This window comes from Prenolepis imparis, unplaced genomic scaffold (genome assembly GCF_030444845.1).
Source record: "Prenolepis imparis isolate NDT839.2.m4 unplaced genomic scaffold, iyPreImpa1.0 SCAF_15, whole genome shotgun sequence".
In the NCBI taxonomy this organism is placed as follows: domain Eukaryota; kingdom Metazoa; phylum Arthropoda; class Insecta; order Hymenoptera; family Formicidae; genus Prenolepis; species Prenolepis imparis.
Window position 1 is genome coordinate 5,116,516 of NW_028141173.1, and position 144,179 is coordinate 5,260,694.

The 144,179-nt window shown below is 32.9% G+C and overlaps 10 protein-coding genes and 2 pseudogenes across 31 annotated transcripts in view; 3 read left to right on the plus strand and 9 right to left on the minus strand.

Moving 5' to 3' along the window:
- Positions 1-699: 699 nt before the first annotated feature.
- Positions 700-5,708, minus strand: LOC145945806 (cytochrome P450 4C1-like). 4 transcript variants are annotated; one of them, XM_083054971.1, is made up of 13 exons: positions 5,509-5,680; positions 4,725-4,949; positions 4,272-4,381; positions 3,912-4,002; positions 3,120-3,305; positions 2,791-2,884; positions 2,605-2,707; positions 2,319-2,424; positions 1,958-2,064; positions 1,822-1,890; positions 1,384-1,552; positions 1,017-1,196; positions 700-956 (listed from the first exon to the last, which is right to left on the minus strand). In XM_083054971.1, exons 2-13 carry the CDS (start codon positions 4,876-4,878, stop codon positions 790-792), a joined length of 1,536 nt encoding a protein of 511 aa, XP_082911097.1. In that variant the 5' UTR covers positions 4,879-4,949; positions 5,509-5,680; the 3' UTR covers positions 700-789. The 4 variants fall into 4 exon arrangements, with proteins under 4 accessions (XP_082911097.1, XP_082911096.1, XP_082911095.1 ...); XM_083054970.1 differs by having other exon boundaries at positions 700-1,196; positions 4,725-4,935; positions 5,509-5,708; XM_083054969.1 differs by having other exon boundaries at positions 700-1,196; positions 4,725-4,941; positions 5,509-5,707.
- Positions 5,709-6,580: 872 nt separating this feature from the next.
- LOC145946217 (cytochrome P450 4C1-like) lies at positions 6,581-8,613 on the minus strand (annotated as a pseudogene). The gene is made up of 4 exons (XR_014427028.1): positions 8,461-8,613; positions 8,101-8,197; positions 7,317-7,502; positions 6,581-7,011 (listed from the first exon to the last, which is right to left on the minus strand). The product of XR_014427028.1 is annotated as a cytochrome P450 4C1-like (transcript).
- Positions 8,614-49,891: 41,278 nt separating this feature from the next.
- Positions 49,892-55,917, minus strand: LOC145945808 (cytochrome P450 4C1-like). Of its 3 annotated transcripts, none has more exons than XM_083054972.1 (14): positions 55,814-55,917; positions 54,707-54,940; positions 54,293-54,402; positions 53,940-54,030; positions 53,184-53,369; positions 52,857-52,950; positions 52,238-52,340; positions 51,938-52,043; positions 51,591-51,697; positions 51,442-51,510; positions 51,014-51,182; positions 50,641-50,820; positions 50,378-50,576; positions 49,892-49,915 (listed from the first exon to the last, which is right to left on the minus strand). In XM_083054972.1, the coding sequence occupies exons 2-13, from the start codon at positions 54,861-54,863 to the stop codon at positions 50,380-50,382; spliced, it is 1,569 nt and encodes a 522-aa protein (XP_082911098.1). In that variant the 5' UTR covers positions 54,864-54,940; positions 55,814-55,917; the 3' UTR covers positions 49,892-49,915; positions 50,378-50,379. The 3 variants fall into 3 exon arrangements, with proteins under 3 accessions (XP_082911098.1, XP_082911100.1, XP_082911099.1); XM_083054974.1 differs by having other exon boundaries at positions 49,895-49,915; positions 54,707-54,792; positions 55,814-55,832; XM_083054973.1 differs by lacking the exons at positions 49,892-49,915; positions 50,378-50,576; positions 50,641-50,820 and having other exon boundaries at positions 50,829-51,182.
- Positions 55,918-56,751: 834 nt separating this feature from the next.
- Positions 56,752-61,669, minus strand: LOC145945920 (cytochrome P450 4C1-like; annotated as a pseudogene). The gene is made up of 5 exons (XR_014426943.1): positions 60,027-61,669; positions 57,786-57,854; positions 57,371-57,539; positions 57,025-57,174; positions 56,752-56,963 (listed from the first exon to the last, which is right to left on the minus strand). The product of XR_014426943.1 is annotated as a cytochrome P450 4C1-like (transcript).
- Positions 61,670-61,806: 137 nt separating this feature from the next.
- On the minus strand, positions 61,807-69,314 carry LOC145945911 (cytosolic 10-formyltetrahydrofolate dehydrogenase). Of its 3 annotated transcripts, none has more exons than XM_083055174.1 (8): positions 69,074-69,314; positions 68,016-68,073; positions 66,986-67,127; positions 66,492-66,726; positions 64,967-65,646; positions 64,397-64,811; positions 63,513-64,171; positions 61,807-63,140 (listed from the first exon to the last, which is right to left on the minus strand). In XM_083055174.1, the coding sequence occupies exons 3-8, from the start codon at positions 67,119-67,121 to the stop codon at positions 62,563-62,565; spliced, it is 2,703 nt and encodes a 900-aa protein (XP_082911300.1). In that variant the 5' UTR covers positions 67,122-67,127; positions 68,016-68,073; positions 69,074-69,314; the 3' UTR covers positions 61,807-62,562. The 3 variants fall into 3 exon arrangements, with proteins under 3 accessions (XP_082911300.1, XP_082911299.1, XP_082911298.1); XM_083055173.1 differs by having other exon boundaries at positions 66,986-67,133; XM_083055172.1 differs by having other exon boundaries at positions 66,986-67,130; positions 69,074-69,313.
- Positions 69,315-70,062: 748 nt separating this feature from the next.
- Positions 70,063-73,031, minus strand: LOC145945913 (protein Red). The gene is made up of 2 exons (XM_083055178.1): positions 72,543-73,031; positions 70,063-72,419 (listed from the first exon to the last, which is right to left on the minus strand). Exons 1-2 carry the CDS (start codon positions 73,029-73,031, stop codon positions 71,352-71,354), a joined length of 1,557 nt encoding a protein of 518 aa, XP_082911304.1. The 3' UTR covers positions 70,063-71,351.
- On the minus strand, positions 72,912-77,372 carry LOC145945916 (N(4)-(Beta-N-acetylglucosaminyl)-L-asparaginase-like). Of its 8 annotated transcripts, none has more exons than XM_083055189.1 (8): positions 77,232-77,372; positions 75,414-75,569; positions 75,168-75,324; positions 74,862-75,087; positions 74,500-74,798; positions 73,867-74,084; positions 73,139-73,176; positions 72,912-73,048 (listed from the first exon to the last, which is right to left on the minus strand). In XM_083055189.1, exons 2-8 carry the CDS (start codon positions 75,553-75,555, stop codon positions 72,989-72,991), a joined length of 1,140 nt encoding a protein of 379 aa, XP_082911315.1. In that variant the 5' UTR covers positions 75,556-75,569; positions 77,232-77,372; the 3' UTR covers positions 72,912-72,988. The 8 variants fall into 8 exon arrangements, with proteins under 8 accessions (XP_082911315.1, XP_082911314.1, XP_082911313.1 ...); XM_083055188.1 differs by having other exon boundaries at positions 75,414-75,585; positions 77,232-77,370; XM_083055187.1 differs by having other exon boundaries at positions 75,414-75,588; positions 77,232-77,370.
- LOC145945918 (thioredoxin-related transmembrane protein 2 homolog) lies at positions 76,616-77,975 on the plus strand. Its single transcript, XM_083055192.1, has 5 exons — positions 76,616-76,834; positions 76,916-77,096; positions 77,172-77,355; positions 77,449-77,644; positions 77,752-77,975. The coding sequence occupies exons 1-5, from the start codon at positions 76,616-76,618 to the stop codon at positions 77,848-77,850; spliced, it is 879 nt and encodes a 292-aa protein (XP_082911318.1). The 3' UTR covers positions 77,851-77,975.
- A 776-nt stretch (positions 77,976-78,751) lies between these two features.
- LOC145945914 (angio-associated migratory cell protein) lies at positions 78,752-81,492 on the plus strand. Of its 3 annotated transcripts, none has more exons than XM_083055180.1 (8): positions 78,752-78,857; positions 79,133-79,367; positions 79,460-79,719; positions 79,811-79,958; positions 80,042-80,253; positions 80,428-80,613; positions 80,698-80,876; positions 81,286-81,492. In XM_083055180.1, the coding sequence occupies exons 1-8, from the start codon at positions 78,819-78,821 to the stop codon at positions 81,356-81,358; spliced, it is 1,332 nt and encodes a 443-aa protein (XP_082911306.1). In that variant the 5' UTR covers positions 78,752-78,818; the 3' UTR covers positions 81,359-81,492. The 3 variants fall into 3 exon arrangements, with proteins under 3 accessions (XP_082911306.1, XP_082911307.1, XP_082911308.1); XM_083055181.1 differs by lacking the exon at positions 78,752-78,857 and adding an exon at positions 78,921-79,060; XM_083055182.1 differs by lacking the exon at positions 78,752-78,857 and adding an exon at positions 78,921-79,035.
- LOC145945922 (UPF0598 protein CG30010) lies at positions 81,415-82,859 on the minus strand. Of its 2 annotated transcripts, none has more exons than XM_083055197.1 (4): positions 82,239-82,859; positions 82,090-82,138; positions 81,802-82,022; positions 81,415-81,724 (listed from the first exon to the last, which is right to left on the minus strand). In XM_083055197.1, the coding sequence occupies exons 1-4, from the start codon at positions 82,299-82,301 to the stop codon at positions 81,479-81,481; spliced, it is 579 nt and encodes a 192-aa protein (XP_082911323.1). In that variant the 5' UTR covers positions 82,302-82,859; the 3' UTR covers positions 81,415-81,478. The 2 variants fall into 2 exon arrangements, with proteins under 2 accessions (XP_082911323.1, XP_082911322.1); XM_083055196.1 differs by having other exon boundaries at positions 82,234-82,859.
- Positions 82,860-83,141: 282 nt separating this feature from the next.
- On the plus strand, positions 83,142-92,830 carry Kat80 (katanin p80). 3 transcript variants are annotated; one of them, XM_083055175.1, is made up of 15 exons: positions 83,142-83,282; positions 84,093-84,223; positions 84,353-84,697; positions 84,833-85,020; positions 85,099-85,249; positions 85,332-85,495; positions 85,578-85,699; positions 85,947-86,003; positions 86,282-86,837; positions 87,076-87,385; positions 87,748-87,927; positions 88,011-88,087; positions 88,171-88,245; positions 92,473-92,592; positions 92,692-92,830. In XM_083055175.1, the coding sequence occupies exons 1-15, from the start codon at positions 83,249-83,251 to the stop codon at positions 92,822-92,824; spliced, it is 2,643 nt and encodes an 880-aa protein (XP_082911301.1). In that variant the 5' UTR covers positions 83,142-83,248; the 3' UTR covers positions 92,825-92,830. The 3 variants fall into 3 exon arrangements, with proteins under 3 accessions (XP_082911301.1, XP_082911302.1, XP_082911303.1); XM_083055177.1 differs by having other exon boundaries at positions 83,242-83,380; XM_083055176.1 differs by lacking the exon at positions 85,947-86,003.
- A 43,442-nt stretch (positions 92,831-136,272) lies between these two features.
- LOC145945919 (protein big brother) overlaps positions 136,273-144,179 on the minus strand; it is a 14,228-nt gene continuing 6,321 nt past the window's right edge. Inside the window, exon 3 of the mRNA XM_083055194.1 lies at positions 136,273-139,226. Coding sequence (XP_082911320.1) covers positions 138,807-139,226 — 420 coding nt within the window. The 3' untranslated portion in view covers positions 136,273-138,806. The remainder of the gene's footprint in view (positions 139,227-144,179) is intronic.

Sequence of the window (144,179 nt, forward strand, 5' to 3'; positions counted from 1 at the left end):
TTTTTGAATTCTATATATTTTAATTCATTATTTCTATTTTAATTGTAATAAACGCAATTAATGTTCTCGGATCAGATGGTTTATTCCAAGTAAGACCATATTTAAGAAAGATTATAGATATAAGATTATAGATATACTCATAAGAAACATGACACAAGTAAGATCGCCTTTGATTTGAATAAACTACGATGTTGTAAAAATCGATTTTTTTTAAGGAAGCTATTTCACCGTAAGAGAATAAATAAAAAAAAATACACTTCTCTAATTTTGACTTAGGTAACATCCATTTAAGCTTATCAAAATCGGAAACTTTTACTGTTACTTTTCTTCGTTAGAAAATGGCATTAAATCTTGCAAGATATATAATTAAAAGGAATTAAAATTGACAATAAGAACTTTCGTAGTATAAAATGCAAAATTCATACACAATGTTTTTATCTTTACATTGCATCGTTGAACAAGACACGGAGAAACAGAGAAACGTATATTTGATTAGCTTTACTCATCATTAAATTAACTTCAGTTTTTAGTTTTTATTGCAATTGTAGATAACAATAGAAGATCTTCATGCACAATGAATTAGATATACAAGGATCTCTATCTCTCTGATTTATAATACATACTATATGTGCATATTTTCACGATTAAATATAATATTTACATATATAATATGTATTTCGTTGAACGTATAAAAATAAATAATTTTTTTATTTCATATTTTTATTTTTTAAACATTTTTCAACACACTTCTTACATTTATGTTATATCGGTATTATTAGTTTCAAATGACTATTTGCATCTGATTGGAACGAATTTTACACGAACCGGGTGAGAAGGACGAATTATTAGATCGACCTTAAGCTGGACATCGTTTATATGATCAACTGGCTCCAAGTAAAAATTGTGCACCAAAGGAGCTATCATAGCTTTCAATTCCAGCAAACCGAATCGTTGACCTACAATTCCAAATGTATGAAAATTTATTGATACGAGAAATAAAATCGCATGTAATTCACCTATGCAGTTCCTCGGTCCTGCGCTGAATGGTAGATAGGAATAAGGATGACGATTCTGAATTTTTTCCGGCAAAAATCTATCCGGATCAAATACATCTGGATTTGGCCAAAAATTGGGATCTCTATGAGTTCCATAGATATGAAGATGTAGAATCGTTCCAGCAGGCACGACATATGACTCTGAAAAGAATATTATAAAATTATTTACAAAAATAAGAGTTTTTTGAGAATTAAAATGGACATAATATTGTATGCTTAAAATGTTAAAGCAATTAAACTTTATTTTCAACTTATTTTACATTTAATAATACACTTCGTGTAATGTGACATGTTTGAAGATATAAGAAGGAAAAAAGTAATTAATTACGTAATTTTACGTCTTCCGCAGTTACTCGTGATATGAAAAACACGCTCGGATACAAACGTAGCGCTTCCTTCAAACATCTTTCTAAATATTGTAAGTTTTGCAACGATCTCATGGTAAGTTTGCCTTCATTCTCTTGCATCACAGAATCGACTTCAACCCTCACACGTTCCTGTGCCATAATAATTAAAATTTATTCCTCAATATTCTAGTATTTATATGCAGAATAGAAATAAATAAAAAATCTTAATAAATCAAAATTAATTTTTTTAATTTTTATTTTAGAGACGTTTTAATTTTTTTTTTTTGTCGCTATTTTTATATCAATATTGCGATATATAGAAAGAAAATATGCAAGGAAAGCTTAATGTCTGTACTGCTTCTTTTAATAAAAATTGTAATAAAAATAATACATCGCTATATATAAAGAGTAAAAAGTACCTGGATATCTTTATGTGCAGCTAATAATAATAAAGCAAAGGTAATACCCATTGCTGTAGTGTCATGTCCCTGCAAATAAAGTATTATACGCTTAGATAATGTGTACAAAAAATTGTAAAAAGATTATAGATAGTACCTCAAACACAAAGGTATCGACTTCCTCTCTGATGTCCAAATCGGACATAAAATTCTGCCGAGATGCCTCCAATAGGAGATCCAACATCGCTAGTCGCTTTTTTTTAACTATAAAAATAAAAAAGAAAATCTTATTTTTGCGTCAATCTCATTTTTGCATGTTATATTTATTATTATATATTACATCGTTCTTGTTTAAAATTCAAAATCTGTTATAAATATTAATAAATTAATTTTATACAGACATATTTTGTATTATTACAGGTGATTATGTGTTTAATGTAAATACTGCAAGCATAATTGATAATAATAAATTGCACACACTCAAATTTAAATTAAAATTTCTCGATTCTTATACGTACTTCCAAATACTTCTGCATCATCCATCTCCGTTTCTTTGTCATTTTCAAAGTTTTTCAAGTATCGGTCATTGGTGCTTTCGTGATAATGTCTTCTTTCAGCAATAATCTACATTATATATTATTAAATTTTATAAAATTAACTATTACATTTTTTAAATAATGTGGTATTAAATAATAAGAGCACATTGTCTTTTATCGTAATAATATAATGTTATTAATATTTAATCGCGTAATCTTGTGGAACGAAGATTAAGAAATTTAATCTTCAGTAATATGATTAACGTACTTTTTCCGTAAATCCATGCAATATTTTCAAAATCTTTTTTTGCTTTCTTGCTTGTGGGGTCAATGCGAATAACAATTTGTTATAGAGCACAGGTCTCAGTATTCTAAATCGTAATTCAATAAGGATACATAATTCTGATAATTATATGTGTGTATGTTAATGTATATTTTATATTCGTTGAATTACCTATAAAGTATTATTTCGATTATCTGATGCACCGCATCTCGATACTGTTGCTGAAATTCGCCGAGTTCTTGCAGAGAGATGCCCATGGAAGTTTCTACAAAACATTCTTTATATGTGTACAAGCTCGAATATTTAGTCGCGAAAATTATTACAACTGAATATTTTTGTATATAATAAATCGAACATTATGTATCCTATACGCACATTAGTATCAATGATATAGTTAAAAATTATATGTGTGTGATGTTCATATGCGAATAAATTCTTTTTCTCTTTTAAACTATTGTAATTAAAAATGAGAAATCATAATATTACAATAAGAATCTTACCGCATATCGCGTTTAGCGTATGTTCACTAATAAATGGATCCAAATCTTTTACAACTGTTCCTCCTTCATTCTTCAAAGATTTTGTCATACAATCACCCTCCTTGATCAAGACATCAACAAACTGATTTAATATATTGAAATGGAATGCAGATGTCAATAATTTTCGCCGCGTTTGCCATTTAGTGCCTTAAAAAAAAAAAAGAAATAGTGCGATATATATATATATATATATATGTACATATAATGCAATTGATATATTATATAAGACGTTTTAATGTTTAACTGTCCAATCTTCAAAAAATATTAATTGCGTCTTTAATTTATTTTTATATCACAAAATTCTTTTATAAACCTTTAAATCTTCTTTTCTTGACATTTTTACGGTAAAATGAATTGCAAAAATTACTTTGAATGTAATTACATATTTTGTAATTGAAACCTTATGAATTAGCAAATAGACATAATGTCAAAATTAAAAGTCTGTTATGTGACGGTGTTTGATTTAGTAGAAAATCTTCTTTAACTGAAACAACTGTTACTTTTATTTAGTTGAGAATACATATAGCATCAAAGCGAGATTATTCTTCAAAATAATCGGGTTTGCAATTTTTTTTTAAATTTATAAGTTAACGGAGAGGTTGTAAAAGTTCACCGTTTAAAATAATACTCAAATCTAATTATGTAAGATTATATTTGATTTTTTATAAAGACTGGCCGATTTATAACAGGTTGTAATAGTATAATAAGATAATAATAAAGTAGATACGCTTATCCCTAACGTCATTACGTTACCTGTACTTGTGAGAAGACCTCTGTTTAACCAGGGATGTAAACTATCATATATACGGCTTTTCTCGATGTATTTGGTGCTACTTAGTATTGTCTGAAATCACCAAAAATAATGTTAAGATAAAAAGCGTTAACATATTATTATAACACACTCAATCGCTCAGATATACAGATACAGATATTTATTAATCGTATTTAAAATTATTATATCATTTAATTGAATGTTTCTGATATTCTTTCTTTTCATATTTTTAAGAAACATTTTTTGCCAACCAACAAAAATCGTTTTATAAAACAAGAATGCAAAATGTCAAAATCTAGATAAATCGTAATGTTTACAGAAAATTGAATTCCATTTTTTACCTCTAAATCATCTGGATGACGAATGGATACAACGGGGAGGAAAAGACCCCAGATTTTACAAATTGGATAATATTCATTAGTGACTTTATATAACAGGTTCCATAGGTACTCTGAAAAACATATTATAAATGTAGATATAGATATTTTTGTGATTTTGAATTAAATTTCATCATTATTTTTAATGCGTATCTTTACACTATATGTACTTTTACTTATATGTATCGTTTTTAGATCCATTGAAAACAAACTAATTATGATAATGGAAGAATATTATTGCAAAGAAAAATGTTGATAAGCCTGAATAATTATTTTATATGTAAACAGCATGCAATAATATTGATAGGTATTTGTTCAAAAACAGAATTTATGAATTTGACTTTTGTTTATATATGTATGCGTGTATGACGGCTTGTATGTTCATTAATGTAAATAGATTATAAATTTTGTACTTACCTGGTGAACCACATAGGTGCAATGCATAGCCAACTATCGGATAGCCTGATGGTCCCGGTATAAGATTAATGAGTCGACCGTTTCTTCCATGATGGACGTAAAAATTATACATCAATAAAATAAAAATGGATAATAACAATATTGTGATAAACATTGTTTTCTTGACGTAATATCCTTGACGGTACAATTAAATTCAATCTTCTTCAGGTTCCTGTTTCTTTGATTCTTGGATTAAAAATTATTGTCACGAATAAATAATATTAAATCAAATTCAAAAATATTAACTCAAAAGTAAAATTCAAGATTATTGTTGTTAATCGAGTTCATAATAGAAGTGTAAGTTTTGTAATAAATAATATTATAAATAAATATTATTTTATTATAATATTATTTATCACAAAACATAAACTTCCCCTTTATATTTAAATATCAAATATGAACTCAATTAACCATTTAAACTAAACGATCATTGAAATGAGTTAATGGTATATTTTCTTTATAATTAATAACTTTAAAGAACTAAAAAATATGATGAATTTGTTTATTTGTAATAGAAAAACATTATTCACATAATAAAGTATAGTTATGAATTTAATAAAAACATATTTTAATCGATTATTATATGTTTAATTATTTTTTTACTTATTATATAAAATAAAATTTCAAGTTTAGATTTGCAAAATCTTACATTAATTATGATATTATTAACTATTATTCAGATTTTATAATAGATTCTTATAAAATGTTATTTTTTCGGGAGTATTTGTATAAAATGACATTTTACCTGATAAAATTACTGATACGTAATCAGTTAAAACGCACCACTCAATATGTTTAAAACAGAATTGCAAATCTCGTCAAGCAGATATACACATGTCTGCATAACAAATCTTCGCGAACTAACGATGCAAGTCTGAGACTTACATTTATAATCCTTCTTCAAGTCAAGAGCATATTGATGATTAAAGTATCATATCTAAAGAGGCAAAATAAATCTATTGAAGTCAAATAATATTATATTTTTATCTAAGAAGAAAAGAATTATTGAGTTAAATTATTTGAAAATGTGACTCGATTTAAAGTATTTATTTAAAACAGCGGGTTTTTCGTTTAAAAATTTTGTTTTGCAAAATCAAGATATTAACATCAATATTAACGATGAAGAAAAAAAAAATTTTACATTTTTGACAAATTTTCACCAAAAAATATATATATTTTTCGATATATCGTGATTGAACATTTTAAAGCTTTGTCAAAATTCGTAAGGTTCAGTAGATAAAGGACGATCCAGAAATGTTCATTTATTGTTATGAATTATCCTTAGAAAGATCGAACGTCGCTAATTGCTACTCTTGAATTTTATTTTAATTATAATAAACATAATTATTTTTCTCGTATCAAGTGATCTATTAAAAGAAGAAGACATTATACTCACAATATACTCACAATACATAACACAAGTGTGACCTTAATAATATGTGACCAAATTTCTATTTCGACCTTTCTATTTCGATGAGTTATAATGTTGTAAAAGTCAATTGTTTTAAAGAGCACCTTAAGAAAATAAATACAAAAATATACACTTATTTTGACCTAGATAACATATTCAAAATCCATCAAAATTGGAAGGTAAAATTTTTGTTCTTTTTCTTTCGTTAGAAAAAACCTCATCTCTCTCTTTCTTTAATAGATTGTAGACTTTAATTGATAAAACACATGAGAGTTCGATGATGGATGAAAAACGATAATAAAATCTCGATTTGTATAGCTTTTATCCGACAGAGAGATAGATTAAGTCAATTGACAAGGTCAGTTGACTATCATCTAATACTTGTTCATAATCTGAAACTGATTTCAGTCAGACTAAAGTTCAATTAGTTAGTTTCATTAATCATTATCTTATTCTTGTAATGTAATAACAGCAGAATATTAGAATAGAGCATACATAGATGATGGTTTGTTAAATATTAGTTTTGCACTTTTATATATCAATTAATCTTAAACAGGCTAGACGATTAGTTTATGCCATTAAAAAAATTAACAGTAACGTGATAATAACACAAAGAATTGTCAAGCAAATTGTCAAAGACTTATTGTGCACGATAATATTGCTAAAGTGTTTATTTTATTGTTTAAATCTAGAGAAAGACTTTACGTTTTGCAAAAATAATATTAATGCTTTTGAAAATTGCGTTTATTAGAAAAATAATACAAGATATATAAAATTTTATTCTTTTGACTAACATGTTTTTTAAACATTGTACTTCTTCTTTAACTTCTTCTATTTCTGCAATACATAAACTGTTTACATTTATGTGGTATTTGTGTTAGTTTCAAATGGCTGTTTGCTGATTGGTACGAATTTTACACGAATCGGATGAAACGGATGAATTATTATATCTGCCTTTACACTTTATATATCTTATACGAACCGAAATATTATACTTCTTATACGAACATTAGTATCAATCATATTGTTAAAAATTATATGTGTGTGATGTTTATATGCGAATAAATTATTTTTCTTTTCGTTTTAAACTATTGTCATTTAGAATTAAATCATTGTACATAATAGGACAATAAGAATCTTACCGCATATCGCGTTTAGCGTATGTTTACTAATAAATGGTACCAATTCTTTTACAACTGTGCCTCCTTCGTTCTTCAAAGATTTTGTCATACAATCAACCTCCTTGATCAAGACATCAACTAACTGATTTAATATATTGAAATGGAATGCAGATGTTAATAACTTTCGCCGCTTTTGTTACTTAGTACCTAAAATAAAAACAAGAAATAGTGTGATATATGTATGTCTATATAATACAATTGATATATTATATAAGACATTTTTATGTTTAAGTGTCCGATCCTCAAAAAATATTAATTACGTCTTTCATTTATTTTTATATCACAAAATTCTTTTATAAACCTTTAAATCTTTTTTTCTTGACATTTTTACGATAAAATGAGTTACAAAAATCATTTTGAATGTAATTACATATTTTCTAATTAAAACTTTATAAATTGACATAAATAGACATAAATTCAAAATAAAAAGTCTGTTATTTGACGGTATTTGCTTTAGTAGAAAATCTTCTTTAATTGAAACAACTGTTACTTCTATCTAGTTGAGAATACATATTGCATCATCGCGAGATTATTTTTCAATATAATCGGGCTTGTAACTTTTATTAAATTTATAAGTTAACAAAGAAATTGTAAAAGTTCACCATTTAAAATAATATTCAAATTTAATTATGTAAGATTATATTTGATTTTCTATATAGAGACAGGCCGATTTATAACAGGTTGTAATAGTAAAATAAAATAATAGTAAAATAGATATGCTTATACCTTAACGTCATTACGTTACCTGTACTGGTGAGAAGACCTCTGTTTAACCAAGGATGGAACATATCATATAAACGGCTTTTCTCGATGTGTTTGGTGCTACTTATTGTTAGTATTGTCTGAAATCACCGAAAATAATGTTAAGATAAAAACGTCAACATATTATAACACACTTTATCTCTCAGATACATAGACACAGATATTTATTAATCGTATCTCAAATTATTATATAATCTAAATTGAATGTTTCTGATAATCTCTCTTTTCATATTTTTAGGAAACATTTTTTACCAACAAAAACTCTTTTTATAAAACAAGATTGCAAAATTCCTAAATCTAGATAAATCGTAATGTTTACAGAGAAGTGAATTTCATTTTTTACCTCTAAATCATCTGGATGACGAATAGATACAACGGGAAGAAAAAAACCCCAGATTTTACAAATGGGATAATATTCATTAGTCAATTTACATAACTGGTTCCATAGATACTCTGAAAAACATATTATAAATATAGTTACTGTAATTTGTTTAAAAATTTACATATCATTATTTTCATTGCGTATCTATACACTATGTGTACTTTTATTTATATGTACCCTTTTTTAGATCCGTTGAAAACAAACTAATTAAGAAAATGAAAGAATATTATTGCAAAGATAAATGCTGATAAAAGCGTGAATAATTATTTTATCAGTAATCAACATGCAATAATATTGATAGATGTTTGTTCAAAAATAGAATTTATGAATTACACTTTTGTTTATATATGTATGCGTATATGACGGGTTGTATATTCACACACACACACACACACACACACACACACACACACACACATTAATGTAAATAGATAATAAACTTTGGACTGGTGAAGCACGTAAGTGCAATAAATAGCCAATAATCGGATAGCCTGATGGCCCCGGTATAAGATTAATGAGTCGCTCGTTTCTTCCATGATGCAAGTAATACTAATACACCAAAAAAATAAAAATGAATAATAACAATATAGTGATAAACATTTTTTGACGTGATGTCTTCTTTCACGGTTTTATTGAGTTCAATCTTCTGCTTGTTTCTCTGGTTCTTCATACGGATCATACGTGTAAAAATATTAATAATATTTGCTTTATGACAAACTGAAAGTTGTTTTGTTGCCCTAAATTAAATGTATTAATCATAGACATGAATAATCATTGAAATGCATTAATCGTATATTTTTTATAGTTATAATAACTATAAAATAACTTTTAAGAATTATAAAAAGATATGATGAATTTATACATTGCAATAAGAAAAAATTGCGTAATAAAGTTGTAAATTAAATAAGGAATTTTTTATTTAATTTTTAGATATTATTGTTTCTTTATTTCTACTAAATGTAAGATAAAATTTGAAATAGGATTACAAAATTCGTACAATTATTAATATCAATGATTAATAATGTATTTTAAACATAGATATTATTAATTATTGTTTTATAATAGAATCTTATTAAATGTTTTTTATATAAATACTGGCGATTACCTGATTACAAAGTTTCTGACAATTAAATAAATTTTTTAAATCAATTAAGACACCAAATCAATGTTTGAAATGTAATCACAATTCTCGTCAGATCATAAATACACGTGCCAGTATAACAAATCTCCGCGAAATGACAATGAAAATCTGAAACAATATATATAATCATTTTACAGTTCAAAAGGATAAAGTCAAAGTTCCATCTTAAGAGGAAGAGTATAATATCATTTTAATTCAAAAGATTAGATAACATTATTTTTTTGAGAAATAAAAATGATTAATCATTTGAACATATTTGAACTCGAGATTTTAAGTATTGATTAAAATGAAATTCGAGTAAAATAACGATTGTTTTTAAAATTATTCTTTCTCAGAATCTCGAAATATCGACATCGATATTATTGATGCATAACAAGAAAAAATTTACTTCTGTTGATAAATTTTCATTAAAAAAATGCATATATGTGATCGAACATTCTAACGCTTCGTCGCAATTCGAAAGGTTCAGTAGATATATACAATTTAAAGATCCGAATTAGACAATTTAGTCACTTTATCGCTACGAATTATTTTTTAAGTTTTAATATTTTTAAGTTTACAAACGATGCATGTTGTTACTCTAGAATTATATTTTAATTGTAATAAACGCAGTTATATTATTCGCAATTATATCAGATCGGGATTTTCAATCCTAGAGAGATTTATCTATTTATATTCACAAGTAACATGTGTGACACAAGTATTATTATCTTTTATTTTGATAAGTTTAATCGATAAAAATCGATTTTTTTATCTGTTTCACCGTTTAAGATGAGAATAATAAAAAGGCACATATCTCTTATTTTGATCCATAATAATCTATTAGATCTATAATCTAATATTTAAAGCTGATCAATCGGAGAGAGACGCTTATGTCACTTTCTCTTTGTTGAAAAGCTTCATATCTCTCTTTCTATATCGACAATATCATCATTTGACAATTTCGGTGTAACAATAGTAGAAAATCGGAGTAGAGAGCGTGTAAGGTTTGATTAGATTTGATGATAAAAATTGTAATTACTTGCTAATTATAAGTTTTAAATAGACTCTTATATAATCATTTATCTATTGTAATATAATCTGGACGATTAACTCATGTGTGTCTGTGAAAAATATTTACAATGCAATCCATCCATCCATGATAAAAAAGGAGATGTAGACCTAAGAAGTGCGCGTTTTAAAGTCGATATGAATCGCATGTATTGTTGACATGTACTTTGCCCATAATAAAATTACGATATATAAAATGCGTATAATTTCTTATTGTTTTTGATTGGCATTAACGATTTTATGTTAATAATTAAGCGATTGCACGACGAAAAGACTAAACGTAGTGCGAAATTATTGACTCTTACTACTTAATCTATCTAAATTATTACTTTGCGCATAATAAAATTACGATTTATAAAGTTCGTAAAACTTTTTATTGTTTTTGATTGGCATTAATTATATAAATATTAAAACAGAACCAACATCGTAAAAATAAACTTAATACATAATAAAGAGTCAAATTCTTAATGAAAATGCATTTTATGTCTTTCAAATAAGTAATTAGAACGATTAAACTTATCAAATATCTAATTTAATTAAATTATATAAATATTCAATTATAATAATAAAATATACATACCTTTTTCTTTCTTCTTCCTTTATAAGTCCTTGCCATATATCTCTAACACATAAATTAAAATTTTTAAGATGATAATAATATTACATCTTATTATTATTAACCCCTCGATACACAAACTGTCAAAATTTTTTAACTGTCAAAATTGCGATGACAGCTACTCACGAAGTTAACACAAGGAAGGAACCAATCGGCATCGCGGAAAAGAGGCAACAATACTTCGATACATTCGAGAATCAATAACATGCCTTTTTTAGAAATGGATTAGAATAACAAAAGCGCGCGTTACGCCATTCCTCGATTTTAAATAAAAAATTAATGTTTTTATATAAAGTTTGTTTAAACTTGGTTAATATTTTTTGATAGAAATCAGATGATTAAAGCATTACATTGCTAATTAAATTTTAACATAAAAATATGTTATAAAATTTAATATAATAATGTTATAAATAATATGTTATAATGCCTTATCTGTGCGATTAATATTTTTTGACAGAAATCAACTGATAGCCGTTATAAATATTAATCGAATTTAAGGAATTATAATACATAGCAAGTATTTTTGTATCGCCAGTGAAGAATAAAATTAGGAATAACTGTAGACGACCCAACTGGCTTAATTGATTTTTATTAATTCGATGTCATATTTCGATGTCATAATTCGATGTCTGTATTTTTATATGACATCGAATTAATAAAAATCAATTAAGCCAGTTGGGTCGTCTACAGTTATTCCTAGAATTATAATACATTATTTAAAACATATTATTATTTTAAATGTTATAACATATTCTTATTTTAAGAATTAATTAGCAATTTTACGTTTTAATCAGCTGATTTCTGTAACAAAAATATTAATCGAGGATAAAATATTACAACATATTATTCACAACATATTGCTATATATTTTAATTATTATAACATATTATTATTTTAAAATTTAATTAGCTCGCTATATTAATATTTTTTAATTTATTCATTTAATTATAAAGTAATATATTTATTAAGTTAAAAATAGAAGTGAGACATAAATCCAAATTAACAATTAAGGTTCCGTAGCAATTTTTAAGGACAAATATTTCCTAAATTAGAGTCATAAATATATTTCGTCCGACACTTTTCGATAATCTTAATATAATTCGAATTGCGAATGCGCAGTAGAAATGAGTATCGACATCTATTACCGCGATATATGTATATAGTTACGCATAATATTAAAAATTAAAATTTTAAGCCGCTGACCCCATACGGCGCGGATTTATTTTACGTATATTAGACTAAAAAGTTTGTAGGCTGATATGGTGATGGTACCATCATAATGTGCAGGCAATGTACTGTTGAAATATATGAAAGATTAATTTTTGGCTCGCTTTAAAATATTGAAAATTAAAACTTTTTACCCGCGAACCCCATACGGCGCGGATTCATTTTCGGTATATTAGACCAAAAAGATTAATATTAGATTAATATTAGATTAATATTTTTTGACAGAAATCAGCTGATAGCTGTTATAAATATTAATCGAGTTTAAGGAATTATATATTACATTATTTAAAACATATTATTTTAAATGTTATAACATATTCTTATTCTAAAAATTAATTAGCAAATTAACGTTTTAATCAGCTGATTTCTGTAACAAAAATATTAATCGAGGATAAGATATTACAACATATTATTTACAATATATTGCTATTTTAATTTTTATAACATATTACCATTTTAAAATTTAATTACTTTACTATATTAATATTTTCTAATATATTTATTTAATTAAGAAGTAGTATATTTATTAAGTTAAGAATAGAAGTGAGACATGAATACAAATTTACAATTAAGGTTTCGTAGATATAATTTTTAAAACAAAAATTATTTTCTTAATTAGAGTCACAAATATATTTCGTCCGACACTTTTCGATAATCTTGATATAATTCGAATTCCGAATGCGCAGTAGAAATGAGTTTCGACATATATTACCGCGATATATGCATGCAGTCACGCATAATTCGTAATAATGTGCAGACAATGCACTGTTAAAAAGTATATAAGATTAATTTTTTGCACATTTTGAAATATCGAAAATTAAAATTTTTAAGCCGCAAATCCCACGGCGCAGATTTATATAACGTATATTAGACCAAAAAGGTAGTACGCTGGTATGCTTATGGTACAAAGATAATCTGCAAACAATACACTATTGAAATATATATACGATGAATTTTTAGCTCGCCATAAAATATTAGAAATCGATACTTTCTTACAGTTGATCCTATGCGACGCAATTTTATTCTATGTATATCAAGTTAAAACATTTGTACGCTGGTGTCTGTTTGGTAGCAAATGATTCTATAATCATTGTACTATTAAAATGTATAATCGATGAATTTTTGGCTCGTCTTAAAATATTAGAAATTAATACATTTATGCCGCTGACCCTATGCGACGCATCCTTAATTTAAGTATAGCAAATGAAAAAGTTTGTACGCTGTTGTCTGCTTGGTACCAAAAGATTCTGTAATCAATGTACTATTAAAATGTATAATCGAAGAATTTTTGGCACGTCTTAAAATATTAGAAATCGATACTTTTTTACCGCTGACCCTATGCGACGCATCCTTAAACTATGTATAGCAAATGAAAAAGTTTGTACGCTGTTGTCTGCTTGGTACCAAAAGATTCTGTAATCAATGTACTCTTAAAATGTATAATCGATGAATTTTTGGCTCGTCTTAAAATATTAGAGATTGATACTTTTTTGACGCGGGCCCTGTGCGACGCATACTTATTTTTTGTATATCTTATTAAAAAATTTGTACGCTGGTGTCTGCATGGTACCAAAAGATTCTGTAATCAATGTACTATTAAAATGTATAATCAATGAATTTTTGGCTCGTCTTAAAATATTAGAAATTAATACATTTATGCCGCTGACCCTATGCGACGCATCCTTAATTTATGTATAGCAAATGAAAAAGTTTGTACGCTGTTGTCTGCTTGGTACCAAAAGATTCTGTAATCAATGTACTATTAAAATGTATAATCGATGAATTTTTGGCTCTTCTTGAAATATTAGAAATTGATACTTTTTTGACGCGGACCCTGTGCGACGCATCCTTATTTTATGTTTATCATATTATAAAAATTTGTACGCTGGTGTCTGTTTGGTACCAAATGATTCTGTAATCAATGTACTATTAAATTGCATAATCGATGAATTTTTGGCTCGTCTTAAAATATTAGAAATTAATACATTTATGCCGCTGACCCTATGCGACGCATCCTTAATTTATGTATAGCAAATGAAAAAGTTTGTACGCTGTTGTCTGCTTGGTACCAAAAGAATATGTAATCAATGTACTATTAAAATGTATAATCGATGAATTTTTGGCTCTTCTTAAAATATTAGAAATTGATACTTTTTTGACGCGGACCCTGTGCGACGCATCCTTATTTTATGTTTATCATATTATAAAAATTTGTACGCTGGTGTCTGCATGGTACGAAAATATTCTGTAATCAATGTGCTATTAAGATGTATAATCGATGAATTTTTGGCTCGTCTTAAAATATTGGAAATCGATACTTTTTTACCGCTGACCCTATGCGACGCAACATTATTTTATGTATATCAAGTTAAAAAATTTGTACGCTGGTGTCTGTTTGGTACCAAATGATTCTATAATCATTGTACTATTAAAATGTATAATCGATGAATTTTTGACTCGTCTTAAAATATTAGAAATCGATACTTTTTTGCAGCTACCCCTATGCGACGTATCCTTTATTATGTATATCATATTAATAAATTTGTACGCTGGTGTCTGCATGGTACCAAAGGATTCTGTAATCAATGTACTATTAAAATATATAATCAATGAATTTTTGGCTCGTCTTAAAATATTGGAAATCGATACTTTTTTACCGCTGACCCTATGCGACGCAACATTATTTTATGTATATCAAGTTAAAAATTTGTACGCTGGTGTCTGTTTGGTACCAAATGATTCTATAATTAATGTACTATTAAAATGTATAATCGATGAATTTTTGGCTCGTCTTAAAATTTTAGAAAACGATACTTTTATGCCGCTGACCCTATGCGACGCATCCTTATTTTATGTATATCATATTAAAAAATTTGTACGCTGGTGTCTGTTTGGTACCAAATAATTCTGTTATCAATGTGCTATTAAAATGTATAATCGATGAATTTTTGGCTCGTCTTAAAATATTGGAAATCGATACTTTTTACCGCTGACCCTATGCGACGCAACCTTATTTTAAGTATATCAAGTTAAAAAATTAGTACGCTGGTATCTGTTTGGTACCAAAAAATTCTGTATTCAATGTACTATTAAAATGTATAATCGATGAATTTTTGGCTCGTCTTAAAATATTAGAAATTAATACATTTATGCCGCTGACCCTATGCGACGCATTCTTAATTTAAGTATAGCAAATGAAAAAGTTTGTACGCTGTTGTCTGCTTGGTACCAAAAGATTCTGTAATCAATGTACTATTAAAATGTATAATCGAAGAATTTTTGGCTCGTCTTAAAATATTAGAAATCGATACTTTTTTACCGCTGACCCTATGCGACGCATCCTTAAACTATGTATAGCAAATGAAAAAGTTTGTACGCTGTTGTCTGCTTGGCACCAAAAGATTCTGTAATCAATGTACTCTTAAAATGTATAATCGATGAATTTTTGGCTCGTCTTAAAATATTAGAGATTGATACTTTTTTGACGCGGGCCCTGTGCGACGCATACTTATTTTATGTATATCTTATTAAAAAATTTGTACGCTGGTGTCTGCATGGTACCAAAAGATTCTGTAATCAATGTACTATTAAAATGTATAATCAATGAATTTTTGGCTCGTCTTAAAATATTAGAAATTAATACATTTATGCCGCTGACCCTATGCGACGCATCCTTAATTTATGTATAGCAAATGAAAAAGTTTGTACGCTGTTGTCTGCTTGGTACCAAAAGATTCTGTAATCAATGTACTATTAAAATGTATAATCGATGAATTTTTGGCTCTTCTTGAAATATTAGAAATTGATACTTTTTTGACGCGGACCCTGTGCGACGCAACATTATTTTATGTATATCAAGTTAAAAATTTGTACGCTGGTGTCTGTTTGGTACCAAATGATTCTATAATTAATGTACTATTAAAATGTATAATCGATGAATTTTTGGCTCGTCTTAAAATTTTAGAAAACGATACTTTTATGCCGCTGACCCTATGCGACGCATCCTTATTTTATGTATATCATATTAAAAAATTTGTACGCTGGTGTCTGTTTGGTACCAAATAATTCTGTTATCAATGTGCTATTAAAATGTATAATCGATGAATTTTTGGATCGTCTTAAAATATTGGAAATCGATACTTTTTACCGCTGACCCTATGCGACGCAACCTTATTTTAAGTATATCAAGTTAAAAAATTAGTACGCTGGTATCTGTTTGGTACCAAAAAATTCTGTATTCAATGTACTATTAAAATGTATAATCGATGAATTTTTGGCTCGTCTTAAAATATTAGAAATTAATACATTTATGCCGCTGACCCTATGCGACGCATTCTTAATTTAAGTATAGCAAATGAAAAAGTTTGTACGCTGTTGTCTGCTTGGTACCAAAAGATTCTGTAATCAATGTACTATTAAAATGTATAATCGAAGAATTTTTGGCTCGTCTTAAAATATTAGAAATCGATACTTTTTTACCGCTGACCCTATGCGACGCATCCTTAAACTATGTATAGCAAATGAAAAAGTTTGTACGCTGTTGTCTGCTTGGCACCAAAAGATTCTGTAATCAATGTACTCTTAAAATGTATAATCGATGAATTTTTGGCTCGTCTTAAAATATTAGAGATTGATACTTTTTTGACGCGGGCCCTGTGCGACGCATACTTATTTTATGTTTATCTTATTAAAAAATTTGTACGCTGGTGTCTGCATGGTACCAAAAGATTCTGTAATCAATGTACTATTAAAATGTATAATCGATGAATTTTTGGCTCGTCTTAAAATATTAGAAATTAATACTTTTTTGCCGCTGACCCTATGCGACGCATCCTCATTTTATGTATATCATATTAAAAAATTTGTACGCTGGTGTCTGCTTGGTACCAAATAATTATGTAATCAATGTGCAATTAAAATGTATAATCAATGAATTTTTGGCTCGTCTTAAAATATTAGAAATCGATACTTTTTTGCCGCTGACCCTATGCGACGCATCCTCATTTTATGTATATCATATTAAAAAATTTGTACGCTGGTGTCTGCTTGGTACCAAATAATTATGTAATCAATGTACTATTAAAATGTATAATCGATGAATTTTTGGCTCGTCTTAAAATATTAGAAATTAATACATTTATGCCGCTCACCCTATGCGACGCATCCTTAATTTAAGTATAGCAAATGAAAAAATTTGTCTGCTGGTGTCTGCATGGTACCAAAGGATTCTGTAATCAATGAACTATTAAAATGTATAATCGATGAATTTTTGGCTCGTCTTAAAATATTGGAAATCGATACTTTTTACCGCTGACCCTATGCGACGCAACCTTATATTATGTATATCAAGTTAAAAAATTTGTACGCTGGTGTATGTTAGGTACCAAAAGATTCTGTATTCAATGTACTATTAAAATGTATAATCGATGAATTTTTGGCTCGTCTTAAAATATTAGAAATCGATACTTTTTTGCCGCTGACCCTATGCGACACATCCTTAATTTATGTATAGCAAATGAAAAAGTTTGTACGCTGTTGTCTGCTTGGTACCAAAAGATTCTGTAATCAATGAACTATTAAAATGTATAATCGATGAATTTTTGGCTCGTCTAAAAATATTGGAAATCGATACTTTTTTGCCGCTGACCCTATGCGACGCATCCTCATTTTATGTATATCATATTAAAAAATTTGTACGCTGTTGTCTGCTTGGTACCAAAAGATTCTGTAATCAATGTACTATTAAATTGCATAATCGATGAATTTTTGGCTCGTCTTAAAATATTAGAAATTGATACTTTTTTGACGCGGACCCTGTGCGACGCATCCTTATTTTATGTTTATCATATTATAAAAATTTGTACGCTGGTGTCTGCATGGTACGAAAATATTCTGTAATCAATGTGCTATTAAGATGTATAATCGATGAATTTTTGGCTCGTCTTAAAATATTGGAAATCGATACTTTTTTACCGCTGACCCTATGCGACGCAACATTATTTTATGTATATCAAGTTAAAAAATTTGTACGCTGGTGTCTGTTTGGTACCAAATGATTCTATAATCATTGTACTATTAAAATGTATAATCGATGAATATTTGGCTCGTCTTAAAATATTAGAAATCGATACTTTTTTGCAGCTGACCCTATGCGACGCATCCTGTATTATGTATATCATATTAATAAATTTGTACGCTGGTGTCTGCATGGTACCAAAGGATTCTGTAATTAATGTACTATTAAAATATATAATCAATGAATTTTTGGCTCGTCTTAAAATATTGGAAATCGATACTTTTTTACCGCTGACCCTATGCGACGCAAAATTATTTTATGTATATCAAGTTAAAAATTTGTACGCTGGTGTCTGTTTGGTACCAAATGATTCTATAATCATTGTACTATTTAAATGTATAATCGATGAATTTTTGGCTCGTCTTAAAATATTAGAAATCGATACTTTTTTGCCGCTGACCCTATGCGACGCATCCTCATTTTATGTATATCATATTAAAAAATTTGTACGCTGGTGTCTGCTTGGTACCAAATAATTATATAATCAATGTACTATTAAAATGTATAATCGATGAATTATTGGCTCGTCTTAAAATATTAGAAATTAATACATTTAAGCCGCTCACCCTATGCGACGCATTCTTAATTTACGTATAGCAAATGAAAAAATTTGTACGCTGGTGTCTGCATGGTACCAAAGGATTCTGTAATCAATGTACTATTAAAATGTATAATCGATGAATTTTTGGCTCGTCTTAAAATATAGGAAATCGATACTTTTTACCGCTGACCCTGTGCGACGCAACCTTATATTATTTATATCAAGTTAAAAAATTTGTACGCTGGTGTCTGTTTGGTACCAAAAGATTCTGTATTCAATGTACTGTTAAAATGTATAATCGATGAATTTTTGGCTCGTCTTAAAATATTAGAAATCGATACTTTTTTGCCGCTGACCCTATGCGACGCATCCTCATTTTATGTATATCATATTAAAAAATTTGTACGCTGGTGTCTGCTTGGTACCAAATAATTATGTAATCAATGTACTATTAAAATGTATAATCGATGAATTTTTGGCTCGTCTTAAAATATTAGAAATCGATACTTTTTTGCCGCTGACCCTATGCGACGCATCCTTATTTTATGTATATCATATTAAAAAATTTGTACGCTGGTGTCTGTTTGGTACCAAATAATTCTGTTATCAATGTGCTATTAAAATGTATAATAGATGAATTTTTGGCTCGTCTTAAAATATTGGAAATCGATACTTTTTACCGCAGACTCTATGCGACGCAACCTTATTTTATGTATATCAAGTTAAAAAATTAGTACGCTGGTGTCTGTTTGGTACCAAAAAATTCTGTATTCAATGTACTGTAAAAATGTATAATCGATGAATTTTTGGCTCGTCTTAAAATATTAGAAATTAATACATTTATGCCGCTGACCCTATGCGACGCATCCTTAATTTAAGTATAGCAAATGAAAAAATTTGTACGCTGTTGTCTGCTTGGTACCAAAAGATTCTGTAATCAATGAACTATTAAAATGTATAATCGATGAATTTATGGCTCGTCTTAAAATATTGGAAATCGATACTTTTTTGCCGCTGACCCTATGCGACGCATCCTCATTTTATGTATATCATATTAAAAAATTTGTACGCTGGTGTCTGCTTGGTACCAAATAATTATGTAATCAATGTACTATTAAAATGTATAATCGATGAATTTTTGGCTCGTCTTAAAATATTAGAAATTAATACATTTATGCCGCTCACCCTATGCGACGCATCCTTAATTTATGTATAGCAAATGAAAAAATTTGTACGCTGGTGTCTGCATGGTACCAAATGATTCTGTAATCAATGTACTATTAAAATGTATAATCGATGAATTTTTGGCTCGTCTTAAAATATTAGAAATTAATACATTTATGCCGCTGACCCTATGCGACGCATCCTTAATTTAAGTATAGCAAATGAAAAAGTTTGTACGCTGTTGTCTGCTTGGTACCAAAAGATTCTGTAATCAATGTGCAATTAAAATGTATAATCAATGAATTTTTGGCTCGTCTTAAAATATTGGAAATCGATACTTTTTTACCGCTGACCCTATGCGACGCAACATCATTTTATGTATATCATGTTAAAAATTTGTACGCTGGTGTCTGTTTGTTACCAAATGATTCTATAATCAATGTACTATTAAAATGTATAATCGATGAATTTTTGGCTCGTCTTAAAATTTTAGAAATCGATACTTTTTTGCCGCTGACCCTATGCGACGCATCCTTATTTTATGTATATCATATAAAAAAATTTGTACGCTGGTGTCTGCTTGGTACCAAATAATTCTGTAATCAATGTACTCTTAAAATGTATAATCGATGAATTTTTGGCTCGTCTTAAAATATTGGAAATCGATACTTTTTACCGCTGACCCTATGCGACGCATCCTTAATTTAAGTATAGCAAATGAAAAAGTTTGTACGCTGTTGTCTGCTTGGTACCAAAAGATTCTGTAATCAATGTACTATTAAAATGTATAATCGAAGAATTTTTGGCTCGTCTTAAAATATTAGAAATCGATACATTTTTACCGCTGACCCTATGCGACGCATCCTTAAACTATGTATAGCAAATGAAAAAGTTTGTACGCTGTTGTCTGCTTGGTACCAAAAGATTCTGTAATCAATGTAATATTAAAATGTATAATCGATGAATTTTTGGCTCTTCTTGAAATATTAGAAATTGATACTTTTTTACCGCTGACCCTATGCGACGCAACATTATTTTATGTATATCATGTTAAAAATTTGTACGCTGTGTCTGTTTGGTACCAAATGATTCTATAATCAATGTACTATTAAATTGCATAATCGATGAATTTTTGGCTCGTCTTAAAATATTAGAAATTAATACATTTATGCCGCTGACCCTATGCGACGCATCCTTAATTTATGTATAGCAAATGAAAAAGTTTGTACGCTGTTGTCTGCTTGGTACCAAAAGAATATGTAATCAATGTACTATTAAAATGTATAATCGATGAATTTTTGGCTCTTCTTAAAATATTAGAAATTGATACTTTTTTGACGCGGACCCTGTGCGACGCATCCTTATTTTATGTTTATCATATTATAAAAATTTGTACGCTGGTGTCTGCATGGTACGAAAATATTCTGTAATCAATGTGCTATTAAGATGTATAATCGATGAATTTTTGGCTCGTCTTAAAATATTGGAAATCGATACTTTTTACCGCTGACCCTATGCGACGCAACCTTATATTATGTTTATCAAGTTAAAAAATTAGTACGCTGGTGTCTGTTTGGTACCAAAAAATTCTGTATTCAATGTACTGTTAAAATTTATAATCGATGAATTTTTGGCTCGTCTTAAAATATTATAAATTAATACATTTATGCCGCTGACCCTATGCGACGCATCCTTAATTTATGTATAGCAATTGAAAAAGTTTGTACGCTGTTGTCTGCTTGGTACCAAAAGATTCTGTAATCAATGTACTATTAAAATGTATAATCGATGAATTTTTGGCTCTTCTTGAAATATTAGAAATCGATACTTTTTTACCGCTGACCCTATGCGAAGCATCCTTAATTTATGTATAGCAAATGAAAAAGTTTGTACGCTGTTGTCTGCTTGGTACCAAAAGATTCTGTAATCAATGAACTATTAAAATGTATAATCGATGAATTTTTGGCTCGTCTTAAAATATTAGAAATTGATACTTTTTTGACGCTGACCCTATGCGACGCAACATTATTTTATGTATATCATGTTAAAAATTTGTACGCTGGTGTCTGTTTGTTACCAAATGATTCTATAATCAATGTACTATTAAAATGTATAATCGATGAATTTTTGGCTCGTCTTAAAATTTTAGAAATCGATACTTTTTTGCCGCTGACCCTATGCGACGCATCCTTATTTTATGTATATCATATAAAAAAATTTGTACGCTGGTGTCTGCTTGGTACCAAATAATTCTGTAATCAATGTGCAATTAAAATATATAATCAATGAATTTTTGGCTCGTTTAAAATATTGGAAATCGATACTTTTTTACCGCTGACCATATGCGACGCATCCTTATTTTATGTATATCATATTAAAAAATTTGTACGCTGGTGTCTGTTTGGTACCAAATAATTCTGTTATCAATGTACTATTAAAATGTATAATCGATGAATTTTTGGCTCGTCTTAAAATATTGGAAATCGATACTTTTTTACCGCTGACCCTATGCGACGCAACATTATTTTATGTATATCAAGTTAAAAATTTGTACGCTGGTGTCTGTTTGGTACCAAATGATTCTATAATCATTGTACTATTTAAATGTATAATCGATGAATTTTTGGCTCGTCTTAAAATATTAGAAATCGATACTTTTTTGCCGCTGACCCTATGCGACGCATCCTCATTTTATGTATATCATATTAAAAAATTTGTACGCTGGTGTCTGCTTGGTACCAAATAATTATGTAATCAATGTACTATTAAAATGTATAATCGATGAATTTTTGGCTCGTCTTAAAATATTAGAAATTAATACATTTATGCCGCTCACCCGATGCGACGCATCCTTAATTTATGTATAGCAAATGAAAAAATTTGTACGTTGGTGTCTGCATGGTACCAAAGGATTCTGTAATCAATGTACTATTAAAATGTATAATCGATGAATTTTTGGCTCGTCTTAAAATATTGGAAATCGATACTTTTTACCGCTGACCCTATGCGACGCAACCTTATTTTAAGTATATCAAGTTAAAAAATTAGTACGCTGGTATCTGTTTGGTACCAAAAAATTCTGTATTCAATGTACTATTAAAATGTATAATCGATGAATTTTTGGCTCGTCTTAAAATATTAGAAATTAATACATTTATGCCGCTGACCCTATGCGACGCATTCTTAATTTAAGTATAGCAAATGAAAAAGTTTGTACGCTGTTGTCTGCTTGGTACCAAAAGATTCTGTAATCAATGTACTATTAAAATGTATAATCGAAGAATTTTTGGCTCGTCTTAAAATATTAGAAATCGATACTTTTTTACCGCTGACCCTATGCGACGCATCCTTAAACTATGTATAGCAAATGAAAAAGTTTGTACGCTGTTGTCTGCTTGGCACCAAAAGATTCTGTAATCAATGTACTCTTAAAATGTATAATCGATGAATTTTTGGCTCGTCTTAAAATATTAGAGATTGATACTTTTTTGACGCGGGCCCTGTGCGACGCATACTTATTTTATGTTTATCTTATTAAAAAATTTGTACGCTGGTGTCTGCATGGTACCAAAAGATTCTGTAATCAATGTACTATTAAAATGTATAATCGATGAATTTTTGGCTCGTCTTAAAATATTAGAAATTAATACTTTTTTGCCGCTGACCCTATGCGACGCATCCTCATTTTATGTATATCATATTAAAAAATTTGTACGCTGGTGTCTGCTTGGTACCAAATAATTATGTAATCAATGTGCAATTAAAATGTATAATCAATGAATTTTTGGCTCGTCTTAAAATATTAGAAATCGATACTTTTTTGCCGCTGACCCTATGCGACGCATCCTCATTTTATGTATATCATATTAAAAAATTTGTACGCTGGTGTCTGCTTGGTACCAAATAATTATGTAATCAATGTACTATTAAAATGTATAATCGATGAATTTTTGGCTCGTCTTAAAATATTAGAAATTAATACATTTATGCCGCTCACCCTATGCGACGCATCCTTAATTTAAGTATAGCAAATGAAAAAATTTGTCTGCTGGTGTCTGCATGGTACCAAAGGATTCTGTAATCAATGAACTATTAAAATGTATAATCGATGAATTTTTGGCTCGTCTTAAAATATTGGAAATCGATACTTTTTACCGCTGACCCTATGCGACGCAACCTTATATTATGTATATCAAGTTAAAAAATTTGTACGCTGGTGTATGTTAGGTACCAAAAGATTCTGTATTCAATGTACTATTAAAATGTATAATCGATGAATTTTTGGCTCGTCTTAAAATATTAGAAATCGATACTTTTTTGCCGCTGACCCTATGCGACACATCCTTAATTTATGTATAGCAAATGAAAAAGTTTGTACGCTGTTGTCTGCTTGGTACCAAAAGATTCTGTAATCAATGAACTATTAAAATGTATAATCGATGAATTTTTGGCTCGTCTAAAAATATTGGAAATCGATACTTTTTTGCCGCTGACCCTATGCGACGCATCCTCATTTTATGTATATCATATTAAAAAATTTGTACGCTGGTGTCTGCTTGGTACCAAATAATTATGTAATCAATGTACTATTAAAATGTATAATCGATGAATTTTTGGCTCGTCTTAAAATATTAGAAATTAATACATTTATGCCGCTCACCCTATGCGACGCATCCTTAATTTAAGTATAGCAAATGAAAAAGTTTGTACGCTGTTGTCTGCTTGGTACCAAAAGATTCTGTAATCAATGTACTATTAAAATGTATAATCGAAGAATTTTTGGCTCGTCTTAAAATATTAGAAATCGATACTTTTTTACCGCTGACCCTATGCGACGCATCCTTAAACTATGTATAGCAAATGAAAAAGTTTGTACGCTGTTGTCTGCTTGGTACCAAAAGATTCTGTAATCAATGTACTATTAAATTGCATAATCGATGAATTTTTGGCTCGTCTTAAAATATTAGAAATTGATACTTTTTTGACGCGGACCCTGTGCGACGCATCCTTATTTTATGTTTATCATATTATAAAAATTTGTACGCTGGTGTCTGCATGGTACGAAAATATTCTGTAATCAATGTGCTATTAAGATGTATAATCGATGAATTTTTGGCTCGTCTTAAAATATTGGAAATCGATACTTTTTTACCGCTGACCCTATGCGACGCAACATTATTTTATGTATATCAAGTTAAAAAATTTGTACGCTGGTGTCTGTTTGGTACCAAATGATTCTATAATCATTGTACTATTAAAATGTATAATCGATGAATATTTGGCTCGTCTTAAAATATTAGAAATCGATACTTTTTTGCAGCTGACCCTATGCGACGCATCCTGTATTATGTATATCATATTAATAAATTTGTACGCTGGTGTCTGCATGGTACCAAAGGATTCTGTAATTAATGTACTATTAAAATATATAATCAATGAATTTTTGGCTCGTCTTAAAATATTGGAAATCGATACTTTTTTACCGCTGACCCTATGCGACGCAAAATTATTTTATGTATATCAAGTTAAAAATTTGTACGCTGGTGTCTGTTTGGTACCAAATGATTCTATAATCATTGTACTATTTAAATGTATAATCGATGAATTTTTGGCTCGTCTTAAAATATTAGAAATCGATACTTTTTTGCCGCTGACCCTATGCGACGCATCCTCATTTTATGTATATCATATTAAAAAATTTGTACGCTGGTGTCTGCTTGGTACCAAATAATTATATAATCAATGTACTATTAAAATGTATAATCGATGAATTATTGGCTCGTCTTAAAATATTAGAAATTAATACATTTAAGCCGCTCACCCTATGCGACGCATTCTTAATTTACGTATAGCAAATGAAAAAATTTGTACGCTGGTGTCTGCATGGTACCAAAGGATTCTGTAATCAATGTACTATTAAAATGTATAATCGATGAATTTTTGGCTCGTCTTAAAATATAGGAAATCGATACTTTTTACCGCTGACCCTGTGCGACGCAACCTTATATTATTTATATCAAGTTAAAAAATTTGTACGCTGGTGTCTGTTTGGTACCAAAAGATTCTGTATTCAATGTACTGTTAAAATGTATAATCGATGAATTTTTGGCTCGTCTTAAAATATTAGAAATCGATACTTTTTTGCCGCTGACCCTATGCGACGCATCCTCATTTTATGTATATCATATTAAAAAATTTGTACGCTGGTGTCTGCTTGGTACCAAATAATTATGTAATCAATGTACTATTAAAATGTATAATCGATGAATTTTTGGCTCGTCTTAAAATATTAGAAATCGATACTTTTTTGCCGCTGACCCTATGCGACGCATCCTTATTTTATGTATATCATATTAAAAAATTTGTACGCTGGTGTCTGTTTGGTACCAAATAATTCTGTTATCAATGTGCTATTAAAATGTATAATAGATGAATTTTTGGCTCGTCTTAAAATATTGGAAATCGATACTTTTTACCGCAGACTCTATGCGACGCAACCTTATTTTATGTATATCAAGTTAAAAAATTAGTACGCTGGTGTCTGTTTGGTACCAAAAAATTCTGTATTCAATGTACTGTAAAAATGTATAATCGATGAATTTTTGGCTCGTCTTAAAATATTAGAAATTAATACATTTATGCCGCTGACCCTATGCGACGCATCCTTAATTTAAGTATAGCAAATGAAAAAGTTTGTACGCTGTTGTCTGCTTGGTACCAAAAGATTCTGTAATCAATGAACTATTAAAATGTATAATCGATGAATTTATGGCTCGTCTTAAAATATTGGAAATCGATACTTTTTTGCCGCTGACCCTATGCGACGCATCCTCATTTTATGTATATCATATTAAAAAATTTGTACGCTGGTGTCTGCTTGGTACCAAATAATTATGTAATCAATGTACTATTAAAATGTATAATCGATGAATTTTTGGCTCGTCTTAAAATATTAGAAATTAATACATTTATGCCGCTCACCCTATGCGACGCATCCTTAATTTATGTATAGCAAATGAAAAAATTTGTACGCTGGTGTCTGCATGGTACCAAATGATTCTGTAATCAATGTACTATTAAAATGTATAATCGATGAATTTTTGGCTCGTCTTAAAATATTAGAAATTAATACATTTATGCCGCTGACCCTATGCGACGCATCCTTAATTTAAGTATAGCAAATGAAAAAGTTTGTACGCTGTTGTCTGCTTGGTACCAAAAGATTCTGTAATCAATGTGCAATTAAAATGTATAATCAATGAATTTTTGGCTCGTCTTAAAATATTGGAAATCGATACTTTTTTACCGCTGACCCTATGCGACGCAACATTATTTTATGTATATCATGTTAAAAATTTGTACGCTGGTGTCTGTTTGTTACCAAATGATTCTATAATCAATGTACTATTAAAATGTATAATCGATGAATTTTTGGCTCGTCTTAAAATATTAGAAATTGATACTTTTTTGACGCGGACCCTGTGCGACGCATCCTTATTTTATGTTTATCATATTATAAAAATTTGTACGCTGGTGTCTGCATGGTACGAAAATATTCTGTAATCAATGTGCTATTAAGATGTATAATCGATGAATTTTTGGCTCGTCTTAAAATATTGGAAATCGATACTTTTTACCGCTGACCCTATGCGACGCAACCTTATATTATGTTTATCAAGTTAAAAAATTAGTACGCTGGTGTCTGTTTGGTACCAAAAAATTCTGTATTCAATGTACTGTTAAAATTTATAATCGATGAATTTTTGGCTCGTCTTAAAATATTATAAATTAATACATTTATGCCGCTGACCCTATGCGACGCATCCTTAATTTATGTATAGCAATTGAAAAAGTTTGTACGCTGTTGTCTGCTTGGTACCAAAAGATTCTGTAATCAATGTACTATTAAAATGTATAATCGATGAATTTTTGGCTCTTCTTGAAATATTAGAAATCGATACTTTTTTACCGCTGACCCTATGCGAAGCATCCTTAATTTATGTATAGCAAATGAAAAAGTTTGTACGCTGTTGTCTGCTTGGTACCAAAAGATTCTGTAATCAATGAACTATTAAAATGTATAATCGATGAATTTTTGGCTCGTCTTAAAATATTAGAAATTGATACTTTTTTGACGCTGACCCTATGCGACGCAACATTATTTTATGTATATCATGTTAAAAATTTGTACGCTGGTGTCTGTTTGTTACCAAATGATTCTATAATCAATGTACTATTAAAATGTATAATCGATGAATTTTTGGCTCGTCTTAAAATTTTAGAAATCGATACTTTTTTGCCGCTGACCCTATGCGACGCATCCTTATTTTATGTATATCATATAAAAAAATTTGTACGCTGGTGTCTGCTTGGTACCAAATAATTCTGTAATCAATGTGCAATTAAAATATATAATCAATGAATTTTTGGCTCGTTTAAAATATTGGAAATCGATACTTTTTTACCGCTGACCATATGCGACGCATCCTTATTTTATGTATATCATATTAAAAAATTTGTACGCTGGTGTCTGTTTGGTACCAAATAATTCTGTTATCAATGTACTATTAAAATGTATAATCGATGAATTTTTGGCTCGTCTTAAAATATTGGAAATCGATACTTTTTTACCGCTGACCCTATGCGACGCAACATTATTTTATGTATATCAAGTTAAAAATTTGTACGCTGGTGTCTGTTTGGTACCAAATGATTCTATAATCATTGTACTATTTAAATGTATAATCGATGAATTTTTGGCTCGTCTTAAAATATTAGAAATCGATACTTTTTTGCCGCTGACCCTATGCGACGCATCCTCATTTTATGTATATCATATTAAAAAATTTGTACGCTGGTGTCTGCTTGGTACCAAATAATTATGTAATCAATGTACTATTAAAATGTATAATCGATGAATTTTTGGCTCGTCTTAAAATATTAGAAATTAATACATTTATGCCGCTCACCCGATGCGACGCATCCTTAATTTATGTATAGCAAATGAAAAAATTTGTACGTTGGTGTCTGCATGGTACCAAAGGATTCTGTAATCAATGTACTATTAAAATGTATAATCGATGAATTTTTGGCTCGTCTTAAAATATTGGAAATCGATACTTTTTACCGCTGACCCTATGCGACGCAACCTTATTTTAAGTATATCAAGTTAAAAAATTAGTACGCTGGTATCTGTTTGGTACCAAAAAATTCTGTATTCAATGTACTATTAAAATGTATAATCGATGAATTTTTGGCTCGTCTTAAAATATTAGAAATTAATACATTTATGCCGCTGACCCTATGCGACGCATTCTTAATTTAAGTATAGCAAATGAAAAAGTTTGTACGCTGTTGTCTGCTTGGTACCAAAAGATTCTGTAATCAATGTACTATTAAAATGTATAATCGAAGAATTTTTGGCTCGTCTTAAAATATTAGAAATCGATACTTTTTTACCGCTGACCCTATGCGACGCATCCTTAAACTATGTATAGCAAATGAAAAAGTTTGTACGCTGTTGTCTGCTTGGCACCAAAAGATTCTGTAATCAATGTACTCTTAAAATGTATAATCGATGAATTTTTGGCTCGTCTTAAAATATTAGAGATTGATACTTTTTTGACGCGGGCCCTGTGCGTCGCATACTTATTTTATGTTTATCTTATTAAAAAATTTGTACGCTGGTGTCTGCATGGTACCAAAAGATTCTGTAATCAATGTACTATTAAAATGTATAATCGATGAATTTTTGGCTCGTCTTAAAATATTAGAAATTAATACTTTTTTGCCGCTGACCCTATGCGACGCATCCTCATTTTATGTATATCATATTAAAAAATTTGTACGCTGGTGTCTGCTTGGTACCAAATAATTATGTAATCAATGTGCAATTAAAATGTATAATCAATGAATTTTTGGCTCGTCTTAAAATATTAGAAATTAATACATTTATGCCGCTGACCCTATGCGACGCATCCTTAATTTATGTATAGCAAATGAAAAAGTTTGTACGCTGTTGTCTGCTTGGTACCAAAAGAATATGTAATCAATGTACTATTAAAATGTATAATCGATGAATTTTTGGCTCTTCTTAAAATATTAGAAATTGATACTTTTTTGACGCGGACCCTGTGCGACGCATCCTTATTTTATGTTTATCATATTATAAAAATTTGTACGCTGGTGTCTGCATGGTACGAAAATATTCTGTAATCAATGTGCTATTAAGATGTATAATCGGTGAATTTTTGGCTCGTCTTAAAATATTGGAAATCGATACTTTTTTACCGCTGTCCCTATGCGACGCAACATTATTTTATGTATATCAAGTTAAAAAATTTGTACGCTGGTGTCTGTTTGGTACCAAATGATTCTATAATCATTGTACTATTAAAATGTATAATCGATGAATTTTTGACTCGTCTTAAAATATTAGAAATCGATACTTTTTTGCAGCTGCCCCTATGCGACGCATCCTTTATTATGTATATCATATTAATAAATTTGTACGCTGGTGTCTGCATGGTACCAAAGGATTCTGTAATCAATGTACTATTAAAATATATAATCAATGAATTTTTGGCTCGTCTTAAAATATTGGAAATCGATACTTTTTTACCGCTGACCCTATGCGACGCAACATTATTTTATGTATATCAAGTTAAAAATTTGTACGCTGGTGTCTGTTTGGTACCAAATGATTCTATAATGAATGTACTATTAAAATGTATAATCGATGAATTTTTGGCTCGTCTTAAAATTTTAGAAAACGATACTTTTATGCCGCTGACCCTATGCGACGCATCCTTATTTTATGTATATCATATTAAAAAATTTGTACGCTGGTGTCTGTTTGGTACCAAATAATTCTGTTATCAATGTGCTATTAAAATGTATAATCGATGAATTTTTGGATCGTCTTAAAATATTGGAAATCGATACTTTTTACCGCTGACCCTATGCGACGCAACCTTATTTTAAGTATATCAAGTTAAAAAATTAGTACGCTGGTATCTGTTTGGTACCAAAAAATTCTGTATTCAATGTACTATTAAAATGTATAATCGATGAATTTTTGGCTCGTCTTAAAATATTAGAAATTAATACATTTATGCCGCTGACCCTATGCGACGCATTCTTAATTTAAGTATAGCAAATGAAAAAGTTTGTACGCTGTTGTCTGCTTGGTACCAAAAGATTCTGTAATCAATGTACTATTAAAATTTATAATCGAAGAATTTTTGGCTCGTCTTAAAATATTAGAAATCGATACTTTTTTACCGCTGACCCTATGCGACGCATCCTTAAACTATGTATAGCAAATGAAAAAGTTTGTACGCTGTTGTCTGCTTGGCACCAAAAGATTCTGTAATCAATGTACTCTTAAAATGTATAATCGATGAATTTTTGGCTCGTCTTAAAATATTAGAGATTGATACTTTTTTGACGCGGGCCCTGTGCGACGCATACTTATTTTATGTTTATCTTATTAAAAAATTTGTACGCTGGTGTCTGCATGGTACCAAAAGATTCTGTAATCAATGTACTATTAAAATGTATAATCGATGAATTTTTGGCTCGTCTTAAAATATTAGAAATTAATACTTTTTTGCCGCTGACCCTATGCGACGCATCCTCATTTTATGTATATCATATTAAAAAATTTGTACGCTGGTGTCTGCTTGGTACCAAATAATTATGTAATCAATGTGCAATTAAAATGTATAATCAATGAATTTTTGGCTCGTCTTAAAATATTAGAAATCGATACTTTTTTGCCGCTGACCCTATGCGACGCATCCTCATTTTATGTATATCATATTAAAAAATTTGTACGCTGGTGTCTGCTTGGTACCAAATAATTATGTAATCAATGTACTATTAAAATGTATAATCGATGAATTTTTGGCTCGTCTTAAAATATTAGAAATTAATACATTTATGCCGCTCACCCTATGCGACGCATCCTTAATTTAAGTATAGCAAATGAAAAAATTTGTCTGCTGGTGTCTGCATGGTACCAAAGGATTCTGTAATCAATGAACTATTAAAATGTATAATCGATGAATTTTTGGCTCGTCTTAAAATATTGGAAATCGATACTTTTTACCGCTGACCCTATGCGACGCAACCTTATATTATGTATATCAAGTTAAAAAATTTGTACGCTGGTGTATGTTAGGTACCAAAAGATTCTGTATTCAATGTACTATTAAAATGTATAATCGATGAATTTTTGGCTCGTCTTAAAATATTAGAAATTGATACTTTTTTGACGCGGACCCTGTGCGACGCATCCTTATTTTATGTTTATCATATTATAAAAATTTGTACGCTGGTGTCTGCATGGTACGAAAATATTCTGTAATCAATGTGCTATTAAGATGTATAATCGATGAATTTTTGGCTCGTCTTAAAATATTGGAAATCGATACTTTTTTACCGCTGACCCTATGCGACGCAACATTATTTTATGTATATCAAGTTAAAAAATTTGTACGCTGGTGTCTGTTTGGTACCAAATGATTCTATAATCATTGTACTATTAAAATGTATAATCGATGAATATTTGGCTCGTCTTAAAATATTAGAAATCGATACTTTTTTGCAGCTGACCCTATGCGACGCATCCTGTATTATGTATATCATATTAATAAATTTGTACGCTGGTGTCTGCATGGTACCAAAGGATTCTGTAATTAATGTACTATTAAAATATATAATCAATGAATTTTTGGCTCGTCTTAAAATATTGGAAATCGATACTTTTTTACCGCTGACCCTATGCGACGCAAAATTATTTTATGTATATCAAGTTAAAAATTTGTACGCTGGTGTCTGTTTGGTACCAAATGATTCTATAATCATTGTACTATTTAAATGTATAATCGATGAATTTTTGGCTCGTCTTAAAATATTAGAAATCGATACTTTTTTGCCGCTGACCCTATGCGACGCATCCTCATTTTATGTATATCATATTAAAAAATTTGTACGCTGGTGTCTGCTTGGTACCAAATAATTATATAATCAATGTACTATTAAAATGTATAATCGATGAATTATTGGCTCGTCTTAAAATATTAGAAATTAATACATTTAAGCCGCTCACCCTATGCGACGCATTCTTAATTTACGTATAGCAAATGAAAAAATTTGTACGCTGGTGTCTGCATGGTACCAAAGGATTCTGTAATCAATGTACTATTAAAATGTATAATCGATGAATTTTTGGCTCGTCTTAAAATATAGGAAATCGATACTTTTTACCGCTGACCCTGTGCGACGCAACCTTATATTATTTATATCAAGTTAAAAAATTTGTACGCTGGTGTCTGTTTGGTACCAAAAGATTCTGTATTCAATGTACTGTTAAAATGTATAATCGATGAATTTTTGGCTCGTCTTAAAATATTAGAAATCGATACTTTTTTGCCGCTGACCCTATGCGACGCATCCTCATTTTATGTATATCATATTAAAAAATTTGTACGCTGGTGTCTGCTTGGTACCAAATAATTATGTAATCAATGTACTATTAAAATGTATAATCGATGAATTTTTGGCTCGTCTTAAAATATTAGAAATCGATACTTTTTTGCCGCTGACCCTATGCGACGCATCCTTATTTTATGTATATCATATTAAAAAATTTGTACGCTGGTGTCTGTTTGGTACCAAATAATTCTGTTATCAATGTGCTATTAAAATGTATAATAGATGAATTTTTGGCTCGTCTTAAAATATTGGAAATCGATACTTTTTACCGCAGACTCTATGCGACGCAACCTTATTTTATGTATATCAAGTTAAAAAATTAGTACGCTGGTGTCTGTTTGGTACCAAAAAATTCTGTATTCAATGTACTGTAAAAATGTATAATCGATGAATTTTTGGCTCGTCTTAAAATATTAGAAATTAATACATTTATGCCGCTGACCCTATGCGACGCATCCTTAATTTAAGTATAGCAAATGAAAAAGTTTGTACGCTGTTGTCTGCTTGGTACCAAAAGATTCTGTAATCAATGAACTATTAAAATGTATAATCGATGAATTTATGGCTCGTCTTAAAATATTGGAAATCGATACTTTTTTGCCGCTGACCCTATGCGACGCATCCTCATTTTATGTATATCATATTAAAAAATTTGTACGCTGGTGTCTGCTTGGTACCAAATAATTATGTAATCAATGTACTATTAAAATGTATAATCGATGAATTTTTGGCTCGTCTTAAAATATTAGAAATTAATACATTTATGCCGCTGACCCTATGCGACGCATCCTTAATTTAAGTATAGCAAATGAAAAAGTTTGTACGCTGTTGTCTGCTTGGTACCAAAAGATTCTGTAATCAATGTGCAATTAAAATGTATAATCAATGAATTTTTGGCTCGTCTTAAAATATTGGAAATCGATACTTTTTTACCGCTGACCCTATGCGACGCAACATTATTTTATGTATATCATGTTAAAAATTTGTACGCTGGTGTCTGTTTGTTACCAAATGATTCTATAATCAATGTACTATTAAAATGTATAATCGATGAATTTTTGGCTCGTCTTAAAATTTTAGAAATCGATACTTTTTTGCCGCTGACCCTATGCGACGCATCCTTATTTTATGTATATCATATAAAAAAATTTGTACGCTGGTGTCTGCTTGGTACCAAATAATTCTGTAATCAATGTACTCTTAAAATGTATAATCGATGAATTTTTGGCTCGTCTTAAAATATTGGAAATCGATACTTTTTACCGCTGACCCTATGCGACGCATCCTTAATTTAAGTATAGCAAATGAAAAAGTTTGTACGCTGTTGTCTGCTTGGTACCAAAAGATACTGTAATCAATGTACTATTAAAATGTATAATCGAAGAATTTTTGGCTCGTCTTAAAATATTAGAAATCGATACTTTTTTACCGCTGACCCTATGCGACGCATCCTTAAACTATGTATAGCAAATGAAAAAGTTTGTACGCTGTTGTCTGCTTGGTACCAAAAGATTCTGTAATCAATGTAATATTAAAATGTATAATCGATGAATTTTTGGCTCTTCTTGAAATATTAGAAATTGATACTTTTTTACCGCTGACCCTATGCGACGCAACATTATTTTATGTATATCATGTTAAAAATTTGTACGCTGTGTCTGTTTGGTACCAAATGATTCTATAATCAATGTACTATTAAATTGCATAATCGATGAATTTTTGGCTCGTCTTAAAATATTAGAAATTAATACATTTATGCCGCTGACCCTATGCGACGCATCCTTAATTTATGTATAGCAAATGAAAAAGTTTGTACGCTGTTGTCTGCTTGGTACCAAAAGAATATGTAATCAATGTACTATTAAAATGTATAATCGATGAATTTTTGGCTCTTCTTAAAATATTAGAAATTGATACTTTTTTGACGCGGACCCTGTGCGACGCATCCTTATTTTATGTTTATCATATTATAAAAATTTGTACGCTGGTGTCTGCATGGTACGAAAATATTCTGTAATCAATGTGCTATTAAGATGTATAATCGATGAATTTTTGGCTCGTCTTAAAATATTGGAAATCCATACTTTTTACCGCTGACCCTATGCGACGCAACCTTATATTATGTTTATCAAGTTAAAAAATTAGTACGCTGGTGTCTGTTTGGTACCAAAAAATTCTGTATTCAATGTACTGTTAAAATTTATAATCGATGAATTTTTGGCTCGTCTTAAAATATTATAAATTAATACATTTATGCCGCTGACCCTATGCGACGCATCCTTAATTTATGTATAGCAATTGAAAAAGTTTGTACGCTGTTGTCTGCTTGGTACCAAAAGATTCTGTAATCAATGTACTATTAAAATGTATAATCGATGAATTTTTGGCTCTTCTTGAAATATTAGAAATCGATACTTTTTTACCGCTGACCCTATGCGAAGCATCCTTAATTTATGTATAGCAAATGAAAAAGTTTGTACGCTGTTGTCTGCTTGGTACCAAAAGATTCTGTAATCAATGAACTATTAAAATGTATAATCGATGAATTTTTGGCTCGTCTTAAAATATTAGAAATTGATACTTTTTTGACGCTGACCCTATGCGACGCAACATTATTTTATGTATATCATGTTAAAAATTTGTACGCTGGTGTCTGTTTGTTACCAAATGATTCTATAATCAATGTACTATTAAAATGTATAATCGATGAATTTTTGGCTCGTCTTAAAATTTTAGAAATCGATACTTTTTTGCCGCTGACCCTATGCGACGCATCCTTATTTTATGTATATCATATAAAAAAATTTGTACGCTGGTGTCTGCTTGGTACCAAATAATTCTGTAATCAATGTGCAATTAAAATATATAATCAATGAATTTTTGGCTCGTTTAAAATATTGGAAATCGATACTTTTTTACCGCTGACCATATGCGACGCATCCTTATTTTATGTATATCATATTAAAAAATTTGTACGCTGGTGTCTGTTTGGTACCAAATAATTCTGTTATCAATGTACTATTAAAATGTATAATCGATGAATTTTTGGCTCGTCTTAAAATATTGGAAATCGATACTTTTTTACCGCTGACCCTATGCGACGCAACATTATTTTATGTATATCAAGTTAAAAATTTGTACGCTGGTGTCTGTTTGGTACCAAATGATTCTATAATCATTGTACTATTTAAATGTATAATCGATGAATTTTTGGCTCGTCTTAAAATATTAGAAATCGATACTTTTTTGCCGCTGACCCTATGCGACGCATCCTCATTTTATGTATATCATATTAAAAAATTTGTACGCTGGTGTCTGCTTGGTACCAAATAATTATGTAATCAATGTACTATTAAAATGTATAATCGATGAATTTTTGGCTCGTCTTAAAATATTAGAAATTAATACATTTATGCCGCTCACCCGATGCGACGCATCCTTAATTTATGTATAGCAAATGAAAAAATTTGTACGTTGGTGTCTGCATGGTACCAAAGGATTCTGTAATCAATGTACTATTAAAATGTATAATCGATGAATTTTTGGCTCGTCTTAAAATATTGGAAATCGATACTTTTTACCGCTGACCCTATGCGACGCAACCTTATTTTAAGTATATCAAGTTAAAAAATTAGTACGCTGGTATCTGTTTGGTACCAAAAAATTCTGTATTCAATGTACTATTAAAATGTATAATCGATGAATTTTTGGCTCGTCTTAAAATATTAGAAATTAATACATTTATGCCGCTGACCCTATGCGACGCATTCTTAATTTAAGTATAGCAAATGAAAAAGTTTGTACGCTGTTGTCTGCTTGGTACCAAAAGATTCTGTAATCAATGTACTATTAAAATGTATAATCGAAGAATTTTTGGCTCGTCTTAAAATATTAGAAATCGATACTTTTTTACCGCTGACCCTATGCGACGCATCCTTAAACTATGTATAGCAAATGAAAAAGTTTGTACGCTGTTGTCTGCTTGGCACCAAAAGATTCTGTAATCAATGTACTCTTAAAATGTATAATCGATGAATTTTTGGCTCGTCTTAAAATATTAGAGATTGATACTTTTTTGACGCGGGCCCTGTGCGACGCATACTTATTTTATGTATATCTTATTAAAAAATTTGTACGCTGGTGTCTGCATGGTACCAAAAGATTCTGTAATCAATGTACTATTAAAATGTATAATCAATGAATTTTTGGCTCGTCTTAAAATATTAGAAATTAATACATTTATGCCGCTGACCCTATGCGACGCATCCTTAATTTATGTATAGCAAATGAAAAAGTTTGTACGCTGTTGTCTGCTTGGTACCAAAAGATTCTGTAATCAATGTACTATTAAAATGTATAATCGATGAATTTTTGGCTCTTCTTGAAATATTAGAAATTGATACTTTTTTGACGCGGACCCTGTGCGACGCATCCTTATTTTATGTTTATCATATTATAAAAATTTGTACGCTGGTGTCTGTTTGGTAACAAACGATTCTGTAATCAATGTACTATTAAATTGCATAATCGATGAATTTTTGGCTCGTCTTAAAATATTAGAAATTAATACATTTATGCCGCTGACCCTATGCGACGCATCCTTAATTTATGTATAGCAAATGAAAAAGTTTGTACGCTGTTGTCTGCTTGGTACCAAAAGAATATGTAATCAATGTACTATTAAAATGTATAATCGATGAATTTTTGGCTCTTCTTAAAATATTAGAAATTGATACTTTTTTGACGCGGACCCTGTGCGACGCATCCTTATTTTATGTTTATCATATTATAAAAATTTGTACGCTGGTGTCTGCATGGTACGAAAATATTCTGTAATCAATGTGCTATTAAGATGTATAATCGATGAATTTTTGGCTCGTCTTAAAATATTGGAAATCGATACTTTTTTACCGCTGTCCCTATGCGACGCAACATTATTTTATGTATATCAAGTTAAAAAATTTGTACGCTGGTGTCTGTTTGGTACCAAATGATTCTATAATCATTGTACTATTAAAATGTATAATCGATGAATTTTTGACTCGTCTTAAAATATTAGAAATCGATACTTTTTTGCAGCTGCCCCTATGCGACGCATCCTTTATTATGTATATCATATTAATAAATTTGTACGCTGGTGTCTGCATGGTACCAAAGGATTCTGTAATCAATGTACTATTAAAATATATAATCAATGAATTTTTGGCTCGTCTTAAAATATTGGAAATCGATACTTTTTTACCGCTGACCCTATGCGACGCAACATTATTTTATGTATATCAAGTTAAAAATTTGTACGCTGGTGTCTGTTTGGTACCAAATGATTCTATAATGAATGTACTATTAAAATGTATAATCGATGAATTTTTGGCTCGTCTTAAAATTTTAGAAAACGATACTTTTATGCCGCTGACCCTATGCGACGCATCCTTATTTTATGTATATCATATTAAAAAATTTGTACGCTGGTGTCTGTTTGGTACCAAATAATTCTGTTATCAATGTGCTATTAAAATGTATAATCGATGAATTTTTGGATCGTCTTAAAATATTGGAAATCGATACTTTTTACCGCTGACCCTATGCGACGCAACCTTATTTTAAGTATATCAAGTTAAAAAATTAGTACGCTGGTATCTGTTTGGTACCAAAAAATTCTGTATTCAATGTACTATTAAAATGTATAATCGATGAATTTTTGGCTCGTCTTAAAATATTAGAAATTAATACATTTATGCCGCTGACCCTATGCGACGCATTCTTAATTTAAGTATAGCAAATGAAAAAGTTTGTACGCTGTTGTCTGCTTGGTACCAAAAGATTCTGTAATCAATGTACTATTAAAATTTATAATCGAAGAATTTTTGGCTCGTCTTAAAATATTAGAAATCGATACTTTTTTACCGCTGACCCTATGCGACGCATCCTTAAACTATGTATAGCAAATGAAAAAGTTTGTACGCTGTTGTCTGCTTGGCACCAAAAGATTCTGTAATCAATGTACTCTTAAAATGTATAATCGATGAATTTTTGGCTCGTCTTAAAATATTAGAGATTGATACTTTTTTGACGCGGGCCCTGTGCGACGCATATTTATTTTATGTTTATCTTATTAAAAAATTTGTACGCTGGTGTCTGCATGGTACCAAAAGATTCTGTAATCAATGTACTATTAAAATGTATAATCGATGAATTTTTGGCTCGTCTTAAAATATTAGAAATTAATACTTTTTTGCCGCTGACCCTATGCGACGCATCCTCATTTTATGTATATCATATTAAAAAATTTGTACGCTGGTGTCTGCTTGGTACCAAATAATTATGTAATCAATGTGCAATTAAAATGTATAATCAATGAATTTTTGGCTCGTCTTAAAATATTAGAAATCGATACTTTTTTGCCGCTGACCCTATGCGACGCATCCTCATTTTATGTATATCATATTAAAAAATTTGTACGCTGGTGTCTGCTTGGTACCAAATAATTATGTAATCAATGTACTATTAAAATGTATAATCGATGAATTTTTGGCTCGTCTTAAAATATTAGAAATTAATACATTTATGCCGCTCACCCTATGCGACGCATCCTTAATTTAAGTATAGCAAATGAAAAAATTTGTCTGCTGGTGTCTGCATGGTACCAAAGGATTCTGTAATCAATGAACTATTAAAATGTATAATCGATGAATTTTTGGCTCGTCTTAAAATATTGGAAATCGATACTTTTTACCGCTGACCCTATGCGACGCAACCTTATATTATGTATATCAAGTTAAAAAATTTGTACGCTGGTGTATGTTAGGTACCAAAAGATTCTGTATTCAATGTACTATTAAAATGTATAATCGATGAATTTTTGGCTCGTCTTAAAATATTAGAAATCGATACTTTTTTGCCGCTGACCCTATGCGACACATCCTTAATTTATGTATAGCAAATGAAAAAGTTTGTACGCTGTTGTCTGCTTGGTACCAAAAGATTCTGTAATCAATGAACTATTAAAATGTATAATCGATGAATTTTTGGCTCGTCTAAAAATATTGGAAATCGATACTTTTTTGCCGCTGACCCTATGCGACGCATCCTCATTTTATGTATATCATATTAAAAAATTTGTACGCTGGTGTCTGCTTGGTACCAAATAATTATGTAATCAATGTACTATTAAAATGTATAATCGATGAATTTTTGGCTCGTCTTAAAATATTAGAAATTAATACATTTATGCCGCTCACCCTATGCGACGCATCCTTAATTTAAGTATAGCAAATGAAAAAGTTTGTACGCTGTTGTCTGCTTGGTACCAAAAGATTCTGTAATCAATGTACTATTAAAATGTATAATCGAAGAATTTTTGGCTCGTCTTAAAATATTAGAAATCGATACTTTTTTACCGCTGACCCTATGCGACGCATCCTTAAACTATGTATAGCAAATGAAAAAGTTTGTACGCTGTTGTCTGCTTGGTACCAAAAGATTCTGTAATCAATGTACTATTAAATTGCATAATCGATGAATTTTTGGCTCGTCTTAAAATATTAGAAATTGATACTTTTTTGACGCGGACCCTGTGCGACGCATCCTTATTTTATGTTTATCATATTATAAAAATTTGTACGCTGGTGTCTGCATGGTACGAAAATATTCTGTAATCAATGTGCTATTAAGATGTATAATCGATGAATTTTTGGCTCGTCTTAAAATATTGGAAATCGATACTTTTTTACCGCTGACCCTATGCGACGCAACATTATTTTATGTATATCAAGTTAAAAAATTTGTACGCTGGTGTCTGTTTGGTACCAAATGATTCTATAATCATTGTACTATTAAAATGTATAATCGATGAATATTTGGCTCGTCTTAAAATATTAGAAATCGATACTTTTTTGCAGCTGACCCTATGCGACGCATCCTGTATTATGTATATCATATTAATAAATTTGTACGCTGGTGTCTGCATGGTACCAAAGGATTCTGTAATCAATGTACTATTAAAATATATAATCAATGAATTTTTGGCTCGTCTTAAAATATTGGAAATCGATACTTTTTTACCGCTGACCCTATGCGACGCAAAATTATTTTATGTATATCAAGTTAAAAATTTGTACGCTGGTGTCTGTTTGGTACCAAATGATTCTATAATCATTGTACTATTTAAATGTATAATCGATGAATTTTTGGCTCGTCTTAAAATATTAGAAATCGATACTTTTTTGCCGCTGACCCTATGCGACGCATCCTCATTTTATGTATATCATATTAAAAAATTTGTACGCTGGTGTCTGCTTGGTACCAAATAATTATATAATCAATGTACTATTAAAATGTATAATCGATGAATTATTGGCTCGTCTTAAAATATTAGAAATTAATACATTTAAGCCGCTCACCCTATGCGACGCATTCTTAATTTACGTATAGCAAATGAAAAAATTTGTACGCTGGTGTCTGCATGGTACCAAAGGATTCTGTAATCAATGTACTATTAAAATGTATAATCGATGAATTTTTGGCTCGTCTTAAAATATAGGAAATCGATACTTTTTACCGCTGACCCTGTGCGACGCAACCTTATATTATTTATATCAAGTTAAAAAATTTGTACGCTGTTGTCTGTTTGGTACCAAAAGATTCTGTATTCAATGTACTGTTAAAATGTATAATCGATGAATTTTTGGCTCGTCTTAAAATATTAGAAATCGATACTTTTTTGCCGCTGACCCTATGCGACGCATCCTCATTTTATGTATATCATATTAAAAAATTTGTACGCTGGTGTCTGCTTGGTACCAAATAATTATGTAATCAATGTACTATTAAAATGTATAATCGATGAATTTTTGGCTCGTCTTAAAATATTAGAAATTAATACATTTATGCCGCTCACCCTATGCGACGCATCCTTAATTTAAGTATAGCAAATGAAAAAATTTGTCTGCTGGTGTCTGCATGGTACCAAAGGATTCTGTAATCAATGAACTATTAAAATGTATAATCGATGAATTTTTGGCTCGTCTTAAAATATTGGAAATCGATACTTTTTACCGCTGACCCTATGCGACGCAACCTTATATTATGTATATCAAGTTAAAAAATTTGTACGCTGGTGTATGTTAGGTACCAAAAGATTCTGTATTCAATGTACTATTAAAATGTATAATCGATGAATTTTTGGCTCGTCTTAAAATATTAGAAATCGATACTTTTTTGCCGCTGACCCTATGCGACACATCCTTAATTTATGTATAGCAAATGAAAAAGTTTGTACGCTGTTGTCTGCTTGGTACCAAAAGATTCTGTAATCAATGAACTATTAAAATGTATAATCGATGAATTTTTGGCTCGTCTAAAAATATTGGAAATCGATACTTTTTTGCCGCTGACCCTATGCGACGCATCCTCATTTTATGTATATCATATTAAAAAATTTGTACGCTGGTGTCTGCTTGGTACCAAATAATTATGTAATCAATGTACTATTAAAATGTATAATCGATGAATTTTTGGCTCGTCTTAAAATATTAGAAATTAATACATTTATGCCGCTCACCCTATGCGACGCATCCTTAATTTAAGTATAGCAAATGAAAAAGTTTGTACGCTGTTGTCTGCTTGGTACCAAAAGATTCTGTAATCAATGTACTATTAAAATGTATAATCGAAGAATTTTTGGCTCGTCTTAAAATATTAGAAATCGATACTTTTTTACCGCTGACCCTATGCGACGCATCCTTAAACTATGTATAGCAAATGAAAAAGTTTGTACGCTGTTGTCTGCTTGGTACCAAAAGATTCTGTAATCAATGTACTATTAAATTGCATAATCGATGAATTTTTGGCTCGTCTTAAAATATTAGAAATTGATACTTTTTTGACGCGGACCCTGTGCGACGCATCCTTATTTTATGTTTATCATATTATAAAAATTTGTACGCTGGTGTCTGCATGGTACGAAAATATTCTGTAATCAATGTGCTATTAAGATGTATAATCGATGAATTTTTGGCTCGTCTTAAAATATTGGAAATCGATACTTTTTTACCGCTGACCCTATGCGACGCAACATTATTTTATGTATATCAAGTTAAAAAATTTGTACGCTGGTGTCTGTTTGGTACCAAATGATTCTATAATAATTGTACTATTAAAATGTATAATCGATGAATATTTGGCTCGTCTTAAAATATTAGAAATCGATACTTTTTTGCAGCTGACCCTATGCGACGCATCCTGTATTATGTATATCATATTAATAAATTTGTACGCTGGTGTCTGCATGGTACCAAAGGATTCTGTAATCAATGTACTATTAAAATATATAATCAATGAATTTTTGGCTCGTCTTAAAATATTGGAAATCGATACTTTTTTACCGCTGACCCTATGCGACGCAAAATTATTTTATGTATATCAAGTTAAAAATTTGTACGCTGGTGTCTGTTTGGTACCAAATGATTCTATAATCATTGTACTATTTAAATGTATAATCGATGAATTTTTGGCTCGTCTTAAAATATTAGAAATCGATACTTTTTTGCCGCTGACCCTATGCGACGCATCCTCATTTTATGTATATCATATTAAAAAATTTGTACGCTGGTGTCTGCTTGGTACCAAATAATTATATAATCAATGTACTATTAAAATGTATAATCGATGAATTATTGGCTCGTCTTAAAATATTAGAAATTAATACATTTAAGCCGCTCACCCTATGCGACGCATTCTTAATTTACGTATAGCAAATGAAAAAATTTGTACGCTGGTGTCTGCATGGTACCAAAGGATTCTGTAATCAATGTACTATTAAAATGTATAATCGATGAATTTTTGGCTCGTCTTAAAATATAGGAAATCGATACTTTTTACCGCTGACCCTGTGCGACGCAACCTTATATTATTTATATCAAGTTAAAAAATTTGTACGCTGTTGTCTGTTTGGTACCAAAAGATTCTGTATTCAATGTACTGTTAAAATGTATAATCGATGAATTTTTGGCTCGTCTTAAAATATTAGAAATCGATACTTTTTTGCCGCTGACCCTATGCGACGCATCCTCATTTTATGTATATCATATTAAAAAATTTGTACGCTGGTGTCTGCTTGGTACCAAATAATTATGTAATCAATGTACTATTAAAATGTATAATCGATGAATTTTTGGCTCGTCTTAAAATATTAGAAATCGATACTTTTTTGCCGCTGACCCTATGCGACGCATCCTTATTTTATGTATATCATATTAAAAAATTTGTACGCTGGTGTCTGTTTGGTACCACATAATTCTGTTATCAATGTGCTATTAAAATGTATAATAGATGAATTTTTGGCTCGTCTTAAAATATTGGAAATCGATACTTTTTACCGCAGACTCTATGCGACGCAACCTTATTTTATGTATATCAAGTTAAAAAATTAGTACGCTGGTGTCTGTTTGGTACCAAAAAATTCTGTATTCAATGTACTGTAAAAATGTATAATCGATGAATTTTTGGCTCGTCTTAAAATATTAGAAATTAATACATTTATGCCGCTGACCCTATGCGACGCATCCTTAATTTAAGTATAGCAAATGAAAAAGTTTGTACGCTGTTGTCTGCTTGGTACCAAAAGATTCTGTAATCAATGAACTATTAAAATGTATAATCGATGAATTTATGGCTCGTCTTAAAATATTGGAAATCGATACTTTTTTGCCGCTGACCCTATGCGACGCATCCTCATTTTATGTATATCATATTAAAAAATTTGTACGCTGGTGTCTGCTTGGTACCAAATAATTATGTAATCAATGTACTATTAAAATGTATAATCGATGAATTTTTGGCTCGTCTTAAAATATTAGAAATTAATACATTTATGCCGCTCACCCTATGCGACGCATCCTTAATTTATGTATAGCAAATGAAAAAATTTGTACGCTGGTGTCTGCATGGTACCAAATGATTCTGTAATCAATGTACTATTAAAATGTATAATCGATGAATTTTTGGCTCGTCTTAAAATATTAGAAATTAATACATTTATGCCGCTGACCCTATGCGACGCATCCTTAATTTAAGTATAGCAAATGAAAAAGTTTGTACGCTGTTGTCTGCTTGGTACCAAAAGATTCTGTAATCAATGTGCAATTAAAATGTATAATCAATGAATTTTTGGCTCGTCTTAAAATATTGGAAATCGATACTTTTTTACCGCTGACCCTATGCGACGCAACATTATTTTATGTATATCATGTTAAAAATTTGTACGCTGGTGTCTGTTTGTTACCAAATGATTCTATAATCAATGTACTATTAAAATGTATAATCGATGAATTTTTGGCTCGTCTTAAAATTTTAGAAATCGATACTTTTTTGCCGCTGACCCTATGCGACGCATCCTTATTTTATGTATATCATATAAAAAAATTTGTACGCTGGTGTCTGCTTGGTACCAAATAATTCTGTAATCAATGTACTCTTAAAATGTATAATCGATGAATTTTTGGCTCGTCTTAAAATATTGGAAATCGATACTTTTTACCGCTGACCCTATGCGACGCAACCTTATATTATGTATATCAAGTTAAAAAATTTGTACGCTGGTGTCTGTTTGGTACCAAAAGATTCTGTATTCAATGTACTATTAAAATGTATAATCGATGAATTTTTGGCCCGTCTTAAAATATTAGAAATCGATACTTTTTTGCCGCTGACCCTATGCGACACATCCTTAATTTATGTATAGCAAATGAAAAAGTTTGTACGCTGTTGTCTGCTTGGTACCAAAAGATTCTGTAATCAATGAACTATTAAAATGTATAATCGATGAATTTTTGGCTCGTCTTAAAATATTAGAAATCAATACTTTTTTACCGCAGACCCTATGCGACGCAACCTTATTTTATGTATATCAAGTTAAAAAATTTGTACGCTGGTGTCTGTTTGGTACCAAATGATTCTGTAATCAATGTACTATTAAAATGTATAATCGATTAATTTTTGGCTCGTCTTAAAATATTAGAGATTGATACTTTTTTGACGCGGGCCCTGTGCGACGCATTCTTATTTTATGTTTATCTTATTAAAAAATTTGTACGCTGGTGTCTGCATTGTACCAAAAGATTCTGTAATCAATGTACTATTAAAATGTATAATCGATTAATTTTTGGCTCGTCTTAAAATATTAGAAATCAATACTTTTTTACCGCTGACCCTATGCGACGCAACATTATTTTATGTATATCAAGTTAAAAAATTTGTACGCTGGTGTCTGTTTGGTACCAAATGATTCTATAATCATTGTACTATTAAAATGTATAATCGATGAATTTTTGGCTCGTCTGAAAATATTAGAAATCGATACTTTTTTGCAGCTGACCCTATGCGACGCATCCTTTATTATGTATATCATATTAATAAATTTGTACGCTGGTGTCTGCATGGTACCAAAGGATTCTGTAATCAATGTACTATTAAAATATATAATCAATGAATTTTTGGCTCGTCTTAAAATATTGGAAATCGATACTTTTTTACCGCTGACCCTATGCGACGCATCCTTAATTTATGTATAGCAAATGAAAAAATTTGTACGCTGGTGTCTGCATGGTACCAAAGGATTCAGTAATCAATGTACTATTAAAATGTATAATCGATGAATTTTTGGCTCGTCTTAAAATATTGGAAATCGATACTTTTTACCGCTGACCCTATGCGACGCAACCTTATATTATGTATATCAAGTTAAAAAATTTGTACGCTGGTGTCTGTTTGGTACCAAAAGATTCTGTATTCAATGTACTATTAAAATGTATAATCGATGAATTTTTGGCTCGTCTTAAAATATTAGAAATCGATACTTTTTTGCCGCTGACCCTATGCGACACATCCTTAATTTATGTATAGCAAATGAAAAAGTTTGTACGCTGTTGTCTGCTTGGTACCAAAGGATTCTGTAATCAATGTACTATTAAAATGTATAATCGAAGAATTTTTGGCTCGTCTTAAAATATTAGAAATCGATACTTTTTTACCGCTGACCCTATGCGACGCATCCTTAAACTATGTATAGCAAATGAAAAAGTTTGTACGCTGTTGTCTGCTTGGCACCAAAAGATTCTGTAATCAATGTACTCTTAAAATGTATAATCGATTAATTTTTGGCTCGTCTTAAAATATTAGAGATTGATACTTTTTTGACGCGGGCCCTGTGCGACGCATACTTATTTTATGTTTATCTTATTAAAAAATTTGTACGCTGGTGTCTGCATGGTACCAAAAGATTCTGTAATCAATGTACTATTAAAATGTATAATCGATTTATTTTTGGCTCGTCTTAAAATATTAGAAATCAATACTTTTTTACCGCTGACTCTATGCGACGCAACATTATTTTATGTATATCAAGTTAAAAAATTTGTACGCTGGTGTCTGTTTGGTACCAAATGATTCTATAATCATTGTACTATTAAAATGTATAATCGATGAATTTTTAGCTCGTCTGAAAATATTAGAAATCGATACTTTTTTGCAGCTGACCCTATGCGACGCATCCTTTATTATGTATATCATATTAATAAATTTGTACGCTGGTGTCTGCATGGTACCAAAGGATTCTGTAATCAATGTACTATTAAAATATATAATCAATGAATTTTTGGCTCGTCTTAAAATATTGGAAATCGATACTTTTTTACCGCTGACCCTATGCGACGCAACATTATTTTATGTATATCAAGTTAAAAATTTGTACGCTGGTGTCTGTTAGGTACCAAATGATTCTATAATCAATGTACTATTAAAATGTATAATCGATGAATTTTTGGCTCGTCTTAAAATTTTAGAAATCGATACTTTTTTGCCGCTGACCCTATGCGACGCATCCTTATTTTATGTATATCATATTAAAAAATTTGTACGCTGGTGTCTGTTTGGTACCAAAAAATTCTGTATTCAATGTACTGTTAAAATGTATAATCGATGAATTTTTGGCTCGTCTTAAAATATTAGAAATTAATACATTTATGCCGCTGACCCTATGCGACGCATCCTTAATTTATGTATAGCAATTGAAAAAGTTTGTACGCTGTTGTCTGCTTGGTACCAAAAGATTCTGTAATCAATGTACTATTAAAATGTATAATTGATGAATTTTTGGCTCGTCTTAAAATATTAGAGATTGATACTTTTTTGACGCGGACCCTGTGCGACGCATCCTTATTTTATGTTTATCGTATTAAAAAATTTGTACGCTGTTGTCTGCTTGGTACCAAAAGATTCTGTAATCAATGTACTATTAAAATGTATAATCGATGAATTTTTGGCTCGTCTTAAAATATTAGAAATTGATACTTTTTTGACGCGGACCCAGTGCGACGCATCCTTATTTTATTTATATCATATTAAAAAATTTGTACGCTGGTGTCTGCTTGTACCAAATAATTCTGTTATCAATGTGCTATTAAAATGTATAATCGATGAATTTTTGACTCGTCTTAAAATATTAGAAATTAATACATTTATGCCGCTGACCCTATGCGACGCATCCTTAATTTAAGTATAGCAAATGAAAAAGTTTGTACGCTGTTGTCTGCTTTGTACCAAAAGATTCTGTAATCAATGTACTATTAAAATGTATAATCGATGAATTTTTGGCTCGTCTTAAAATATTAGAAATCGATACTTTTTTACCGCTGACCCTATGCGACGCATCCTTAATTTATGTATAGCAAATGATAAAGTTTGTACGCTGTTGTCTGCTTGGTACCAAAAGATTCTGTAATCAATGTACTATTAAAATGTATAATCGATGAATTTTTGGCTCGTCTTAAAATATTAGAAATCGATACTTTTTTGCCGCTGGCCCTATGCGACGCATCCTTATTTTATGTATATCATATAAAAAAATTTGTACGCTGGTGTCTGCTTGGTACCAAATAATTCTGTAATCAATGTACTATTAAAATGTATAATCGATGAATTTTTGGCTCGTCTTAAAATATTAGAAATCGATACTTTTTTACCGCTGACCCTATGCGACGCATCCTTATTTTATGTATATCATATTAAAAAATTTGTATGCTGGTGTCTGCTTGGTACCAAATAATTCTGTAATCAATGTATTATTAAAATAAAATTTAAAAAAATAATAATATTTGTTTTAAATAATATGTTATAATACTTTAAACTGTATTAATATTTTTGAAAGTTATCAGCTGATTTCCATCAAAAAATATTAATCGAGAATAAGATATTATAACATATTATTTACATTTTACAACATTTTACTATTTTAATATTTTAACATATTATTTTAAAATTTAATTACCAAATTAACGCTTTAATCAGTTGATTTCTATGAAAAAATATTAATCGAGTTTAAACAAATTTTATATTATTTTTTAATAAACATAAAACCGAAGAATGGCGCGCGCGTAGCGCGCGCTTGTGTTGTTCTAGTATATTAAAAAAATAATGTAGATTATATAATGTATATATATATATATTTTGTTCAACATATAGTATGTATAAAAATATTTTTTTTTTTTTTGCAATACATTAATTTCATACATTCATGTGGAATCCGTGTTAGTTTCAAACGGCTGTTTGCATCTGATTGGAATAAATCTTACATAAACCGGATGAGAAGGACGAATTATTATATCGGCCCTCAGCCGGACATCTTTTAAATAATCAACGGGTTCCAAGTAATAATTGTGCACTAAAGGAGCTACCATAGCCTTCAACTCCAGCAAACCGAATCGTTGACCTACAATTCGAAATGTATTAAAATTTATCGATGCGTGGAGAAGAAAAAATTGCGATCAATTTACCTATACAATTCCTCGGTCCAGCACTGAACGGTAAATAGGAATACGTTTGACGATTTTGGATCCTTTCGGATAAAAATCTATCCGGATCAAATACATCTGGATTTGGCCAAAAATTGGGATCTCTGTGAACTGCGTAGAAATTAAGATATATGTTCGTTCCAGAAGGTACAACATATGACTCTGAAAAATGTATTATAAAATTAAATGCCATTTAGAAGGTAAAAATTCTTTTGTGAAATAAAAAATATACATAATATTTTATGTTTAAAATGTTAAAGCAATTAAACTTTATTTTAAACTTATTTTATATTCGATAATATGCTTCTTGTAATGTGATATTGTCGAAAATGTAGCAAAAAAAATGAAAAATTACGTAATTTTACGTCTTCCGCAGCTTTTCGTGATATTATATCTACGCTGGGATACAAACGAAGTGTTTCTTTTAAACATCTGTCTAAATATGGTAAATTTTGCAACGATCTCATCGTAAGTTTTCCTCCATTCTCTTGCATCACGGTATCGACTTCAATCCTCACACGTTCCTGTGCCATCAATAATAATTAAAATTCATGTTTTAATATTCTGGTTTTTATGTATATATTATATACAAATAAATCCATAATAAATATAAAAAATGTTATATTTATTTTAGAGATGTGTGTTTTAATTTTTTCGGAATTTGTATATCAATATATATTGAAAAAATACGCAACAAAAGCTTGACATCTGTTTTGCTTTGAATAAAAATTGTAATAAAAATAATATATCTCATATATTGAGATATATAGTGATATAAAGTACCTGAATATCCTTATGTTCAGCTAACAGTAATAAAGCAAAAGTCATAGCCATCGCTGTAGTATCATGACCCTGTAATTATCGTCATATATACATCATTGCATGTGCTTAGATAATGTTACAAAAATTAATAAAACATTGCAAATACATACCTCAAACATAAATGTATCGATTTCTTCTCTGATTTCTAAATCGGTCAATAAACCTTCTCTAGATGCCATTATTAAGAGGTCCAACATTGCTAGTTGCTTTTTTTTAACTAGAAATAAAAAAGCATTAATCTCATTTTTGCATGTCTCAATTCAATTATTTGACATCATTGTGTCCATTAAAATTCGAACTATATCACAAATAATAATAATAATTTAATTATACGGCAGACATAAGTTGTAAGCATCATTACATGTGTTTATATATTTAATATTTAAATATTACAAGTATTATAAGATTATATGCGCAATCAAGCTTTAATACAATCTCTGATTAAATTCTTACGTACATCCGAACACTTCTACATCTTCTATCTCCGTCCTTTTGTCACTTTCAAGGTTTTTCAAATATCTATCATTCGTGCGTTCGTGATAAAGTTTTCTTTCCGCGATGATCTAAACAATATTAAATTTTTTTGTATTAAATAGCAATCGCACAATGTTTTATATTAAACATATTAATTGCATAATTTATTATTATCAATATTTTTAATTAATCTCGCAATTTTATACCTAATACAAAGATTGAGAAAATTGTAGTTTTACATAAAGGAGATATTTTGCAAAATCTGAATTAACATGCTTTATACTTTTTCCGTAAATCCATGCAATATTTTCAATATTTCTTTTTGCTTCTTTCCTTGTGGCGTCAATGCGAATAATAAATCGTTAAAGAACCAAGGACGCACATATCTATAAATCAATAAAGTTATAAAATTTTAATAATGATGTAATCTTGTAAAATCCATATTTAAATTTACCGTAAACTTTTAGAGTAAATCTTATGTTATCATAGATTAGCAAAGAATATTGAATTTTAATTATATATGTAACAAGAAAGGTATACAAAATCTTTTGCACATTTTGTACTTTTTAGCTAAACATTGTTTGATCTAAGATAATTTATCTTCAAATTTTATTGCAAAATTTCTTTTTCTTAGTTTTTCAAAACTCTAATGTTTTCAATCTTTTTAACATTTTAAATATTGCAAATAATTTTTATTTTTAAATGAAACATTAACCGGACAATGAGTACAATACATTTTGATTGCTAATTGCTGACTTAAACCAATTTTTTTCTTTCAGTAATTGTTTATCTTCATATGACTATTCAGTAATTATTCAATAATTATTTTTCAAAATATATATCACAATCATAACTCAAAGGATTATAAATATACATAATTATTTTCTGTATCTGTAAATTACCTATAAACTATTAGTTCGATTATATCGTGAATTGCATTTCGATACTGTTGCTGGAACTCGCCCAAATTTTGCAGAGAGATGCCCATGGCAGTTTCTGCAAGTGCATTTATTATATAAGATTGAAAAGATAGACGAAGATTTTTTTCAGGTGAATATGAATATATAATTTTTGGTATAAAAAATCAAATATAATATTATCTATCTTCATTGTAATATTACTTTGTAGCATTAATATAGCAACAAATTCTCTTCTTATCTTAAGTTATCATTATTTTTATAATTAAATCTTTGTATATATACTACAGAAACATATTGCAGAAATCTTACCGCATATCGCGTTTAACGTATATTCACTAATAAATGGTACCAAATCTTTTACAACTGTCCCTCCAACATCCTTCAAAGATTTTGTCATGCATTCGCCCTCCTTAATCAAGATATCAACAAACTGATTTAATATATTGAAATGGAATGCAGGTGTTAATATCTTTCGCCGCATGTGCCACTTAGCGCCTAAAACAAAAATAAAAAACGAGAACACAAAATTATGCAATAAAATAAAAATGACATAAAATTACTATCTCTTTTAATTTAATGTTTAATTGACCAATCCTTAAATAATATTAATTTAAAATTTATTTTTTTATATCGCAAAATTCTTTTATAATTTTTTAGACCCTCTTTTCATAAAATTTTTTCCAAAAAAAAGTTGTAGATATCATCGTAAATTCAATTATTATTTTGTAATTAAAATCTTATGGATTGACAGACAGAAATGGATTCAAATTCATTAAAAAGTCTGTTACACAATAGTTTGATTAATTGAAAATGTTCTTTAATTGCAAAACATTTATCATTTCTATTTACTTGAAAATACATATACCATTGCGAAATTATCCTTATTCAATATGATTGCGCTTGCAAGTTTTTTCTAAATTCATTACAACAAAGAATTTTATAATAATTCACCGTTTAAAATATTCAAATCTAATTGTAAAATTTTATTTAATTTTTCGTAATGGAAACAGGCCGCTAATAGACTGTAATAATAAAGTATGTGTGCTTATATGTTAACATCATTACCTGTGCTGGTGAGAAGACCTGTGGCGAACCAAGGATGTAACGTGTTATATACCATACCTTTTTCTATGTGCTTGGTACTGTTCAATATCGTCTGTAATTATTAAAAACAAATTATGAGAGAAACATCAATTTGTTATATATTATATCAATCAATCTTATATATACAGATAATTTATTAGTTGTACCTCAATTTTTTATCTATTCTCGATTGAATATCTCCGATATTCTCTCTTTTTGTTTTTTTAAGAAACATTTTCTACGATCAAAATCTTCTTGCGACACAAGAAAGCAAGATACTTAAATCTAGATAAATCATAATGTCTATACGCAGAAACTTGAATTTCTTTTTTTACCTTTATATCATCTGGATGACGAATAAATATAAAGGGTCTAAAGACAGCCCAGAATCTTACAATAGGATAATACTCATCAGATAAATAACACGAAAAGTTCCATAGTTTTTCTGAAAAATATGTTGTAAATATGACTACAAAAATCATCGTGGGATTAATTTTAATGTTTTTGTACAGTTACTTAGATCCGTTAAAAACGCATATAAAAATTATTAAGAAAATATTATTGCAAAAGGAAATGCTGATAAGTTTGAATAATTATTATATATGAGTAATCAACAATGCTCAATAATATTGACAAATATACGTTCCAGAATTTATAAATTTATTTAGTCTACAATTTTTGTTTTGCTTTAATATGAATGACGGATTATATGTTAATTAATGTAAATACATTTGAATTTTTGTACTTGCCTACTGAAACTAACGCTTGTAATATATTGCCAAATATCGGATAGCATGGTGGTCCCGGTATAAGATTAATAAGTCGTCCATTTCTCCTTCCATGATGCACATAATAATTATACACCAGTAAAATAACAATGGATAATAATAATAAAATTATAAACATTGTTTCTTAATGTAATGAACTCCTTGATCATCTAATTAAGCTCAATCGCTTCTTTTTCGCTGCCTGCTTCTCTTATTCTTGAGTAAAACGTGTCAAAACATTATTTGTGTAATAAAAATTTGTGAATCAAATAACAAAATTTTTAATCGATTATTGTAATTGTTTATAATATAATAATTTTTTTATTTATTATATAATTTTTTATTTATTATATAAGATAAACTTTCGTAACATAATAAAATCTAAACATTGATTACTATAATATCATAATTAGAGCAAATGTTATTCTTACGTCAATTATCTCAAATAATTTTTATCTAATTGTAAGTTATGTTTAGCATTCTTAATCAGTTTATAATTATAAATGATTTCTCAAGCAATCAATAATGTATTTTGTAATTTTAGATAAAAATGTATATTATCGAGTGGCATATAAAAATAAAATACACATATTATACATATATTATAAAATAAAACGATGTTTCACTTTGTGTTTATCTTTAGTGTGATACGCAGTCTGCATTGCTAGATAAGTGAAATAATTATAAAATATTTGTAATTAAGCGATAATATAATATAAAATCCGTTTAAACTTCATTTCTTTAATAAACTAGAGTTGTATAAGTATGCATTCACAAACACTGCCATAAACAATAAATTATTTAATTTTTAACAAAATTATTATTCTTTTATATTTTGTGTTTTTATGTAATACAAATTATATAATGATCGCGATTGCTGAAAAGAGTCTTTCTATGTTTTTATAGTTTTAATTCAACATTTTCGTAAAAATAATACATTAAATAAAATTTTAACAACCAAACGCAGCTAACAACTTATAAAAATTTATGTAAAAGTTACGTGCATACATTAATTATGATATTATTAACCATTGTTCAAATACAATAGATTTTTATAATATGTTATTTTATACAAATACTGTCGATTACCTGACAGATTTTCTGAGGTGACGATTAATTGAAACACCACTCAAATGTTTAAAATGGAATCGCAAATTTTGTCAATCGGATGAACATATGTCAATAATACAAATATCCGCCGACTAATGTAAACTACTCTGACTTGGTCTTGTATTTATAGCCGTTTTGAAATCTTAGGTCGTTCTTAGGTCAAGAGCATATTGATAATAAGGCCCGTGTTTTGAGCTCACATTTAAAGCGCTTCTTTGTTAGAGGTAGAAGTAAGAGTTTTACATTTTAATAGACAAAATTAATAATTTTTAAAACATTTTGATTGCAAATTAGAAAACATTTTATTTATCTGAAAAAAGTGAGAATTATTGTGTAATCGTTTGATAAGTATTGATTTAAAATAGCGCTTGTTTTTTCGTTTAAAATCATTCTTGTTTGAAATTAAAATATTAACATCAAATTTGGCAATACAATAGAAAATAATTTTATACTTCTTTGACAAATTTTGATTAGAAAATTGTATATGATCAAATATTCTAACGTTTTTGTTAATTCGAAAGGTTCAGCAGATATATTATAAGATGATTCAGAGATGCGCATTAAGCAGTTTAGTCATTTATCGTTACAAAAATTATCCGTAGATAAGTCCGCGAACGCTCGTTGCTACTTTTAAGTTCTATTTTAGTTGTAATAAACAATTATTGGTTTCGGATCAGTCGGTCCTTAAATGAAAAATTATATTACCAAGGTACATGACACATAATTGCTCTTTATTTTGATAAATTTTTACATTATAAAAGTCAATTTTTGTCAAAGGGATATATTTGAATAAAAAAATAAAACATATCTTAATTTAACTTACTGTTAAATAATATAATAATGTTTATATATATAAAATATATAGTATGTTAAAACATTATATAATATTTTTTTTCTTTTTTTCATTTTTGCAATACATCAATTTTTTACATTCATGTGGTATCGATGTTAGTTTCAAATGATTGTTTGCATCTGATTGGAATAAATCTTACGCGAACTGGATGAGAAGGACGAATTATTATATCGGCCCTCAGCCGGACATCCTTTAAATAATCAACAGGCTCCAAGTAAAAATTATGCACCAAAGGAGCTATCATAGCTTTCAACTCCAGCAAACCGAATCGTTGGCCTGCAAAAAAAGTGTATCAAAATTTATCGACGAGCAGAAACGAAAATCGCGACCAATTTACCTATGCAATTCCTCGGTCCAGCGCTGCTGGATTCTCCGGGCAAAAATCTATCCGGATCGAATACTTCTGGATTTGACCAAAAATTGGGATCTCTGTGAAGCCCATAGATATGAAGATGTAGAATCGTTCCAGCAGGCACGACATATGACTCTGAAAAAAATATTATAACATTAGATGCGATCTACAAAAGTAAGAGTTTACTGAGAATAAAAATATACATAATATTGTATGCTTAAAATGTTAAAGCAATTAAACTTTATTTCAAACTTATTATACTTCCAATAATATACTCCGTAATGTTAATTGTTCGTAGATACATATATGCAGCAAAAACGTGATTAATTACCTAATTTTACGTCTTCCGCAGCTTTCCGTGATATAAAAAACACGCTTGGATACAAACGTAACGCTTCCTTTAAACATCTGTCTAAATATGATAAATTTTGCAACGATCTCATCGTAAGTTTCCCTCCGTTCTCTTGCATCACGGTATCGACTTCAACCCTCACACGTTCCTGTTTCATCGATAATAATTAAAGATCATTTTTATTATTCTGATTTTTAAGCGCATAAATACAAATAAATCTTTAATAAATAAAAAAAATTATATTTATTTTAGAAGTGTTTTAATTTTTTGAAAATATATGTATATATTGTTATATAAAGAAAAAATGCGCTACAAAAGCGTGAAATTCGTACTACTTTAAATACAATTTGCAATAAAAATAATATATATCGCAATTTATTGAGGAAAAAGATACCTGAATATCTTTGTGTTCAGCTAATAATAATAAAGCAAAAATTATACCCATTGCTGTAGTGTCATGACCCTGTAATTATCATATTGCAATTTATACACACTTATTGTTAGATAATCTCTCTTTATAAAAAAAGGGATGTTAAGTCGATTCTCGAAAGTCTCGAAGTATTGTTTGCGCGTTGTGCGTTATATTCGTAGCATGGAGATTATCATCTGATAACTGTCAAAAATATTAACAGAGTTTTAAATATTGTAACATATTATTTAAAACATATTATTTTATTTTATTTTATTTTGGACTAACTGTCAAACTGCTCTATCTCCGCGATGACAACCTCTCGATGCTATGAATACAACGCAAATTGAGGCAGCTAATCAACATCGCGAAAAAGAGGCAACAATACTTGCGAAAATCGATTTTATATGCCTTTTTAGAAAGGGTCTAGAACGATACAAGCGCGATTCCTCAATTTTATGTTAAAGAGAATGATACAGAAATCAGCTGATTACTGTCAAAAAAATATCAATCGAGTTTAAAGTACTCTATAACATTTTATTTAAAACATACTATTAGTTTAATTTTTATAACAATATTATTTTAAAATTTAATTAGCAAATTAACGCTTTAATCAGCTGCATGTCAAAAATATTAATAAAGTGTTAATTTGCTATACTTAAATTTAAAAAAATATTATTAAAATATTAATATAATTATTAAAATAGTAATATGTTGTAAATAATACACGTTATAATACTTTATCCTCGATTAATATTTTTTTACAAAAAACAGCTGATAACAGTCAAAAATATTAACCGAGTTTAAAGTAGCTAATTTCTATCAAAAAATATTAATAAATCCTTTCGTCAATAAAATCGTAATTAATTTCGACGTTGTGATTATCTCGATTATCAAAAGATTCTTATAGAAAGTTCTACTTTTTTGTTCACACTTTCTGTTTTAGATTTAAATACTGAGTTTTTATGCATAATTAATTGCATAATTAATTAATATATATTTTTTTATGCGTTGATTACAATATATGCATGAAAATATGTGAATTAATTATACAATGCATAAAAATTTATTATTTAAATCTTTAACAGAGAGAAAAAAAATAGAATTATCTGCAAGAATCTTTCGATCAAAATATCTGCGCTTCTATCAGATTCGCGCGTCTGTATATACATATCCACCACGTTGCACGTCTCGCGCGAGACTGACCGCAAGACTCTGAGCAGCGGTATCGCCAAACGCAGCCTATACGTCCGCCACGCTGCGCGTCTCGCGCGAGACTGACGGTTAGTCTCGCAATCGCAACGTCTCGAGAATCGAGAATCAGTCGCGCGCGAGACGCGCAGCGTGGTGGACGTGTGGGGTGCGCTTGGCGACATCGCTCCTCAGAGTCTTGCGGTCAGTTTGGCGCGACACATGCAGCGTGGTGGATGTGTACAAGGCGCGCGAATCTAATGAAAGCGCAGATATTTTGATCGAAAGATTCTTGTAGAAAATTCTATTTTTTTTTGTTCTCTGTTAAAGATTTAAATAATAAATTTGTATGCATTACATAATTAATTCACATATTTTTATGCATGTATTTACAATCAACGCATAAAAAAATATATTAATTAATTATTAATTAATTATGCAATGCAATAAAAATTTAGTATTTATATCTTGAACAGAAAGTGTGAACAAGAAAATAGAATTTTCTACAAGAATCTTTTGATAATCGAGATAATCACAGAGAGAATCACAACATCGAGACTAATTACGATTATATTGACGAAAAGATTTATTAATAATTTTTGAAAGAAATTAGCTACTTTAAATTAGGTTATTATATTTGACAGTTATCAGCTGATTTCTGTCAAAAAATATTAATCGAAAATAAAGTATTATCAACATTATTACTTTAATTTTTATAACATATTACTTTGAAATTTAATTAGCAAATTAACGTTTTAGTAATATTTTTTTAAAGAAATCAGCTGATTAAAGCGTCAATTTGTTAATTAAATTTTTAAATAATAATATGTTGTAAAATTTAAATTATAATTTGTTTTAAATAATATGTTATGGTACTTTAAACTCGATTAATATTTTTTGACAGTTATCAGTTGATTCTGTCAAAAAAATATTATTATTTTAATAATATTATTCTTTTTAATATAAAATCGAAGAATGGCGCGCGCTTATGTTGTTCTAGTAATACAAAAAAGTAAAAAAGATTACATAACATACTTCAAACATAAAAGTATTTTCTCTCTAATATCGAAGTCAGTCAAAAGATCATCTCAAGATATGCTATTATTAGGAGATCCAACATGGCTAGCCGCTTTTTATTAACTAGAAATAAAAAAGACATATCAACATCAATCTCATAATTTTGCATGTCGTATTTTGTAGGTCGTTTAATTATATAACATCGCTCTTGTTTAGATTCAAACTCTATTACAAATAATACTTAATTTATTCTACGGTAGACATACATATGTTGCATCATATTGCTGTGTGACTATGTGTTTAATATAAATACTACAAGCACAATTTATAATTTATCGCATAATTCAACTTAAATTAAAAATTTAGATTGTGTCTTATTACTTGCAAACACTTCTGCATCATCTATCTCCGCCTCTTTGTTACCTTCAAGATTTTTTAAGAATCGAGCATTAGTACGTTTGTGATAAAGTTTCCTCTCAGCGATGATCTACACAATATTAAATTTTTAAAATACCTTTTTGTATTAATTAGTACACAATAGCACATTGTCCTATATCATATAAATATTGATAGCATAATATGTTATTAATATTTTTAATTATTCGTGTAATCTTGTAAAATAAAAATTACGCGATTAATTAGAAATATAGAACAAGATTTATGTACTTTTAAATATAAATAGAGTGTTGAAGTTTTAAATATAATTGAGTTTGAAGAATCTTAAGTAACATGATTTATAACGTATACTTTTTCCGTAAATCCATGTAAGATTTTAAAGATCCTTTTTTGTTTCCTTTCTTGAGGCGACAATGCGAACAACAAATTGTTATAGATTCAAGATATATAAGAAAGTAAGAAAATATTGTATAATAATCATTTGAAAATGTGATTCTAGATTTAAGATATTGATTTGAAATACTGTTTAAAATTGTTTGAAAATCGAAATATTGAACATTGAAATTGGCAATATACAAAGAGAAATAATTTAGAAAATTTTTGACACTTTTTCAAAAATTGTATATAATCGAATATTCTAACGCTTCGTCAATTCGAAAAATTCAATATAGATAAAAAGCGATCCAGAAATGCGCATATTATTGAGCAATTTAATTACTTATCACTGCGAATTTTATCTTTAGAAAAGATAATTACAGAGAGATTATATTCACAAGACACTAAACATAAATATGATCGCTTTCGATTTTGTTGAGCTTTGAGTCCAAAAAAATTATTGTGCAAAAGAATATTGCTAAAGTGTGTATATTTTATTGTTTCAACCGAGGTGGAGGCTTTATTTTCTGCAAAAATAATGTTATCACTTTTGAATATTGCGTTTGTTGAAAATAAAAAAAATATATGATCACTATAAAATTTTATTTTTTTTATTAGTATGATTTTAAGATATTAAAAATATTATGTACTGAAAATTTAAACTAATAAAATATAAAAGATATGATTGTTACACAATAAAAAGATCAAAACCAATAAAATACATTATAATTATATATTTTACTCGAATATATTTGTATATATACATATATTTTAATAAATAACAGTAAATCTTGCAAGATATATTTTCAGACATAATATTTCTGAAGCACACAAGAAAATCGCACATCAAACTCGGATGTAATATTTTGAATATTGAAACATGCTAATAAAAAAATTAATTTGTTTAAGTGTGTATTATAGTTTTATTCACAATCGGCAAAATTTTCTAATATATATTTATTCAAACTATCGATATTTATTTCAATTCTCACATAATCCGACTTATTTCTTAAAAATATCTTTTCTCCGTTTAAAAAAAAAAAGAAATCGCTGATATCAGTTTTTTTCTTATAATTTTCCCAGTTCTCTATCTTCGAAATATAATTCACGGCTGACCTTTCGCGCGATCGGTCGATCGAGGAACGAAGGCGAGGAGAAACACACTTGTGCGTTCCGGGACAAAAAATCACGCAACATCTGGAGCTTCAGGAGAGAGATCCGTCATAAAAACTGTTTGTACATATGCCGTATGCGTGGGAGCGATAGCTCTACGCGTATTCTCTCTTTGTTAACTCTTAAAACGCGTTTCTAGTTTCGCTGCGTTTTCCCACGAGTGAGATTTTTCTCTCGACGATCGCAAATAATATGTGCGAATAATCATTCTCGAGACATCTCGTAAACATATCGTTGACAAGTCGCAAGATGTGTTTATTAAAGATTAATGAAGCGGTCAAGCGTATCATAGCGCAATAAATTTTAATGAAGGAGCAAAAAGATAGAACAAAATGAGAGATGCCTAGAAAAAAATTGCACAAGTTCATTCGTATAAATAATTGATATATGTAACATGAAAATTCGATGGATAAATTATTGTGCGGAGATGTATATATATGTGTTTCAAGAGATTTAAAGAAATGTACATACAATATTGCGCATAAATGTTCCACATTGTTATAGGCATTATTGTACGTTCTGATGCAAATCGAGCTTTGTCATTAAATATACATGTATCTAAAATATTATATTACAACAGATACTCCAAGAATATGATTCTCATAATTCATTAGTACTCAATGGTGACCGTTTTCGTTTTCAGATACTCATTAAGCGCCTCCTGACCCAAGTCCTTCCCGAATCCGGACATCTTGAAGCCGCCGAAGGGAGCCGCTACATCCGTCTTGTTGTACGTATTGATGAACACAGTGCCAGCCTCGATTTTTTCCGCGAATCTAAGCGCCCTGCTGATATCCTTGGTAAGGATACCCGAAGCCAAGCCGAACTCGGTGTTGTTCGCTCGCGCGATCATCTCGTCGGTGTTCTTCGAGCTGAACTTGGAGATCACCATGATCGGCCCGAATGACTCTTCCTTGGCGATGTACATGTCGTCCTTGACGTCTGTGAACACGGTCGGCTCGAAATACCAGCCAGGACGATTCAATCTCTTGCCGCCGTAAACCAATGTGGCACCTTCCTCGACCCCGATCTGCACAAACTGCAAGAGTTTCCCCAGATGGGCCTTGTGATTTTGCGGTCCATGAGCTGTGCTCCTGTCCAACGGATTGCCGATGGAAATCTTCTTCACCTCTTCGACCACGCGTCTCACGAACTCGTCGTGGATGGTCTCCTCGACGAAGAGTCGTCCTGAAGGTCGAGTAATAAGAATTATAACACACATAATAAGAAATTTGTATTTAATATTTAAAATTAAAACCTTCCCCCCAATAATTGTCCTCAATACAAAAATTTTATTTATACTTATATTTTTATATATTGTTTAAATTTTATTAAATTAAATTATCAATTACCTTAATAATTTTTACTCAAATAAATTAATATTTTGTAAATTAATTACTTTCAATAATTTTTTAAATTTCAAATATTAATTTAATTTTAATTTATTTATTAAATATTTATTTTAGAAAATTTATTTTCTAGAAACAAAATTACGTGATCATCTGTAGAAAATATGTCCAACTTTTCAAATAGCAAAACATTAAATAAGCGTTTATTTACCAGCGGCGATGCAGTTCTCGCCCTTGTTGAAGAAGACGCTGCCCATACCGATCCTGACCGCCTGCTGCAAGTCAGTGTCCTCGAAGATGACGAGGGGACTCTTGCCGCCGAGCTCCAACGACACTTTCTTCAGGTTACTGTCGGCGCAGCTCTTCATGATGGTCTGGCCGACTTGTGTAGAACCGGTGAAACCCAACTTTCTGATCAACGGATGCTCGACTATGGCGTTTCCGACGGCGCTGCCGAAACCGCAGACGATGTTGATGACACCCGGTGGGATTCCGGCGCGCACTGACAGCTCGGCGAACTTTAGGGCGGTCAGCGGCGAGGCCTGGGCCGGTTTCATCACCACGGTGTTTCCGGCCGCCAGACAGGCCGCCATCTTCCACGAGAGCATCATCAGAGGATAATTCCACGGGGTGACCAGACCGCAGACGCCGATCGGCTCGCGCCTCGTGAACGTCAGATTTCGATTCGGACGCGCGTGCGAGATGGGGATGGTCGAACCATGGATCTTGTCGCACCATCCGGCGAAGTATCGCCACGTCTCGATGGACATACCTACGTGAGTCTTGAGAGCGAGGGTGTAGACCGCGCCGGAGTCGATGGATTCCAGGGTGGCCAGTTCCTCCCTGTGCTCTTCCAACAAATTTGCTAATCTAAAAAAAGCGAAGAGAGAAACATTAGTGGAGAACAAGCGTTGGAGATTGAAATCTTCATCTTATTGATTAAAAAAGGATCTTTATTAATCTCCAGAAATAAAATTAAATAAAAATTCTAAGAATTCTCATCACTTTTCATTCTTCCAAAAAAAAAAAAAAAAGATTTGCTGATGATCAAAAATAAGATTAAATGGAAAATAAATTAGGAGTCATTAGGCTTACTTGAATAACAATGCTCCGCGTTCCCTGGCGCTGATTTTACCCCACTCGCCCTGCTCGAAGGCCTTCTTAGCAGCTTTGACAGCTCGATCGACATCCTCGGCGGACGCGCTTTCCACCGAGCAGATAACGCTCTCGTCGTGGGGATTTATCGTGTCAACTGGCTTGCCGTGACCGTTGACAAACTCGCCGTTGATGAAGAGCTGTTTGGGGAATCTCAGGGTCATGTTGTTCGCCTCTACCACCACCGCATCGTACTTGATCTCCTTCACGGCTACGTTTCCTCGAGCGGCGAGAACGATCGTCGTGGCTAATTCCTTGAATACCGACGCCATGAAGACGTCCGTATTCTGCAAGCTGACGCCGAAAATGTCTTTAAGCTCCTCGACCAGGCGCACCACGTCCATGCTGCCCGCACCTGAGATCAAGATAAAATTTAAAAATTATTATATTATTATATTATATTATTATACATTATATTATGATATATTATATTATATATTATTATATATTATATTATATTATTATTATTGCATTGTATTATAATGTATATTATTATATATAAACGCTTACCGGAAGCAAAGAAATCCGTGTCGTCGTCGATATCAATTTTGAGAATGTCCGTCCAGATTCGACGTAGACCTTCAGCGATCTTCAGCTCTTCTTCCGTGAATTCCACGATCTCGCTTTCGCTGGTCTGTCCGTATTTACTAGCTTGAATGGTCTTGGTGCCGAGCTTGATCCTCTCCACGTTGACGTATTGTCCGTCGCCGGCCTTGACCAGCAGACCGCCCGGATGAATTATCCCTTTTTGTTCCTCGAGATCGACCTCCGTCTCGACTTCCGGTAATCTGCCGTTGTTCCATTGGGACGAGCCGAAGAGACGCACCTCCTCGCCGTTCAATGTTGTCCAGGCACCCGGTGTACTGTCCAGACCACGAATAAAGTCGTGAACCTGCTTCGCCGGCTTGGTCCAATCGATCTTCTGAAGCTCCTTCTTGTTCAGCAGCGGATCATAGGTCGCACCCTCCTCGGTTTGCGGTACTTTGGGCGCCAGTTTCTTGGCCACGAGATCCACAGCTTCACTTATGGCCTTGATACCCTCCGGATAGAGAAAGCTGTTGTACAGGCTGTCCACCGTGTCGTTGGGCTTCACTTTGCAGGATCTCTGGAGGAGAAGTGGCCCGGTGTCCAGACCGTCGTCCGCCCAGAAGATCGAGAATCCTCCGGTTTCATCTCCTTGGATCAAAGTCCTGGAATAAGATAGAGATTTATTAACAAAAGTAGTTAGTGTAGTTATATTATTTTTTACTGTAATAAAAAAATTATTATTATATAAAAAAAATAATTCTATTTATAATAATTTTTATTTTATAACTAATTTATTATACTAAATATATAATTCATATATTATTTTTATTATTGTCATGCAATAATAAAAAAGTGCACATCGTTGTTAATTTAATAAAAATATACATGAAAAAAATATTAGCTATCATATGAGAATGTATAAATTCCCCTTTCTCTCCTCCATTACAAACTATAGCTTAAAAATATTAATTACCATAGAAAATTATCATAAAAAATTTTTTAGAGACGCACATTTTTGCCCGAGAGGATAACGCGTCGAAAATGCGCGATACGATATCGATTCATAGGTCAAAAGTGCACGATATACATATTATACTCACGTAATATCATTGAATGGCGAAATCGTACGGCGAACTCGCGTATTATCGTCAACATATTTTCAGTGAGAAAGTGGTCTCGCTTTGCGTAATCTAGAGCGCGAAAAACCACGGCGAACCGGTTGTTCCGGCGCGAAGATATATCGAGAAATATCTCTGTAGCCGACTTATAAGAGCTAATATTAAAGTATAAAGATTGAAAATAAATCGAGTAACGAGCCAACGATTATTTAATTGCATAACGACGCGCAAAATAATATAATAACAATCCTTAAAAAAATATCCCGATATTGGAATTTAAATTTTAGCAAGATATTTCGAATCGTAGTTCGTAGATCTGTTGAAAAATTTCTGATAAAAATTAAGGGACGCCATTTATTAGCTCTTATTAGATCGAGACGATGACTCACCAGCTTATGGCACTTGCTCCTCTGTGTCTGGGTAGCAAGGACGGATGATAACATATACTACGATGACGGGGATGATTGATGACCTCCATGGGAATGAACTGGGTGCAGAAGGGAAGAACGTTGAGATCCACCTCGATGCTCTTGTACAGGTCCAAGATTTCAGGCAAGGCCACGCCCTTGCTCCTCCAGGCTTTGATCTTGAAAACCGGTGTATTATCAGCCTTGGCGGTGATAGCTGAAATTTAAGAAATACGATAACAAAGCGAACGAAATGACTCTCATTAAATCTCTAAGATGTTCTCCATTATATTCTATCAAAGATTTTCGGAAGAGTGAAAATTACACTAGGGATGCTCGAATGATTCCGAGAGATAATTAATATCTATATATTACATTTAAATATATATAAATATACGGATTATAATATCTGTTCTTTTACACGATATATATATTATTATATCTTATTGATGCAAGACTGTAGGAATTTTTTCTACCTAGAGGATCCTCGCGATTTCCCTTATCCGGAATTGTAAACACTCCGGTGATCTGATGTCCATCTTGCCGCAAGAGTTTGTAGACTTCTGCTGCAAAAGGACTCTGTCCGATGATAGCCACCTTGAGCTGCGCCATCCTCGACTGCTACTTCGTAGAAAGAATTTTTATTAATTTATACATATCTTGATAATATAAAGTTTCTATAAAAAAGTTAAAGAAATCTTATACAATCAGCTGATTCAAATATATATTATAAAGAAAAATTTTACGTGTGTAAATCATGTATCTACACATTATGCTATCTATTATTTATCGGAGAATATAGTTTAGTATTTTAAATATATAACTTTTAATAAGTTAACATTTTTATTAATTGTTATACTTATTAACTGTCGCTTAATCTTAAGAGAGTGTAATTCCACGAAATAAGATTTCCGATGCAAGAGAAAGAATAACAGAATGAAAACTCTTGTTCGAGAAATTTTAAAGAATAGATCGAATATTTATTAAATACCTAAGAGTTCCTTACAGCTACGTGTCTTTTTTGTGATTAACTTCTGTGGCTGATCACCTTTCATTTCGCCAATGACAAAATACGATAACACAAATGTGTCTATCTTTATTTGGTGATAATAAACATTATAATCTCTTTCTTTTTCCGGAAAAAAAGTCTTATCCTTTAACTCTTGAACGATCGCGTCAAAATTTGAAACTACATCCCAGAGTATTTTTTTTATAAATGTTAATATAAAGACAAAATTTTCCTTTCTCTTCGATTTTATGAATTTTATTAGACATCTTTAACATAATTTCTGAAGTAAAGAAAATTAATTTCAATTAAAATTTTTAATTTTAATTAAAAAAGACTTCTCCAACAATAAAAATTTCACAATGAATGAAACTAGTTACATTCCATGCGATCATCCAAGGATTAATAATGTGCAACTTATTTAATTATCATATAGGTGCACGATTAATTGAATAATGAATAAGGAGTAATTATATAAATAATGTTCGATTTATACATACCTTCCCAAGATTTAATCCGTCGTCTATATATTATGTTAGTAGAGCGGTTTTAAGCAAACTGTAAAAAAATTTATAATTACGAAGCTTATTTACAGAATAAATCGCAAAAGCATCATTTATCATTACACCCCGATCACCACACATATACAAAAATTAATTAAAAAATATTAATTAATTAATTAAATATATATTATCAATTAAATAAAATAATAGCATAAATTAACACGTTGAGTATCACGTGGAAATATTTTCATTACATAAATCAATTGGCAAATTGTTCAACTTCATATTCACATTGTGTATTACGCTACTCTCTTAAAGGAAATCAGCTGTATCGTCATTGATAAGTGGTTTCAAACAGTAAAATCTCACTGAAACGAATCAGTTAGTTGCTAATTTTTCAATAAAATCTTACTGATTTCCAGTGTAATCAATAAAACATAAGACGGAGGAGCAAAATGTGAGTGTTTTTAAAGATCAGTGAAATCATTGCTTTAATCAGTAACATTTTCGCTGATTCAGTTTAAAGAGAGTAAAGAAACTCATAACTAATTTATATAGATATTAATGTAATAACAATAATTTTTTTTATAAAATAAAAATTATAATAAAAATTTTATAAAATAATTATAATGATAAAAAAATAATTATTAAAATAATAATAATAATAATATAATGTATGTTAATAATACAATATGATATATGATATAATAAATTATATAATATAATATAATTTTAATAATTAAAATAATATAATTAAATTAAATTAAAATAAAAATTAAATAATAATTAAAATAATAATTATCGTTATATTAATATTTGTATATGTACGCATATATATTATTACACACATACATGTCTTAATCGATTAATTCATGTGACATTTCTATCAATATAATTCAATTTATATTTAAATGTGCATCAACGTGATCTTTATACGATATTCAACGTGCTAATATTTTCTCTTCAGTCTTTATCTAATTCTTCTCTCTTTCTCTTAAACAATAGTATCTTTTGTTTCTCCAATTTGATGATATATCAAACTCATCGGGACTTACGATATCCAAGACGAAGTTGCGCCGCCAGATGAGATTTCTCAGACCCAGCATCAGTTCCAGAAGCGCAAGTGCACTAATGTCCAACTGTTGCGCCTTCACTTTCTTCACTGACTGCACTCACGATGACAGAACGCGAGCGGTTCCACCGTAGAATCGATTCCAACGATTGCGTACCCGGGCAAAACCGGCTACGTTTATATAATGTCGACGATATCTCTCGCATGCTAGGGTCAAGATCTATGCCGAACATCACAAATTTTTATTTTCCAGGCATTCTTCTTATCTTCAGACTCCGCTGCTGATATATTTCGAGAATGCTGTGACTAAACTTACATTTGGACAATTTATCAAAATACAAATGTAAATCATAAATTTTTCAATAACACACAATAAAATATAACATCAAGAATACATATGCAACATTTAAAAATTAAAAAATGATAAAACGCATATCTGGTTACACTGTTTGAGCGCTTTTTTTAGTACATTTGTTATTAAATGTAGTATATAATTTTTTTGTAAGAATAAATTAAAGAACAAGAGAATTTTCTGAACGAGAATTATTCTAAAAAAATATTCTTGTAGTCAAATATTTATAAAAATTATGTGTGTCATATTATATGTATATGTATATAATGGCGAATATGATAAATATATAATAATCACGACACTTATAAGACATGTATTTATAATCCGTTCTTATATCCAAGATTGTTCAAGTATAAGATGCTCTTGACCAGATCAAATCTTGAGACCACTAAGGTCATACTTATAAGATCTTGAATATAAAAATGCATTATGAATATACCATATATATTAGCTGAAACTTATTAGCTTCAAGAATTTGTATTTGTATTCTATTAATATAAAATATTATGTACATCAGCTATATATAATTTTAATATTATATAATCTTAGGTATATATCATTTTAATAAATATTTGATTAATGAGAAAAAGCTATATGTACGTGCGCATTATAACTTTTTCTTTTTTATTTAATTCATCTAAAAGTTCAAACTGATGTACACAAGAAAAGTATTTATGACGCAGACTTGTCTAAAACAACATATTAACATTATTTCATTGTAAAATATTTACACTTCGAAATTCGTCATCGGAATAATCGAATGAAAAAATACTTCTTTCGTGACGCCAATGACTTTCGACGCAAGATACAAGTCCAAACTGACTCGATCCAGTTTCGAGGAAAAGATTCCCCGGTATCGATCAGTCGTAAATAGGGAAAGGTCCCAACCCGAGATAGTCTTTAGTAAAACCGCTTTAAAGCGGTTTCGAGACATTCTACGCACCGGAAAAAGATCCTTATCGTGAAACACGCATTTTCATAATGCTATCAAATTTTATATATCCATACAGCAGATATGTTGTAACCTCTTGTGTTACATCATTCCCCGACCTTGCTTCATAAAAAATCGTTTAAATTATACTATATTGTTTCGAGAAGAGGGTCGCATATCTTCCTTTCAGACAAATACAATAAATTTTATCTCGGCGTCATCCTGTATAAATAAAAGTATATCTTTCTCGTATTACAAAAGAATCAAATTTACATTGCTCTGTGAAGTCCATAAGATACAACAGTAAAAGAATAAGTTTAAAACTCCTAGAATCAAAGAGTGCACAATAAGCATTTTATGCCGGAAAACCGGTTACATATATGTGTATGTGTATTTACTTAAATATTTTTATTGCAAGAATGAAAAACACAAGAGAACTGCTGAACTAACGAATTAGTCTAAAAACGTCATCGAACGTATGTTTATTAAAATGTTTATCGCGTTGTATATTTGTGGCATTAAATTATCAATAACAAACTTATTACACAGCTTCACGATTCTGTTTTACTTATTAATTAATATAACATTGTACGTAGATTTAATAAAGATTTGAATAATAAAAAGCTTTATGTATAATTGTTTCTTTTTTACTTGATTGAGTTTATCGCTATATGTATATATATATTATATATATAAATGTTTAACGCTATTAAGAGACAATATTTTGTAAAATAAATTATTGTATTAGATTAATATAATTTTATATTAAATGTAAGTCTATGATACAGCATATAATACAACTTTTTCATGTAGGATATACTGGGATCACTTTCAATGTCAATATAACTAACACATAGCTCTTATATATATTCAATATAACTTTATCAAATCACAATTAACTTACTTTTTAATCTCTTTTAGTCTCTAAATTAAAAATTTATTATACTTTTAAAATATTTATTAAACTATTAAAGTATTTTAATACCGTGGTACTTTGAACTCAGACGCGCCATCGATCGTCGTCGTCGGTTTTCTCTTATTCATAATATTCTGAATCTTCTGCCACTCGCGATCGAGCTCCGCCTTCTCGTTCTTCTCCTTATTGTATTTCCTGGTGCGCCTGCCGTCGGCCATCTTCACGCCATACTGAAAGGCCGCCTTAGGCAGCGCCTCCTTGTTATTCATATATTCGCTATACTCCTCGGGTGTGTCGAAATCCCAGCGGCCGATCGGGCCCTTTTTGTTACCCAGGTCCATCTTCGTGTAATCTACTTCGTCGTCCGAGTCGTCGATGGCGTCCTGCATCTCGTCTAGACCTGGATAACATTCGGCGTAACCTTCCGGCTCGGCCGCCAGTTTATTTAGCAACGCGCCCTTCTTCGGCGCGTTATTGTCCGTCGCGACTACTGCACTTTGCTGCAACACGTTCGGCAATTGCGGAGCATTCGCCTTGTCGTCGGTGTCGAGATTAGATTCGGGCTTGTCGAAGTATAAGCCCTTCTTCTTCTCGCGCGACTGCCCGTCCTTCTTGCTCGTCACTGTCGGCATATAGTCGCCGATGTCGCCGTAGATGCTGTCGTCGGCGACCTGCGGCCGTGGCTGGATGTCGTCGTTCTCATCGCCACGGATCCGTCCGTCCTTCAGCTTCTTGCCCTTTTTACTGTGCCGGCTACCTTGACGCAGATACGACAGGATCTGCGCCAGTTTGTTGATCACTATATCGTTGGTCGTAAGAGTCGGCGTATTGTCGACCGTCGGCACGTCCGCCTTGCTCCTGATCAACGTCGTGGGTATGTCGACGTCGGCGTTGTCGTCGTCCAGCTCGATCACGTACGCCATGCGACCTGGCGTGAATAGCTCGTTCCTCTCGATCTGCTTGGACTTCATGATCATGACAGTCTTGTACACGTGCCGGCCCATCTTCGTCTTGAATAGCATCTCATCGTCCTTTTTCTCCGGCTCCTTTTTCGTCTTCTCCTTTGGTTTCACGAGCTTCTCCATCTCCTGCTCCTGCTCGTACTCTTTCGCTTCAATCTCGCTGCGCACCTGTAAAACAGCGTTGTATTATTTATTTGGGTCTGTGTTAAATACAAAATTAGACTTTTGTCTACTATTTTTACAGCTTCATCATTCAATGATGAAGAGTAATAAAGTTGAAAGCCATATTACCTTCTGTAGAAGAGCGTAATCCAAGCCTTTGACCAAGTGAGTGTGTTCCATGTCACCACCCAAGAATTTAGACTGCTGGATCATCTGTCTCCTGCGCTCTGCAGCATCCATACCAGATTTTAGATCCGGTGCAACAGCTCTGTAAGCACTAGCATTGTTCATAGGATCTTCGGCTTGATAATCCTGATTGGTGCCGTCCCTGCGTTCCCTCGCGCGATCCCTGTACTTCTCCGCGAGCTCTGCCATCTTGTCCTCCTCCTGTTTCTTCAGCTTTGCATAGAAGCTCTTCTTCTTCCTTCGCAGCTCCGCCCGACTGCCCCCACTGACCTGGGGGGTTTGGGCTGTCTTTGCGCTGGCATCCCTAGCTGTGCCTGGTACGGAAGTTGGAGTAGCTGAGGGCACCGACGCCCTCGGGGTCATCAGGAGTTTTCGGAAGTCGTCGTTCGTCAGACGAACTGACATACCCGCCTCTTCCTCCGTCTCTGGCATTTTGTCCGGTTGTTTTTCTTATATCAGAGATGAGGTTAGGATTAGTAAGATCTTGGAAAAACGTATGGAGAATGATTTTAAAATATTGTAACAAATAATATATTTACCTTTTGTGAAAAGATGTAAGAAATACAACCGATCCCAGCTATATGATGTTAAAAAAGTCGAATTGAGTAAAATTTATATCAGCTGCGAAATCAGGCGACAATTCCGTGTATATGTAATCAACACAACTAACTTTTCCTTCCTTCAGCGCCACACATAATTATGTCATCAACAGATGATAAATGCTAAACTTGATAAATGCAGATTTTTACTCTATTTGATAGAATAGAATGAAAATAAATATTATGCCCTAAAAAATTAGATTAGAAATTAATTTTTTGAACAAATTAAGAAAATCTTGTAATCTAATTGCAAACTTTATTTTTCTAATTTTTAATTTTTTTAATTGTATTATTATTTTTCTTGTATTCCATTTCTATAAAGTATTGTTTGAGGAAGATATAAATCAAGGTGTAAAATAAAATGAATTTGTAATTCTATTTTTACTATATTACAATGTATATTATGATATATATCACTGATAATACTTGCATTGAATTTATACAAATGCTTGCTTAGATATTTGTAAGTTTAATAAATTTATACCTTTTTATTTATACCTTTTTCAAATCATTATAGAAATACTCTATATTATTTGATAACTCTATTGGTTCTTCATCTTATTTTTTATTGTTTTAGATATTTACTGGAGACACATATAACTGAGCTTAAATAAAGTGAATGCAAATCAGCAATTTGCATTTCCCTTAGCAATGTGGATTATAATTACTGCATTCAACTGAAAGTAACTTTGGCCCCAAGGTAGGATCTGCGACATAAAATGGAAACTCTTCCATTCCATTACATGCAGCTCCAAATTCTCCCTTTTTGTTCAAGGCGATTACTCCGCCAAAGAATGTGGGATAGTGCCGAATAATCCTATTAACCGCTATCCTGGCAGCTGCAGCCGGCGTTAATCCACGACGCATCTCCTCTACAGCCAGAAAGCTATAAAAAATATTAACTTTAATTTTATATAATATGCATAAATAAATACACTAAATATATGATAATACACATGATAGTAGTAACACATAAAACTGATAAAAAATATTACATTTTATATTATTTAAGTATTTACGCTCTATATATATAACATAAAAAAATTATTATAAAGAATTACAATAAATTTTATGTGTGTGTACATTATATATATATATATATATATATATATATATTATATATATTATAAAAAATAATTATATAAAAAAATATACATATATATAAAATTATATTATAAGATATATAGACACAGAAATAAAAATTTTAATATATTTTAATTTACAAAAATTTAAAAATCAAAATTAAAATAGAATTTATAAATTTTAGCTCAGTAAAGCTAAAAAATATGTATGAATGATACCTCGGCAGAAACCGCATCATAATATCTCCGTCGCCAGTACCAGCTGCCGCGCCAACTTCTTGATCGGCGTATGCTCCAGCTCCCGGAATAGGAGAATCCCCGATGCGGCCGGGTATTTTATGGTTGGCACCGTTTGTGGAAGTGCCGGCCGCTGTACGTCCTTGCGAGTCTATCGCGAGTATACCGATCGTATCGTGATTTTCCTCGCTTCCAGTCAATTCTTCGTAATTATCATTGTTTTCTTGTATATTCTTCGGCGTATAAGGTCCGCAGCTGGTCGTTGGATCCGGCGCAACATTCTAAAAATAACGAGAAGAGATCAGCGAAATAATTATAAGAAATTAGATTTTTTCTTTCTGTACCTTCCAGAAATTGGGTTGACAGTTGTTTGCTTTCCACTGCGTCCACATTTGCAACGATACATTTGTCGTTAGAGATTCTTTCTTGAATCCCATCTTCACAGCAAACTCTGTACCCAGCTGTCCACCCAATAAGCTATGTTTTGTGTAGTGCAGCACTTTGCGAGCCACTGAAATAGCACTCTTTACGTTCCGCAATCCTCCTATTCCGCCTACATCCATTGTCACTCTGTGGAAGAAATATATTCCTTAAATATTTGAATAATATAGTTTAACTTGAATAAAGAGATATGTCATTGCTTTTATTACCCGTCCATAATCATAGCATCCAGTGTAGTTTCTCCAACCTCATCCGGACTGCCACCAAATCCTACAGTCTTTCTGCATTGTTCCTCCTCGCATAGAGCACATCCTTCTTCTATTGCATCTAGAGCACTTCTCTTCTGATTATATATCACGTCCCATGCTTAAAAATAATAAAGAAAATTTTTTAATTATCAAAGAAGTTGTCATTTATTTCTCTTGTCAACTTAATGTCAGAATATATCAATATACCTTTCTCTGTTGCAGTTGTATAATTCCAGGTGATCACTATCACGGGTAAGGAATTATGGGAAACATCAGGCTTGTCAATTGCATCAATGAGCAAACAAGCTTCAAAGAGGAACAGGATTCCTATAAAATTGACGAGCTTCATCCTTCTTGCAATCTCTGGAAATATCCAATGCTACTACTATTAGATATAGCATGAACTTTGTACAAAAGAAAGCGGAGGGAGAAAATATCTTTGATAAGTAGAGAGAGTACATATTGATACTATATATTGTTATAAGTAGATAAAATTATCATGCTGTATTAATCTATTGTTACTAATATAAACAATCAAAGAATCATTTATATCTTGAAATCTCAATTTATTTTTATATCACTGAAACATATTGTTAAATTGTCCTAAAATATTTATAATTATAACATTATGTTGGCAATAATAATATAATTCCGAAATGTTTTCCATTACACTAATGCTAATGTTTGAAAATATATAAGGTGTCTAAAAAATTTGCATTGCAAACAATCTTATATTGTATTCTCAGAATTTTTTCTCTGCATTGATTTTATCTATTTTAAAATTATTGAAAAGCAAGCGATTTTTTTCTAAAAATTTTTTTCAATTCTTTTTCTAATGTCGTTTGCACGCAAAATAGAAATATTACACAGTTCAATGTAAAATTAAAATAAGGAAAACTTCACAATAAAGACATTGATTCGATGGCTCCACAATTATGAGCGCCAGTCGGTTGTGCATTAAACTTTTGTTACAAAATATTAGAGATTATCATTGTTTTTACAAGGATAACATCAATTTTCGCTCTATTCTAATTCACTAACCTATTTCTTTTCTCTTTTAATCCCAAACATTTCCATTCCCGTAAATTACACATCCGAATACGAATGCAATACACATTTATCGCACGATGTGTTTTGGTGTCACGTTGTGTAACGTTTACATTTATGTACACGACTAAATAATGTACAATAATTAATCGCTATTGTGACAGCAATCTCGTTTCTTTGTGCAAAGATTATCGACACACTTCTCTCCCGCCCACTTTCATGATCGCGCAAAACAGCTGACGCAAAACAGCTGATTGATTCTTATTATAGTGTTCGCGTTTTCAGGAATTGTCGGGGAAAGAAAAAGAAGGAACGGATCTCCTGAGATAAATTCGTACAATAAAATCGTGTGATAATATTTTATGCTAATTCGATACACCTCACAAAGTTGTATAACCTGCTGCCACATAATTTCTCAATTTCTGATTTCACACAAAATGTCCTTCAAAAAAGATCTGAAGCTGCTTGTAAAGCCGTATTACTTGATAAATATTTTTCTCAGCGTCTCGTATATCCTATCGAAGCGCATTCCTATAATCTGTAATTATATATTTACTCAAAATGACTGCGAGCTCAATGGGGTGAGTGTACTACAATTTATTTTTATAACAATTTCAGTAATATCTAATTTTATTTTGTTAATAATAAATCTGTTTTTATAGAGGGAGACGGAAATTCTATTCTTTCTTATGATTGTCATCATGATAAGGACAAGGAAAACTGGCAGTGTGACCATGATAAATTATTTGACGTCTAGTTTTGTATATACAAAAGTGGCAAACTTGATTTTATGGTTTTATGCAGACGTGCGGATGGGCATTGTATTTGCATTTATTTTCATACGTAAGACGAGATGCATGAAACACTAAAGTCTCATAAATTACTGTGTCGAAAATAACACATAATGCTTATACTCAGTGTGCGGATTAGTGCTGCCAGAACCGACATATCAAGGGCCCGAAAATGTAATCTACTTACATGGAGCCAATGGATTACAGGAGGAATTACGCGACACTAGAGTGGTTTGGCTGGTGACGTTTTACACGGCATGGAATCCAGCCTGCGTGACTTTTGCCCCGATATTTTCTGAGCTCTCCGCAGAGTAAGTGCTTCAGAGCCTCCAATTCCTTTCTAACCACTGAAAAATATCTCGTCTATATATTTGTGAATTGCTACATGAAGAATTATTATACAGATATGCATTGGAGAATTTCAAGTTTGGTAAAGTTGATATTGGAAGATATCCAGATGCAGCAGCAAAGTATCATGTCAGCGATGCGAGTACAAGCAAGCAATTGCCAACATTAATACTCTTTAAAGATGGCAAGGAAGTAGAGCGACGTCCGTACGCGGATCACAAGGGGAAGCTTGTCAAATTTCTTTTCTCGCTAGTACGTCTCATTCAAGGGTGTAACTTTTAAATTCCGACTTTTATACTTTATTTTATATAATCTAGCTAATATAATTCCTTCTTTATTTATTTTTCTCGACTTTTCAGGACAATGTAAAGGCTGCATTTGATTTCAATAATATCTATAATGATTGCAAGAAGAATCCTATCAAGAGAAAAGAGAAGAAGTCGCTAAAGGCAGAATAATGAAGCATTTAACTTAAGTATTTTATGAATAAAGAAACGTCCTTCGCAATTCACATCTAAGCGAACTTCAGTTAGTGGCTTCTACTGTGTAGAATTATAAATATATTTCATTGCTTTTGTTGTAATACTCGAATTTCATTTATATTCCAGTAGTCATTTGTGTATAATATGCATCATCGCAGATTGCTACAGCAGTATCCTGTATTTAATGTGAATGTGCCATCATGTGTAAACATACAAAACTTGATATTATAAATGTTAATATGTCATTTTCTTTTATAATTGTCACCTGTCAAATCGCATTCAAACAAACACAAATTTATATCAGATAGCTAAGCTTCCTACTTTTCAGATTTCAATTAGCAGACTTATTTTATTAGTTTGTTTTATCTCTAATTATATAAAATTAATTGATAGTTGATTTCATGTCTTCTTCTTTTTACCTAATAAAGTTTGATGAGATTTTTTGACAGTCAAATTATTCTCAAGCAACTGAAATCCTCTAACAATAAGTTTTTATATATATATATATATTTATCTAATATATATATATATACCGGGTGTCCCATTTTAAAGGACCCACTCAAATATCTCAGAAACATTGCGTTAAATCAAAAAATGTTTCCTACAAAAGTTGTAGGGTTTCGAGGGGGACATAACATAGTAATATTCATATGACCTTGGGCGGCGTCTCCAAGGTCAAGTGAAGGTGAGAATAAATTTTTTAAATGGAAACCCATATTTTTTATTATAACATCTTTTTCTACTAATTAATTTGAACAACTTTTATCTGAAGCATTTTTTTATTTTCTTCAAAATTCATTCTCACCTTCACTTAAGGTTAACCTTCACTAACCTTGGAGACGCCGCCCAAAGTCAAATGAATATTACTAAATATGTTATGTCCCCCTCGAAACCCTACAACTTTTGTAGGAAACATTTTTCGATTTAACACAGTGTTTCTGACAATGAGATATTTGAGTGGGTTCTTTAAAATGGGACACCTGGTATATATATATATATATATATAAATTTTGATAAAATTTTTTTATTCTATTCTCAAGAAACTGATGTCCTCTAAATTTTATATTCTGTCAATATTAGAGAGGGCGTTAGTTAAAGACCCTTGTGTTAAATAACCTCAAAGCCAGAAAACACGTGTACATACATTTTATTTCAAACGAAGTAAAGAATAATTTAATCTATTATGGTTAATATCTAAAATTTATACTACTAAATCGATTAATTAGTGTACCTGTGATTAATGATAATTTTCCAATAGATGGATAAACATACTCCGCCGCTTTCGCCCGAGGTTAAGGATGAAGACATGATCCCTGTAGAAGACGTAGACGAGATTGTCGACGAATTATTGGAAGAGGCGAGATATAGTGATGACAGTGCAGATTCGATGAATGAAAATGACAGCGATAATCCGATGGAGGATTCAATGGAGGAGGAGGAGGAGGCCTCGCAAAGAAACGATGCTTTGCACGTATTTCGTCGTCATTCATCCGGTAAGAAGCTCCTTCGATCTTCGAATGGGATAAATTATCGATGACACATAGAGACTCTCTCATTAGACTAATCTTATAAAAATTCACTTCAGCTCATTCAGTGTTCTGCTGCTCGTTGAGTAAGAACAGCGAGCTGGCTGCGACAGGAAGTGAAGAGGACAAGGCATACCTGTGGGACACAATCACAGGAGAAATTATTCTCGACTGCACCGGTCATAAAGACAGCGTTATATTCACCGGATTTAACTACAATGATACATACCTGGCTACCGGCGATATGGGTGGCACAATAAAATTATGGCAGTTAAGCGACAAAACTTGTGTTTGGGAGGCTGCCGTAGATGATATTACCGTGAGCAGTTCTTCAATAATAAATAGGCTTTATATTTCTTCATGTATATCTGCAACAATCTATTAATAATTATTTCAATCATTCTGTGTAGTGGATAAAGTGGCATAATTCCACTAACATCTTGTTAGTAGGCTTAGACACAGGAGGAGTTCACATGTTTAAAGTACCAGAAGGTTCTTGCAAAGTCTTTGCACAGGGATATGGTGATAAAGCAGAAACTGGTCTATTTCTTTCCGATGGTATGGAATGAAAATATTACTATTAGAAAATATTACTTAATTAGTAAGCAGGATATCTCATGTTTAAAGTCTAAATCTTGTAGGAAAACATGCTGTGGTGGGATACAACAGTGGCACAATTCGTGTATTAGATTTAAAAGCAAATACCTTACTGTCTACTACACCCTGTGATCCGACACAATTACACGGACATTCAAGTGCTATTACTGCCCTCGACTGTCACACGAGTAATAATTTGTTGATTTCAGCATCACTAAACGGCAAGACTATATTAAGCACAGTGCATAACGGCAAGGTAAAGAAAATTTCTACAGATTGCTTCATGTTATACATATAAAGAATTTCTAACACAGAATAGATGAATAAATTCCTTTGTGTATAAAAGTTTTAGTTAGTCGATTATAATTTAAACTTTCTATATAGATGATCAATCTATAGCTTGAAAACTTAATGTTAAAACGTTTTTCAGATAACTTGTATACTTCAAGATTTGAATCCTAAAAATAAAGCAGAGACTAGTGAAGAAGATAATGTAAATAATGCTACCATAGAAACTGCAGCCTTTTGTAAAGATCCTACATTTCCTGTTGCTGCAACTGGAACAATTGAACAGAATTCCTCTGGAAAACTTTACATATGGGATATTTCTAAACAAGTATATCATATTCTTTATATTTACATATAAGTATTATATTACCTTTTGCCAAAATAAGCTGTTCTAAGTCGAGAATTTCTTCAGGTTCTTAGGTATGAAACTACACAAGAAGGAGGCATTACAAAGCTTGTTTGGACCAGTGGATCGACATTGTTCACAGCAGGAGTAGATGCTATATTAAGATGTTTCGATGCAAGAGCCGGTTGCTGTCTCAAATTATTCTCAGGCCATAAAGCAGCTATACTTGATTTACATATATCTGAGTAAGTCATTGACAATTGATTTTACTAGTTGATATAGACATAGAGATATATAATAGAAATAGAGATTTATAAAACTACAGGAAAGAAAAATATTATTAATATGAAACAATATATGATAAATAATAAAATATGAAAAAGGTTTTAAAAGAAACATATATTGGTTTATCAATCTTGATTGCATTTCTATCAAACTAAATAACTACTTGTGAACTTGAATAATTATCATAAAATTTGTTGAGGACTATCAATCGATCATAACACGAGTAATAATCAACTATTTCTATTCATTTTGCGAGTAGTATTCTTGAGCATTTAAAATTATTGATCTTTGCCTTAAAAATCTGTTTCAAAAATTTGTTTGCAAAATGTTTAATATTTCCCGTGATGTTTAACAATATATATTTTTCAGTGATGAGAAAAAGGTATTGACAGTTTCCGACGACGCCACCGCCAGGATCTTTGATATCTCGTCTATAATATAATGAGACATAGGCAATTAGAAATATAGGAATATATATATATATATTTTTACATTTACATTTACAAAAATGATTTATAGAATATGTATTTTTATTCCTTTATAAATTATAAATAAAATTTCATTATTTTTGTCTAATTCCTCGTGTCAGTTTGTCTCTGTACCATACTGTATCGAGCTCGTATCGTTTATCTTTCCATGTGAAATGTGTCGGCGCGTTTTCTTGACCATTTTCGAAGTCAAAGAAAGCGCTGAATTCGATAGCTAAATTCGACCTCACCAAGCCGATCCCACCCGTCTTTTCCAATGCAGGATGGTACACTCTTCCTGTATTAACGTTCATGAACAATTTTTGTGGCTCAAATGGCACCTATGACATTTTAGTATAAAGCACGGATAAAATTATAATAATTATAATAATTTTTGTATATAGATTTATAGAATTACCATTAGCAAGTCGTCTGCATGTGCGTAACTGAACCAATCTTCCTCTGCACTAGTTTCTACATTACACTTCTGGATCACTTTTGTAAAAACCAATGGTAGATCGTCACATCTCGTATAGTTTCTCTCCACACCGCAGATAGACAAGAACGGAAAATCATCCGTGTAACGACCAGTATTATTTATCTTCAGATGCTTAAAGAAGAATGCCAAGAATTTTTTATCTGCAACATAGTTTATGCACACATGAATGATGGTGCGTGTCCAATTAATATAAACATTGTTGCATACCTTTAAAGCACGATGTAAAATTCCTTATACGAACGTCATCCAGAAATAACTGTAAAGAAAAAAGTATTATAATATTTGTGAAATGCTAATTCAGCTGTTAATGGCAAAAGTTTTGATTCAGAGAAATAGTAAAATGAAAAATACCATGCCTTGATGATCAATATAATAAAAGTACTCCCGCACACGAGGCTGAGGAGATTGTCCTTGAACATATGTCGCGTATATCCTCTTAGAAAAAGGAAATCTTCGACTTGCGAGGAAACCAAAACGCATATTAAATATCGATGTCATTTTAATAACTAATAATTAATAATCAAGATGTAACCTAAGATGTACAAAGCTCTCTCTTCAATAGTTTATTGAAATTTTGAAGAATTGTATATAGAGACAAGGAATATGAATTTTTCTTATAACAATGTAAACAAGTATCATAGTTATTGTTATTTAAAGACGCGTTAATTATTTATCACAGTCCAATGTTGTTCTGTCATGTTGTATGTAAATATGTATATAAAGTCCATATCTTTTATGATATGGTCTGCAAACATCCTTATCGAACTTTTCTCGCGATTATTGCAAACTGACACAAGTTGTCTGTCGTGTAATCTTATTTAATTAAATAAATTTTCTTTTCCTAATTATCTCAATTATTTTCTACGTGCAATTTTATCAACAATCAGTAAACATGAATCAGAGTCATCTAACGAAACTCTCGGTCATCTTTTCGCTCTCCGCATGCAAACGCATGACAGAGAGAGAAAGGAGAGCGAGACGGAGAGAAAGAGCGAGACAGAGAGATGGTGAGAGATTGAAGAGATGAGATACGACGATAACGAAGAGGAGGAGGTGGCAGTTTCTTGAGTGAGAGAGGTGATCATCATCTCGGGGATCATTTTCCGCGCTCGTGAACACACGTCACGTTTTTTTCTCTCCGCGTTCTCTCTCCCGAGGAGGGGAGCGAGGACGCGACGCGACGCCACGCGTCGCGGTGTCCGGTCGCGAAAGGAAGAGGGTAGTGCGAAGAGGAGAGACACGGCTGCCGCTGATAAACATGTTACGTCCGCGCGAGAGGAGATCGTTGAGATCGTACGACGCGCGTCAATCCAAGCCCCGAGCTGTCATCGTCGCTGCCAAATAAGTCCGCGCGCGCGGCGCGAAGATGGCCTCGTCCACGAGGAGGTCCTGGAAGCTCCGTAAGAACGTCGTCCACGGGGAGACCGAAACCTGACGTCCTTGTCCTCGAAAGTCCTCCTACGCGCTGCGGGAAACTCGGCCTCTCCGCGGATAAACGGTGCCTCTCGTGTTTATACAAGCCTCCGAGCTGACCTCCTCGCGGTTTCTTTCCAATTATGGTTATAACTGGCTCGTCGAGAATCTGTCCCGCAGAACGGGAAGGTCGTTTCTTCGCGAGGCAGGAGTTGAGATGCTAAATTATAGCGCTCTTTCATTCCCTGCGGACAAAGATTTGTGTTTTTACAAATGACAATAATTTTTATTTAGCGAGGAAATTTGTCGATTCCGCTTTTTTGTTCAAATTATGTAGAGAATATTGAACTAAAAATTGACTGTGATTAAGATTTTTAATTTTTTAATTATGTATTCAAGTAAATAGTCATTATTTATGTGATTTGTTTCAATTGACATTTTCTAATTATCATAATTTGCTTGTCAATTTATTATACTGCAAGTGTGAGAAATTATTTTTCAAAAGAACAAGATAAAGAAGTGTTGATATTGAATTAGCATGGACAGAGAAGTTTTATAAAATTGATTTGATAAATAAGTAATTATACATCTAAAATAAATAGGCTACACCTCTTTTTTTCTTTAGCTAATAATAAAAAGAAAAAATTATATAATATTATTTGCATATAAGTTTATACTTAGACACGAAAATAGAACTGTATCTTTTATTTTTATCATATTTCTATTGTGCTAACACCAATGAATTAGCATATATATATTATCGATCTGAAATGTATGTTCTTCTTTTTCTTGCACAGAGGAATTTGTCGCCCATACGCCAAATGTCAATTGTCTGGCGTTAGGCCACAAATCTGGTCGTGTCTTGGTAACTGGCGGTGATGACAAGAAGGTAAACCTATGGGCCGTTGGAAAGCAAAACTGTATTATGGTAATTATTGCATAATCATTTTGTTATCATCACCAAATTCATTGAAATAGCTTGCTGCTGCATTTTAATGTGAATACATAAAACATATAGCGATATCAATAATGTAATTTTTATTTCTTTTTTTTCCAGAGCCTGAGTGGCCATACTACTCCTATAGAATGCGTACGCTTTGGCCAAACGGAAGATCTTGTATGTGCTGGCTCACAGACAGGTGCGTTGAAGATTTGGGACCTGGAACATGCCAAATTAGCACGCACACTAACAGGACACAAATCTGGAATACGGTGCATGGACTTCCATCCTTACGGGGAACTGCTCGCTTCCGGGAGTTTGGACACGGCGATTAAATTATGGGATATTCGCAGAAAAGGTTGCATCTTTACATACAAGGGCCACAATAGGACTGTGAATAGTTTAAAGTTCAGTCCTGACGGACAATGGATCGCCAGTGCTGGGGAAGAAGGAATGGTTAAGGTAAATTAAATTCTGTTCTCTAGATATACATATGCATGTATATATATAACCACTCAGGCTCTAACAAAAAAGAAATAAATTATATGTATACATACGAAAAAGTTGACACACTTACATCTGTGTTTTTTTTATTAGCTGTGGGACCTAAAGGCCGGTAGACAACTAAGGGAATTTTCAGAACACAGAGGTCCGGCCACAACTGTCGAGTTTCATCCACATGAATTCCTATTAGCCAGCGGCAGCGCCGACAGAACGGTTCACTTTTGGGATTTGGAGTCATTTCAGCTCGTATCTTCCACGGAACAGAATTCTTCGGCCATACGGTGAGCCAGGACGACGATATTCCTACAACATAACGATTTGATCGTCACGCTAATTTTTTTTTTATCGTAATATTTTAGGTGCCTATACTTTAGTCAAGGCGGGGAATGTCTGTTCGTTGGTAGTCATGACGTTTTAAAGGTTTACGGCTGGGAACCAGGTAGGACATTGGACACGATACCCACTGGCTGGGGAAAAATCCAGGACATAGCCATCGCTCAAAATCAACTGGTACGACAAATTACATCAAACTATCGTTGTACGTGCAGAGAAAGAGTATCATCATTTTTATCGAGATATAAAATTATTTCAGATCGGCGCGAGTTTCCACACCGCGAATGTCACCTTGTACGTGTGCGACTTGAAGAAAATCGCACCACTGGGAGGAATATCTGCTGTCAATTCGCCGTTTAGTCACGGAAATTCCCTGAGAAAGAGCTTCTCCAGGGAACGACCGATCGGATTGAAGAAGCACACGTAGGTTTTGTAAAATTCGATTTTTAACATTATATACGGTATAATTGAGTTCGCTGCAATATACGTTTTTATTCGCTTACAGACTAGATATACGACCGATAGAAGAGGCGGACAAATCCGGTACAGATCCGGAGGATGAGGCCACTTACGCGGATATACCCAACGTAACCGACTACAGGGACGTTTTCCAACCGAGCAGGGCGTGTAAGTGTCTCGCTACATCCGTCTTGTAATGTCTCATTGTTCGTCGAGTCTGTGACAAAAATATCCCTCTCCCATTCTAACGTCTAATTCAATCCTTCGCGCTTCACTAGCGAATAGACGACTAATAAACACACTAAATACACAGAGTGTCATACACACACACACAGACGTATCGAGTACGTCTAAATGTGTTGAATGCCGTGTTGCATAGTTTGTGAATGAGCATGCCACGCATGATATGTTTCAGTGTCTCGCACACCACCTCCCGAATCCTCCGAGGCTTTCCAGGAGCCTCTTGATATAGGTAAGTTGTGTGCAATAACCTTCGCACGGATTATTAACTAAACTATGATATAAATTCTGACGAAATAAGTAAGTTTCGCTGTAACAACACTTAAATACTTTTGCGAATATTCAAACGTTAACACGAAGAAATTTTCGGTTAAAAATTTGATGGGAAAACTATCTAGTTTTCTAAGATTTGTGTTTCAGATTTATTGTTTGGATAATTAGCAATATTGCGTTGCTTCCGAATGTTTTTAAAAAAAGTAAACTAGTATCGACATTGTTGATTTATTTTAGATCCAACGCAGCCGCAAATATTGCAAAATCTTTCTACCTCAATGTCGAACCTGAGCACGATGGAGCGCGAGGAAGTGCCGCCGGTGTCGTTGCCGTCCTCGCCACCTCCTCCGGCGCCCACGTTGTCCCTGATGAAGCCGGTGCCTGTACCTGTACGCGTTCAGCCAATCAAGTCGTCGCCGCCAATTCAGAGGAATCCGATCACGTCGACGAGCCAGATCAGGGCGAATCTGCAGGCGAGCAATGGCCTTAACCAACGAGCCTCCAAGAACTTCGCGTCCATACCGCCGTTGAGGCAGAACATCACACCGCTTCCGGGCAAAAGGGTGATCACCAGCGATCAAGCGGTGTCGGCGCCACTTCAACCCTTAGGGCCGCAAAGGTCGAACTCGACCTTGACGCCGCGAGTCGCACCGATGGCCGCGGTGATTCCCGTGATGGACGACGGCAAGCTGAAGAATAGGGTACCTAGCCCGGATTCTCCGAAGCATTACCTGAAAAGGCAGAGCAGCAGGGATGGAGACCAGCAGGGATATGAAAGCGATTATCCTGTACAGTAAGTACCTCTTCGATAATGACACAGAAAATTATTTTAGAAATATATATGGAAATATATATTAATTTTCGCGTAGAAATTAGTGAAGATCTTTTAATACACTTTGGCCAGATGTATAAGAATGTTTCTTCAGATTCCAAAATCTTTAATATTACAGAATATAAAATTAATTAATTAATTAATTGTCATAGAGAAAAACATTTTGTAACGCTTACCCTCTGAATGATTTCTCTCGCAGAATTAATAGCATAAACATAAGGCACAGTCCATCCGATCCCGCGCTGAACAGGCCGAACACCGCGCAATCGAGGTCGACGTCGCTCAATCGAAACTTCGCTACCTCAACCGCGCTGTCGGCGCGCAACGTCTCCACGACAACGTCGTTGTTCACGAGGAAGCCACCTAACAAGGCGCAAATTCCGCCAAATCCTAAGGTCGACGTGCGCGTCTCGCAGATAAGAAACAACGTCGAAGATACAGAAAAGGAGGAACTAGTGCCGATGAGCGCCGACAAGCCTTACGGTTTGGATGTGGAAAATTTCCTACCGGTGAGTTCTCTTCTAATATATATATTTGAATCCTGCAAATATTAATATATAATTAAATATTAATATATAATAAAATATTAATATATAATATAAAATACATCAAATATTAATACAAATGTAAGAGAAAGATTCAATCTGAAAGAAACAAAATTCAATTTAAATTTAACAAATTTAATATAAATATATAGTAGAAAACCATTCAATTTTCCAAATTTTCTCATTTTCTAAATAATTAGTGATATTTATTTTAATTAATTAACTTGAGATTAATTAACTATATATATATTTTTAAATTTTATCTTTGTAAAAGTTATGTTGAGAGATAGTTTTAAATTCTTATGTGAAATATTTGTGTTTTACAGCACAGTTACACCGGTTCCACATCGTTAGATTATTCTCAGATGGGCGTATTGACGGAAATGTCGGAAGCCGAGGTATTGAACAGTATGATGCGCAGTCATGATTCGATGATGGCAGTACTTAAAAGTCGGCATCGCTCATTACAAATCATATATTCCCTTTGGCACAACAAAGATCTCAAGGTAGTCATTTATATCTGATTCTCGCGTCGAGAGAGATACAATTGCGTGAGAAAAATATAACGTGATGTGTTTGTTAATTTCAGGCCGCGGTGGAATCTGCAGTCGCGATGAACGACTTAGCAATCATCGTGGATCTCTTGGGTATTCTCACATTGAAACCGTACGTTGAACTTTATATCCATCCGTTTCAATTTAACGAGGCACTTCTTTTTCATTGTCACGCGTGTATCTTTTTGTTTACAGAGCGATGTGGAACTTGGATCTATGCAATTGCTTACTGGGTCCCATTAGCGATCTCCTTCAAAGTAAATACGAAATGTGAGTACATGCAATCATATAGTTTGCGTTTTTTCAAAGATCACGCTTGTATATATATGTATATATGTCAGATAATTCGCATTCGTATTTCATTGCCGCGCATCACGTGTATATTTAGAGATGACACGATGAATATTCATCGTTCTTCGCTTTGCACATCGCATTATCGTCTAAGATTACTTCATCTTCAAATGCGCACACGCGCGGTATTGTACTGGAAAATCGAGACCCCCCCTTCTGAAAGGGGTTGCTACTACGCTCTCCTCTTCATCCCCGAATGTTCGAACGGAGTGTACCGGCCACGCGGTATGGGAATGGCTAATTTGCCAGAAGCGGGGGAAATCCGAGGCGAGCGTTAGGGCGAAATTAGCCGAGACAATGGGAGGATAGCGGCAGATGCAAATTCGGATCCTTCCTGTCGCGCGCCGAGTCGTATTGTTCGCGAGGCGAATTGAAATCTCAAGTGTCGCACGCTCGCATATGTCGGCGCGAAGCGATGACAGACATGGACAGCCGAGTGTCATCTTCAAACGGCTCGTCACGCGAATGTAAACCTGTCGAAAGCGCAAATGTATCCGTTGTGCCTGCACAGAGAGAATTTTCTCTTAGAATTTACCCTGAAAATCATGGTAATCCATGGTATGGAAAGAATTTTATGAAAATTTATCTGATTAATATTTATCACAATAAATATAATAATATCTACATGTTTTATATTTTATTGTAATAGATATTATTATTTTGATAGAGAAATTCTCATAAAATTCTTTTCATACTATATTGTCTCACGATTACCATGATTTTCAGGATTTTGGAAAATAAAAGTTTCAAAAGATTCTCGCGCGTTTAAAAATTCTATAAATAATAAAAATTTAGAAAATTTCTAAAATTCAAAACATTCTTTTGCAAATTTTTGGAAATTACTATAAATATGTCAATTGCACTAATTTCCTGCTATATATATTGAGCAATTTTTAAAAATAGATGTTTTCCATTCTAAATAAAGTATTAAATTGCCGTTATCCTATAATTGTGCGCAACTTCCTGGGCGTTCAGCTATAAATCCGAGAGAGGAGGAGGGAGCTTGTCTTTTATGTTCGTTTGACGTATGAAAGTGGACGATTAACCGACTGCCCTCAGTTCCAAGCTGTTGCTCTGTCGTGACGCGAGGAACGACTGTTTCCTTCTATGTTTTATTGTAGACTATCATTACTCACCCCCGGTCTATATTCTTCGTCCACGTGTTGCCTCGCAAGAGTCGTCACGCTATGCTCGCTTTAATTATCAAAATATAGTTCAATAACAATCTGTGAGCATTCGTGTAAATTTTAAAAATCGTATATAATTATAAATTAATTTTTCCTTTCATTTTCATCAAAATATTATATATAGATGATTATAAAAAAATATTAAATTACTACATAAAAATAAGATTATTTGGTTAAAATATAATTATTTAAATTTTATCAACTTTATTTTAATCACGCATATATAATATTGAAGACTATTGTGCAATTTATTTATATATTGCAACATATTTTAAAATTGAATTCTTTTGTTATATTGTATAATTAACTTACAGTAATATTTATCGTAAGCTTAATTTTTATGTAAATCAAAATTTGAGTATTACTGTCCTGTTCTAATCAGTATATTTTCTATATTTTTTTCAATCTCCATTCGATGAGATCGAGAACACTTTGATATTAATTTAACGATTAATTAATCGCGCAGCAGGTCGGTCGTACAACTTCCGACGAGCTCGTGAGGGTTGCCCTCCCAAAATTAGGCTTCGATCAAGTACCACGGCTACCTAATGACTTAACGAGCTTCCCGTTTCTTCTCTTTCTTTCTTCCCGGGGCCTTTTTTTTCTCTCCCGTCGAGTATTTATTACCTCGCACGTGTAGTAGCGAAGTCTATAATACACGTATACATTTACAGACTGGTCCAGCTGGAATGTAAAGGATCATTTTCCTTCGTTTATCTTTAACGACGCTACATATATGTCCTTGCCCGTTTTTCCATAATCTTAATTAATTTAATTTAATTAATTAATTTTTTGGGGAATTTAAAATTATATCTTTAAATGGCGCAGTTTCTCTTAATTCTCTCTATAATTTCTATTAATACCTCTCTCTCGACGAATTATTAAATAATTTTAAAAAATAAAAAATCTCTTACAGAATAAAATTTGGTAGTAAAAAGATATGATAGTATAGAAAATATCGCTTTAATTGGACGTTTTTACGCCGGATTGGCCTGGTATAATTTCAGTGAACCGGTTAATAAGCAGTTACATATTTAGCATCCGACACGTATATATTTAATAATGTGAAAAGTGAATTTAAACTAATTACTTATCGCTAAGCAGCTGTCGTTCGCAGTCACTCTGTAATAGCTATACGACGTCAAGCCGTTTGTTTGTGCCTGCCATTCCACTCGAAAATGTGTATAACTTTCTATAAGCTGTTCTTAACTCCATGATCCACCTAAAACAAAATAGAAATAATTAGTTAATAAAATAATTTTGCTATTAAGAATCTTATTATTAATCTCTAAAGAGAGCCTTGGAGAGAATATTTCGTCGTTTTAATTATTCTGACATTTAACATTGAACATGAAAATAATTATTTTGCTAATTAATTTTCCGTTTAATTTTCATCTAGAAATGATTGACATCAAATTTGCATCTCTTCAGTTTATCTTCGAGATAAATTCGAGAACACTCAGCGTGTTTGCGTATCAGATTTGCGTTTTTTGCCAAGTAGTACCTATTGTACTTTGATTTCGCAATCGTCAACGGGAGCAAAATCGAGACGACGGGCAAATATACACATCTCGGACGGCGGTATTATATAGTGGCAGTTTGCATATAGCTCGCTCGTCGCTTTCACGCCTCGTTCGTCACGGCCTTTCGTCCTGGACCTGGTGCCTCGTGAGAAAAAAAAAGAGATCGTCCAGAATGTCCAGACGCGTGTCAGGAGGAAGGGTTCGCGCCCCGCCCGATCGTTTTCCAATTTCGCGAACGCTTCTCGTTTCCCCTCTCTATTCCCCTTTTACCTATTTATCTCTATATATTTTTTTTTTCACTGTAAAATGTTCACAACTATCTGATCGAGAGATAAAATAGAAAAATGAATTTATTACAGTTAATAATTTATCATGGTAATTAATATATTAATATGATATTATGTAGAATAAAATATATATAATAAATATTGATATTGTATATAATAATCAAATATTAGATAATAATAGAATAATTATAAACTGTGGTAAAGCTATTATAATTTAATCAAGAGTTACGAGAGACATAAATATTTCTGTACAGCTTAAAACTTATTATTATTCTAATTCAAACAAAAAAATTATTACATTAAAATTATATTAAATATATATTAATTAAAAAATATATTAAAGTGTATTAAATTGCAATTGTCCTCTTTTATTATTTTATTTTTCAATAGTGCGTTTAAATTATTACTTGTAGATTATTTTAGTTAAAATTTTCCCGAGAGAAAGAGGAGACTTTCCTCTAGTCACACACATACGTGTCGATCGTATCAATTTTCCCCATTTTTGTTACAAGCCGCGTAAAAATCGGCCGGTGCGTTTTACACCAGAGGGATAGTAGGTAACACGTCGATCGACGTTGCATTCATGAGCGCGTTCGCGATTCGTCTCGCCGGGATTCGAACGGGAGCACGAACCCTTTCTCGCCCGTCCGTCCGAAAGCGAGAGCGTGCTGAATCGCATGCCTTTCGTTATTTATTGGCGTCGAAGGTTAGCGCGCCTATAATAATAACGCCCGTTTTATCAAGCCGACGAGGCGTGACCGGACCGGTGGGTGTTGCGAGACTTCTATTCCGTGACTACTCCTATCATCATTCCACGAGAGACTGTTCCCATCCTATCCCCTTCGAACGTCCTGTTTCTGGATAAATGAGCAGTCGTATAAAATCAAATAATAAATCGAAAAGGCTCCGATGTATCCGATAAATACTCTATACTTATTTTCATCAAGAGGAATTTAAAAATAATTTTGTTGCACCTAATATCTGTGCCTGGTTCTTACTAGCCCTTTTAATCTGATATAATCTGATATAATCTCGCTCTATCTCCAATCTATATTATTACTATTTATTATTATCTATATTATTACTATTTATTATTATTTATATTGTTACTATTTACTAATTTTTTTTCTAAATTTCGATCTGTTTCAGGTATATAACGGTAGCTTGTTCGGCATTGAGACTCATTCTTCGTAACTTCGCACCGGTGATAAAATCCAACGTGGAAGCGCCCCTTCACACGATCGGCGTCGACGTGTCGCGAGAGGAACGGTAAGTTCTCTTCGACGATGATCGCTCACTCGCCTGGACATTTTTTCATTTTCCGAGCCTTGCCTCATCGAAGAATCGTTTCCCTCTCTGATCCCCTAGGTACCACAAGTGCCTCTCTTGCTACGAGAAGCTCTCGGCGATACGGGCGATTCTGTTGAAGAAGCAATCGACGTCCGGCAAACTCGGCGCCTCGTTCCGCGAGCTGGCTGTGCTCATCAGGAATCTTGAGTGACCGAAGCTGCGTCGTCTGAGACCCTCGTGAATTCGACCGCCAATATCCTCGTCGGTTTCATCCTGATGACGAGGGCCAGGTCGTGGCTACCACGAAGCAGCAACAAAGCCTGTCGTCGCCTCGCATCGAGGAAGACGCATCTGTAAAAATTCATCCCTGCTGCTTGATCGATCGCCTCCTCCTCGTCATTATCATCCTCGCGGCTGCCCCGATTCTACAAGAAAGCGAACAAAATTGCGAGATTTATTCTTTACTCATTTACTAAACGGCCTGACGAGTCGCGAAGTTTGTCGTTATTGATGAAAAAAGAGAAAGAGGGAAAGTGTTGATGAAGGTAAGAAAAGAAAGAAATTTGTTTGAAGAAAAGCGAAGTTGAATGAAAGGTGGGTGAAAGCGAGGAAAGACACTATCACCAAATGTGTTTAATGCTATACTGAAGCATCAGGAAGCGATCTTATTGGTTTTATTAAATATATAAATTTTTCTGGATATTTTTTGAAAAATCTTCTATTTTATAACTAATTCAAATCAATTTAAATTAAATTATTGTTTTTAGATACTTTAATTCAATAAATACCTATTTATATGCTATTTTTAATACAATAAATAAAAGAATATAATGTATATCGGTTTAAAGCATAATTTAATTTTTACTCCCGACTGCTGCCAACCGCAGGTTGACGGAAACGAGGGAGTTACGTTTTTAATCAACTAATCAAAGAAAAAAATCAAACTTAATTTTTTGCATCGAAAATACTCTTTTCTCTCTATGTGTGTTTGTAGGTATCATTTATTAGAAATAAAACGATAGCAAGAAAATGGATCTTTTTAGATCCCGATGCGTTAGTATATCAATTTCGAAGTAGAGATCGATGATCGAGAACAATTTTGTCGTTTTGCTCGACGAAAAATAAATCTGCGCAGCACAAAATAAAGTTTCGCTGAAACAATTCGCGCGGATATATATTTTTTGCGTGGCCGATATATTTTGCGCCCCTCTTGCCACGAATCACACACGATCATCGAACATATATACGGTCGAAATCAGCCTTAATCGGGGAGGCGATAATACGCGACGACGATCACTTTGACGAGCGATTAACGAAGCGATGATTAACCTAAGTAGATAGGTAGCGTTGTAACATACCTTTCTTAGCGTACGAGAGAAATTGTATTTTTGCAAAAGGGTCCGTTCATTAATAAAACATTCTAATCGTAGGCGTATAAAATACCTTGACTCCTGCAGATAAATCGTAATCTAAATAAGAGAGCCTAAGTGTGAAGAACGAACTTGTACGCGTCTAAAGGGTCGAGGGGGGATCTAAAATTGGACGGGGAAAGCGTGTCGAACGATTCGCATTTTTATACTCGTTTAAATTATTTTTTTACAAAAGTATATCCGTGATTTGTGAACATTTTACACTAGCGTTGTTTGGTATATTTAATAGAATTAAACAGAAATTGTCGTCGATGACGACATATTATACATCGCCGTCACGCGCACTATGATTTTAAAAGGATATTAGGAAACATTTTTTATACTCGAAGTATTATTAATTATACTTATTCGCCGAATGAATGAATTAGTCATCGAGGTGAGGATATACGAAAGATTAAAGACATCCTAGTGAGAATACATTTTTTTGTGGCATTTCGTTTCGTCGTGTTTTGTCGCAAAATGAGTTAAAAGGTGATGAGAGAACGACAAGTTCTAAACTATTTAAATATCTTATTATTCTGTAAAACAACAATTTCTTATCACACTTTATAACTTTGTAGCGGAAATCAAATCGGTATTATATCAAACAGTATTTTTATACTAAGTATTTTTACGCTCAATTTATTTCTGCGCATTTAGCGCTAAATATTCTCGTTATTTCGAGACTTTATCATCTAAAATAACTGAAAAGATGCCATTTAAAGTTAAATTAGTGAACATTAAAAAATTGAGTGTCAATCACTACCTTTTATCTCACGACAAAATATCCTCATTTCTATATTAGGGTTTATATTTAACTGTTTTTGAAATTGCGTTCCAGTGATAATGTCGATTCGATAGGAAATGCATCATTATAAATGCAAGATTACGATTTGGATACACCGATAAACGGCACAAGTGCCAATAATGTTTAAAAACCACCGACGAAGAACATTCCAAGATATAATTCTGAAATATTTTCGAATTTCGATTTAATATCGTTTAAATATTATTTAACAGGTGTACGAGAATTTTTTGCCATATCGTGAAATCATACAGATCAATGAAGAAAATACATAATAAAAAATGAGAGAATAAACTAAACGAGACTTGGAGTATTCTTCATTTATCGCCTAATAGATATGATATTTTATTACTGAATTTTTATCCTAGAATATGTGTATTATTTAAATTAATGTGTATTAAATTATAACTAAGAGTTTATATTATGTCTTCTGCGATCGTTCGGCTTTCCCTTCCAATATATAACGGGGATTGTATAATAAAATTATATAATATAACGCAATCATCTGGTTGCTGCCACAAAGAAGGATTATTTATCATTATTACATATAGCGTGCAATAAACTTGTGATCGTATGATCATCCTCTATTCGTTCTCGAGAGAAAAGAGTGCATTGCACAAATAAAAAGGGCGTCTAAGAGAGATAGATAATACAATTTTTAACACATTGCCTCGAAGTATTATGCAATAAAGCGTACAAGTCTTTCGTTATAATTTTACATCAATGTTCTTTTTTTTTTTTTTATTCAGCGAGATGTTATCATATACCCTCACAATAATATTCTCCGTTCCGATCCTTCGCGTTAAAAGAGAAACTTTCATTATAAATTCATGAAAATAGAGACACTGTATACTAGAAAGAAACAGAACTGATTTTATTTAACTTTAGATTAAAGAAATAATTCTCTATGCGAAAAATACACGAAAAATAATCGACAGAATGTGGCAAAATTTTTATTTTTTTTATACGACGAAATGTAAATGTGTGATGAAATCAGTTTTCCATTTTTATATGTATGTGCAAATTATTATTATTATTATTATTATATAGATTTTTTCGATACGATTTTTTCGCGTTCTCCTCGGTCCAAGTTCTAAGTTATTTTACATATAGGCCTAAAGCGGCCTATATTCTTAGCAAAGATAAATTTTTGTGAATTACATTGCAGTTCGTCGAGTATTTTCGAAATGACGAAGAGATGCGTTCGCTCAAATTTCGCCTTCGAAATGGGAGAGGGAGAAAATTACGAGGATACTCGTCTGTTCCGTCCAATGTATTTTATAAGAGAGAAAGAGAGAGTGCGCGTGTGATTTTTGAATGCTCCTGTAATTTATCATCACTCCGATCGGTATACCTGATCTTAATTTAAGCTTACGCTCATACGTTGTGTGATATCGATTCTGATTCACGATGCGTAGCGAAGATCATTCGAGAATGTTGTAAACTTTGCTCCGAGTGCAAAAGTTTCAGCGTTATATTTATCGCTAATAAACTCGAACGTGAGACATTTCGCGTTTCGAAAGTATTTTACACATTATTTTATATACATGTTACTTTTATCGATTGATAAATTTTATTATTGTTTTATTTCACACACATCTTAGCCCTTACTGCGGTTATTCTTGTTTTATTTTAACATTTTGACTTTTATGTTGTATCGATTACATGTTATTTCAACAGAAGTATTATAATAATAAACTCGTGCGATTTTATTTATCTGTGTCGTTTCTATATTTCCTGTAATTTTAAATCGACAAATATTGCTATATTATTTAATTTGGAATATATTATAAAAAAATTATATAAAAATTCTATAGTAACTATATAATTAATTAGGTGAATTAATAGTATATGATATTCGCAAAGTATGAGCGTCATTAAAGAAATACAATGTTACAATATAAAGATATACCTCTGTCTACTTTAATAAGAGTCGGCACTAATTAGTAGTAGCCTAATTTTGGGAATCGATTTTAAGCGAGAGGTGAGCACTTTTGATATCGACATTGTAAATATATTCCATTCCCGAAAATTCTATTTTATATTTCATATATCTATCCGTATATCGCAATCTTATTGCGATACTCGCGTTATCTCTTAGGCAAAATGCCTAGGAACTTTCCCTCATATCGTGAACTAATTTAACGACTCTAATGTCTATATTCTAATTAGTATATTAATAGATAAACTTTTCCTCGAGGAGGATCGAAGGAGATAAAAATACAACTGTAAATATTCTGTAAATTGAAGGACGCAAAGAAAAGAGATTGAGGGAAAATATTTTCGAGATCTCTCGCTTTGCTTCACATTTGCTGTACATTTGCCATTATAATTTCATGGAGTAACAATTCGCTTCTATATTTACAACTGTTTAGAATATATGATGTAATGCACGATAAGAAAGATTCTGTTGTAATTACTTAATTAATCTGATCAATCTAGATTTCATGCAAAACATGATTCTTCAACAACTTCACACAACTGCCTTAATAATCCCGAGAACACAACTTTGTTTCATCCGTGCCGATCTGCATGTAATGTTTAATTAACTTTAGCCATTAAGCCCGTCGTTATCTTATGTGTTCGTAGTCGTTCGAATAGATTAATAATATAATATTCTTTGACAAAAAAAAACAATCCAACTATTTTATCCTCTCCCTTAATTAATTTCTAGAATTTTTTAACGAAAGAATATAACGTGTAGATAATCTTTGCGACTGCTTCGTCATGAAAAATTTGCAAGTTATCTATCGACCAAAATTTTTTTTCTGGATCGATCATTCAATAGTCTCATCCATCAACGCCAGTTTCATTTTTATCACATTCGCTTAGCCCGTAAAAAAAGGGTCGTCTATCGACTATCTGTATTTGCATCGGTGATCCGCACTGACGTTTAACATCTGATTCTTGTCAATCAATTCTTATTTTTTTTGCGTCACGCAAAAACGTACATAAAAGGTGCACAGAGAGAATTTTCTCTTAGAATTTACCCTAAAAATCATGGTAATCGTGGAATAATATGGTATGGAAAGAATTTCTTTGATTAATATTTATTACAATAAAAATAATATCTATTACAATAAAATATAAAATATGTTTGATTAATTTTACTATGCAGTTTATATTTTATTGCGATAGATATTATTTTTATTATGATAAATTATTAATCGAAGAAATTCTCATAAAATTTTTTTGATACCATATTCCACGATTACCATGATTTTCAGGGTAAATTCTAAGAGAAAATTCTCTCAGTATGTGAAATGTACTTGAAATAACTGTGTTCAAAGACAGATTCGTACATCTTTCTTAGAGATAACGTGGGAACAAGAGAGGATTTAGATCCTCGAGGATACCGTTACACGGGATCTCGACCGACACCGTGAAAAATAGCGCAAATATTCGCGTTCTAATCCGTGAAATATCGCGACCGTTTAAATCACGAGGCACGCGTGGCGGCTGTTTGCATCTGGATTATGTATTCATAGGATTATACGAGAGAGTCCCCATCCCTCTCTCTAGGGGTAGCCACGACCGACCGACAACCCTTCATCGAGATATCCGCGATATATCGAGGTCTCTGCTGATCCTTATTACGAGAATTGATTCATCAAATCGGGTCGCAGGACTTCAATGTATGCGTTGTAATTTCCAAAATATTATTATTATTAATGATTACAATATTATTAAGACTTTTACCGCGCGTTTAAAGTGTCATCGATGATTGAAGACACACCTATCATCAGGAAGCGACGACGAAGAAAGCTATTCCTGCTCATCATTTCTCGAAATTACTCATCAGCTGATCGTTCGCGCGGGAAATTACAGGGAAAAGGAACTCTTCGTGTACGTTTCACTCGTGTCAAGTGGATCGGCGACGTCCTCCCACGATCACGACGACGATCAGTGTTGTTGTGACGGTGATGAGTTTAAGTCTCCTTCTCTTGTCGTCACCTCGAGCGTCGAAAATGCTGTTTTCTCACAATACGCCGGCAACAATGAGCGAAGGACGAGGAGCGGACCTGCATAAGCGGATTATCCCGGACCGACGGAAAGCGATACCGATACACGCATCCACGTAAACAGCCAACCCACGTGTACAAAGACGACGCAGCTTCCGCAGAAGTCCGAGAGCATTGTCAGCCCGCTCTCGCGTTGAAAGCGGTCTTCTATACTGATCTTTTTTTTGTCGACGAGACAGAGAAAACGCGGCAGGTCCTCTCTCAGTCAGCTCTTCATCGCGTTGCATCCCGGTGCATCGCGTAATGGCTATCTAGTCGAGATCTTCTGCTTATTCTTCTCGAGAGAGAACCTGCCTCCTCCCCCTCGGAAGGAATGCAATGCATTTTGAAATTTAGGTATATAATTTCACACTTTCCTACAGGCGATGACAAAATGTCCTCCTCCTTTAGATGATTATTTCATCTCATTACAAGAGAGTAAATGAGATTTTGTTATATAAGTATTCTACACACTGAGAGAATTTTCTTTTAGAATTTACCCTGAAAATCATGGTAATCGTGGGACAATATGGTATGGAAAGAATTTTATGAGAATTTCTCTGATTAATATTTATCACAATAGACATAATAATATCTACACGTTAAAATATAAAATATATGTTTCATTAATTTTACTAAACTGTATAGTAAAATTAATCAAACATATTTTATATTTTACTGTAATAGATATTATTATTTTTATTGTGATAAATATTAATCAGAGAAATTCTCATAAAATTCTTTCCAATCAATCGTGGGACAATTATCATGATTTTCAGGGTAAATTCTAAGAGAAGATTCTCTCTGTGTAGAATGTATGGTCTACGGTAATGTGAGGATTCGAGAGATGTAAAGACCGGGGAGAAATGTTTTTTTAGAAGTTTTTTAAACTTTCTTATACAGTTCTTTAAGACTGTAAAATTCAATAAAAATCATAATTTTATTTTTATCGAGGCATATTTAATGCCGGAGCTATTCTACTGCTACTTTGTATCATATTGCTTGCATTCGAAACGAAATTAGAATTTATTGTTACTTATATATCATATGTGAAGAAATTGCTCTTATCAGAAAAGAACTTTGCCAAAACTAAATTGCATATAATTTTAAAATTGCGTAATTTTTAGGCTTCTACCTTTTCACGGTTTGATTCTACATATATAAATTTTAATTATATAGTTCAATATGAATGGTTATTATTAGCTCGCTTATTCATCCCACAAAAACTAAGGTTTGCAACAATTTACATAATTCTCAGACTGTTTTCACAGACTGTTTCCAGAGTCTCCATCGCCTTCAAAATTCCGATAGCCTGAAATCCTGTATCTTGCACGCGATGCGTCCGAAACACGCGACGTAAAACTACGTTTGGCCGTTTGTCATGTAAATAATAATCTGCAACGATAGACACCAGGAACGAAACAGGGCCCACACAAGCAGGAGGAGACGAAAGGGGAGAGGTCCTGGTTCCAGGACGTCGAAGTAAAAAGGCAGGAACGGGCGAAAATAGAGAGAACGCGAGTAACACAAAGGGCCTGGAGAGAAAGGGGAGGTGGGAGCCCGAAGGGTGGCACCATTGTGCCCTTCCTGCGTGTCTCTCCCGTCTACAATCTGGACCTGGACACACGCACGCATGGCATGCACGCACGCACGCACGCACGCACGCACGCACGCAAACGAAATCGCGCTGCAAAAATCATTGGCTCGTAAACGTAATCGGGCCAAGGGGTGAGTCGACTCACCCCTGCGATCGGATTGGCTAATTACGGGGGTAAGTGGAGGGGGACACGCGGGAATGACGTCACTGGGCGTGCTCGAGGCGCGATTGGCCGACGCCAAGGGTCGAAGGGTGGCAGCTACTCCCTCGTCTCTATTTTTGCGACACCCGATGTTCTCTATGTCTCTTTCCGCCGAGGGGTTTCTCTCGCGAAGGGATGCACGATGAGAAGAGATGTTCGGAGGGTTGGAGAAGTTTTTACGGGGCGGAAGGAGGAATGCGAACGAGGCGGAAGGGCGGAACTGCCCGCCTAGGGCACGGTTAATCGATAGGGTCTCGTTTCGAAGGGAGGGGTGGCTTTCTGTCGCGGGAAGGCGCAACCCTTATCCGGATTACGGATGCTTTTATATTTTTCCAAGTGAAAGAAAAAAGTAGTAGAGATCAATATGCTATAGATTGATCTAAACAGATTTTAGATTCGATTGGATTGGCTTTCATTAATCTGAGATTGTTTTGGAGATTCTTATTAATTAGAATATAAATCACTTTAGATAATCTGCACTGAGAGAATTTTCTCTTAGAATTTACCCTGAAAATCATGGTAATCATGGGACAATATGGTATGGAAAGAATTTTATGAGCATTTCTCTTATTACTGCTGACTAAACTATACATAAAATTAATGAAACATATTTTATATTTTATTGTAATAGATATTATTATTTTTATTGTGATAAATATTAATCAGAGAAATTCTTATAAAATTCTTTCCATGTACCATATTATCCCACGATTACCATGATTTTCAGAGTAAATTCAAAGAGAAAATTCTCTCTGTGTATAATTCGTGATACACAGAATTGGAGATGAAATTTAATTTATGATTTTAATTAAATAAAATATAATATATTATTAAATTATTGATTTCTGTCTCGAATTGTAAATCATCCGAAGTGAATACTGGAGCATAAAATCGAATTCTGTTTCAAATGTGATCTCTACATTAAACTGTAGCAAAGAAAGAGAGCACGTTCTAAAATTCCAGTCCAGTATCCTTCGGCGAGTATCGATCAGCTTGAGCTCGAAGGTCCCGAGAGGGTCCGTCAATCTCTCGCTCTCGTCAAGATACATGTGGAGGCTGGACCTAGCGAAAGTCGTCGAGGATAATTCAAGGAGGTCACGCACGCGCCAGATGGGCCGCGTGCACTCCTCGATCACTCTCGTACACGCGTGCACTTTTTCGAATATTTGCAGCTGGCAAGCGCGAGCGACGACGAGCACGTGGCTTCTTAGGCCGACTCCTGTCAAACTCCTTATTCGCCAGGACGTTGAAGACGGTAACTTCAACGGTAACGTTCAAAGAGGAAGACCGGCAACAAAGCAACAGTCTTGACGAATTAATTCGTAAACTTTTATTCTGATTGGAGAGTAATTAAATTAATTAATCTTCATACAGGATATTCCAAAAATAATTCAATTGTATATAATAATGACAGATTCTTAGGATATAATTACAGAAAGAAATACTTTTTTTTATTATATTATTATAATATTTAGTAAATGAATGAAATATTTTTTCACACAAACTGTCTTCGGTATAAGTGAATTAATTAGACATTGATTACGATTGGAGGGTAATTAAATTAATTGGTCTTCATATAGGATGTTCCAAAAAATCCGAATGACATATTCTTCGTATAATGTAATTGTTAGAAAGAGAAATAAATTATAATATTAATAATAAATGAATGAGACGGGTTAATTCGTAAACTTTTATTATGTGATTGAAGATTAATTAAATTAATTAAATTAATTAATCTTCATATAGAATATTCCAAAAAAAATTCAATTGTAATAACAGATTTTTAGGATAATATAATTATTACAGAAAGAAGATATTTCTTTTTAATTAGATTATATTATAATATTTAATAAATAAATGAAATATTTTTTCACACAAACTGTCTTTGATTTATCTACAATATAAATGAGTTAATTCGTAGACTTTGATTATATAATTGGAGGGTAATTAAATTAATTAGTCTTCATAAAGAATGTTTAAAAAAAAATCCGAGATTCTAATTTCAGATTCTTAGGATAATATAATTGTTAGAAAGAGAGAAATACTTTAAAATAAATTATTATAATAAATGAATGAGATTCTCTCACATTAATTGTTTTTGATTTATCGATGTAAGTGAAATGTTCGATGTATCTTATACCAGCGATAACGTCAATTCAGCGAAAATTCGCAACAATGCTAAGGATCGGTTAGGATTCCCGACTTTAACAAGTTCCTACTGTTATAACTAGAGCACCGTGGAAACGTTATACAAGGAATCGACGATGCGCGTGGTCAGCGAGTAACTCGACTGCTGAATATCGGATTGCGATATCGATATCGAATTATACGCCGTCTTGAATCGATAGGGGTAGAGAAAGAGGAAGAAAAGGAACGATATATAACCGGCTCGGGCAGGTCTTGCTAAGTCGATATCTATTAAATAGACACGTTATAAGGTCTGATTAAATTAATTACTGATATCAAATTGCAAGCTTCCTTAATACTTTCTTCTCTTGTAAAATGCTTCTCTTGACATAAGTATTAATATGTTACAGATGAATTAAAACAATTAATTAATAATTTCTCCCTATCGGATTATCACTTATCACAAGGGAAAGTCTGGAGACTTTTAAGCAAGAATTGATACAATTTCATGTAATTTTATCGCGAAAAAATATCAAAATTGCAACGACCTCGCGGATGACAATCTTTCTCAGGAATTATCGATTAAAACACGACAAAAACGAAAACGTCCACCAAGATTAGAGTCTCTTTCTTCCTCCTCGCTCGCTCGCCGGAAAATTCTCGTCTTCACGCAGATCGTGCGAAATCGGCCGTGCTGGGAACGCGAATTTCGCGACGGCAGGAAGCGCTGGCAAAAAAAGAGAGACGGGAGAGAGAGGAAAAAAAAAGATCCAGAAACTACGCCGCGGCCGGTCTCGATTACACGGTTACTTTGGCTTCGTCAATGGAGAGAACGCTGAAGAGAAGACGTGGCCGGTGTCTTTCCTCCTCTCTCTTTCTCGATCCGCGAGCGAAACCGCACAAAGGGAACATCGCCGATCGCGCCTCAACGGCTTCCTCACCACGTTCCTTCTCACTCCCTCGGCTTCCTCTCTCTCTCATCAGCTTCCCTCTTTTTACCTCCGTGTCTCTCCCTCCTGCCGTCTTCTGTTCTCTGAATTTACTCGACCAGATCGACTCCAGATCGGTCCAGATCGACTCGAGATTTAAGAAGAGTCCGTGAATCGCATTCGAGGATGTCTCAGGAATTTTTCTTCGATAGTTCGTTAATTTCGCGAGCTCTTATCCTCTGCGACTCTATTCTAACTTCTATTCCATTTTAATGAATTTCTATTTTAATGACTTGTCATTAAATCTACACTTCTCGCGCTTAATTGACTATAGTTATATTTTCCCTGGATTCTAGTACTACAGCTTCTGTGTCCATGATGTTAATTACAGTCATAATTTCTACTTCCAATATCATTTGCTTAGACAAGAATTACGAGACAAGAAGAACGAGTCCTAAATGCTTTTACATTTCATTATTTAGAAGTGCTAATCAGTATAAGAAAAAGGAAGAGAGAGATGATTTGATTGTAAATTAAGCGCGCAATGAGATATATTTTTTAAATAATTCTCATGGCACTTGATATTTGATATATTCAAGTGAATATACTTTGATCGCCGACAAATTGAGATGCAAAGGACGCGTTTACGCACTCGAAAAGTCGCGAGGCCGACGCGTCAAAATAAACATCTGCGCCCTCGATCTCTCTCTCTCGAGAAGCTCTCCAGGACCTTTCGAGGACCTTCTCCACGTAGAGGTCTTCGAGGGTCAACTTGTACAAATACGTCGGCACGCGAGACGGCTTTCTATTTCCGGCTGCGACACACGCTCGAAAAGACGCACGGATGATCGATCGATCTATCGATCCTCGGTGATCCTTCCGGCTGTTTACACACGGAAATGTATGTGACGGAGATTTAAAGAAAAAAAAAACGCTTGTCAACGCAAAGCGTTGAAGAGTCAGCGAAACAATGTACTTTGAACTTAAGGGAATCTGATATTATATATTATATATATTTAAAATAGTATATATATATATATATAATAATATAATATAAAATATAATATAAAATAATATATATAATAATATAATATAAAATATAATATAAATTATATATACATATATAAGGACCGCGAGAGAGACTTTCGCAAAGTCGACTGACAATTCAGAGATTCATGATCAAGACTGACAGTTGAAACAACACGTGCTACCATAAGGGCATGATTAGGACGCGCCCGGGTTAATTTCCTAATTCGCATTTTAATCAACGTCGGCTTTGTCGCCCGCTATTGTCTTTGTCGTACTTTTGTGTCGCGCGAATGGTGTGGCCTCTTTTGTGTCTCGTAATCAGCCCTTACGCGTCCTTCAATTACGCCCGCATTAAAACGTCCAAATGGCAGCGCCTTTCGCGTCACCTTTCTTATAAAGTAGAAGTAGAGGATAAAAATGAAAACCGGCGTATAAAACGAGACAAAATAAAATTATTATATAATTGAGAATAAATAAATATTTATCCTTCGTGTGTTAGATATAATAATATAAAAATGAATTCAAATAATTCGTAAAGAAATAAATGTTTACTTGCGTATATTATACTAATATCAGACTTAATTAGTCTAAATTAAGTCCAAATTGAAATTTTTGAATAAATATTTATATATAAGAAATATAAAGTTAAGTTTGTTTAAATAAATCTAAATCAATTTGTTTGTTAAGCTAAATTGAATTTATATCATAATCTCTGAATTAATCTCTAAATTAGAGACTCGCAGATAAAAATTGTATGCCTAGTCTAAATTTAATTTTCTCGGATTTTCTGTCAGATTAATTTCCTTCATTTCTATTTGAAAATAATAAGTGGCTCAAACTGTTGCATCGAACCCTTCATTTGACGATGCGAGGCTCAAAGGAGGTAACGGAAAGAATTCACGTGGGCGATCGTACACCGGGTGTGCTTTACGAGCTCAACCATCGCGTCGCATCGTCTCGCTTCGATCTTTCCCTTCGCTTCTCTCCCCTTCCGCCCTATATACAAAACGTTAATATCCTGCGACGAGGAGTTAATGGACAGGCGCGCGTTACCTCGTACAGGCCGGAGGATAGTCGACGATAATATATAGTCGTTGTATAACGAGGTTACGAGCTACAACCCCCGCTGCACAACCCCTTTCGCCTCTTAGAGAGCGCCAGCGCGAAACGTGACGAGGACAAATTGCGGACGCATCCCTTTCGCTCTGACTCCCTCGCCCTCGCTCCGGTTCTTTTTACGATGACGCGTGATGGATGGTCTCACCAGGTGATGCACTCTCTCTCGTCGCGTTAAGCGCCACCCCCGTGTATCTAGGAATGCCCTAGTGTATGTTGCCCTCTCTTTTACTTTCTAAATTATCTACATAATGTAGAATAGTATTTTAAGGATTGAAAACATTTTTCACGACATAATAAAAAAAAATCGTCGATTATATCTCATGAATATCTGCTGAATAAACGTTTTACTTTCGATGACCTAATAGCGGATACGAGATTGTTAAAATATTTTTTGGTTCTATTTTTCTAGATATATTATCTCCTTTTTTACTTTCTAAATTATTTATATAATATAGAATTTACACACAGAGAGAATTTTCTCTTAGAATTTACCCTGAAAATCGTGATAATCGTGGGGCAATATATGGTATGGAAAGAATTTAAAAAATATGTTTGATTAATTTTACCATACTTTTAGTAAATTTTACTATACTTTTAATAAAATTAATTAAACATTTTATATTTTATTGTGATAGATATTATTATTTTTTATTGTGATAAATATTAATCAGAGAAATTCTCATAAAATTCTTTCCATACCATATTGTCCCACGATTACCATAATTTTCAGGGTAAATTCTAAGAGAAAATTCTCTCTGCGTACATAATGTAGAATAGTATTTTAAGGATTGAAAAAATTTTTCACAACATTATAATCAATAGTAATCGTCGATTATCTCATGAATATCTGCTGAATAAGCGTTTATTACTTTCGATGACTTAATAGCGGATACGAGATTGTTAAAAAATTTTTTGGCTCTATTTTTCTTTATATATTATCTCCTTCTTTACTTTCTAAATTATTTATATAATATAAAATAGTATTTTAAGGATTGAAAAAAATTTTTACGACATTATAATCAATTATCTCATGATTATCTGCTAAATTTGTTACTTTCGACGACCTTATAGAGGATGCGAGATTTATCGTTGAAAAATTTTTCAGCGTCCTATTTTCATTTGTATAAAATCGAAGGGTGAAGGTAAAGTCCGACGGAAAAACGGGCGAGTTTTTATACGCGAGATGACTCGTGCCGACAGTTTAATCGTCTCGCATTCGTCTCGCTGTAAAGGCGGGTTCATGAAAAAGATCGGCGTCATCATCCGCGCGTTTAAAAGCGGAGAATTTTTCACGATTCGCGTTCATTTGAGATTAATAGTAAAATCCCTTCTTCGTCCAAAAAGAAGGATATCGAAAAGAAGTTAATGGTTCGCGAATAATATTTCCTGAATATTTTCTGGATCATGCTATCATTTATCAATTTTTCATTATTTGCAATTATCAATATTTTGCATGACTATTATATTAATAAAATAAAATAATTAATTTTTAGAAATATAAATACTAATCCTCATAAAAATTGAATAATCGTAAGTCATGTGACGCGTTTATTTCAAGTCGTATTTCGTTCTAGTTCATCAATGAAGATCACAAAAGCTATATCTTTGGACATTCCAGAACTGTGGCGAATCGTGTTAGCTTCATTCTTCTTCTGGTGTGCATATAAACGGTCGTTTGTATTCCGGACAAAATACGATGAAGCAAATGGAAGCTTCTATAGTTTTTTTTTTTTTTTTTAAGTTCTTGGACTTGACTCCGAGATCCGTTAATTCTGGAGCGCTTTTTCTCCACGTTTATGGACCGACACGATGGCTCGATCAGCGGGTGGTCCTTGAAACGAGGGCTTGCAGAAGGGTTGCACTCTCAAAAGGAAGGTCTCTCTCTTTCTCTCGCCATTTCTCGTTGAATCAACGACGTCTCGCAGCGTGACGTCAAAATAACCAAATGTCAACAGTGTGTCGGAGCGCGTCAACGGGGTGCTTGATCGAATTATAGAGAAGAAGAGAGGAGGGGGATGATGGTGGCACGGAAGGTGGATACAAGGTTGCCCCGTATATAGGACCCCCTTCTGTCAATTAAATCCTACGGCGTTCAGAGACCTACGGCGCAGCTGTGCGTCTTTTGCTCCGAGAGAGAGAAAAAAAAAAGAGCGGATTCATCGACGTAATACCAGGTGAAGGCAGAGGGAGGAAAGTAAGCGACGGGCGGAGAAAAGGGGGATGAGAATCCGGAGGCGAAACTGACCACCGCCCATCCGGACATGGACGCACTGGTAATTTTCGTTATCCTGGCAATTGCGAAAAGTGGACATCGTCCAGGTTCACGATGGACATTCGCCATATGGAAGGTCAGGTTGCGAATTCGCACCCTATCGTCCGGGTCCTTTATGCGCTTTTTGTTTCGACGCCCAATTTACATTAACGCGAAGCTCGATTAGCCGAAAATATTCGTTTACTATTTTGTCCCTCGAAATTTTAATGATATATCGTAATTTAAAAGTACGCAGAGAATTTTCTCTTAGAATTTACTCTGAAAATCATGATAATCGTGAGACAATATTTTACTATGCAGTTTAGTAAAATTAATCAAACATATATTTTATATTTTAACGTGTAGATATTATTATGTCTATTGTGATAAATATTAATCAGAGAAATTCTCATAAAATTCTTTCCATACTATATTGTCCCACGATTAGCATGATTTTCAGAGAAAATTCTAAGAGAAAATTCTCTCAGTGTAGATATATAGAGTGAAAATATCCATAGAACGAGAGATGTTCATTATAGAAGCTACAAATTGCGAGCCAATTAATATCATCAATTGCAATTTGATCGAAACCACATTTCGCGATGCTATTTGCTCGATATTAATTCTACGTCAAAGACAGACTCGTTGATTGAAGAATGATGGATCCGGAGTTGAGTGTCTCTCTTTCTCTCTTATTTTTCTCTTTCTCCCTCGACCTTTGTCGAGGACAACAGACGTTGTCGGCACTCGCGTCAAAGCGCTTTATTTAACGTCCGCGACGCGCAAGACCGCCCGGGTTGATCCAAACAGTCCTCGTCGTCGTCAATAAAATTGTCGTTTTCGTCCGATAATAAAAGTCGCGAGAGCGCGTATGGCGTTGCTGTTTATTTGGACGAAAAAGCCCCGGAGCTCTGCTCTGCTATTATAACCGACACTGATGCCGACGATGACGACGACGAGACTCGGGACTGCGAGAAAGACCGGGCCTTTTCCGCGACATCGGCCACGTGTCCCGGGAATTCGTGAGCCCTAGAATCGAACGCGATCGCGAAGCTATTCTTCGAGAGTCTGGTCTCGAGAATCCCTTCCGGAAGGATCCTTCTATTTCCGACACGCGGATGTATAAACGTTACGACGAGACAAAGCGTGTAAAACGTTATGTTCTTACGCTGATATGGGATATCCTTAGTTTAGTTGTCTCTGTTAATTTATAATTGTAGTTGATAAATCATAATATATACATATCTTTTATAGTAATTTAAAAAAATTTAATTTTATATCTTTTCGTGAAGTAAATATATATATTATACTTCAGCGACTCTCAATTCAAAAGATTTCAACCATTTATATTTAGAAAATTATCATAATAGTAAAATTGATATAAATAAAGATAAATTTCAGTGCTACTTTTGTATTTTAAAAATTGAATGAAAATTAAAAGAAATAATTATTTGTTACCGATGTTAGAGATATGGATAAAAAGATTTTCTCCCATCACGGCTTCTCTAATATATACATATATCATCATAAATATATATAAATATATGTATATATAAAAATATATATATATGTAAAAAGAATATTTATGTATATGTATATATATAAATATGAATATATAAAAATAGAAATGCAACATTGTGCAGTATTATGTAAAAGGACGCGAGGTTCTCCCGAGACGCTCGTAAAATCGGTCCGAACCGCGGCCGGTTTCGGCTCTAATGGAATATGATGTCAAGCCGAGGTTCCCGCAGGCCTTATACACGTGCTGGAAATCCTCCAGCGCGTGTTGTAAATCTCGTTGAGTTATCGCCGTTTAAACGACTGTGAAATTAGCGTTCTTCACTCGCCCGCGGCCCGATGCGCCTCGTAACTGTCTTCTAGGTGCTAAATTTCGCGCGAGTCCCTGCTCTTTCTCGGGGGGCCTTCTTCTTGTGGCCCCCGAAAATCCTCCTTGCGAAGGAGGCGCCCCGTTCTCTCGATTCTTTTACATTGTAAGCGACTCGAGATGCCGCGCTGCTCTGAAGTCGTAAATTAAAGATGGTCGGTAAAATACAAAACGCGTCTATGTATGAGAATTTAATTGCTTGCAAGAGTTGAATGATAAATTTTAATGAGCGCGCTTCGAACGCAGCATCATTTCTGAAAAAAGCATCCGTCTTTATCTCTCTTATTTCGGCATAAATTTAAAAAAAAATGAATTTCAAATGGGGGGAAAAAGAAATTTAATTATATTTATAAAATATATATAAAATATATATAAATTATATATAAAAAATATAAATATATATCATTCAAATATTTTTAACGCATACAACTGTTTTACTCGATTATAGAAATCGCCTTTGAAATGCGATTTGAAAATTTTCTAAACAATTATTGCGCTGCCTTCTTTGATCAAGATCTTTACGTATCTCTCCATCACCGCAAAATTTTCAAATATATCTTTACAAAGTTATTTCCTTACAAATACATCCTCTTTCATCACGCGTAAATATATAGGTCGCACGAAAAGTCCCGAAACGGAGTGAATCGACGGCGTTTTACACACCCGACAAAGTGCAGATCAAAAAGAGAGAAAGAAAAAAAGGAGATGAGAGAAAAAGAGCGGCCAGTTGGCGTGACGGGAAGTCGCTTCGTCAATGGTCACCGAATATAGCGAAGTCAACAATGACGCCAAGGACGACGTTGCAACCCCCAAAACCCCCTGTCGTCGTCGGCGCTTTCCAAGGTGTAAATGGCATAGAACGCCGTTAAAGGCGGACTGCTACCTGCCAAACTTTCGCCCCCTTCTTTTCTTTCTTCTCCCCATGCCCCCTCCGCCCCCCCTCCCCCCTCGGATTGAAACGTAACGTTGACGCATCATCCGCCATTCAACTTCGTGGCGAACGACCGTCTCGTTGCACCTTAGCTTTTTCCTAGAGAATCGTGTCTTTTTCCTTCATTTCTTTTTTTCTCTTTCACGTTCGTTCTCGCGCGTCAACGGGGCCCCCCTTTTCTCCGCGAATTCCGCTCTCGATCATTCCGTATCGAGATCGATACGCACCCTGGAATCCACGACGCTTTCGGAGCGGAACGTTTCCCTTCTTTTCGACGTATAAAGCGAAAAAAGAGAGAGGAGGAGTCGTGAGAAAACTCTCGGAGAGCGAATTGAATTTAATTCGCTCCGACGTGCTTGCGATTTTGTGATACGAGTCTCGATAAAATATTGAATCGAAAATAAAATTTCGAAATTACTGAGGAAACTTGTATTATGAATGATAATTGTGAATTTCTTTAAATCGTGTGTTTTATCCTGCGAAATATAAAATAAAATTATCCATTCGCTAAAAATATATAAACTTAATTGTTTGATCATCGTGCATTTTTTTAATTGTTACTTATTGTTAGTAAGTTCTATCTGCCTTGAAAACAGATTTGTTTACAGAGTCACTTGTTACTAGCTTTCCAAAATTGCAAATCGATAATAAGAGAGTTTTTTCAAGATACATTAGAAAAATTAATTCATGTGCGAAATTATTCAGAATGATACATTTGCCTGAGAGAAGAAGAACGTACACAGAGAGAATTTTCTTTTAGAATTTACCCTGAAAATCATGGTAATTGTTTTCTCTGATTAATATTTATCACAATAAAATATCAAATATGTTTTTAATTTTACTAAAAGTATGCTAAAATTAATCAAAGATATTTTTAAAATTCTTTCCATATCATATTGTCCCACGATTACCATAATTTTCAGGATAAATTCTAAGAGAAAATTCTCTGTGTATAATTCGACGTTATTCTCTCTATTCTTACGAAAGAGAAGTACAATAAATCCGCCTTCTCTTCCACTCGTGCGCTCCTTTTTTCTTTACATCCCGCTTATTTCGAGGCACTTGCGTAAAATCGCGATTCGGCGCGATCGAGCGCGAAGGTTTTCGTATCCGAGGCGCGTGACGGAAGCGCGGAACCGAATCGAAACTCCCGGAGAGGCTGGGCCTCTCTCCGTCAAAATCGAGAGGCATCCGCAGGTAGTAGCTAACGAGGACCCCCAGCTTCCCTTCCCTCTCTCTCTCTTTACTCTGACCGCTCGGATTTCCAGAAATGCGCAAGCGAGATCCCCGTTAGAGAGGAGCCGACAGTCGGACAATACTGGCACCCGGTATCCTCTTATGCGCGCGAATTACACGGATCACAGACGGCGAATGCCTATCGATCACCGGCAGTCCTCTCCCCCCGTCACCACGTATCAATATCGATACATCCTCATCACGCTATACCTACTCGGGTATGCTCGAGTGGACGTACACGTCACGGATGCGTAATTGATATCCTCATTCTCCGAGGAAGAGGATCTACGAATGCCTCAGATCGCGAAAAAACTGTCTACGGATCGGACAGTGACGAATTTATTTCCGGCTTTTCTTTCGTCAAATATTATAGTTGCGAGGCGTAAATGTAAACATTATTCTACATTCCCTTGGAAAGAAGAGTGCTTTTTCTCGCAGAAACTCTTTGCTCCATAAATAAGACTTATGTAAATGATTGGGAATTCTGTCAAAAATATTTCTTGATGACTAATTTCAATTGATTAGTAATAATATGCGTTCAAATCTAAAAAGTTTATCATTATAATAAATTACAAATATTTTGGCTATTAAATCACTCTCCAAGATATAATTTAATGTATCGCGATTAATATATTCGCGAAATTATATTTAATATTATTTCCATATATAAATACACAATTCGCTATGAATAATTCTATTTTATTTCCATGCATAAAATATGCAATTTGCTATGAATAATTTTATTTTACTTCAATAATAATTTTATTTCTATAAAATAAAATTATATTTCTAGAAAATAAAATTATATTGCATCATAAAAAAATTCTAGAATAAATCAGATTGTCTAATATTTTATGGATCAGAGTACAATTACATAATTTCCTAATATAAAGAATTAAAAATCTCCGAGCTTCTCTTCGTAATACCGGTTTCAATCGAAACTTCCCGCAGGGTACGATGCTCCAATATATATCGCGAATTTCAATATAAAAAACTTTATCGTTACAATAAATTAAAAATTTTTAGCTATCAAATTTCTCTCTCCGAGATAGAATTTAATGCATCGCGATTATATTCGCAAAACTACACAGAGAGAATTTTCTCCTAAAATTTACTCTGAAAATCATGATAATCGTGGAACAATATAGTATGGAAAGAATGTTATGAGAATTTCTCTGATTAATATTTATCACAATAAAAATAATAATATCTATCACAATGAAATATAAAACATGTTTGATTAATTTTACTAAACTGCATAGTAAAAAATTAATCAAACATGTTTTATAAATATTAATATTATCCATACCATATTATCCCACAATTAATTTTCAGAGTAAATTCTAAGAGAAAATTCTCTCAATGTATGTTCAATATTATTTTCATAAATATTTAAAATTATTTCATCATAAAAAAAGATATTCTGGAATAAATCAGATTATCTGAATTTATGGATCAAAGAGTGTAACAAGTTCGATTACATAATTTCCCAATATAAAGGATTAAAAATCTCCGAGCTTCTCTTCGTAATACCGGTTTCAATCGAAACTTCCCGCAGGGTACGATGCTCCAATATATATCGCGAATTTCAATATAAAAAACTTTATCGTTACAATAAATTAAAAATTTTTAGCTATCAAATTTCTCTCTCCGAGATAGAATTTAATGCATCGCGATTATATTCGCAAAACTACACAGAGAGAATTTTCTCCTAAAATTTACTCTGAAAATCATGATAATCGTGGAACAATATAGTATGGAAAGAATGTTATGAGAATTTCTCTGATTAATATTTATCACAATAAAAATAATAATATCTATCACAATGAAATATAAAACATGTTTGATTAATTTTACTAAACTGCATAGTAAAAAATTAATCAAACATGTTTTATAAATATTAATATTATCCATACCATATTATCCCACAATTAATTTTCAGAGTAAATTCTAAGAGAAAATTCTCTCAATGTATGTTCAATATTATTTTCATAAATATTTAAAATTATTTCATCATAAAAAAAGATATTCTGGAATAAATCAGATTATCTGAATTTATGGATCAAAGAGTGTAACAAGTTCGATTACATAATTTCCCAATATAAAGGATTAAAAATCTCCGAGCTTCTCTTCGTAATACCGGTTTCAATCGAAACTTCCCGCAGGGTACGATGCTCCAATATATATCGCGAATTTCAATATAAAAAACTTTATCGTTACAATAAATTAAAAATTTTTAGCTATCAAATTTCTCTCTCCGAGATAGAATTTAATGCATCGCGATTATATTCGCAAAACTACACAGAGAGAATTTTCTCCTAAAATTTACTCTGAAAATCATGATAATCGTGGAACAATATAGTATGGAAAGAATGTTATGAGAATTTCTCTGATTAATATTTATCACAATAAAAATAATAATATCTATCACAATGAAATATAAAACATGTTTGATTAATTTTACTAAACTGCATAGTAAAAAATTAATCAAACATGTTTTATAAATATTAATATTATCCATACCATATTATCCCACAATTAATTTTCAGAGTAAATTCTAAGAGAAAATTCTCTCAATGTATGTTCAATATTATTTTCATAAATATTTAAAATTATTTCATCATAAAAAAAGATATTCTGGAATAAATCAGATTATCTGAATTTATGGATCAAAGAGTGTAACAAGTTCGATTACATAATTTCCCAATATAAAGGATTAAAAATCTCCGAGCTTCTCTTCGTAATACCGGTTTCGATCGAAACTTCCCGCAGGGTACGATGCTCCAGTACATTGTATCGCGAAGTTAATCGACAATTACGCGCACAGAGACGTGTACCTTCATCCCGTGAGACGAACGAAACGAACGACCGGCCGCGGGGCGGATCCTGCCGGCAAACAGGGATAGCGTTACAAATTCCCTGAAAGGGATCCCGAATATTCGAATTGAATGGTTCTCGTAACGTCGGAGTGAAGAGAGGAGAGAGAGACGGAAGAAAAGGAGAATGGCATCGAATCTCGGAGCCGGGGAGCGTCGACATGCGCCGAGAGCGGAATCAGCGGATTAAGGCGAGATGAATGCGACGCGGAGATGAATCCCGCGCGCCAGGACCAAGAGAAGACGCTCACCCCCACGTCCTGCTTGCTTCTCCACCTTCAAGGTTCGAACATGCACGTTTGAATGGCGATCGAGAGAAAGCTAATCCGCTCCTCATGGAGCGCGTTTAAAAACAGTTTTTTTTTGCGCGCGCGCGCGTTTCATGTGTGTGTGCACGAGATATTACGAGATTTCGAGGGGGATGTTTTATGAAATCGAAGCTGATGGATAATATCTTCGCGATACGCGTTGTGATAGTTTTGATCGAAAAAAAAATTTATTTGTTGATGTACAAAATAAAAAAATTTAATAGATAATTAACATATATATGTGTGTGTGTGATTAATGCTGTTAATTGTGTATTAAAATTTTGTTATTTTGTATATATGTACATTTTTGTATATAAAGCTATTTATATTAATTTTACTGCAACGGAGAAATGTGCAGCCTTGAGAAATTATACGCATATTATAGGAAGAGAAATGTATCCTTGGAAAATTAAATGTAGGAAGGACAGTGAAATGTATCCTTGGGAAACAGGCAGGGGCCCAGTTCACCCTTTCGCACAAGTTGCCCGATAAATGTCAAAACGTCAGCGGTCGAAAATGGGACACTTAAGCGGATTCCCAGAGGCTAACCTTGTCCGGCTTATTTACCCGGTTCGCACAATAATGCGAAAGGCGCGAAAACACCGGGAAAATCGACAGATTATACGTATATCTTGGGAAAGGCAAACACACGACCGATGATCCCAAGAGACTATAATAATAGTCGGGAAAACGTTTCTCTTTTTCGAGCGATTTCTAAACAAAACTCCTTTGCTCAAAGAGCTCATTTGTCAAAATCTATATTTAAATCTATTTTGTACTTTAGTAATGGATATTTGTATTTTTTTTTCTTTTTCTACTGTGTTATACTTTCTTTCTCTCTCGCGCCTCTTTCTTTTCGGCATCGTCCAAAGCCCTTTCTCCACATTATGTCCTTTGTGTCTTATAAAGTATTCTCCATAGACCCTGCACGACAGCGAGAAGACTCGTGTTTTACGGCGCGAGAAATTGGCAAGAGCTATTACCGTCGCTTTTCCTTTTCTTTTCCCTCCCTGCCGGAAGGACGAGTCCTTGAGAACGAAAAGAGATACGTACATAGGTATCCATTGCACCTTGAAAACGATAACATCGCCGATCGATGCGGAGATGAGACGGCGAACGGTCGTTTTTACACGAAAGCTCTTAGTTCGGTATCTTTTGAAGAGGCCCTTGATCTATTTCCTGCGACATCGATACACGAGATCGGCGCTAAGATCGACTGCGATGCTCTCGAAATGCATTTAATCTCCTTTCGTTTTTTGTTGCTCCATTTCTGTTTATTTATATAACTTCTTTATAATTTACTAATTATGCGTTTTGTTGTCAGATTTCTTAATTTTTAAATATTAAAATTAAGTTAATTAAAAAAATTCGCTGACATTTATATTAGAAGATCTAATTAATATTCTTTAGTCACATTATTTCGTTCGAGATTTAATGATGGAGGAACAGCATATTCGATATTTTTTTTTCCATAAAGGAAAATATGTAAAAATTAACTGCATATTCTGGTAACATCTGGCCGAAACTTTTGCGCAAAACTCGCGTGCAAAAACTAAAAACGACAGGTTCGCAGGGTAATCGTTTTTTTTTTTTTTTTCTCGACGATTGTACTGGGCGATAAGTGGTAATTGATTTTACGCCGCTTGATTTACGACCCCCGAGGACCCGAAGCGACACTAAACTCCGCTTTTGGGGTAAAAAGCGGGCGAATCTAACCCCATCGTCTTTCTTTCTCTCTCTCCCCTCCTCGACATGTGTTACCCGTTCGTCTCGTCATCCCGATGGGGTAAATTGCGCGAATTTCCATCTTTATCGAGAAAAAAAACTGCGACGGGCCCTTTTTTACAAAGTTGTCGGTGCGACACGTCACGAATCGCGTCACACTTTTAATATGTGCTCCTCGATTTTACAGACAATGTGTTCGAAAAGTAATACAGTGGAAAAGTAGCAAGAATTAATAACAAAGACGTATAAAAATCATTTTTTTAAATTACCTACACAGAATTTTCTCTTAGAATTTACCTTAAAAATCATGGTAATCGTGGAACAATATGGTATAGAAAGAATTTTATGAGAATTTCTCTGTGATGAATATTTATCACAATAAAAAATAATAATATCTATCACAATAAAATATAAAATATGTTTAATTAATTTTACTAAAAGTATAATAAAATTAATCAAACATATTTTTAAAATCCTTTCTATACCATATTGTCTCACAATGATTTTCAGGATAAATTCTAAGAGAAAATTCTCTCTGTGTATTATTTGTACAATTTATGTTAGAACTTATCTGTTTGTACCTAGTTTTTAATCCTAAAAAAAGAAAGCAGAGACTTTCTGCCATCTTTTATCATCAATGTATTAAACATGATTAATTAATCTTCTTTATCTCTAAGAAGAAAGAAAAGAAACTTTACGTATTGATATTTTTTATGTATATAAAAAATACCGTTAATTCGTCCTAAAATTAGAACAATAAAATCTAAATTGCGCATTTATTTTTATACCCGTCCTTTTCTCTCCATTGTAACATATCAACACCGAGGAAGGGCTAACGCACGTTAAACGAAAGGAGAAAACCCGCTGACATTAAGTCACAATCCGTTCACTGGGGTACAGTAAGGGGGGCGCGAGTCGGCAAAGGGCGTCGGAGCGAGTTAACGTCGAATAAATCAAAATAAAAGGGGGGAGGCACGCACAACGTGCAAAGAGAGCCCTATACTGGGCCCCCTGGGCGACGGTCCGGAAAGGAGTACCGAGGGGGGCCCCGGGGTACACACACATCTCGAAAGAGTTACCTGCCGAAAGACTTCGCCTATTAACGACTCTCGGTGCATCGCGTACGGAGAAATCTCTCTATGGTGCGGATGCATCGACCGGTGAAATTTTTATTAATGTATACGCGAGCATCAGCCCTCCTCTCTTCTCTTGTCGGCCTTTCTTTACAGCCATTAGGTCTTTTATTGAGATTCTTAACCGGAGATAATAATAATGATAAAAATGATGTGTATTATATTAATTTATCTGAAGAGCTTTCGGATATTGAAGATGGAGCTAATAAAAAAAATAATCTCTGTGTCGACGAGATCTTTTACAGTACAGTACAATTTTAATGAATATTGTGTATTTCAAAATTATTTTAATTATTTTAATTATGTATTAAATAATATAAATCGTACTAGTATTAATTATGAGAAAAATTATTTTGTAATTCTTTTGTATTTACTCTCCCCTAAAAATTTAAACCCACTTATTTTCATTGTTGACATAAAACGATAAATTACTGCTAATATAAGAGAATAAATTCTACGTTTCAAAAGAATATATATTAAAATATACATTAATACTTTCTTTTAAAGAGACAATATTTATGATCAATTTAAAAAAGGCTCTAATAATTATGTTCAATTAGCTGACATGAAATTAAAAAATTTCATAGTATAATATTAATCTATATAATTTGGCTTTCAAAATTTTAACAAAAAAAACAAATTTAATTTAATTTTCACAACAAATAAATTGTAAATAATTTTATTCAGTGTCTTTACAGAAAAATATGAAAAATACTATCACTTTTTTCCTTGATATATATTTAATTAGAGATACATATAACTTTTTAATTTCTGAATTTTTAAAAATCTTGATCGAGATAAACGTAATAGGGTAATTAAAATGTCTATGTTAATTTCTATGAAATTTCATAGCAAAGTTCTTTCGATCGCGTTCGAGCTTAAAGTAGGCGTCCCCCTTGAACATCGCACAGGGAGGGAGACGCGCCGAAATTCCGCGGGACAACGCTTTTATCGCGACGAGGAATCTAATTACACCGAATTTACGCAGGCGCCGCGACGTCCCTCGGCAGCCATTGCGACGTCGCCATGGAGACCAGGATGGAGATGAGGAGGAGACGTCGTCGCCGGGATTGGCGATCGATACGACGTCGTCGTCGTCGTCGCTTCCTCTCTCGTCGCCGAATTATTTTCAGCGCATCGTGTGCTTAGCCCGGAATTTTACGCGCGAAAGCGAGAGACTTATCTTTCTTATAAAAAAAAGTATTATAAATAATGCAAATTTTTTTTTTTACGTTCGATAACTTTTTTTCATTCTTTGAACCTTGGGTAAGCGTCGATGATCTCGCGAACGAGGAGCCCAGGACCGACAAAAGGGCATCTATATAGAGATTTCGCCTTTCCCGTTTTATAATCCGCGAGCGGAAGGGGTTCGCGACCGATCCGGACCGCATTGTGCGACATAATTTACTGTCTGCAAACAGATCGGGGCGCCGATGTAAAACATGCGCAAACACGCGTCCCCGGGATTTAATGCCGGCGCCGGCACAACGTTGGATTCTCTTCTCTCTCGGTGTCGTTTTTCCGATTGAAAACGCTCGCCCGGACGCGAGGCATTATACCCGGGGATTTGTTCGGGGTGGCTCGAGGAAAGCGACTCGAGTTCAATTGAGTCGTATATACCCTCGCATCGGGGCCCGTCTGCCCTCCGAAGGTGGTGCGACCCGAATTTCTCTCATCGTCACGTTCATCTTGTTACGAGAGTGTCGAGATCACATTTTCTTCTCCAACGACGTAAGCAAATAAAAGGGATTATATCCAGGTAAAGTATGAGTATTTTTAGTTAGTTTTTGTTGAAATAATAAAGTAGAGTTAAAAATAATCGACATTAATTTAATTTTCATCGACACTCCTGCATATTTAAGTTTAAAGCTCAATATACATCTCTTATAATCACTAGCGGATCCTGAAGTTGAAAATAGAGGGGATTTCTACAAAATTATTTGGTTAATAGTGAAAATATTTTCGCAAATCGGATTACAATTATTTCTTTTAATTTGGAAGGAGGAGGTTTTAACCCTAAACCCCCCAGGATCCACCAATGCTTTTTTAATGTATAATATATCTCTTATAATTATATTTTCATTACAATTTTGTTTTATATTTCGGGAATAAAAATAAAATAAACCTTGTGTTTCATAATAAAAATCAAGAAGAATAAAAGCTTATAAGTAACTGCATAACAACTCTTTATTTATTCCCAATTTTTTAACTTTCACTAAAAATATATATTTCAATTTTAATTTAAGTTCTGTCTTTATCATTTTCATATTTTACTTTAGGCTCATTAAGATTGCGTCGACAGCACACAGAGAGAATTTTCTCTTAAAATTTATCCTGAAAATCATGGTAATCACATGGTGACAATATGATATGGAAAGAATTTTATGAGACTTTCTCTGATTAATATTTATCACAATAAAAATAATAATATCTATTACAATAAAATATAAAACATGTTTGATTAATTTTACTATAATTCAGTAAAATTAATCAAACATATTTTATATATATATTTTATTGTGATAGATATTATTATTTTTATTGTGATAAATATTAATCAGAGAAATTCTCATAAAATTCTTCCCATACCATATTGTCTCACGATTACCACAATTTTCAGGGTAAATTCTCTCTGTGCAGAGATTATTTCATTTACGTCACGTAATTTCACCCGGAGAGATTCTTTCGGACAAATTTCACCAACGAGAAGCTCTACGATTTACCCTCGTCCTCAGAGAGAGAAAGAGAGAGACTTCAGGCTCTCGTCCCGTATCCAGGGGGATATGAATAATATTTGCAGGCACGTGTCCCTCCCGTCATGGCAGAGCCGGGGGTGGTCAGGGGTGGGTCGACCTTTGAGCTACTCCGTATTTGGTGCTCTAAGCTCCCGGTAATTGCCAGCATCGCAGGGGATCACGAGCACAAATACCGATCGTGCACGGAATCGGCGCGACTACGCGTTTAATTACACGTCACGTACGCGCGAGCGTCTCTATTATAGTATAAATACATACGTCTCTCCCTCCTCCCTCCCCCATTCCGGCACCGGATGTCCTTTCAGCTCCAGATACTGGAGATCGGACCGGATTCTAATAAATGTCGGCACATGCGTAGTCACGAAATACTAAATGCTAAATAAATACTAAGAGTAATAAAGATTTTGTACTTATATATATAAGAGCCTTTTACGATCTATTATTTTATCTAAATTATACCTTCGTCCGATTCAATTTTAATAAATGAAAAGATTTGCGATATCTATTAACAAGTTAGCGCGAAATGTCATTAATTATTAATCTTTATTTTTTGTACAATCGTCTCGGCTCCTAATAATAAACGGGGGTGGCGAAACACGAGCGGATGGCACGTAATTATGGCGTATCGAACGTCTCTCTTTCCGCCAGATGCGACGGGGTTCCAAACGAGCGCGTCGTACACAAAAACGCGAGCGATAACCTTCGGTAGCCTCGATTGAACCGATTCGGCCGTCAATCAAAGTCGAAAGTCGAAAAGCCGACTTGCTCTCTCGATGACAGACGGATGGACGGACGAACGAACGGACAGGCGAACAGTTCAGGTAAATCGACGTATCGCGTTACGAGGGTCACCCCGAGGATCTCATCGATCGACGACCGACGAAAAGTCGGCAAGGTGCGCGTAAATAGAATATATTCCCTCCCTCCTCTCTCGTCATGTGACCCGAATTTTCGTGCATGTTTTTTGTTCGATAGGAAGGATCGTTTCGAGATTTCGCGCAGCTTCCGAAACTTGAAAGACAGAGAAAAAATTAAGTGTCGTCTGTCATCTCTATTAGAGAAAAGCTCGATCATATGTTGTAGAAATAAAAATATTCTCTGCATTAGTCTCTTTATATAATTTTCTGTTCAATTTCAAATCGAATTTTGTATACCTTGATTATTTTTATTAATTATCAGACTCTCGATCTGTTTAAATAAATAATTTATAATATTATAATATTTATTAAATATTTATATATATATTATAATAATACTAATAATATATAATTTTCTATATAATATTATAATTAATATTAATATTAACTAAATTATATAATATTCAATCATAATATACGATATTAATATATTTTATTGTGCACCATTTTCATCTAAACTTTTACTTATTTTTTTGAGAGTTCCAAAAATTGAGAAAACTATTTCCGATCGCTGTATTTTCTCCAGAATGTTAATTTTAAGTCCCCCATTCGTGTCAGTTATACCGTTTATGTTTAAGGCGCGTCACGTCGCAAGGAACGACGTTCGCAGAGGCGCGTTTCGTAAAACGCGCGGGGACGAACGTCGATTGTCTCTGCGGTTTTTCGCCGGCCGCAAAATAAGGCACCGGCCGCGGTATTCCGACCACATCCCGCCGATTTTATTCCGCCTGCATTGCAACGCGGGACCGTAAAACGTGATCGCACGCCGCCGTAACGTAAGCGACGTTTTGCAACGCAACGCGAGAGAGGCGAAGAAGAAGCTCGCTCGAGCCTCACGAGAGGAGAAAATTATTCCGCTCGTCTCTTTTATCTTCCAACTCGTCATCTCTCGCACGCATATGCATATATGCGAGAGAATAAGTGTCGAGATGTAGCGCGGCAAGTTGCAAATGTCAAATTTAATCTGTAGAGAATTTAGAGAAAAGATATATATATGTATTATCGCTCCGCGAAAAAACTAAAAGAACTGATCCAAGATTGGAGCTGAAAAGCGAAAGTGATGGACGTTGAGAAGGCGAACGAGGAGAGAGGATCCGATTTGCATATCGCTCTGTCACGACCCTTTTTATTCTAGCAACGCGCGACGAAAGAGAGACATCTGCATCAGAAAGAGGACGCCGCGCAAAGTGGATTACGGTAATGGATCACACTCGCGATTGATCGGATTAGATTATGACGGTGATACCGTAATCGGTGAACGGGCTCAGTCGGTGCGAAACGACATACGTTACGCGATACGATTCCCGGCCATTGATTTTCTGACCCTGCGTCCCGTAATTATCTCGATGCGCGATTTTCATTCTCTTCGTAGTGCGAGAGAGCAAGCTCTCGATGAGGAACTCAGTTGTAATATTATTAAAATTATAAGAATCATTTAAATATTTTAATTATTAAGATTTAAAAAATTCTCGAGTATTCTTCTTAAATGTACAATATATCGATATTCGATCCTATATATAAACTAAAAATTAATCTTTAATTTTTCTCCTCATGACAATTTAAAATTTAATTGAAGTAATGGATTCTTTAATAAATTCAAAGTCGACTGTCTTAATGGAAAAGTTTTAAGCAATTTAAATATTTTTTAATTAATATGCCGATAAAATAAAATGTTGCTGAAATTTAAATAAGGAATTGAGCTGTGAAATTTAATTAAAAAAGCCTTTCACATACAAAAAATAATATAAAAAAATAATTAAATAAAAATATATGAAACAAGATATCTGTGGATCCGTAATCTGTGGATTCTTTTTATTCTTTTCGCGAATTCTTTTTGCCTTCGTATTATGATTCTCCAAGAGAATTTTCTCTTAGAATTTATCCTGAGAATCATGATAATCATGAGACAATATGGTATGGAAAGAATTTTATGAGAATTTCTCTGATTAATATTTATCACAATAAAATATAAAATATGTTTGATCAATTTTACTAAAAGTATAATAAAATTTACTAAAAGTATGGTAAAATAAATCAAACATATTTTTAAAATTCTTTCCATACTGTCCCACAATTACCATGATTTTCAGGGTAATTTCTAAGAGAAAATTTTCTCTGTATGGAGAAATGGATAGAGAGTAAATGTACCGTTTGCCAAAAGGTGGCCCGCACCTTGCGAAGGGCGGCGCAGCGCTATACGAGTCTCTAATTGGCGCTAATTTCGCGGACCTGTACTCTCTCTTTCCTTTCGTCTGTACAACGCAAACAGAAACACGGGATACGCTCCATCACTCGCACAATATTGACCCTATAGCGGGTGAAACGACAGGAATGACGGGGATCACAATGACGAGAGCCGCCCCCGCCTGCATACGAACTGTTAAAGCGTCCCATTCATCCCTGTGTGCTCGTGGAAGCACTGACAGCCGGTCATTAGGCGAAGAATGAGAACGAGAACGAGACGCGTGCACATTTAGTATGCGCGAGTGTGCTTGAGCGAAGAGATCGACCCGATGTTATCGCGACTTTAGACATAAATCTCGTGGATCTCGGCGAGAAATTGCGATAATTCGTCTAATTCGCGAGTGACATCACGATTTGCACAATTCAAAATGTATTTGAAAATATATTTTTTCAAGAATTGGAATTTTTTTATATAAAAAAATTATTTTGCATTATTTTGTACACCGAGAGAATTTTCTCTTAGACTTTACCCTGAAAATCATGATAATTGTGGGACAATATGGTATAGAAAGAATTTTATGAGAATTTCTCTGATTAATATAAAATATGTTTGATTAATTTTACTAAACTGCATAGTAAAATTAATCAAACATATTTTATATTTTATTGTAATAGATATTATTATTTATATTGTGATAAATATTAATCAGAAAAATTCTCATAAAATTCTTTCCATACCATATTGTCCCATTACATGATTTTCAGGGCAAATTCTAAGAGAAAATTCTGTGTATTATTTTGTATTATTTCGTTTACGTATACAAAATAATACAAAATAATTTTATATAATATAATTGTAAAAAATATTTTTCTATAATTCTTGAAAAAATTATTTTCTACATTCATAATAAAAAGAAAAAAGCAAGAGAAATTTCAGATTGATCAAAGAATCCATTTCTTAAGGTATAAGTATCTCAGTGATGAAAAGTTTCTTCGATAACGATACTCCGACAATTTTTTTCCGTCACAGAGATCGCGACTCGAGGATCTCGCGAAGGATCTCGACCTAACGGGGCACTCGGCCCTTTAATCCCGGGGTCAGGGCAGGAAATTAAAAATTGAATAGCCGGAGAAACGTCCCTCCGATGCACCGTCTCGTACCTCGATATTGCGTATACAACGTGATATTCTCGACATGCATGTACACACGCACGCACGCATGTGCCATTGTCCCGTGACGTTGATTTGACGTAATTGGCACCAGGAAGGAGCCGAGCGGGGCAGCAATGATTGGGATAAGCCGGAATAAGCCGGGATAAGCCGTGCGTGGATTTCCTAGGAGGGGCGCGAGAATTTCGGCGATATTTTTTTTCCTACCGTTACTTCACGGGATGAATTCGTCCCCTTCCCCCATTCTCCCTTTGATTCCGACGAATCACTTAATTCTCGATACACAGTGAACGGTAAATTAATGTGCAATTTGGAAAATTGTGCAGGACAATTTTAGACGTATATCGAATTTTAACGATGAACTTGGAAAGTTTTATTTTCTATTTCCTATAAAAAGTTTTGCTTTAATTTCCCAATACAGGATAATTGTAAAAAAAAAATAACTATTTGATATAAAAAAAATTTTTATAAATGTTATAAAAGATATGATCTTTTCCTATTAGCAATTTTGTCTAATTATTAAAATTGTAAGAAATAAAAATTAGATTCGTCTGTCTTTCACAGGAATTAGAGATATATTTATAATATAAATCCTCTTCATTTCTTTCGATATAATAAAAAAATTGAATAGCCTTGAGACATTTTCTAACGCGATTTTTTTTTCAACGCAAATTCCTTTCTTTTTCGAGGACGTTAACAGAAGCGATTCAATGAACCTTTATTTTCACGGTTTCTTCCCTATTTGCATTTCATCGTTCGAAGGGATGTGTTTGGCCAAACCTGCCCGAACTCCGGAGAATGCGCATTCGTCACGCGTTTGAAACGCATAGACTCCGCATTGTGCATCGTATACGTACGCATATATGCACGCACGCACGTATGTTAAGGACAACGAGTGGTTTTCGCTGTAATGCGAACGTCAAACACTCAAACACACATCTCCAGGCTCAGGCCTGTGAGAGCGAACACCTGAGTATGCGAGCCTAAGCTTCATCGGGGTCGCGCTTCAACTAGGATACCGAGGACTAATCGCGTTTATCCCCCGCCCTTCTTATCACGTATCTCATCTTTTATATGTGTATATACATTGAAAATTACTCAACTCTCTTAAGAACTTCAGTCTGCCTTGTGTGCAATCGAAATTAATTATATTTCAAACTGTACACAGAGAGAATCTTCTCTTAGAATTTATCCTAAAAATCATGGTAATCGTGGGACAATATGGTATGGAAAGAATTTTATGAGAATTTCTTTGATTAATATTTATCACAATAAAATATAAAACATGTTTGATTAATTTTACTAAACTGCACAGGAAAATTAATCAAACATATTTTAGTATAATATATTTATTTTAATATATTTATTTTAATATATATATATTTATTTTAATGATATAATATATTATTATAATTATATTTTATTATAATAGATATTATCATTTTTATTGCGATAAATATTTATCAAATTCTCATAAAATTCTTTTGCATGATTTTCAAGGTAAATTCTAAGAGAAAATTCTCTCAGTGTAACGATAATTAAATTTCTTATTTTTGCACATTTTTACTCTAATGTTAAACAAATTCGCGTAAGAATATAACGCTCTATATTAATTATATCCGATTTATTCTCGCCATACTAAGTCGCATGGAAAATTAAATCAACTGACAACAAAGCTCTTCCTATTAATTTAAAATCGCTTCCGAGTGCAATTTTATTAGAAAAATTCGTTGTCACTCACCATGTAATCGCGATGCTCCAGGACGATATCTCAGGGCCAATTAGCGACGTACGTTGTCCTTTTATGTCGTCAGAGGGGCGCACGTGATTTCACGGATCTTCGTCGTGACGAAGGGCGTCGGCATAGATCGCGCATCTGCGACACACAAGGGAAGAGCGTAAAATTTAAATAAATGTTTTAAATAAATGTGGCCAACCGGGCCACTGCCGGATACGGTAAATTAAGTGACATGCTAATCACGTCTGGCGATACATGCGCGAATGAATAATCGGTTATTCTCTCTTTCTCTCTCCTCTCCCTGTCGACAGAAACCTGTTTTGCGCGCCCTACACCTTGCGCGACTGTAAACGATATTGATTTCACACACGCGAATATAAATAACACTCTGTTATTGTACATAAAATTAATTTATAGAAATCGCCATATATACACACCGAGAATTATACGTATTATTTGTAACTTATTTAAACTTAGAAATAATTTTTTTCACATATTCCAGAAAAATACTTGTAAATTTTAAGAGATCAAACGTCAATAAAAACGTTAATTATTTTAATGGTAGATTATTTAATAGTATAGCTAAAATCATTTTTATAAGAATAAAAAATGACAATTAATATTAATATATTATCTCATACTTGAATAATATTATTAAAAAATAATAATACTTTCGTTGATTCCATCAGCTTTTTGTTCGGACAAAAATCGATTGATGCATTAAAAGAAACTTTTCTTTTATACTTTTATATATATATATATATGATGATTTCAAAGTTATAATCTTCACACAGGTCGAAAAAGCCCATCTGTACCGATCACGTCAAAAGAGCAAAACGCAATTACGTGTCACGCACTCGACGCGCAATCGCATGGAAAACTCTCGGTGAATTCAAGATGACCGAATTCTTTCCCCGCGCGCGATGACACGCCGTAAAAATGTGTCACCTGGTCGTGTTCGACAACGAAAAGGGTTGAGCAGTCGATCGGAAAAAAATCGTCATTAATGCGAACGCTCGCCCCTCGATCGAGCGGTCGCGAGTTCATCGAGAGGAAGAATTCCACACAAGGCGTGACAGATTTCAATTTTCAGGAACGAACGTTTCGTCCCACGAACCGAATCAAGGACTCTCTCTCGAATTCGTTTATCTCGTTCCAAATGTATAGTTTTTCGTCCATCGAGATGATTTCGTATAATTTCGTAATTTCAATTTATTTAATTTTTCTCATAGTAGAGTTCCACAAAAATTCGTCGTTAATTACTTTTAATTAAGTTTACTTTTGCCAAGGGAGAAAGAATGTATAAAAAAGATTGACATTAATTAACTTGCTTAAAAGACTATTGAAATTAGTTAAAAATCAGCTAATCGCTATAAATATATCGTGTTTAATAATTATCGATTTATGTACATTTCTATTTCTTCATTTGTTTAACACAATTGTGTAATAAAAGCAATGGTAAAATATTTCAATCTTTTTTAAATCAGTGTATTCAGACATTAATAAAATGAATCATAACAAATATCGGTATATATTTGCGTTGTATGTCTAATGTTCCCGCTAAAATGGGGCTGGTTTTTACTAAATAAAAAAAGAATAAAAAAAGGATGCGTGTCGTGTCGTTCTATCTGTAACCATCTCTGGGAAACGTCAAACTACTTCCTATGACAAGATGATAGAAATATTCATAATAAATTCCGAATAATAATTCTGATAACCGATAATTATAATAACGTAATAATTATAATCGTAAGGAATAATCGCGATTTCTTTCGCGAAAATTAACTAACTGCACGGTTTGTACATATGTGTGTGATATAATTGTTAATATCGATGTATTATATAAAATATAACTAATGCTATTTTTTCCCTATTTCTTCTTTCTTTCTCAGAGACAACTTAATCTCATTCTCGACTCATTTCATTCACCTGTTTTGCACTTTCATGTTTTTTTCACGATATGACACGTGTTACGCGTAAGCAATTTCCGCGACTCGCGTGTATGCAAATTCGCGCTTATCCCGCCCCCGTTAAATGCAAAACAAAATACCGCGAGGGATAACGTGGCCGCGAAAAATCATAAATCACGATAAAGGGGCGCGCACGTGCACCCTCTCGTGCGCGCGTGAGAGAAACCGACTAGGAAAACTATTAACACTCTGTAACGGCGAAGAGACAAGGGATTAAAGGGACCAGATATGCGATCCGAATGTGCTTTGCATGCATGTGTTACCGAAAACTCCAATATCATAATTTAAAATATATATTAATATTAGAATGAGAAAAATTAATTTATGTAAATGAATTCAAAAATATAATATATACATATAAAATATAAAATATATAAAATAGATATAATAAAATAAAATATATAATAAAATGTATCATTTGTATAATATAAATAAATAATTATATGTATATACACAGATAGAATTTTCTCTTAGAATTTACCCTGAAAATCATGGTAATCGTGGGACAATATGGTATGGAAAGAATTTTATGAGAATTTCTCTGATTAATACTTATCACAATAAAAAATAATAATATCTATCACAATAAAATATAAAATATGTTTGATTAATTTTACTAAAAGTATAGTAAAATTTACTAAAAGTAAAATTTTTTTTACTTTTAAAAACATATTTTTAAAATTCTTTCCATACCATATTGTCCCACGATTACTATAATTTTCAGGATAAATTCTACGAGAAAATTCTCTCTGTATAGTAATTAGTATGTATATACTAATTATGTTCCATTAAATCCCTCGCAGGCTGAGTTTAAAATAATAGAATTAAACAGTAACATGTACGAGGAAATATAAAATTTTCTTCAAAGATATGTAATTATAGAATTAAATTCCATCTACTTAATTTTAACTTGAAATTTTTATTACTAATTTCATTAATTTTTTAAATTTATTTATATTTATTACATATGTAATAAATATGTGTAATATATATGTAATATAAATATAAATAATGTAATGTATGTAAATAGAAATAATAAATTATACAACATTAGAAAACTAATTAACAATTCGTCTAAGTACTTTGTTAGCTCGCGTGTAATTTATCGTGACAGCATAATGCAATTAAATTAACCTTATGTCAATTTCTAACGAAGAACGCGATGGTCCTGGAAGCACCTGCGAGCCTGACGGAATAATTCATGGAAATTTAAGGTCGACAATTAGGTAATAAATAGTCGGAACACCCAGGTCTCCCTCTCTCTTTTTCTCTTTTCGCCTACTCCTCCTCCGCGTTTCGCTACGTCGTGCACGTCGTTGAAATCGACAGGGGAGTGAATTAATAAAACGACCCCCGGCTGCGTGTATGTGTGTGCGATGCTTGTAAATGTGTGTATCGCAGCGACCCGCCGCACAGATGTGCCCCTCCGCGAAGGGCGAGTTTCTTTTATTTTATTGCCGGGGGTTAATGGAATAGTTTGCATGCCCTAAACAATCGACGCGCCGGAATATTACATTCCTCCTTCGAGCCTCGGCAAGGACCACCGTCGATTGCGAAAAAGAATACCCCGAAATATCTCGACATTATAAAATTGCCCGTGATTTTTTTCAGCCCTCGGATGAGATGTAATTAATCACGTTCCACGCATTTCCAGTAAATACCAATCAAAATCTTAATCTAATTTTATTATATGTATATGTTGACTAAATATATAGGTATATATATATTTAGTAATAATTAATAATAATTATTAACAATTTATGTTATTAAATTTTATATATATATATATATATATATAATTTAATAACATAAATTATTAGTATTATTAAAAATCAGAAAAAAATTATCGCAAGCAAATTATCGAGCTCATTAAATATAATACAGTGTTGTTACAATTACGCGCGACAGTTTTTTTTTTGTACTGGGGTAACGATACAATGCATCGGGTGGAAAAAAGGTCTCGTCACCTACCGGTGCACCGCGTGAGATCGCAGATCCGAAAAATTTCGACTGCCATTAATCGTTCCTTCGTACAGCGACGCGGCTTTGTTCCTGCGATGACACGCGTAAATCTGTCGCTAAACGACTTTTTCCACTCGCGAGCGAGTGTTCGCTCATGCGAGTCCGAGCTCGCTTTAAATCGACATCATGTTGCGAGCATCGAGATGTTCAAATAAAAATTTTTAAATGTAACAGTACGACGCGATATATTTCTTCAAAAAATTTCAGATTTATCCTCTTTTATTAAAATAATAAAAAATCTCTGAAAAAAATTCACCGAAAAAATTCTTTAAGAGATCCACCGTCGACTCTATCTTCTAAAAAAATTTAATTTACGCACAGAGAATGTTCTCTTAGAATTTACCCTGAAAATCATGGTAATTGTCGGACAATATGGTATAGAAAGAATTTTATGAGAATTTCTCTGATTAATATTTTTATCACAATAAAAATAATAATATTTATTACAATAAAATATAAAACCTCTTTGATTAATTTTACTAAACTGCATGGTAAAATTAATCAAACATATTTTATATTTTATTGTAATAAATATTATTATTTTTGTGATAAAAATATTAATCAAAGAAATTCTCATAAAATTCTTTCCACGATTATCATGATTTTCAGGGTAAATTCTAAGAAAAAATTCTCTCTGTGCGTCAATTTCTGAATTCTAGATTTCGCTGTTATACTAATAACCCTTCGAGAGAAAGAGAGAGAGAGGGGGACCTCTTTGAAAGGTCCTTATTAGAACGATACGTCGAGTCGAGTCCTCGCGGTAGGGCCCCGGCGCGATATAGGGTCCGCGGCAAATCGCACCAGCAGCGACGAAGACGTCGCATTCAGCGGAGGCGGTCGTCTGTGAAACGCGTTTAACTTGTTGGTACACAGAGCTCGACAGGCGAGATGCGAGCCCCGCATTGTATGCGTGCGAACGCACCCACGTGCACACGAAGCGTCGATTTATTTCGCGCTCGTCATTTTTGAAAACCTTTTTTTTACCTCTTCGATTGAAAAAAAGCCGCGAGATACAGATAAGCCGATAAGATTTGCAAAAGTTATCGTTTATCATTTGTTGTAATGAATAAAAAATGAGAGAAGATACGAGATACGAGAAATATAGGATAAATAAATATAATAAAATATAAGACGATACGAGAAATAAATATATAGGATGTAAAAATAGCATGATTTAATTTCTTTTATTTTTAATTGACGAGCCCTTTTGTACAATAAACGATGCATATCGGGCTTTATTTCCGATCGAGAGTACTCGATGAAAATTAAATATATATTCTCCCCGATTTTTGTATTTTCATCTGTGTCGCTTTTTACTTGGATGCGAGGAAAACGGAACTTTATTCGCGTAATCTGTCACCTGCATTGTATCATTAAAGGATTACGGATCCTCAATAAACGTGTCCTCCATATAGAGGCTGCGATCTCGTGATCTCTCTTTCTTCCCTCTCTCTCCCTTTTTTCTCTCTACTCTCTTACGCGGGCAAAGAGATCAAATTCCACTCGAAGTCCCCCCAATCGAGCTCTTCTCGAAGGCGATCCTTCAGGATCCGACAATGAGATCGAGTGGAGAGGAAACAGAGTCGACAGCAGATGTGAACCTCCATTCTCGACTTATTCTGTCAAAACATCGACGACATTTATAGCTATATATATATATGTATACATCTATGGAAAACCTTACGAGAGCACGAAGAATGGAGAGAAGAGCAGAAGTGTCTCTCTTTTGCGCTTTAGAAGCGTAATTTATCGAGCGACGCGTGTTTGTCATCGTCGTGAAAAGTGCGAGAAATTAGATCCTTTCGTGTCGCAACAATGAAATAGCGATCAATCGTTGTTATGTCACTCAATGCTCGATAGGCAACTTGCAATTTTTAGCTTTTCTATCCAATATTGTCAGAAAATATACTTAAATTTATTTAAAATTCTTAATAACTTTAATTTTGCAAAATTTAGCTACATGACATTTGAAATGTGATATCCATAATTTATAGATCTAAAAAATAAGAAAAGATTTATGCATTTATCGTATTTTTTTTATATCGCACATTTTATCATCATTTTAAATTGTGCGAAAGAAAAAAATACTGCTTTTAATTAAGATCATTTTTTTAATAAAATACACATAGATAATACATGTATCAAAATTGTATATATGTGATTCTCAATATTGTCAGAAAATATATTTAAAATTTATTTAAAATTCTTAATAATTTTAATTTAGCTACATGACATTTAACAATGAGATGTGACATCCATAATTTATAGATCTAAAAAATAAGAAAAGATTTCTGCATTTATCCTATTTTTTTTTATATATCGCACATTTTGTCATCAATTTTAAATTGTGCGAAAGAAAAAAAATACTGCTTTTAATTAAGATCTTTTTTTTAATAAAATACGAATAGATAATATTTCAAAATCGTATACATATATAATTCTTTAGCTTCTCTTATCGTGTTCGATTATGGGCCGGTGATATAATTTAGCGTCGAGAGCGCGACTTTGTGCCCCCCATTATGCAAAATTATGACAACAACAACGGGATCGTCTCGTTCTCCACTCGAGAAAAATCGGGGTCGGCTCTTCTCTCTCGTCGGGCCCCGAAGAGGTGACCGAAAAGGGCGAGAGAGAGAGTCATCAATTACGATTGGAAATAAATCGAAGGCAGATGCGACGATCGCCCGCAGGGCCCATCGCGGCGGGTGACCGAATTCTCACCCCTCGCAGCCCCCCGCGGACAATACGACTGTTTTCGACAAATACAAAACGATACACGAGCCCCCCCCCGGATGTGAAATCGTCACACTCTGACGCCGCGAATTTCCCGTTTCGTTCCAGTTTCATTGCGTCTTCAAGATGACGCGACACGCATGAAAATTCCAAGCACGTATACAAATCATTTTATTTCAATAGTTATTTCCCCCACAGAGAGAATTTTCTCTTAGAATTTTAACCTGAAAATCATGGTAATCGTGGGATAATATGATATGGAAAAAACTTTGAGAGTTTGATTAATATTTATCACGATAAAAAGTAATAAAAAATTTTCAGGGTAAATTCTAAGAGAAAATTCTGTGTGTCCCAATATAGATATTTACTTATTTAAATGCGTTTATTACGCTTTAAAAAAGTTATGTCAATATATTATTCGCAAATTAATTTCAAATTAAGAATTAAATTATTCGTCAATTTTTATGTAAAGAAATTTCTCTCTTGCCTTTTACTCTTTCAACGAAAATTTCCACTGTAATTAATTGCAAGGGGAATTATCGGCCAGGTCTTATCTACGTGGTTCCTGTACCGTTTCTTTGACAACTTAATAAAGAATAATCGGTCGCTCGTGTTGGTAAATCGTAACGAGGTACGCGATAGCCCTTTTATCTGTAGACCACAGGAAGTCGGTAGCGAGTCTGACGATAAAAATCCTTCGCAAAGCCCTACGAGACGTGAGAATGTTGTCGGTTTAATGCGTTAAAAGCTTCGCCTGATTTAATCAATAAAAACACATGCGTGCTATAAGCACTGAATAATATAAAAAATATTATTAGATATTTATAATTAATATTGTGTATAAATATTTATAAATAACGATAATATAATTAATGAAAGGATACTACGCGGGCAATTCCATTTTTTTATTCCTCGATAATTGTTCTAAATTATGTCACCCTAAATTAGCTTCCCTAATTAATTTGTAATAAATTTGATTAATCATTCTCTCATTCCCAAGTAAAGTCGCCGCGTTTTTTTTTTTTTTTCGTATCGAATATAATCGCGAAAGGTTACACCCTTTGCAGGGTCACTCGATACTCGTCAATGAAAACGAGTCGTTGAAGGTCTCCCTTCGTAGGGCTTCTTATAAGAATTCCTTCGAATGCGCGTCGTCATCGTGTTACACTTTCGCACCACGAGTTTCGCGCAAGAATCGTCTCTCGTCGGACCGGTTATTCGCCCTTCGAACTTCATCTCCTTCGCGAATCGTTTGAAACAATAAAGCTAATTCGACGGGGGAGATTCGCAGATCCGATTTGACAGGATCACACAGGATAACGCTCCTGGATTCTGCTTCGACGCCCACGGCGTTTGTTTCTGCGAGGAACGAGGACGGGATCCTCCCTCTCGCTACGCAAATACGGGATTAAGGTGCATTTACGGCTTTACTAGCGACGATCAAATCGTTTCAATACGTTTCAATCGTGTCTCGATTTATACGTTCCGTCAACCGATATTCGAATTTCAAAGTGTCAATAAAAAGTATCGACTGTTGAATGTAATTTGAAATTAATAAAGGACGACAAATAATTGTCGAAAGTAATTTAAAATCTCAATATTGAAATAGAAGGCTCTGGATATTAATTATCGCGAGTAAATGATAGCAGACTAATTAAGAATCTAGTGCTCTAAATTTTTTCTTACTAAAATATTTTTTTAATATGTTTAGACCCTAATTTCGAACCATCTTTAGCAAGACTATTTTTTACCTATAAATAATAATTTATTATAAATCAAATTATTATATTATAATAATTATAATTTATTATAAATAATAATTTAAACAAACATATTTTATCAAGAAACAATTTGTGCATGCTTAGTGCACTAGATTTTTAATTAGCAGCTACCTGTAACACTTAAAAATCTCAAATTCACATTCCGAAATGTCAAAATACTACGACTGGAAGATATATATTAAAGGGAAAGGCGTTTTATTCGGGGTCATACAATGTTCGCAGACAGTTTACGCTTCGACGACAACGATTTCGCCTTTTGAGATGACCAGGACCTTTCTCCAGAACTTACTAAAATTCATATGTCGAATACATTCTCTCCCTTCGCGAAGGAAAAGAGGACGCGAGATGATTAATAGAATTTGGAAAAGTTTGATTCTATTTTGAACATCATGCCTTCTTCTTTTCGTTCCGATCCTCCCTCACGTGTCCTGCAGACTTTCGAAAACAGTATACAAAGGCGTGCTCGTTTTACGTCGAAGTTTACTGTCGCCAACAATGCAACGGATAGGCGGGGAAAGTCATTTCTTTCATGGGTCATTGATTGACGGAGCGGAGAAAACTTTTGTCATCCTCTACGGGAGCAATTCTCAATGAATCTTACGGTAAAAATTTCTCGGAAAGCGTGTCCCGTCAATTAAAAGATATATATTAAAGTGTAAATTTCGTTGCACGAAAGAGTTCTGAAAGACATTCGTTTATTATAACAAAATGCACAGAAATATTTAATATTTATTTAATATTTATTTAATATTTTTTTATGACATAGAAATATTTATTTAATACTTCTGCACGTAGAAATATATTAAATGAAAGATATGGGAATAGATTAAAAATGGTCCTGACTCTCGTCCATAAAAATCATGATATTATTTTTGTATTAATTTATAATACACATCACAAAAATCCCTAGAGTGGAACAATTAAAATAATGACAATTATTATACTTTTCTCGTATCACTTAACACGATGAAATCTAATTAGACGAAATAATATCCACGCAGTGAGATAGACATGTAAAAAGAATACATATCGTTCGATGATAATCTTAATATACTCTCTATACACAGTTACACATCAGGATATTCTCGGTGTAAGCGCGGGGAAAGAAGGGCGAAACAAGCGGAGAGAATCCGACGCAAAAATGATATCTTTAATCTATAAACTCTTTACAAATATGTACAATGTAACAAAAGATTTTTTTGTTATATTATTTTTTTTTCTTACGGCGATCACGTACTCAACTTAAAAGTAAAATGTAAGCAGACGCATCCGCACACACTGACTCATCGGCACTCACTAGCCGGGAATCATCGTGATTCACGCGTTTCGTCAATGATGAGCCACATCGCTCGATGACGCAATCGTTATCACGGCCGTTGTGTCTCTTCTTTGCGATCAGACGCGAATAGTATCTTCGCGAATACATCTCGCTCTCGCGCGAGTGAAAGGAGATGCGGAAGGATAGGTCTTTCCGCGACGGAAGACAAAGGAAAATATATCATTATTATAAAAATTAGACATTTTTTTTAGAGAGCCTCGTGAATTTATTTAAACAAAATATTAAATGCGAAAACAAATTATGTCTAAAAATAAAATTTAAAAAAATTCGTGATAAAAATTCGTGGAAAAAAATATTAGTTATCATTAGTTATATTAGTTAAATTTTATAAAGCTATAGTTTGAAGAATTATAGTTAAAAATATTGGTTACTGTAGTTAGAATTTAGACGTGGTAATTAAATTTAAGGTAATAATATAGAAACATCTAAAATTTAACTATAGGTAATATTTAAAATTTAAGCTAATAGCTAATAATAGCTAATATTTTTTTCCATATTCGAAAAAATGTTATCGTACTTTTTTTCTATTCTATGAGAATCTCAATATTAAAAGATGAAATATATGAAATTTAAAAAGATCTTAAAAAAACTAAGAAAATCTAAAAAAAATCTAAGAAAATCTAAGAAAATTTAAGAAAAAATTTAATATTAGATATAAAGATAAATTGGTGATTATTATATTTTTTTTATAAAAAGCATTCTGAAACATTATTTTTAAAAAATATGAAATATTACACACGTAAAGAGACAACGAGCAGCCGTGACTTCCTGACGTACGCAAAATTGCCTGTTCTGCGACACTTATTATCGATAGATTCTCTTAACGAACGATCGTGTTGCTGTTCTTACGATAGAACGTAAGCATTAAATTGGCCTATGAGATTTCCATAATGTTGTCGTAGTCCTAAAACGATCGGCGATCGTTTCGTTAAATGACGAATCACGTGTCGGATCGCAGGATATACTTATGTAAAGTACGCGATGTTAACGAGCGCTTTGACCTTGAAGCGGTTGATTGGTACATCAGAAATGAGCGCTATTTTTATCACTGTTGCAAAAATGATACGTGGAAATAAATTGCTACTCTTATTTTTTGGGGGGAATTTATCGAGCGAGTAATATTGATTAATCGAGAGAATCTAAACAAGCCTACGACGAACGATTAATTTAATCGCAATCAACTGCAAAAGAATTGTTTAAACTTTTAAACTATAATTAAATATATATTTATATATATTTTATATATATAAATATATATTTAATTATAGTATATATATTTTTTATATATTTATAATATATATATACATTATAAATATTATAAATATTTAAATAATTATTGCATATTTATAATATATATATAATTATTAAATATTTATATAAATTACAATATATATATATATTTATATATTTATAGAAAACTGAACTCGCGGACGAAATGTGGGTGAAACTCGCTTAGCGTTGTAGTTAATACGACTGCTGTGAGAGCATTGTTAAAATCCAAAGAGAAGATGAAACCTTTCTAACGCGTGAAGTTCGCATTTCTCCAAATTCGGCAAGTGTGTTCAAGGTAACTGATTTTTGACAAAGTGTAACAAAACGAAAGCAAGGCCACATTCCACGTTTAAATGTCCGGCACGAAAACGCATTTGTTCGCGCGTAACTTTCACATTCGTTGTCGAACAACGTCAATACGTTATGCTCGTTGCATCGCGTTTAATCGTTAAAATGCAGCAGCAGACGATGATACAGATACTGACGGAAAACGCGTCGCAGAACAGGCGAGAAATCCGATAATACCTATACATACCTATACCGCCTCTCTTTAAACACTTCTCCTTAAGAATGCGAAAGAACGGGGGGGAAGTGCACGATTATCCCCGATATTTTCGCGATTTTACCTAATAAAACGTTGACGCGCTTAACATTATCGATCCAGAAGACAAAAGGATGGGCTCTCTCTCTCTCGTCGTCGTCGCTTTTACCGTCGTCATCATCGGGGGCAGTCGGATCTACGCAGGCCTCAGTAGGCCCGCAGTCGCACCTCCATCTCGGGGTCCTGGCGATGCGGCAGGTGGGGCTCGATGCCGGTCGCGGTGGCCCCGGTGGCCCCCGCGCCCACCACCCCGTGCCGACTGTGGTGGCCGTGATGGTGGTGATGATGATGGCTCGCCGCGTGATGGGTGTCGTGGTGATAATGATGGTTCAGATGCGGCGGCTGCGCGGCCGCGGCCGCCCCGGTACGATAGGCGCGCTGCTTCTCCTCGAACTCGCGCAACCGCTGATTGTAGCGCTCCAGCTGATCGCGCAGCAGAGCGTCCTCCTCGCCGGCGCGCTCCTCGTCGTATTCGAGGCAGCCGACGCCGTCGAGCCGGTCCAGGTCGATCCAGCCACGCCATCTCACGCACACGCCGTTCATGATGAGATGCGAGCGCAGGTGAACCTGAAACACCGCGATCGGCGGGACGCAAAATGTCAGTGCTGATGTGTCCACGTGGAAACTTCGTCGATACTTCGTCGATCTCGGGATGCTTCCCTCAGGGACGGTCTTGGATGGTCTTAGGATCGATGGAGAACATTTCTGGCTTGTGGTTTCGGACGTGTCTTGAGATGAAATTGGCTTTACGTTGTGCATCTTTCGTTGGACTTGATGTTGGATGTAGGATTCATTGTAGCGGGAGAATTCTGGATGCGAGATTCAAATCTTTTTCGATATCAAGAAGGAGTAATCCTTAGTCGATACTCGTCGATGATTTGGGATCCTTCCTTCGAGGACGGTCTTGGATGGTCTTAGGATCGATGGAGAATATTTCTGGCTTGAGGTTTCAGATGTGTCTTCAGATGAAAGTGGCTTTACGTTGTGCTTGTCTTTCGTTGGACTTGATGTTGGATGTAGGATTAATTGTAGTAAGGGAACGGAGGCGAGATTCAAATATTTTTCGATATCAAGAGGGAGTAATCCTTTCGAATTTTTTTAATGAAAATAGGAAGATCTCTTATGTATCTAAATTAAATTCATACAGACTAATGAATTTTTTTGTAATAATGTATCAAAATTATGCATCTTAGTGTGACATTTAAATATTATTTCCTTTTGTTCAAATATATTATAAATAGCAATAAAATTCACGCTACAGTAGATTTCGAAGTCAAAAGAGTTAAAAATTTTGATGAAAAGTTTTATTTTCTAATTTTATTTAACTTATTTAAGTTAAGACGGTTTAATTTCTGAAATTCGATTAACAATATCATTATCGCAATCACGTGTATTATTTTCAGTTGATGATATAAACTCTATTAAAGTAGAGAAATGTTTTTCGTAATAATACATAAAAATTACGTCTTGTAAAATTCAAATATTAATTTCTTTTATCCAAATATATTATAAATAGCAGTAAAATTCATTGTATCACCATAAATTTCGTGACCAAAGGAATTAAAATTAATAAATTAATCAAAACAATTAATTAAAGCATTAAAATATCTTGACTGCTAATCATGTCATCCGAATGTCTATTACTGACCCGACGTGTTATTCCTCGAAATCTACGTGCGCGAAGAAAATGACGAGGGACGTCGATTCTCTCTTCGAGGTCGATATCGACTCGCTTACAGCAACCTCTTATGATCTTTCTTTTTTAAAATCTCTCGGCGTGGGTTGTAGGAGGGCTCCATTACCGGACCACTATCCGCAAGTTTCAATCACGTGCCCCATTCTTTCGTTCCCCCCGAGGCCCCCCTTCCTCGTGTTCAACAACGGCGAACGCTTCTTATTTCCGGAGAGCGATTACGCAGATTGGAAGGTACGAGGCTTCGCGGTCTCGGGATGGAAAGAGAGATGAGAGATTGAGAGAGGCGAGGCTGCGCCTTACTTGTATAAGAAATCAATTACAAGCAGAACTCTTTATAGTACAATCCTCGCTATAAAATATAGTCGTGCAATAGCGCGCTATTATCTCGAGTATTTCGCGAGTATTTCGACTCGTTTGCAATCTTTATTGCACAAAGAGAATTTTCTCTTAGAATTTACCCTGAAAATCATGGTAATCGTGGGACAATATGATATGGAAAGAATTTTATGAGAATTTCTTTGATTAATATTTATCACAATAAGAATAATAATATCTATTACAATAAAATATAAAATAGGTTTGATTAATTTTACTATATAGTTAGTAAATTTTACTATGCAGTTTAGTAAAATTAATCATGATATGGAAATAATTTTATGAGAATTTCTTTGATTAATATTTATCACAATAAGAATAATAATATCTATTACAATAAAATATAAAATAGGTTTGATTAATTTTACTATATAGTTAGTAAATTTTACTATGCAGTTTAGTAAAATTAATCAAACATATTTTATATTTTATTGTGATAGATATTATTTTTATTGTAATAAATATTAATCAGAGAAATTCTCATAAAATTCTTTCCATACCATATTGTTCCACGATTACCGTGATTTTCAGAGTAAATTCTAAGATAAAATTCTCTCAGTGTGCGAATTAGAAAATTGTGTGATAATTAGTCGATCGAGAACGTGAAGAGTATTTTAATGCTGAATTTACTGCAGAAATTTTCATATCGTTAAATATTTATTATATTATATTATTTTCATATCATTTAACATATCATTATAAATTTATTTTCTTCTAAATTTTCTTAAACATGTGAAAGAATTATGAGCATATAATAACTCTTCAAATTATTTATTTACTACTATAAAAATAGAAAAGAAAGCACAAAATGATATTTAATTATATATATTATAGAATTTTACAAAAATTATCTCTCTTTCTCTCTCTCTAACATTTCCTTCGTGTAATGTAGAATTGTGTTTTTCTCTTGGCTACATTTATGACTATTAATTATAATCCGAGAAAATTGCCACGCGATGTTTTCCGAGGAAAATCTAAATGAACGGCTCTCGAAAAACGATTACCGGCTTCTGCGCCGACAGCGCAACACGGTGCTATTTTATTTTCTGGCAAACGACCCGACTTCCGGTGGTCCCGCCACGGAGCCCAGATATTATTACGAGGTCAAGAACGCTCGGGGAAAACCAGTCTGAGACTGTATATTTGTGATCCTGACGTAATGAACGGCGATACACAATTAATGAAATGACTTAAAATGCTGCACGATTATTCTGTTTACAACACATTTTCATTTCATATCTATATAGAAAAAAATATACATATATAATATATATATTTTTCTAATATACATAATATAATATATATATTATATAATAAAATATATATTAAAATATAATATTGTATTTAACACTTAAAATTAATGTAACTTAATCTTCAAAATCAATATAAAATATAATAAAATATAAAATATAATTTAAACATCAATGTGATAAGTGATACGAGATATAATACGAAATTATATATATATACAAGATATATATAATTATAATTATACATTTTTTTTAATATAACATTTTTCAGATTTCTTTGTTATTTAAAAGTATATAATAAATTAAAATTTCCAAGGAATAAATTTCTTTTTATTTTGCCAATGCATTATTGTGCTCATATTCTTGAAGTCATTAAAAATGATAAATCTTATTAGCATTCAAGGATATAGACAGCTTCGTTTATAGGTCGTAATTAGTTCGAGATTCGCGTCAAACGAACGGAGCCTCGTCGACGGAGAGGTAAATCGACGTTACATCTCGTTTCATTCTTACAGCTGCGCCTTCAACAATGCACCGCGGGGTGCATTTTTATGCACTAATAATCGAGCCGCGGGGTGCGAAAACGCGGGGCGCGCTTTGGGGGCCTTAAACGTTTTCGATAATCGAATCGCTCTCGCGGCCTTTCATCTTATAAAAGGTTCGAGAACTTTTGGGTTTTCACGTTACGAAAAAAATTCCCGTCACTCTCTTTCGCGTGTCATCGTAACGAGATGAGATCAGAATCGATTCTCTTATCTCTCTATGTTTAATTTCAAGTGCGAGACGATAAAAGCAGTTTTCTCTCGAGACGGAAAGTTTCGCTTTCTCGCGCAATCTTATGCATATTAATGCCAGCTTCCAGGTATAAGACGAGGCGGAAATATTAAATCTTATTACGCGACGTTGCATATCAAGATAAGTGTAAAACGCAAGCGACTGCGGGAAAATACGTCTTTCGACACAAAAATATTTAATATGCATTTTTCCTTGTAAAAGCATCGCGAGTTATATCTCTACAATTTCTATAGATTCGGTATATTTTTTATCAATTTTTTAAGCAGTTCAAATCTAATTTATAATAAAATATTTTAGAAAGATATTCATAATATATGTATATAAAATATGAGTATGAAAATATCCACAGTGCATCTCTCCTTGTAAAAACATCGCGAGTTATCTCTCGACGATTTCTACAGATGATATATTCATCAATATAGATTATATGTATTTTTAAATACTTCTTTAAGCAATTAAAAATGATAAATAATTTTAGAAAAATATTCATGATATATAAAATATTAGTTTCTTATAAATATTTCTTACATACTTAATTAAATTTATTTTGCATTTACAGTGACAAGAAAGGAATTTTTTTAATAGAATCATACGCAGAGAGAATTTTCTCTTAGAATTTACTCTGAAAATTATGGTATGGAAAGAATTTAAGAAAAATAATATCTATTACAATAAAATATAAAATGTTTGATTAATTTTACTATGCAGTTTAGTAAAACTGCAATATTGTCCCACGATTACTATGATTTCTAGGGAAAATTCTAAGAGAAAATTCTGTCAGTGTATATGTTTAAGATAGAAACAAAGCAAATGTTCTTACGCGCGACGACATTCTCGTTTGCATCTGACATTGCGAGACGAATTGTCGAGACATGTATATTTCGTGCGAGCGACAAGACACGGTCGGAAAAAAAAAAAAAAACTAGACAGCAGATCTCGACGAAGAGAGGAGTATAAACGCGACATAAACGACGCATCGTCATTAGTCATCGCCTTCCTCGTTCTCACGGAGGAAAGAACAGTAGGAGAAACATTTGTTTTTCTCCTTCTGCTTACGGGCGTGACGACCATTATCGTTGCATAATAGTCGACGATATTTAAACGCGCGCGTCGCAACCCTTTCTAATTTGCATTAGCGAGCCGGGAAAAAAGCGGGAGAAAAAAAAGAGAAATAGAAATATAGAGCGCGGATGAAGGAAAGGGGTGAAAAATCGGCGGCAAGGGCGATCCGAACCAAGGATTCCCGAATGTCCCGAGACAAACGACCGGCTATTTCTCGCCGGCCCCCCTTTTGTTTCACAGTGGGCGTCGCCTGACGGCGCCTTTTTGCGCCTGGTCCACTACCCCGAAGTGAATGCTAGCCCCTGGAACCATTCGTCAACGATATCCTAGCAGAAAGGACGA

What these genes read in the sequence shown, in the direction of transcription:
- LOC145945806 (XM_083054970.1), bottom strand. Translation starts at nt 4,878, where the DNA reads ATGTTTATCACAATATTGTTATTATCCATTTTTATTTTATTGATGTAT. An exon ending in GCACCTATGTGGTTCACCAG is followed by an intron (nt 4,382 to 4,724) that starts GTAAGTACAAAA and finishes TATGTTTTTCAG; the next exon opens with AGTACCTATGGAACCTGTTA. An exon ending in GTCATCCAGATGATTTAGAG is followed by an intron (nt 4,003 to 4,271) that starts GTAAAAAATGGA and finishes TGGTGATTTCAG; the next exon opens with ACAATACTAAGTAGCACCAA.
- LOC145945808 (XM_083054972.1), bottom strand. Translation starts at nt 54,863, where the DNA reads ATGTTTATAATTTTATTATTATTATCCATTGTTATTTTACTGGTGTAT. An exon ending in GTCATCCAGATGATATAAAG is followed by an intron (nt 54,031 to 54,292) that starts GTAAAAAAAGAA and finishes TAATAATTACAG; the next exon opens with ACGATATTGAACAGTACCAA. An exon ending in TGGACCGAGGAATTGTATAG is followed by an intron (nt 50,577 to 50,640) that starts GTAAATTGATCG and finishes TTCGAATTGTAG; the next exon opens with GTCAACGATTCGGTTTGCTG.
- LOC145945911 (XM_083055174.1), bottom strand. Translation starts at nt 67,121, where the DNA reads ATGGCGCAGCTCAAGGTGGCTATCATCGGACAGAGTCCTTTTGCAGCA. An exon ending in AAATCGCGAGGATCCTCTAG is followed by an intron (nt 66,727 to 66,985) that starts GTAGAAAAAATT and finishes CTTAAATTTCAG; the next exon opens with CTATCACCGCCAAGGCTGAT. An exon ending in CGAGAACTGCATCGCCGCTG is followed by an intron (nt 63,141 to 63,512) that starts GTAAATAAACGC and finishes CTCGACCTTCAG; the next exon opens with GACGACTCTTCGTCGAGGAG.
- LOC145945913 (XM_083055178.1), bottom strand. Translation starts at nt 73,031, where the DNA reads ATGCCAGAGACGGAGGAAGAGGCGGGTATGTCAGTTCGTCTGACGAAC. An exon ending in ATTACGCTCTTCTACAGAAG is followed by an intron (nt 72,420 to 72,542) that starts GTAATATGGCTT and finishes GCTGTTTTACAG; the next exon opens with GTGCGCAGCGAGATTGAAGC.
- LOC145945916 (XM_083055189.1), bottom strand. Translation starts at nt 75,555, where the DNA reads ATGAAGCTCGTCAATTTTATAGGAATCCTGTTCCTCTTTGAAGCTTGT. An exon ending in GATGCTATGATTATGGACGG is followed by an intron (nt 75,088 to 75,167) that starts GTAATAAAAGCA and finishes TTTCTTCCACAG; the next exon opens with AGTGACAATGGATGTAGGCG. An exon ending in GTCAACCCAATTTCTGGAAG is followed by an intron (nt 74,799 to 74,861) that starts GTACAGAAAGAA and finishes CGTTATTTTTAG; the next exon opens with AATGTTGCGCCGGATCCAAC.
- LOC145945918 (XM_083055192.1), top strand. Translation starts at nt 76,616, where the DNA reads ATGCTAATTCGATACACCTCACAAAGTTGTATAACCTGCTGCCACATA. An exon ending in ATGACTGCGAGCTCAATGGG is followed by an intron (nt 76,835 to 76,915) that starts GTGAGTGTACTA and finishes CTGTTTTTATAG; the next exon opens with AGGGAGACGGAAATTCTATT. An exon ending in TCAAATTTCTTTTCTCGCTA is followed by an intron (nt 77,645 to 77,751) that starts GTACGTCTCATT and finishes TCGACTTTTCAG; the next exon opens with GACAATGTAAAGGCTGCATT.
- LOC145945914 (XM_083055180.1), top strand. Translation starts at nt 78,819, where the DNA reads ATGAGATATTTGAGTGGGTTCTTTAAAATGGGACACCTG. An exon ending in TCTTTAAAATGGGACACCTG is followed by an intron (nt 78,858 to 79,132) that starts GTATATATATAT and finishes ATTTTCCAATAG; the next exon opens with ATGGATAAACATACTCCGCC. An exon ending in CTTGATTTACATATATCTGA is followed by an intron (nt 80,877 to 81,285) that starts GTAAGTCATTGA and finishes TATATTTTTCAG; the next exon opens with TGATGAGAAAAAGGTATTGA.
- LOC145945922 (XM_083055196.1), bottom strand. Translation starts at nt 82,380, where the DNA reads ATGACATCGATATTTAATATGCGTTTTGGTTTCCTCGCAAGTCGAAGA. An exon ending in ATATTGATCATCAAGGCATG is followed by an intron (nt 82,139 to 82,233) that starts GTATTTTTCATT and finishes TTTTCTTTACAG; the next exon opens with TTATTTCTGGATGACGTTCG. An exon ending in TTTTACATCGTGCTTTAAAG is followed by an intron (nt 82,023 to 82,089) that starts GTATGCAACAAT and finishes ACTATGTTGCAG; the next exon opens with ATAAAAAATTCTTGGCATTC.
- Kat80 (XM_083055175.1), top strand. Translation starts at nt 83,249, where the DNA reads ATGGCCTCGTCCACGAGGAGGTCCTGGAAGCTCC. An exon ending in GAGGAGGTCCTGGAAGCTCC is followed by an intron (nt 83,283 to 84,092) that starts GTAAGAACGTCG and finishes TTTCTTGCACAG; the next exon opens with AGGAATTTGTCGCCCATACG. An exon ending in GAAAGCGATTATCCTGTACA is followed by an intron (nt 86,838 to 87,075) that starts GTAAGTACCTCT and finishes TTTCTCTCGCAG; the next exon opens with AATTAATAGCATAAACATAA.